The sequence below is a fragment of the Mus caroli genome, unplaced genomic scaffold (genome assembly GCF_978045245.1).
Source record: "Mus caroli unplaced genomic scaffold, Mus_caroli_1 scaffold_17, whole genome shotgun sequence".
Taxonomy (NCBI): Eukaryota; Metazoa; Chordata; class Mammalia; order Rodentia; family Muridae; genus Mus; species Mus caroli.
The window spans coordinates 68,386,413-68,530,591 of NW_028227272.1; positions in this window are offsets into that span (position 1 = coordinate 68,386,413).

Below are 144,179 nucleotides of genomic sequence, written 5' to 3' on the forward strand. Positions count from 1 at the left end.
TAGCACAGTCATAGTGAATATTGGCATCTGTTGAATTCCCTTTTTGAAGCCCTTTATTCCATTTGCCTCTAGGTATTACCTGAAGTCGCACAACCATGATAAAAAACCATGTTTCACTTTTTAAATGTATTTCTGAAAAATGCAGGAGATCTTTTGTTGTTGTTTCTTTTTTTTTTTTTTTTTTTTTTTGGCAGTACCATCATTTACTAGGAGCAGCCTATTTAACAGAAGGACAAGTGCCAATGACTACAACAGTGGTGGTGAGGATGGAGACGACATCCTGACTCACCAGAGCACTAATGATGCTGCATACACTGCTCTAAGTGCTCACACAGTGCCAGTGGCCCAAGCTGTTACAACCCTAAGGTGCTATTACTATTATAAACCCATTTTACCTGGAAGGAAGCAGAAACAGTGAAACAGTTACAGGTTTCTTCAATGTCATGTGCAAATGAATTGGCAGAACCAGAAAGAAGTCTAGCTTCAAACATGAGTCCTTGTAAGTACTCCATATACTGATTAAATTCAATTTATTATTTAGAACACACATAAAGGAAGAGGGAAAATAACATTTTTTGGTCTGCCTAGTAACTGACTGATCCTTATACATTCAACTCATTAGTTATAAAACCCTGTACATTGGAGCTGGCTTTAGTTCAAGTGTCTACTTCTTTTTTTTTTATTTTTAATATTTTTATTGCATATTTTCCTCAATTACATTTCCAATGCTATCCCTAAAGTCCCCCATAGCGCCCCCCACTTCCCTACCCACCCATTCCCATTCTTTTGGCCCTGGCATTCCCCTATATTGGGGCATATAAAGTTTGCAAGTCCAATGGGCCTCTCTTTCCAATGATGGCCGACTAGGCCATCTTTCCATACATATGCAGCTAGAGACAAGAGCTCCGGGGTTCTGGTTAGTACATCATGTTGTTCCAACAATAGGGTTGCAGATCCCTTTAGCTCCTTGGGTACTTTCTCTAGCTTCTCCATTGGGAGACCTGTGATACATCCAATAGCTGACTGTGAACATCCACTCCTGTGTTTGCTAGGCCCCGGCATCGTCTCACAAGAGACAGCTATATTTGGGTCCTTTCAGCAAAATCTTGCTAGTGTATTGAATGGTGTCAGCGTTTAGAAGCTGATTATGGGATGGATCCCTGGATACAGCAGTCTCTAAATGGTCCATCCTTTCATCACAGCTACGAACTTTGTCTCTGTAACTCCTTCCCTGGGTGTTTTGTTCCCAATTCTAAGAAGGTGCACAGTGTCCACACTTTGGTCTTCATTCTTCTTGAGTTTCATGCGTTTATCAAATTGTATCTTATATCTTGGGTATCCTAAGTTTTGGGCTAATATCCACTTATCAATGAATACATATTGTATGAGTTCTTTTGTGATTGTGTTACTTCACTCAAGATGATGCCCTCCAGGTCCATCCATTTGGCTAGGAATTTCATAAATTCATTCTTTTTAATAGCTGAGTAGTACTCCATTGTGTAAATGTACCATAATTTCTGTATCCATTCCTCTGTTGAGGGACATCTGGGTTCTTTCCAGCTTCTGGCTATAATAAATAAGGCTGCTATGGACATAGTGGAGCATGTGTCCTTTTTACCGGTTGGGACGTCTTCTGGATATATGCCCAGGAGAGGTATTGCTGGATCCTCCGGTAGTACTATGTCCAATTTTCTGAGGAACCGCCAGACTGATTTCCAGAGTGGTTGTACAAGCTTGCAATCCCACCAACAATGGAGGAGTGTTCCTCTTTCTCCACATCCTCGCCAGCATCTGCTGTCACCTGAATTTTTGATCTTAGCCATTCTGACTGGTGTGAGGTGGAATCTCAGGGTTGTTTTGATTTGCATTTCCCTGATGATTAAGGATGTTGAACATTTTTTCAGGTGTTTCTCTGCCATTCGGTATTCCTCAGGTGAGAATTCTTTGTTCAGTTCTGAGCCCCATTTTTTAATGGGGTTATTTGACTTTCTGGAGTCCACCTTCTTGAGTTCTTTATATATATTGGATATTAGTCCCTTATCTGATTTAGGATAGGTGAAGATCCTTTCCCAATCTGTTGGTGGTTTTTTTGTCTTATTGATGGTGTCTTTAGCCTTGCAGAAGCTTTGTAGTTTCATGAGGTCCCACTTGTCAATTCTCGATCTTACAGCACAAGCCATTACTGTTCTATTCAGGAATTTTTCCCCTGTGCCCATATCTTCAAGGCTTTTCCCCACTTTCTCCTCTATAAGTTTCAGTGTCTCTGGTTTTATGTGAAGTTCCTTGATCCACTTAGACTTGACCTTAGTACAAGGAGATAGGAATGGATCGATTCGCATTCTTCTACATGTTAACAACCAGTTGTGCCAGCACCATTTGTTGAAAATGCTGTCTTTCTTCCACTGGATGTTTTTAGCTCCCTTGTCGAAGATCAAGTGACCATAGGTGTGTGGGTTCATTTCTGGGTCTTCAATTCTATTCCATTGGTCTATTTGTCTGTCACTATACCAGTACCATGCAGTTTTTATCACAATTGCTCTGTAGTAGAGCTTTAGGTCCGGCATGGTGATTCCACCAGAGGTTCTTTTATCCTTGAGAAGAGTTTTTGCTATCCTAGGTTTTTTGTTATTCCAGATGAATTTGCAGATTGCACTTTCTAATTCGTTGAAGAATTGATTTGGAATTTGGATGGGGATTGCATTGAATCTGTAGATTGCTTTTGGCAAGATAGCCATTTTTACAATGTTGATCCTGCCAATCCATGAGCATGTGAGATCTTTCCATCTTCTGAGATCTTCTATAATTTCTTTCTTCAGGGACTTGAAGTTTTTATTATACAGATCTTTCACTTCCTTAGTTAGAGTCACGCCAAGATATTTTATATTATTTCTGACTATTGAGAAGGGTGTTGTTTCCCTAATTTCTTTCTCAGCCTGTTTATTCTTTGTGTAGAGAAAGGCCATTGATTTGTTTGAGTTAATTTTATATCCAGCTACTTCACCGAAGCTGTTTATCAGGCTTAGGAGTTCTCTGGTGGAATTTTTAGGGTCACTTATATATACTATCATATCATCTGCAAAAAGTGATATTTTGACTTCATCTTTTCCAATTTGTATCCCTTTGATCTCCTTTTGTTGTCGAATTGCTCTGGCTAGGACTTCAAGTACAATGTTGAATAGGTATGGAGAAAGTGGACAGCCTTGTCTAGTCCCTGATTTTAGAGGGATTGCTTCAAGCTTCTGACCATTTACTTTGATGTTGGCTACTGGTTTGCTGTAGATTGCTTTTATCATGTTTAGGTATGGGCCTTGAATTCCTGATCTTTCCAAGACTTTTATCATGAATGGGTGTTGGATCTTGTCAAATGCTTTTTCCGAATCTAACGAGATGACCATGTGGTTGTTGTTGTTTCTAAGTGACATTTTCTTATTCGGTATATTTGGGGGTTGGGTTTTGCTTTATTGCTTTTCTTTAGACTGGGGACATGTTTTAACACAGTTTGACCAAAAATATTACATATTACTTGAGGCATCCACAGAAATTTTGATCTTCTTGCCACAATCTTCCATGTTCTGTGATAACAGGTGAATGTTATCAAGCCATGCTACACACTTCTAGGTTTTTAAAACAATGTATTGTTACTTGCAACCTTGACCAAGGTCCTTGGGGATGGGAGGAAAGAAGGCTCAGAATCAATGACACAGATTCTAGGGGTCAATCAATTGGCAAAACCAGACTCTTTTATTGCATGAACTGGGCAAGCCTTTATACTACATACCAGCACCTCACTGCTCTCAAGTAGCCAGATGTGATGCTGTCTTTTTCTTAATGACTCAGTCCATCTCCAGGTTCAGTGTTAGTGGTCTCTCTCTGTGCTGGCAGATTCTACGTTGGCTCAGGGAGGAAGTATCAGTGGGGCAAAAAGCATTGCAGCTGGGTCTGCTTGGGTAAGTTCTTCCTACAATAGTTTAAGACCTATTTATACCTTTTAACTTATTCACTGGTCCTTATCACGACAATCTTTTGTAGATACTAATTTATTCTTAGAAGTCACAACTTTATAATATCAGGATTTTAGTCTTTAAAACAAAATAACATTATCAATAGGCCTTTTTTCTTCCCTTACTCCTGGAAATAGATGAACCATATCATCCATGCTCAAGATCTCCCTGTTTAACAGTGGTAATATCAAAGTGAAAAACTGTTTTCATTAAGGATTGTGAGGATGAATCAGTGAATAAAGGACTTGATTAATAATCAGAGACCTGGGTTCAGATTTCAAGCATCTACATAAAACAACAGGGTATACTGGTACATCCCGTAATCCAGGCACCTGACAGAGGGAACAGGGGGGTTCCTGGGGGCTTAACCAAGGTAGCCAGTCAGCAGAATAATTCTGTGAGTTTTTGATTTAATGAGGAACATTGTCTTAAAAAGTAAAATGAATCTCCAGGAGGGGAGCCCTTTAGTCCTGTGGAGGTTTGATGACTCCAGATAGGGGAATGCTAGGCCATTGAGGCAAGAGAGGGTGGGTGGGAGGGGGAGCACCCTTATGGAGGAAGGTGGGGGGAGGAGGGGATGGAGACTTGTGGAGGTGAAACTGGGAAGAGGGATAACATTTGAAATGTAAATAAATAATATAACTAATTAAAAAAAGATATTTACTGAACATATTTTAAATAAATAACTTGAATGATCAAAAACAAAAAAGAAAAGAAGAAAAGAAAAGCAAAGAAATGAAAAGAAAAGGAAAAGAATAGTAGAGGGAGACACACTGTATTAACAGAAACCTATATCAAATTCTGTCTTCCTAGGTATACCCGTGGTTTTAAGAATAACTTTTATTAGCCTGATGTAATTGTCATCTCAGAGGCTTACTGCTGAATGAGCTCGTATTTTCTCTCTCTGAACTTTGGCTGGCTATTTCAACTCAGCTATTATGACTCAAACTCCTCTCCAAGTCAACTGATTCAGTCTGGCTTCTCTCAGCTTCTCACTAACTTGCTCTGCTTGGACTCAAACTAACACTGGTCATCTGCTCTAATCTGGCTCTTGCTTTTTCTGGCTTCAACTGCCTTTGCTGACCTGCACAGAACAGCAAAGAACTCATGAATAAACTCAACTCTACTGTACTGTGTTCACTGTACTGACTGAACTAAATGGACTGCCTTTTCCTGAACTGCTCTTAAATTGCCTCCCTTTCCTATGTGTGAGAGCTGGGCATACCCTATTGTTGACTCATTCTGACAAATCTTTCTCTGGTTCATCACTTAATCTGCCCATCATTTGGAAGTCACATTCAAACATGGTTGCTTCCTTCTACAAAGTAACTCTACCTTCATTCTTTGGGATTAAAGCTGAGTTCTGAGACCCTGTATGTATTCCAGCCAGAAGAATTAGAGGTGTGTGGTGTATCAGCATTCCTGATGGATCACACAAACCTAGAAGGTCTTTGGATGCTTTGGATGTGATCCTTTGCCAGATCATCCCTGTTGTTGGTAAAAAATGCCTCTACTCACGATCCCATGTTCCTGCATACAAGTGTACACACATGCATGACCCCCCCCACATACACTCATACTCACACAGTGTACACACATGCACCCCACACACACTCATACTCACACAATAGTTTGACACGTTTACTCTCTTTTCTCCTTTCTTACTGATTGCAAATAATGAGAACCAGCAAGGTGAGAAGGCCTTTTTTATTGAATGTATGTGGTCTAAAATATGAATTTAAAATTGAATTTTGAAAACTAATTTATTAGTTGGGCTTATTTTTAAAAAACATGTTGATTTGTATGCTGGGTTTCTTATATACAGTTAAATGTAGAGGAAAACAAAACTGGGTTTGAGGGCGGCCATTTCAGGGAGGAGTAAGAAATGCATACTAATGAATTCTGAACTATAAGGGTGTGATGGAAATACAATAAGTATAAAATAGCTTTCATATTGCCTGACATATATGAAGCTTGTTATAAACTATGCTAAAAATGCAATGCCATTTTAGGAAAGGAAACCCACTGAACATCCCCACCCCGTTTCTCGTCCTCTTTTCTTTTTATGTATTCTCTCATATAATACACCCTGACTGTAAAATCACCTCCCTCCACCTTTCCCCATCCCACCCTCTCTCCCAGATTCACTCTTGTTCCCCCACTTTATTTAAGAGTAGTACTCTCAGAGATATCAACTGAACACAGCATAACAAGGTGGGATAACTTTAGGTACAAACCCTTATATCCAGCCTGGTTGAAACAACCTGGTAGGAATACAAGGATCTCAGGAGCAGGCAAAGAGTTAGAGACATCCTCCCCACCCATTGTTAGGAGTCTGACAAAAATGTCAAGTGAAACTATTACTGCATGTAGGCAGAGGACCTAAGATAGACCCATGAATATTCATGGCTGCCTCTTCAGCTTCTGAGGCCATATGAGCTCTGCTTAGTTGATTCTGTTGGCAGTGTTCACATGTTGTCCTCTAACCTCTGGAATTTTTCTTCCCTCCTCTTCTCTGGAGTTCCCCAAGCTCCCACCAATATGTGGGTGTGGGTCTCTGCATGTTTCTATCAGTTGCTGGATAAAGCCTCACAGTTGACAACTGGGCTAGGCATGCATCCTATGAGTATATGAAAATATCATTCAGAGTCATTTCATTTCATTGAACTTTCCTTCTTTTTTTTTTTCTTTTTGTAATTGTTTTTGCCAGTTGGGTTGTTGCTATTCTGGGTCTCTGGGCCACCTAGCTTCCAATTCCTGACCATCTAGGCAGAGCTGGCTTAATTACAGGTGTTCCCAGTACAAGAAGCTCAAACAGTACAAAACTATATTAGCCTTGCAAATAAATTCATGGATGATCTAGGTTTGCTCTTGAGGAGAAGATCCAGATGTCACTTGTGAAATACCACCATTAGCAAATCAAAGGTGGCAAGACTGATTGAGACAGTTCCTTAAACTTCCCTTAGAATATCTTGTTTCAGGAGTTATAGTAATATAGTTAAATAAAACTTTATTATATAGTTAGAGCTTATCCTACTAGAATTTCTTCTGCTTTATGCTGGATAAAGCCTCCCAAATGAAAACTGGGCTAGGCTAAAAGATAATTTATCCTTTCTAAAAATATATATTTTGCTTTGCACACAAACCTAGTTTAAAAAAATCATCTTACATTTGACTTTAAGAAGACAAATGATCACAAGACTGTAAAATAAAATAGAAACAATTATAAAAAACAAATTTAATGTAAGTAAGAAACATAATTAAAATAAAAAGTTAATATATAATACTGTGTAGATAGCAGAAGTACTTTCTAATATAAAACATCTGAAAAAACATTTAGGATAAAATCGAATTCTGTATAACCCTTTTAAAAATCAATGACCATATTTTATTTATTATTTTATAATTTCATTTGAAATTTTGTTACAACCAAGATCATGAAGAGACAAAAAATACACTTTTTTTCCTTAAAATAATTCTTTATTCTTCATTTTTTCAACAACACAGGAAACCCAGGAGACTAAATTATCTTAATTAGATACAATTAAAGGAGATTGCTTTATCTGTTAATTAACAAACTTGGGATTTAACAATACTGCTATAAGCATCATGTTGTCTCTTTCCGAGAAGTTGTTATATTTGTATGGTATTCATTTAAACCTCATTTACTGTGATTTCTGTTGAATGTTAACCTCTTCTCTGGTTGCAATCCATATTTCAGCAAAAACAATTATATATTGAATCCTCACTTATCTTTCCCTCCATGGAACTTGGCATTTTGCCAAAATATCAGCATGAGAAATATACTTTGAGAAAAAAAAATTAAGTTCAAGTATGGTTCGTATGGTTTTCCAAGGCTGTTTGAATATAAACAACATTTTAATGCCTCCTATTCCGATTAAGATAAGTAATCTCTCAGGAAGCAGGGATAACTTCTCTCAGTCTGAGACTTAAAGTTAACTCACCCTCTCTCATTATTCATTGTCTGTCGAAGCTACCATCACTGGGCAAAATACAGGCCACACAGGGTCGCAAGACTCTAAGCATAGCACTGTTCCATAGGGTGGAGAATTACCTCAGCTTATGTTAGCAGTTCTGTGTCTCCATTTGTGTTTCTTTACAGAACTATCTCTGATTTGTTTTATTCTATTGCCAGTGAAAAGAAGTTCAGTATTTTAAACTATATGATAAAATCTTTGCCTTGAAGCCATTTATTGACTCTGTAGTGAAATAATGCTTACATGCTCACAGCCTGTGGGGAACTGCAGCATCTCTGATCTCACTGCCACCTTCTCCCAAGGCCTGAATCCTCTTCACATTCTTGCCACAAAATCCATCTTCTTAAATACACCTTTCTACCTGTCATTTCTCTCTTCAAAAACCTTCAGTCATTCTCCAGTGCCTAGAGCACTTTCTCCCCCCAAGTGTCAAGAAAGATTGTAAATTCAATGGAGGCACCATGTACCGAAGGTAGACGAAATAAATATCTTGTACAAATACTACCACACCGTGCCAAATAAATACAATGGGTTAATTTAATATTATCTTTTTCAAGCTGACTAATTTTACATTTAAAACATTTCATATATTCTTCAGAAAAGAATATTAATATTTTAGTGCTTTTATTCATTTAATATCGTAACCATCAGCTTAACCCAGACTATCTTCTTTTTAAATAAAATATATGAACTCACACAGAAATATATTTCATAACATATACCCATGTGACACAGATACACACACATGAGGATACACACAATCATTACTGTTATTATTGCTTCTGAGAAAGTGATGTAAAGAAAATTAAAGAGTCACTTACTTTCTCATATTTGCAGAAAAAAACCACCAAGAACTCATAGATAATGCAAAAATTAAGAGGAGTACACAACTATTTGTATGGCATATGAAACCTATGCAGATAGCTTTACCCCAGGATATTTCATCATAAAATAACAATATGTTTCAACTGTGATACAAAACAGAAATTTAGATACTTAAAAAATTATCCATATTTTTCATACCTCTGCCGAATTAATTCAAAAATTTACTTAAAATCCTACATTAGATTACATGCATGAAAACACAAAGATAATTATATTCATTTAAAAATCAATACTATATCATAATCATAAATTTTGAATAGGAATCACTACACTATTTTGATCTTAAGTTAACTCTATAGTTAGTTTTAAAAGTGCTCTCTATGCTAATATGCCTGTTTGAGAAGAAATAATTACTCATAAATTAGAGGTGGGAATTATGAAGCTACAGACACCCTGATATCTAAAACAAAGAAAGATTTAAACAAGGTAGAGAATTCCAGGCCAGTCTCCCTTATAAACATTGATACAAAATTACTTAATAAAATACTTGCAAACCAAATCCAAGAACACATCAAAGATATCATTCATCATGGTCAAGAAGGCTTCATTCCAGAGATGCAGCGATGATTTAACATACAAAGATCTATTAATGTAATCTACCATATGAACACATTGAAAGAAAAAAAAACACATGATTTTCTCATCAGATGTTAAAAAACCCTTTTACAAAACCCAACACCAATTAATGATAAAAGTCTTGGACATAGCAAAATACAAGGCACATACCTAAATCCAATCAAGGCAATAAACAGAAAGCCCATAGTAAAGATGAAATTAAAAGGAGAGAAACTTAAAGCAGTCTCACTAAAAATTAGTGACAAAACAAGGCTGCCCATTCTCTCCATATTCATTCAAAATAGTAGTTGATGTTCTAGCTAGACTAATAAGATACCTAAGGAAGATCAACAGACTACAGATTGCAAAGGAAGTAGTCAAAATATCACTATATAGAGGTGATATGCCAGGATACATAAGTGACCCACAAAATTCTTCCAGCAAACTCCCAGAGCTGATCAACACCTTTGATTCTTAGCTTCTTTGGGTCTTTGTTTTATACCATGGTTATCCTGTACTTTATGACTAATATCCACTTATAATTGAGTTCATACCATGTTTGTTTTTTGTGTCTGGGCTATGACACTCCACATGATCCTTTGTATCTCCATTCATTTGCCTGAAAATTTCAGGATGTCATTGTTTTCAAGGACTGAGTACTACTCCATTGTGTAAAAGCACCACATTATCTTTATACATTCTTCATTTGAAGGTCATCTAGATTTTTTTCAAGTTTCTGTCTATTATAGATAAAACTGGTGTGGACATAGTTGAATATGTGCCCTTATGGTATTGCAGAGTTTCTTTTGAGTATAATACCAGGAGTGGTATAGTTGAGTCTTGAAGTAGACCCATTACTAATTTTTGAGAAATGGCCAAATTGATTTCCAGATTCTTTGTCTAAGTTTTCACTTCCACCAGAAATGAAAGAGGGTTCCTCTTGTTCCAATTGTTGCCAGCACGAGTTGTCCCTTGTGATACTGATATTAATCATTGTGATGGATGTGAGGTATAATCTCAGTGTCCTTATAAATTGCATTTTCTTGATGATCAAGGATGTCGAATATTTCTTTAAGTGTTTCTTGACCACTGGAGACACTATCAATGATATTTTGTTATAGTTGCATAAATGTCATCCTAGAGGCTTCAACAAGCACCTGCTGGAAACTGAGGCAGAGACCCACAGGTAGATTGGGAAATCCCGTGGAAGACGGGGAGAAGTGATTGAAGGAGTAAGAAGGGTCAAGCAAAACAAACAAACACCAAAAAACAAAACAAAATAAAAAACCAACAACAATAACAAACAAAAAAACCAAACCCTATAGAATCAACTAAGCTCAATAGGAGCTCAAAGAGACTGAAATTCCAACCAGAGATCATGAATGGGACAGGCTTAGGTCCTTTGCACATATGCAACAGTTGTGCAGCTGGGTCTTCTTGTGGGACTCCTAAAGTAGGAACAGCAAGTACTCTGTCTACATTGCCTGCTTTTGAATCCTTTTCTGCTGTCTAGCCTCAATAGAAGATGTGCCTACTCTTACTGCAACTTGATATGCCAAGATTGGTTGATACCTATGTATGGGAGGCCTCCCAGTTCCTGATGAGAAGAGGTGGAGTGGGTAGATGGAGATAGGATGAGATGGGAGGACAAGCAGAAGAGGAAGCTGAGGTTGGGGTATAAAGTAAGTAAGTAACTTAATCAATAAATAAAAGAAAAAAATAGAGGTGGGGTAAAATTGTAAATGACAGAAGAACTGGAAGTCTATTTCTAAATCTAGAAACAACAGGGAAGCCACACTCACTATGCTTAAACAGTATGGATGCATAGGCGAGAAGAGATCATGAAGGGGAAAATCTCACAGTATTCAGAATCTAAATGAAGAACTGCAAACAAAGAAGGAGTACATAGACCAGTGAAAAAATGGTTTCCCCTAATCGGTCATCTAATGCCAACTGACTAGTACAGAGATCATACAGATCTGGGATTCTCAACCCGTGATTTGTGACCCATTTGAGACCATTGGAAAATGCAGATGTTTATATGATGATTCAAAGCAGTAGCCCAAATACAGTTATTAAGTAAAATCAAAAATAGTTTTATGGCTGTGAATCACTAAATCATGAAGTACTATATTAAGTGGTCACAGCATTAAGCAAGTTGGGAACTACTGACATAGACTAAAGAGATTTGGCAACTTGTATTTATATATTTATGCAAATATATAGCTACAGATATAGAAGTAGACTAATATATAGACTCAGAAGACATATGTTAGATAAACAGATAGGCAATAGATGATAGAGGATAGATGATAGATTGATCGATTATCAGTATAATCTATTGATAGATAGATTGATTGATGTGTCATTAGATAAATGTAAAACAACAGCAATTAAAGAAAAAGAGGCCATGAATTTGAAAGAGAACAAGGTGGAGGAGGGGTTTGAGGGATGAAGAGAAAGGGGAAATGATGTAAATATGTTTTAATTTCAAAAAAAGATGAAAATATTCTGTTACAATTTGCCTTCTAAAAATTACACATAAAATCATCACAGAGGTAATAGATTCTTCCATGAAACAAAGGCTAGTTGATTCTTCTTTTGCCTTCCTTATACGAAGAGGCTGCCCTATGTAGCCCAGGCTAGCCTTGCCCTCCCAGGGCTCCAACTGCTTATGTCTCCCTATTATTGGAATTTTAGGCACACACTGTTACATTTGGCCTGACTTTTTCACATAATGTATTCCTGAAAAATTTTGAAAAGAAAATACATTCAACTTAAATATATTAGTGGTAACACCTTATCAAAATGCTTACTGATAAACTGGTAAACCATATATGGTTAATTTAATAAAACCAACATTTAATTTGTCTTTCAGTGTTGACTTGAAATCTCGGCCTTTCGGGGATGATGCCCAATATGTACAGTACATGACAGGCATCCTGAGGAATACAAATCATAAAGAAATAATGAAAACAGCTTCATATTGTTGTACAATTCACATTCAGATATATGTGTTTTCTTTCTTCTTTCAATGCAATTAATACAAACATAATTTTTGAATACATTGGATAAACCTATATTTTTCTCAAAAAAAGCATTTAAAGACCATTGAAGCCTTTCCTTTGTTGTTTCAATGTTGTGGGCAATAGCATTCTCATACTGAAAAGCCTTTTAATGCTTAAATATAAGGAGGCATGGGATTGGTCATTCTCCATTTTCAGATGAATAGAAGGCCTTTGCATGAGAAGGGAAATGCCACCCACACGCCATTGTCTTTTGTCTACAGACTAATCACTCACTTGTATTGTCTTTTCTGATTGATTTGTCACTCGGTGGCAGCTGAACTGCATGTTTGAAGCGCTTTTGTATAGATTTAATCAGGAGATGGAAATCGCACCTTTGATTGACACTAATAATTTATAATCATTTGCACTTGCTGAAACAGCTGCATCTCTTTAAGTTTATGAAAAGAAAAGCCCCTTACATTTCCTGAACCTATTCATTTCAAATCAATTTAGGCAGGTAGCCACAGAGGGAGAGCTGACAATTTGGAATTGTGCGTTACTGTATTTTAATTTTTCTTAATCGTGATGTAAAAAAAAAAAATTAATGCTTGTGCATAAACATGCCTTTAATAATTCCATTAAAATGTCAAAGTAAAATTTAGGACTACAGTATTATGGTGCAGGTTGTTTTAAAAAAAGGACAGTTTTAAGCTTCTGAAAGGGTGATATCTAATGCAATTTGCTGTCTGTAATAAGATGCAGACAAAAATGAAGATATTTCTGAAATGACCAAAATCTTACACATAATTACCATGGACTGTCATCATGTACCATGTGTCATTCTGCTCGTTATTTTTACAACTACAGGATTTTTCTTTGTTTAGTTATATTCTCAAGTTCAAATTGTCTTTAATTGTTCACTCACATGTTATACTTGATTTAAAATAAATATATTTTTGATTTAATACAATGTTGTATTAGGATAGTCAGTACATATGAATCTGTCTGGAATGTGGGTGTCTACATTCATATCATCTATTTTTCTTCTCCTTTTTGAGATGATAATATAGTTACCTATTTTTCCCTTTTACTTTCTCTCTCCAAACCCTATGATATAGCTCTCCTCTTTTCTTTCAATTCATAGCTTCTTCTTTTCATTAAATATATGCATATATGTATATGTGCATATGCATATGGGTATATATATATATATATATATATGTACACATTCCTAAATATATGAATTACACCTCATCAGTCTGTATAAAGGCATATGTGTGTATGTTTTCAGGTCTGACCATTTAGTTTCCGTTAGTCATATGGCATGCTCTTCCCTGAGGAAGATCATTTCTCCCACTCTCAGAATTACTTGGTTGCTCATAATCACCTGTTCAATGTTGTCATGTGCTTCCAAGTTTATCAGAGAAGCCTGCTGTTTGTATTTTTGTGTGAATGGTCATGATATATGTAGTTCCTCCTAAATTTATTAATTGTTTGGGAAAATTATTTCATATATATTTTTCCTATTTTTTCCTATTTTTCCAATTTTGTCCTATTCACACTAAATACTATTTTTAAAATGAACTGAACCTCCTCTTTCATTATCTAGTAGTCATTCCAGTACACATTACATTTCTTCTAGTGGTATTTTCGCATGTTTTGCAATCTGTTTCTGTGGATAGAGGGCTCTCTTAGTTCTGTTCCCAGGGATCAAGTCTGTTTGTTTTAGATTTGACTCTGTAACATAACACAACACATCTCACTGAATACCGCAGGTAGGAAAGAAATATTTTTAAATGAGATTCCCAGATTTCCAGATACAGTTGTGAAAATCACAATTGTCCAAGTCAAAAAATGCTATAATAAGTGAAAGGAATTTTGCACTGGATCTTCTGCTTTTCAGGCCTTATCAGTTGTCATTCCACATATAATTTAGAAGAGAGGGTATTTTGAAAGAATAATGGCTTAGATGTTTTTATGTAGATGTTAGAATATGTCATTACTTATGCAGGAGATATTCACAGTAATATGGGAGTTAGAATCAATCTCTCCTCTTCCTTTGTTTTCATCATTGAAAGATGAAAGATTACCTGCCAAACAGTGAAGAACCGTGATTAATTTGAGAATTCAAGGTGAATGCTCAAAATGATTTCTATATTTCAGGTAAAATATGTGTAATAAACAGTTACATGCTAAAGAAAGCTACACACTCTTCTCAAAAATCTTGTCATAAGTTACTTTTACTTAAATCATTACAGGATATATGAAACATTAATAATGTTAATACTTTGTGGGTGTTTTTCAGACTTCCATATCTGTATTTTCAGCTTCACCTATCTGTATCCTTGAAAATATCCTTTTATATTCGAGAGAAGATGACGGTTACATATTACCTTTAACTCACAGATTCACCTCAATCCAACAAATATTCAGACTTAACAAAAATAATTCTTTGGACCCCAGGACTAATTTCCCATAGGGATTTGGGATGAAATCTTTTAAGTGTTTCTTATTTATTTATTTAGTATAAAATCAATCACTTTTGCTGTTCAGGCATTGTTTTAAAAATCTTTACTCCAGAGATAGTGCATGCTTGACTTCTTTACATATAATATCAGGAAGATTTAAAGTGAAGGGACAGGTTGTAAGGAAAGAACCGATAAGATACAATATTGTAAATTGCATAAGCCTCCCACCATCTTTCAGAAAACACCCAGTTTGAAACACATGAAACCGAACTCAGTTGGGTGTCTTCTTCCTAATTTTCTCTAGTGAACTATCATGTATGCAGTGAGGACATTGTTCCGGGCAGGAAACAGATGTGAAGACACTTGAGTGTGAAGAATTCTGTTGGTGGTCTGTTCATCCTGCTGTGTGTTCACAGCTGCATGCACATCTCTGACCATATTGACCCTTCGCTAAAAATATTTTATTCATTCTTCGGGAATTTTATATATTGTACTTTAGTCCCTTTACACATATCCTCCCAAATCTGTCCATTGTTCTGTACCTACCCGCATGTGGGTGTTTATTTTTATTTGGGTTACATTAGTGCTTCTCCTATACTCTTAGGTGTGTGGATACTCCCTGGAGTGCATTAGTCCCACCAAAGGCTTCATCTTTAAAAAAAAAAAATGAAGTCTTTATTACTATCTCTGAGTCTGGTAAACATAAATCTCTTTCCATGTCTGAAAGTTTCATTTTGAAACTGTCACCTAAATAGACCATTAGAGAGAATAGTATTTTGAGATTGATTTTGCTATCCACGTCACCTTTCTCGAAACTTTGACCTCATGAATCGGTCGTTCAAATTGTTCTTGCAAGTCTGATTGTCCAATGTATCTCTTCTCTTTTTATTTCTTTTCTTTCATGAGAATTCATAGGACAGGTCTCATACATGTGAATTCTATTTTTTCCTTGTAATAATGCTATTTTCCCTCACTGATTTTCAAAGACAGTTTCTTTAAGTGGGAGGGACTTGGGAGAAAGAGAGGAGGGGGAAAGAAAAAAAGGGGGACAGGATCAGATGTGGGAGAAGACAGGAATGATATGCAGAGGGTCAGGAAATTGAACAGAGGTGTGTAACAGTGGGAGCTGGGGAACTGGGGGTAGGCACCAGAAAGTTCCAGATGCCATGAAAAGAAGAGGCTCCTAGTACCCAACTGTGCTGAGACAAGCTCAAATGTTCAACAAAGGGGAAGGAGAATCTGTAGAGACCACATACAGAGGTTAGGTTGTGGGATGAGGCCACCTACTTATCTCCAAATTTTTAAACAAGAATTGCTCCTATCTAAAGGAAATACAGGGACAATGTGTGGAACAGAGACTGAAGGAAAGGCCATCCAGAGACTGCTGCACATGGGGCTTCATCCCATGTACAGTCACCAAACCCAGACACTATTGCAGATGCCAAGAAGTGCGTGTTGACAGGAGCCTGATATGGCTGTATCCTGAGAGGCTCTGCCAGACCCCGACATGTACAGAGATGAATACTCACAGCCAACTATTGGACTGAGCAAGGGGTTCCCAATGGAGGAGTAAGAGGAAGGAGTGAAGGAGCTGAAGGGGTTTGCAAGCCTCAGGAAGAACAACAATATCAACCAATCAGAGACCCCAGAGCTCTCGGGGACTAAACCACCAACCATTGAGTGCACATGGAGGGACCTGTGGCTCCAGCTGCATATGTAGCAGAGGATGGTCTTGTCGGGCATCAATGGGAAGAGAGGCTTTTGGTCGTGTGAAGGGTCAATGTCCCAGTGTAGAAGAATGCCAGGGCAGGGAGGTGGGAGTAGGTGGGTGGGTGGGGAGCACCCTCATAGAAGCAGGGGGAGGGGGATGGTATATGGGGTTTCTGGAGAGGAAACATAGAAAGGGGATAACATTTGAAATGTACATAAATAAAATATCCAATAAGAATAAATAAAAAGTTTTTTGTCATTCTTTTTTAATTAATATGCTTCCAATTTTGTTAAATTTATAATTCAATTTGGTATCTTTTTGAATTAAAGAAAATTGTCATTGGTTTTAGAAATGATTTAAATGACTATTTTAGAGCATTTGCCAGATAACTCCATGTTCCAGTTGACATCATTGATTGTTTCATTTGACTGTCTGCTCTGAAGCTGTACTTTTCTTGAGTCTTGGATGATGTGTGATTTCCAACATGGTTCTTGACACATGTCTGTTGCATGAAGGTCATAGGACATCATTTGTCTTAATTTTGTCAAATTGTCACACAGGTTGTGTGTCACTTTCTTGTCTATTTAACAATATGATTTCCTGAACAAGAGAGTACTGTCTCAGTCCGTGTGTATAATGCTACAAGGATATGAAAGTGGGAATTTAACATTTTTCTATGTTATATTCCATTAATTTCTTTTTGATGTACTCTCAAATAATTCTGGGTCACATGATAGTTCTGCTTTTAGCTTTTGGGGAACTGCAGTTCTGTTTTCTCAATATCCTTACATATATGAATATATATATGCATGCTATTATACATACTAATCTATAATATATACTAATATATATTACAGAATTATATAATATATAATGTATTTTATAATAACATATAACATTCTATAATAGATAACTATATTATATACAATACTGTAGAATACATAATATATAATATACAATGTAATATAATGTGTAATATCCAGTATATAGTACAGAATATAAAATATATAGTATATACTAATATACTAATATTTATATACACTAGTAAATAATATATATTTCATAATAGTATGTTTGTGTGTATATATATATATATATATTTGTATAGATGCATATATACAAACTGACATAAATATAACAACATAACACCAAGAATAAACAAACTTTCCCTTTTCTGCTTTACACACTCTTAATGGAATTTCCTATTTTTATTTACTTGTGCATTTTTCTGAGTGAACATGTTTTCTTTATATCTGTTTTCTTTTGCATTCATATTTTATACACTTTATGTAGAGTATCTATTGTCCTGTTTAAATTTATGAATATCTATGTCTGACTGTTTCTTCATGTATGCTATGTTTTCTTGAATTTTCTTATATAATGTACAAATAAACTCACTGGCAGATATGTTGTTTATCTGTTCTGTCTACCCTTCAGGGGTCTTTGTCTTCAGAATGTTGGCTTCTTTTTTGTTGTTGTTTAGATGCCTCAAAGTCCACTTACTATTTATTCTTAGTAAAACTCTTATTCTTATTATTTTGGTATTGTTATAAAAAATCTTGTTTATTCCAATTTTGTGAAATGCTTCTCTCAATTTTAATAGTTCTGATTCTTGTATTTAAGTTCAAAGTTTTTATTTGTTCGTTGTAACAGGTGATAGATGTGAGTCTAACTGAAGCTATGTCCTGTTGCATGTTCCTGTTTAATTTTTCCCAGTCTATTCATGGTAGACTTAGCCTTTCTTCAAAGTGTCCTCTTTGCACCCTTTATGAGAAGTAACCATCTTTACATCATAGGTTTTATTTTGGTCATTGTATTTCCAGTAGTCTGTGTCTTTATTGTTTATATGAGTATCATGCTTTATTTGATTTTATTTGTGAGAAGTATGTACAAGTTTCAGGATCTTTTCCCTAGTGTGACACAAATTCTACTGATATTTTGATGGTTATTGATTATATACATCCCTATGTGCTATATGAACATCTATAACAATACTGATTTTACCAAGCTTGGGAACTTTTTGTCATTTTATGTAAATGTAACATTTATTCACCTGAAATAATTATCATCTCAGAGACTTGCTTCCTCAGTCAGCTAACCTAGTTATTGTCTTGGAAACTTCTATCTGCTGTACAATCTAATCTAGACCTAGAATGTTTTCAGCCTCTCAGACTTACTGCTGAATAAGCTCACTCTTTCTAGTTCTTTCTGAACTCTGGGTGGTCAGTTCAACTCAGCTATCCTGGCTCAAACTCCTCTCAAAGCTGACTGTTTCAACCTGGCTTCTTTCAGCTTCTGATTGAATTGCTCTGCTCCCTACTACTAACTCTCAAAATCTTTTCTGTTCTGGCTACTTCTCCTTCTCTGATTCCTTCTGTCTTCACTTGTGTCTGGTTTGTTTTCACTGCAACCTGTCTGTAAAACTCTCCTAGTAAAAACGACCTCTGAATTCCATGAAACTGAACTGCCAGAAACTCCACTCCAATGCCTCTCCTCTTTCTGACTCATTTCCAACTGCCTTGTCCTGCACTACCTTTTTTGTTTGTTTGTTTGTTTGCTTTTTTGTTTTGTTTTTCCAGACAGGGTTTCTCTGTATCACCCTGGATTTCCTGGAACTCACTTTGTAGACCAGGCTGGCCTTGAACTCAGAAATTTGTCTGCCCCTGCCTCCCGAGTGCTGGGATTAAAGGAGTGGGCCACCACACCCTGCCACTCCCTGCACTACCTTGAAGTGCCTCTTTGTTGTGCTGTTCTCCTGAGAGTTGGGTGTATCCTATTCTGCCACATCATTCTCCGATTCACTACTCTGTACTTCAATTAGACGTCTCTTTCAAACATGGCTCTGGACTAAAGGTGTGTATTAAGGGTTTGTCTGTATTCTAGCCGGATTACATAGACCTTGAAAGTCTTCGTATGTGTTCAGAGAAGCCATGTTACTAGATTAAATTCCCTTTACAATTTCAATTTATATCCTCAAAGTTTCATTTCATTTTGAAATTTTTGCTCAGCTTTATTGGCTTGTAATCTTTTTAAACCTAATATTACTTATTTTTTTTTTAGAGAGTTCATTCATCTACTCAGTGAAATTTATTCTGCCTTCATATCTTATTTGGTAAGGCTGGTATAAATGATAATTCTTTCTTGATTTCTATTTCACAAAATAAGCACTACAGTTGTAGCACCAGGAAGTATTCATGAACCCTGAAAGAGGAGTCAGGATCCAATTCATTGTAATCACACAGGGTCTTTATTAACAAGTTCAAGCTTGGACTTAGCGGATCACTGACCCACAGGAAGAGTTGCACTGTAGATAAGCTGGGAACATTCATAGGGACAATGTTTTATAGGAAATCATAAGCAAGGGGTGAGTGTTTCTAGCCTGGCAAGAATCTAATTGGGGGGCTACTGTGGTAGCCTTTAATATAATTGGCTCCTGCTGGGAGACAGAAAATAAACTTGGTTTCTGCCTTTTTCCTGATTGTTGGTTGTTAGGCAGGAGTGGGAGTGTAATCTGGGGGTGCCGATTTGTTGGGGGAATAACATGAAGACTGGTGCTAGATACAAATATGATTGCAGGATAGCCTGGAAACTGGTGCTAGGTACCAGTCTGTTACTTAGCTTGAATTTAACCTTAGGTCAGGTTCTCTAAGATGGAATCTGAACCCCAAAATGTTGGTCTCTCACCACTTGTTTACATACATTTATTTTTGAGTGTCAGGACTGTGCTGAATGCATTATTAGTTAACTGATTCTTGGTATAAGCATTTCTTGCAGTACTCACAGGTTTCCCAGCTCACTGTGTTGACATGGATAGAAGTCTCCTCTGACCAAGCCAGGCTGTAGATTGTACAAATCCAGGTGTTGGGAACAGGAAGCAACTTTCCCCCTGATAGGTTTGACATTGTGTAACCTAACCCAGAAGGAAGGGCAGCAGGGAGAAGGAGAAATAGAAGCCCCCATTGCATATAGTATAGAAAGGTACCTCTCCAATTTAAATGTAATAGCTATATTAATTATTACCTGTATTTCATTTTCTTCCCTCCTTTCTTTCTTTCTTTCTTTCTTTCTTTCTTTCTTTCTTTCTTTCTTTCTTTCTTTCCTTTCTTTCTTTCTTTCTCTCTTTCTCTCTTTCTTTCTTTTCTTCCTTCCTTCCTTCACTTCTTCCCTCCTTTCTTTCTTTCTTTCTTTCTTTCTTTCTTTCTTTCTTTCTTTCTTTCTTTCTTTCTTTCTTTCTTTCTCTTTCTTTCTTTCTTTCTTTCTTTCTTTCTTTCTTTCTCTTTCTTTCTTTCTTTCTTTCTTTCTTTCTTTCTTTCTTTTCTCTCTCTCTTTGTTTTACCTTTTTTTTTTTTTTAACTTTCTTTCCAAGGCAGGGCTTCTCTGTGTAACCTCGGCTGTCTTGGAAGTAGCTCTGTAGACCAGGCTGGCCTCTGACTCATAGAGATCTGTCTGTCTTTGCCCCATATTTCTTGATCTCTACATTTATTTAGACAGTTTGAATGGTTTAGAACCTCAGAATCATATGCAAAACCTGATTTAAGAACTTAGGTGTGAAGAGGAAGAGGATTTATTTTTCTTCTCAAGTTTTACCTTTTATTAGAAATTGAATTTGTTCTTGCTCTTAATTACTTTTCAATTGGTGTGATAAATCTTTCCAGACAAGGTAATTATAGAAGAAAGAATACATTTTGGTTTTATAATTCCAAAGAGAGTCCATTATGGATGGTGAGACATAGGTACCAGTCAGTAGTAGATGACTGAAGAAGCACTTGGAGGGCTCACAGGAGGAACCCCAAGCAGGAGTCACAGAGCTAACTTCAAGTGGCAGGAGTATTTGCAATTCAATTGTATCATTTTCTCTTTCTTCTTTCCAGCTCTTCCCAGGAACTGTGCTTTATCACCTCTCATGACTGTTTCTGCTTTGATTATTGCTTTACACACACACACACACACAGACACACACACAGACACACACACAAACACACACACACACACACACACACACAGAGAGAGAGAGAGAGAGAGAGAGAGAGAGAGAGAGAGAGAGAGAGAGAGAGATAGATTGATAAAACACATGGACATACCCTGGATCACTCTACATTGGACAGGCAATAAGAAAGCTCATTCCTGAGAAGTTACTTCTCCTTCTCCCACTCATTAGATGCTTAGAGTTCTTTTCATAGCGGTAGCACCCATGAAATTAACTCACTTCCATATTAATATTATCATTATTCTGGTCTTGGTTATAGGTCCATTACTAGGAGAGACAATTTTCATTGAAAGTATACTAGCATTCTGGCATCTAGAATTTTTGCCTCCTCTTCCACAATGTTCCCTGAGTGATAGATGCCAGAAATATGATGCATATATATCTATTTTTGCTGAGCTTCCCACAATCTGTTGATTTCAGCATTATATCCTGCTGTGGTTTTCTGTGGTGGCCTCCACTTTCCTAGAAAGAGGCTTCTTATTGAGTGTGGTAACTACATTTATCTGTAGGTATAAGGCTAAGATTTTAGAATGTAGTAAACAGTTATGCTTGGCTAGCAAAGTATAGGCAGTCAGTGATTTTCAAATGTGAATGGCTAGACATTATATTCAGCGAAAGAGTTCAGGCCCTGAAAGAATAACACTGCATGGGCTCTCTAATATTTGGTTCTTAGCTCTAAATGATCAGATGAGTCTATACAATATTGAGTAACCTAGAAACCAGGAAGGTATTGAGGACTTAGGACAGAGGGGTTTTGGAGGTTGAGCTTGAAAGGGGGAATGCAAGATACAGGTGATATGAAGTTGGAACTGGTCAGAGAGGGAGAGAGCTTTAACTGGGCAAAAAGGAGAGAGGTCGATGTAGACTGAGAAGAAGGAATGAGGGGCATTTAGCATCATATTATTTTATTCTTACATAAAATATTCACAAAACATATATGAAACTTATGAAATTTCAAAGCTGGACCCTAGTGGTAAATTTCCTCAGTAAAACCATACTTCCTCATCCACCCCAAAAATAAACCATTTAGAAACAACGTATTCCAAGCCCTAAGACTTATGTGTGGACATCTTATTCAGCTCATCAAATTCTTTGATAAATTGTAGTGGATTTTAGAATTTCCTTGGAGAAACTTGTCAGCTAGTCTTACATTTTTCTTTAAAAAAAAAAACCAAAGAAATGGAAGAGAACATTAATGTGAAAAGATTGATCAGTGAGCTGGAATTGGGTTGAATTAAGATTGACAAAGACTGTATTTAGCATCTGCTGAGAGTATATATATATATGTGTGTGTGTGTGTGTGTGTGTGTATTATAGCTTGGCGTTAGGAATAAAATACAAATATAAAGAATCACTATGGTTCACAGGCATCATGTGTACTTAGTTTGAGAGTAGTTTTATAAAATAATTTTATCCATCTCTTTTTATACAGTGATCTATCATATAAGAATAGATGTAATGTTTTTAACGACACATGATGTTGACACAGAAAAACTGTGATATTTTGGATAACTTCAGATTTTATATCCCTGTTCAGAGACATTGAACTCAATATCCATGTCTATGTGTGGCTGAAAATATTGGGGAAAAATTGGGTTCAGTAGCTGTGTCAATGCAGCTTTTATGATATTTGAGAAAGACCAGCCAGGGTTACATTATATGTACAACTGTGGAAAAGCAAGGGAGTAAAAAGAAGCAAACAAAAAACAGAAACAAACAAACAAACAAACAAAAACCCTTTATTCTGCCAAGGTGTCTAGTGTTTCAGACTTTCTGCACTCTGAATCTTTGATGCATTCCTACTCAATGGGACCAATTAAACAATGACAGGAAAAACATCATATCTTGTCCAATTAGGGGACAGTGATACTGTTTTCCATTCGTTGATTGTATACCTGCCAGCGTTGTTTTATTTCAGAAATAAAAAACAGTAATTCGTCAAAGTATGTTTCTATTTTTATATGCATTGCTTATTTTTCTCCACACTTAGTAATAACTCATGTACTATTCAACTCTTACTACTGTATATACAAAGTAGTGGGTAAGACTCTGGTATACAGAATCTCAATAACACAAACACACTCTATTTAGCTTACGTTATTTCTGTCCACAACAGGATTTTCTTTTCATGGATACAAGTCGAGAAATTCACGTTTTATCAACTATAGAATTGTGTATACCTATTATTATATCAGAATGATTTCAAATCTACTTTTAAAATTGCCACCATTTCTTATCTTTACCATACACATGGATTGTACCCAGCCCAATAGTTCTTGTTAATGGTCTATAACTCATTCTCAGAGACTAGAAAAATATTGAGACATCTGAAACATTCAGTAGACTGAATAATCTGATGAGTATTGCTTATTAAATAAATAAAACACACTTATCTGGCTCTTCAGATGATATGGAAAAACACTGTTCCATTGTCTTCGAGATAAATGCATACTTTACCCATATAACCTTACAGCTGTATGCTCTTGCTGGAGCACGTAGGCAAATAACAAAGATAACTTGCATACTTGATTAACTGAAGGATTTTGAAATTAGGAAGGATGTTTTGGAATGTTAGGAAAGACAAGCATCATTTTAAGAGAGTCAAGGTAATTATCAAAAGGAAATATATGACCAGGCAGTAGAATATGTAATTCTGCTATTTATAGATATTCACAAGGATCAAAGAAACATACAAGGACTCTAGATGTTCAGAAAAAGACAGGGAAACAGGCTGAAGTCTGAACATTTCCTAAAGGAATCAGCTCATCTGACATGTTGGCCAGTTATTTAGCTTTACTTCTGACTTTTACAAATGTAATCTGTAAAATGTGTTATTATAACTCACTAAATTGATGGCAGCGCTACATTAACATATCGACAATAAGGAACTAATACTAAGGAAGTGGATAGAACAGAGTATTGGCTAAATCTCTCCATGAGGCCACTCTATGTGACTATGGAAGACATACTGGGGTGTGTGTGTGTATGTGTGTATGTGTGTGTGTGTGTGTGTGTGTGTGTGTGTGTGTGTGTGTTTTGTTAGCTGTACACAATCTATGACTACCTGGCAAGAGGAAAGTAAATTGAAGAATTTCCTCCATCAGAGTGGCGTATAGTCATGTCTGTGTGTTTTATCTTGATTAATGACTTATATGGGACACACCTACACACAGTGGGTAGTGCCAGTCCAGGCAGAGGATGCTGAGTTGTATAAAAAGAATGCCCACAGTCTATGCTACCACTGGAAGCCATATGGGTGTGCATAGCCCATGAAGCTTCTAGAGGTCATGTTGATATCCATGTTCTGTGCTCCTGAAAGATGCTGGGAAGCTATCTGTTGTTCATGTTACCACGAAAGGCCAATTGCATGGCCATGATCTGTGCTGCCAACTGAACCCATGTGGTTGTCCATGTACCAGGCTGTTGCTGATGAACACATTGGTGCCCATAGCCTGTGTGGGTACAGAGTCCATATTGATATCAATGAACTGTGCTGCCACCATGAGCTATGATGGCACCCATGGCAATATGTATGTATGTATGTATGTATATGTGTATGTATGATCTGGCTGGAATACATACACACTTTTAGGACTTACCTTTAATCCCAAACAATATAGGAAAGATAAGTTTGTAGAAGGAAGCAGCCATATTTAAAGGTGACATCTAATTAAGAGGCAGACAAATCACTGAATCGGAAAAGATTTGACAGAAAGATGTCAGAAATGGGATACGCCCAACCCTCATGAGGACAGCACAGAGAGGCAACTTAAGAGAGCACTGCAAGGAGGGAGGGCAGGTCAGCTATTGTAATACTGTACTTCCTTTGAGTTCAGGCAGTGCAGTGGAGTTCAACTGAGCTCAGTTCAGTGCAGGACAGTGTGGTTCTGTTAGTTGTTTTCACTTTGTGCCATCAGTGCAGTTGATGGAGTTCAGTACATGGAAATCAGAGGCAGATTTTCTAAATAGAGCAATTTACTGAGAAGTCAGTAGAAACCAGGTCGAATTAGTCAGCTTTGAGAGGAGCTTTGATGCAGAATAGCTGAGTTGAATCAGCCATCCAGAGTTTAGAAAGAACTAGAAAGGGTGAGTTTACTTAGAAGTAAGCCTTTGAAATGACAATTACATCTGATGAATAAAAGTTTCTTTTATGAATCTGAAACATAGCAAGTGGAAGAACAGACCATTTGTTGTTTAGTGACCAAACCAAAAGAGTGGCTTTGACTATTAGAGTTAGAGGCAGTAATCTGGATAAGGGTGCATGTTGTGAATTTGTCTTTTTGTGGTTAAACTGCGGTAGCATAGCATTTAATTAGTTTGGAAATATTAAAAATATCATAGGCATAGACATCTAGAGTGGCACAAATAAATGAAAATGATATAAATGAAAACCTTTGTTGTTGAATGAAAGTTGAATTTAAATTTGCAATCAATGAAAATTTTAAGGTGGATCTTTGCATATGAAAAGCGATACTTAGTTAATTTTTACCTTTTAGAACGAACAGATTAGTTTTGTTTTAAGATCACTGAAGTGGAAAATTAACAAGTGGTTCTGAAAAGAATGGGAAAGGGCACTGCGAACTATAATAAAAAGTAATTCATTGGTACACTTTGCTTTTTAAAAAGCTAATGCACTTTAAAAGAAAATAAAAGAAGTAACACAGTGGAAAATAATCTAAAGAGCAAGGCCAGTCACTCATTCCCTTGATTCTTTGATTTGTGTGGTTTGAAGCAAAGGAGGACCTCAAGTGCTGCAGTGTGACATAAGGACGGTGTTTCCTTTATCTAAATTACACTCAACATTCTTAATTGGAAGTATTCTCAGAGTACTTATAACTTTATGCTCATGGTTAATATTGAATAGCTGCGAGCATTTTTTTTTGACAAGCCATAGATGTGCTTTTGGTTCTTGCACTGAACATGTAACTGTTAAATTAAATTTGATGTATCAACACAGTTAATCAAGCAAACATTTCTCTGGATGCTTCTGTTAATGTATGTTTGATTTAGATGAAAATTAATGAACTGTGAATAAAGACTATTAATATTTATTATGTAATTGGACCTCATCAGTTAAAGGTCTAAGAAACAAATGTTGGTCTTTGCTATCCAGTAGTCTATTACTCCTTATCTTCACCCTTGGTTTTATGAAGACTACTTTTGGGTAAAGGTTAGAACTGTTACTTCAGTCCCCAGGAGGTCAACCGCTCATATTGAAGGTTGGACACCTCAAACATCTATAATGACTTAAATACATTTCTTAAAATAACTATCTATCTAAATGCTATCTATTTATCCATTTATCTATCTATCCATCCATCTATCTCATCTATTTATCTATCCTTTGTCTACTATAGATCCACCTGTCATGTATCCTTCTCTCTATCCATTTATTCACCTATGTATTATATTTCCAGACACTTTAAATCATTTTCCCTGTACACAATGACTAATAATGTAAGAAAAAATTGTTTCCCTCTCTTGTCTGCCTCCAAATATTTGTTTAAAATTCTAAAATCTGAAAATATTCAGAAACATGAAGGAATTCTCTCTTCCCTTGAATTTTATTAGCATTCTAATGAGCCTTGCTAATCCTAGTCCTTTCTGTGTATGTTTTATAGTTGGCATCCCAATGTAGATCCCAATCTCACAGGGCTCTACCCTAGATAAAGAATTACAAGCAATTAACAATTGCTGAAGGAGGGAGAATTAGTTTTTTCCAAAAATTAGCCTTGATTGTCATCCAATATCAAGTGGTCATCCATTGAACCAATAAGATGAGATATATTCAGCAGGTTGCTTTTATATATTGATTCATTTATATGTGTGTGATGAAAATGGAAAACGAAGATGGGGCCAGGAATTTAGGAGGAAAATGAAGTGTCCGACATGGGACTAGAAGGAAATTGGAAAGGGAGAAGGGAATTGAGGCAACTGTATTTTAAGTGAAAAAATGTAGAATGAGCACTAACCAAGCAATTAATTATAGCAAAACATTTCAGTATTGGTTTTCTTGTTGCAATTACTTCATATCTTTCTGCTGAGACCAGTATTTGACATAAAAATAAAAATGCTAACTGAAGCTTTTAAGACTATGAGAACCAAGATTGATTAAATTTCATTGTTCAATGTTGAGATTCACCTTTGATAATCCCAATCACCCTCTACCATGAGGAAATGCCCAACTCAAGGACATTTATCTCAGACCAGAAGTAAGCAGTAAGCAATACCACATTTCTGGAATGTCCCAGTAATTAGGATTGCACCAGTGGATTTTTTAATAAGACTATTACAACAAACTTTGACAAATATAGTCCATGTAAATCAATGTAAATATATTCTACAGTTATTTGAAGGTCTGTCATTGGTCCCGATATGATGTATCCATTCTGGAGTTACTGATAGAGTTCATTTTTATATTAAGGTAATATTCATTTTTCTTGTCCCTTAAACATCTAAAGGTTATGCACCTCCCTGATTCAGAGAATCTTCTTCCATCTAAAAGCCAGTGTGCTCTAATTACTGTTGATTCTTTATTAAGCAATCTCCAGCTCTGACTGTAAATAGGATTACTCTTTGAAGGAGTCATTTCTTTAGGATACACCCAGACAGAGTCAATAATAATATCAAGTCATAATTTTCTTCACCGTAATCACTTATATTGTCTTTTCCTTATATAAAAGGCATACTCAAAGGTTTCAGTGATGAATACATGAGTATATATGGGAAACAGTTATTTTGCTTTCTGCATACAGCAAATGAAAATTATAAATCGATATAAACAATGATTGTGTATTAAATGGCATTACAGTGATGTTTAAATATGTATATGTAATATACTGATAGAATATATAAAAATGTACTGATTAACAATTGCAGACGCTATAATTAATAATTATATATGTGTGTTCATATAAATGCACATTATGTATAGTTATAGATGTGGAAATTATATAGCATAAAACTAAAATATTATGTTTCTTATAAAACTCATCTTGTAAATCTATTTTAACCTAGTTTTCATCACATGTGCATATAAATGAATCAACATGTAAATGAATCTGTTGTGTCCTGTCAATCTTAGTGTTTCTAAGGATCACCACTTGGTATTTGATGACAAATCATGGCTCATTTTTTGCGGAAACTATGTAAGTTTATAGGACAGAGATACTATTTTCATACATTTATTTTTTAAACTATATAATTTTCACATCTATACCTTTATATAATGTACATTTATATGGGTACTCATTGTAGGCATAATGTTTTGTACATTGTATAAAATTTACCTTTGGGTTATTCAAATGCTGATTTGTTTGTCCTCATATCTTGTTTCAAGATGGCTTCAGACAAGGCATTGTTACTCTTATTCCAGAAATCTCCTGTCTCAAGTTTGTGTAAACAGTTTTAACTTTTTCTCTGCTTTGTCAATAAATGCTAGCCATCCAATGGCTGGAGAGAAAAAGAGAATAGAGTGGCACATCTGCCTGCAGAGAAGAGAGAGAGAGAGAGAGAGGGATGCAGGAGAGACAAATCAGAGGCAGGATGGAGGAACTGGAGCCATGAAGAAGAAGCACGAAGAGCCAGATCAACAATAACATGCAAGTACAGGTAAGTAGCCAGATTAAGGTAAAGGTAGATCATTTAACTGCTTGGCTATTAAGGAAAAAATTTGAATAAATCTTATTTCTTTTATGTGTTTATTGAAGAATAGCATAAGGTGAAAAAGAAGAGCTGTCATATTAATTCACTCTTACATTTTTATAAAGAATAATTCATTTATAGCTCATATAATTATTTATTAATTATGGTACCTGACAAGGTTAGTCAGAATAGTAGTAAAAATAATATTCACTAAATGTTGAATGATGTAAATGTATTCAAATTATGTGTCATTGTTAATGCTTATCAAACCAATTTTAGTATATGATCATCACTACCTAGTCAAACAAATAGTTTATTTATGAATGTATAATGGATATTTTATATTTGAAATGTTTAGAATCTTAGTTGAAAAACCAAGAACAATAAGCAATGGAAGAAATAGCAAAACACTAAATAAATAGCTCAATATTGTAGTTATTATTGTTAGAGTTAGAATTAATATAATAAAATCATTCCATATAGGAGAAAGAATATTTTCACCTCTGAGACTGTGTGACCTTTCTTTCTTTCTTTCTTTCTTTCTTTCTTTCTTTCTTTCTTTCTTTCTTTCTCTTTTTTTTCCTTTTTTCCTTTTTTTTTTTTTTTTTTTTTTTTTGAGACAGGGTTTCTCTGTATACTTCTGGCTGTCCTGGAACATACTTTGTAGACCAGGCTGGCCTCGAACACAGAAACCCGCCTGCCTCTGCCTCCTGAGTGCTGGGATTAAAGGCATGCGCCACCACGCACAGCTATGTGTGACCTTTCTTAATATTAAACATTCTAAGTCCGTACATTTTCTACAAATTCCTGAAACAATTTTAACTTCACTTTTCTCATGATTTTTTTTCCCTCAGTCTTCACTCAAATTGGCTCATGGTCTTCACCATGGTTCACTTCTGTAGTTTAATATCCACAAAGTTTTAATATATAAGTGGAATGCCTTTCCTACTATTGGCTGCAGAAAATATCTTCCTATGTTTAAAGTTATTTGTATTTGTCTTGCTGTCCATTATTTATTCTAGGTTGTAGAATATTTTAACTGTAAGGAGTTTCACAATGGACACATTTATAGTCACTTGGACTGGTCCATACAGCCTACATTTCAAAGATCTGGATGAATTAGAACATAGGATAAATACATTAGAAAATGATTAAAATGGTAATGGGCATATATGTAAATGTGCATAAAGTGTGGGATTCTTATTGGTGAATAAAAATAAAAATTGCTGAAGTTATATCAACATATTCCCTCTCATAACAACAGATGTGAATAGCATAACTATGATTGGAATATAAGAAGAAGAACTAAGGTCTCCTCTTCTGTCACATATAATAATCCCTAGCTCAAACTGAACTTAATAACAATGATTCAGGATTCTGAGTAGGAACAGAAAACTTAAGAAAAAGAGGAATGCATTTGCGGTTTAATTTAGGTAACTATATATATATATATATATATATATATATATATATATATATAAAACATTTAGTAGGTTCTCAGTTCTAACATATAAACTCTTGTTGTTAATTTGCAAAGATATTTTAACAGAAAAAATAGAACTCGTTGAGGACATATAGCACCAAACATGATAATCACTTAAATTTTCCTTCATTATTATTCATTTCTGTTGAAGTATGTTGTCAGATAATAGAAAAATTCAAAATTACATTTAGATCTCCGTGAAGGATAATGGGCTTTTCAACTTGATGTAATGGTGAATAGATTACCTTAAGAGATTTATAGTACTTGGTATAAATAGCATTTTACATAAAAGTCATTTATTTGTTTTCCTCAGTAAAGTAGTCCCTTGAGAGCTGCATATCAAGTCATTTCATGACTTCTCACTTGTGTATTTTTTTGCACCATGATCAATTCCTTTGACTCTATTGTTCTTCACTCGCCTTGCAAATACCTATTTCTCCTTGACCTTTCAATAGGAGTCAACTGAGTTAGCCACAGAGGAGACATAAAAAGCAGTGCACACAGATGACTACAGCTTGACTCTGAGAGCTCTCTTTGTTAAGACTTAGCAAACCTTTTCTGCTGATTACTTCAATTATAGTTCAATGAGGTCTCTAGACTTGACCTTGATTTGTTCTAGTTTTATAAATCCTAAATCAAAATTGGTCTGCAGTATATAGGATAGGGACTTTAATATTTATACACACATAATGTTTTCTGTATGAGATGTTTGATTATACATTTAAATAAAGTTGATATGTTCTATTACTTAATATAGAACCAATGAGACAATCACAATTATGGTATATTGAAAAAAATGACATGATATAAATTCTTATATGTAAACTAGGATCATGTTTTAATTATATTTAACTTTTTATTGATTACTGTCAGTTTGACATCATGTACCCCAGTCTCACTCATCTCCCTGTCCCTTTGTATCTTCCCTCTACCCTTGCAACTTCCCCACGATATAAAACAAAAAAATAAAAGTTATAAACCAAACCAAACCAGAATAAACAGGAAATCATTTAACTGTGGAATCTGCAATGTGTCACACAGTATACCCTGTAAATGTCGGTTATATTTCCTCAGATGAAAGAGTGAGAGCCATCACCAGGCTGTATAAATACAAAGCTTGGGTTGAGTCCATACCACTTCTTTCTCTCTTCTAACTATCTGTAGGTCTAGGCCTGAAAGCCTCTGACCTCCATACAATCTAATCTTCCAAACTGACTCAGTTTCTGACTGAATTGCTCAGCTTGTCTTCATATTAACGCTTGTCTTTGTATTAACTTGGGGAATATGTTCTAATCTGTCTTCTTCACATTCTTTGGTTAGTTCTGTCTTCACTTGTGTCTCTGGTTTGTTCTCTCTGCAACTTGTCCCTGTAAAACTGTCCCTGTCAAACCACCAGTCACACCCACCACCCCTTATTTCTGCCCTCCAAGAGGTTCAACAAGCAGCTGACTGAGACGGAAGCAGATACCAATGAACTGAAGTCTCTCTCGTTCCTCTTAAGTAGCTTTTCTTTCCTGTGCTGTTGTCTTGTGAGTTTGGCATATCCTATCTCTGACTCTCTCTGCCAAATCTTTCTCTGATTTGTCACTTTATCTGGTCCTCATCTAGATGTCACCTCCAAACATGACTGCTCCCTTCATCAAACTAACCTTATCTTCATTGTTACAGATCAAAAATGTGTACTAAGGGAGTGTCTGTATTCTGGCCAGATAATATAGACGTACAGGTCTTTGGATATAATCCCTGGCCAGAGCAGCCATGTTAACATCCCTTTACACTCTCCTCTTTTCTGTTTAAGATAATAATTGTACAGAGTTTAACTACTACAACAGACACAATTATCAGTCACACAAACTTAATAGTCTGAATGTCCTTATGAAGATCCATTGATTTGGTCGTTTATAACTCTTAGATATCCTATTGTTTGCCTGTGTCATGGAGATTCTTTAGCTTTGTTTCTGCAGGATCAGCCCCTTCATACACCTCAGCAGTTCATAGATGGTGTAGATGTTGGGGTGAGTTAACTGAAAGCCCTGGATCAGGCCTGGGAGGAAGCTCAGGTTGTCAACCCACCAGCACTCCCCTTCCAGCTCTATCAGGGCCAGTTCTTCCCCTTTCCTTAGGGTGAACGATCCTGACAGAATGTAAAAGGTCACAGAAGCCCTGAAATTGGCAAAATAGCTTTCATTGTTAGTAGAACTAGCTTCACTTATTTAGAAAAATAGAGGTACACTATGTTCTGGGCGCTCCTCGTACCTGTGTGTCTGCCAATGTTCTGACCAGGTGTGTGCCCATAGCTGCACCCACTGTCAGGTGTTTGTGATATTGGCTGCTGAAAAAGATTCAGGAAATCTCCCCAGCAACCATAGTCAGGACCAATCTGGAGTTGCTGCACCTTCATTAGACTCCTTCCTTGTTTCCCTCCCATACCCATTTCTTGAGGAATCAATCATTTTAGAATAGACATTGTTTAGATCTGGAAATCTCCTACTCATCCCTTCTCCTTCCCCCCATGAGGGCCTATAAAAACTGGGACCTCTTTCCCCTCGAGGTCCACTCCTCTACCCCTGCATGGGATATGAGTTGTCCCCAGAGCTCTGGCTTTCCCGGAATAAAGCCTCAAGTGGTTTGCATCAAGCTTGGTCTCTCATGAGTTCTTGGGTGTCCGATATTGTCCCGAGGCCTGAGCAAGGGGCTCCTCTCGGAATCTCTCAAGGGCAGGTACAGGCCCAGCTCTCCTGAATTCTGCAGCAGGAAAGGGGTAGGACCTGCTCTGTATATCCCTAGACATAGTTCTAGGTGATAGTCCAGACCAAGGACATCTACATGGTCTTTGATGGTAACACAAGCTTCAAATATCAACATAGTCTACTACTCATGCAGGCCTAAGAACCCAGACACAGCTAGTGGTGGCAGCATAGGCCAGGATTTCATCATGGGCTCTTGTGTCCATGGAGACTAATATCATGAGGCTGTTCCTCATCATCTCCAGTTCTGCCTCTATTAGTGCACATTTGTTCCTTTCTATTTCATTTCCATCTCTCTATTACATATTTGAATACTGGAGTGGCTCTATCAGTGGGCAGGCCAGGTAGAGGTGTGCAAGCCTCTGGGTCTCTTCTGACATGTTTTGATTTTTATATCCTTTTTTTTTTCTTTAACACAGCTTTATTTGTGAGGCAGCAGAGCTGTGGAGCCAGGCAAGGCTCTAGGCACCTTCACCTCCGGCCTTGGCATTTCCAAACCTTCTCTATCATGGTAAGCTCTTCATCTCATCAGAATGAATACTAGATTAGGGAGCTTTGAGCAGTACTTACAACCCATGGCATGAAATAGACTGAAAGGAAGGTCACTTTATTTTTTTTTATTTTTAAATTTTAATTTTTTTACTGGATATTTTCTTTATTTACATTTCAAATGTTATCCCCTTTCCTGGTTTCCCTCCCTCCGGGAAACACCCTATTCCATCCTCCCTCCCACTGCTTCTATGAGGGTATTCCTCTACCAACCCACCCACTCCCATCTCCCCTGCCTTCAGTTCTCCTACACTGGGACATCTATCAGGTCTTCATAGGACCAAGGATCTCTCCTTCCACTGATGCATGACAAGGCCATCCTCTGCTACATATGCATGCAGCTGAAGCCACTTTTTTTTTTTTTTTTTTTGGAAAGCCTTCCTTGAGGCAGCTCCTCAGATAGCTGGAGACCCCTATGATCCTGATAAGTGGATTTGGGTTGCTCATTTCATCAGTCACCATAAAAGCCAGGAAGGAAAGTCTAATTCCCTCCGTATATTTTTGCCCCTTATAGCTGCCATCTGCAAAAGTGTGGGTTCCTCTAAGCGGAGGCCCACCACGAATGCCTCACCCCTCCCCCTTCAGACGACTCTAACAATGAGGAATGTTCTAAGGACCATCCTCTTACAGCTGCATAGCTTTAGAAAAGTCCATAGAGGATCTTCCCCCAAAAAACTGCTTCCTCATTCTCAACTGCACACTCTGGCCTTGCTCAGTCTTCTCTCTGCCCCCACCCTCTTCCCCTCCTTATGTTGCACCACAGGACAGTCCTCCTTCTGCCTCTCCTTCTACTGCCCAACAGCTTGTGCCCTCTGGAACTCTACCTAGGGTCCAGAAAATCAGGCATTTCTGATTTTCATGTCTGCTCCACTCAGGCTAAGCCTCTAAATTGTTTTCTTCCTCAGGCTGGAGACTTAAAAGAACTCACATAACCAATCACGGAGGCTGGTGTCCACTCACCTTGGAATAAATCTCACCTCCAATGTTAAATTCACACTATAAACACATCCCACGATTGGTGAAATATCTTCCTCTCTAGCCAGTCTGCTTTTCGTACAATGGATAGTTCTCTGCAAAGACAGATGGGTCCAACTGGTCAGGCAGAATCAGGGCTAAGATGATATCAAGTGGAACTATGATAACCTTTTTGATCAGGGACCTCACTGGCCATCCAGCCAGCAAGATATTACTATCAGCTGTGCCTCTGGGCACTTCAAGCCTGGGGCATTCATTATCACCTGGGTCCTATCCTCTGACTCACAAGGCCCTGCCTCCTCCCTGCTTTTCCTCTACCAAAATCCAGAATGGAATCTCTCTCGCTTTATTTCTTAGAATTAAAACAAGCTTAGAAAGGAAAATTCCTGACCCAGCAGGCAAAGACTTTCTTCTTAAAAACATCATTTGAGAGTGCATGGATTCTGAGTGAAGGTTCACCTGCCAAGGTCTTAAACATGAGCACTATTATAGATTGATTGTGGCCACTCCGGATATCAGAACAGCATCCCATTAGGCTGCTTCCATTGTGCAGGTTTCTCAGCATCGATCAAAACTAAAGGAGTTTGCATTAAAGGTGTCATAGGGACTAAGCCATCAACAAAGGAGTACACATGACTCCAGCTGCATATTCAGCATGGTCTTGTCATGCATCAATGGGAGGAGAGGTCCTTGGTCCTCTATGAAGGCTCCATAGATGCCCCAGTACAGGGGAATGGAGGGCAGGGACGTGGGAGTGGGTGGGTGGGTGGGTGGAGGAACACCCCCATAGAAGCAGGGGGAGGGAGGATGGGATAGGATGTTTCCGGGAGAGGGGACAGAGGGAAACCGGGAAAGGGGATAACATTTGAAATGTAAATAAAGAAAATACCCACTTAAAAAAAAAGGTGTCATAAAAGAATACTAGAAAGACTCTAAGGAGGCCTCTCTCATGAAAATTTCAACAGCCCTAAGACAGTCTTTCCCTATGTGGTAGGGACTTCCACTGGAGGATTCTCCCTTCTATAGTGAAAAAGATCACATGGCACTAGAAGCTGTAAACTTAAAATTGGAAAGTCTTCATCACTGATAGTAAGAGGAATATCTCTGTCAACAGAGGCTTTATGAATTTCCAGCACCTCAGAAGGCTCCCACCACACAAAGAAGACAAGGAAACTTGATGAAAAAAAAATCAATCATTGCCCAACTGATACTAAAGCAGATAAAACAATTTTAAGACAGGAAGTTCTAAAAGAATGAGCACTAATTTCAGGGTCTCAGCTTCTGGGTAAAGGAGGTTGCTCTCATGACCTTACCACCACCACCACCACAAAAAAAGAAGAAAAAAAATCCTACAAATAGGAGGACCCTGATAGATCTACTGCATTGCACGCCCCCTTATCACCAGTCTTCTAGGAGGAGATATCCTGGAGGCCCTGGATCTTACTCTCACTAGCCATCTAAAAGAAAATTATAGGAAGGCAAATGAGTATACCTGTAGTTATAATTATACTCCTAAAAACTTTAACCCCTCCCCAGGTTACCCCAATTCTAAAGGCTGCTGTTAAATATAACTATAACTCCTTGCTTCTATTTGCTTTTCAACGGGCCTATGTGGGTTGAACAATGGCCTCCATCAAAGGAGAAATGTAAAGATTTCACACAGTAAAAGAAGAATTCCAACTTCACCATATTTGCCTTTCACCAAGTCCCTGTATCATCCCTGAATTTGCTATACAAAAAGAGCTCAGGGTCTAGTGACTGTTACAAGATTTTAAGAATAATTAATAAATGTACTCGGGAGGCAGAGGCAGGCGAATTTCTGAGTTTGAGGCCAGCCTGTTCTACAAAGTGAGTTTCAGGACAGCCAGGGCTATACAGAGAAACCCTGTCTTGAAAAGCCAAAACAAACAAACAAACAAACAAATATTCATGCAGGTTTAGTGGTCCCCCCTAAAGGGGGGACCTTGCCTCTGCCTTTCCCACCAACATCCCTCTCTTAGCAACAGGCATAAAGACTACTTTTTTTTCCTACCCTCTCTACCTGTGGGATTGCCTAAACTTTTTGTTATTGATATCCCTAATTAACAACTCTGGACCAGACTTACCATATGTGTGGACAATACTCTTCTAAGGAATGGCAAACTGTTCCATCATCTATGACAGGAAGCCATTGTCACAGCATTAAGGGCTTACTTAGACAAAAATCTCTACATTTATTATTATATGGATGATATCTTGATGTGGGGAGACTCTTATACTTTCTCCTCAAAATTTTAAGTATCATTTAATACCTTTCATATACTCCCTAAAATTTAAACTAACGCCTAAAAAATTACAGTTTATTCTTCTGATCACTCACAACCAACCAGGATTCAGTCCAATAGCAAAGCTTTCCAAACTAGAAGCTGACAACTTGCCCTTTTTAAAATGAAAAGGGAGAAAGGGGAATAGTTTGGGCTGGGGAGCTGTGGCATCAGGGCGTAAGGGAGGTACCTTTCCAGAGTAAGAATGGGGTTGAGGCATGTCCAAACCCTGCACATGTCATTTTAAAATTGACAGAATTAGGAGTGCTACCCACACACAAGGTCCCTGTCCTAGGCTGTGTGTCCTGATGCAAGAAACACCATGTACCCACCTTTGCCCTCCAGTGGAGGTCACATAGCCCAGTAGTCAGGTGAAACTTCCTGTTCCCTAATGAAGTCATGACTGGCAGCACCTAGACCAACTCCTTATGCAAATGAGTCATCCTTAGTGCACTGCCCGTACCAATGAATGATGTATACTCATACAGAAAGCCTTTGTCACAACCCAAAGGTTTAAGCAGCCTTTGTTTCATTACATTTTGAGCTGTCTGAGCTGTCTCTGTCTCCAAGAGTTTGTTCTTGTTTAGCTCACAGCTTCCTGAGGTCTCTTTGATTCTCAGCTTGTTTCCCTTGTCATGCTGGTTGAGATTATAGGCTGATCACTCTGTGATGAGTAAAGAAGCAAAGCCTGAACAGCACTGAATTTGCGTACTTAATTCACACATTCCATTAAGGAAATTTCAACAAGAATTTGGAATGTTACAAAATAGAATTTGAAATTTAAAATGCAAATTGGGTTAAAAATAACCTTAGTGAGTTACACATGATGGGATGGAGACTAGCCGATTTTAATATATAACACTTTATTGTCTGTTGTGTTTTAGAAGCTTTATGATATCAACTTTAGTGCATGTTCACTATACCCAAAGGAACTCTGTATCTGTTTGTTGTCTTTCCCATGTCACTCGAGCCAACATTTGCAAATCCTATTCAACCCAATTTTTTCTAATTGCAAACTTAATATTTCTTATAAACAATACTCATGATCTTTCTGATTTTAGACATCTTTAGATTCTGAAAATTTTATATATAAATGAGGGTATTTTGGTAATTGGATTATTGTCCAACAAAATTATTTGTGAATATTCATTAATAGCTTATGAATGAAAACTGTAATGAATGTTATACATTATTATGATGCCTGTACTTTGAATGTGTTATGTGTCATTGATGATGGAATTTCCCACAAGAGCCTTGGAAACTTTAAATTTGTAGGTTATGGTTATTATTCAACCTCTGTATATTTCCACATTCTATAAATTTTATGTCAATATCTTCAATGAATATTCAGTTTGTATGATACCCTTGTTTTCCTGTTTTGGAAGAATTATCTTTTAAATAATGTTTCAGTGCATATGTTTGGGCATGTAGATGGACTTTTACATGTGGACACACATGGATATTTATGTGTACTTATGTGCAGAGGACTGTGTTCTAAGACAGGAGAATACTTAGTCACTTCTTTCAATGCCTTATTTTTCTTTCCATAAACTGGAGCTAATTGATTGGCTGGACTGGCTAGCAGGTAGGCCATTTGCATCCTCTCTTATGTGCATTGCCTCATATCCTCCCTATTCAATCTGAAGTTCTCATGCCTGAATGGTAGGTAGTTCCTTAGCAAACTGCATTATTTCTATAGTTATAATACTCCATTAGCTTAACACTTGCTGTATTAAACAAAATAAATATTTTATTGTAATCTATCTCAAATTTATTTTATAATCTCAGGGAGATTTATTCTTCCTACAATAGTCCTAGTTGCTTCATGGAATTTTTTACACATATTATATTTACATAAAAATATATTTCTATAATTAGTTAGAAATATATACTAATATATTGCCACATATGAATATATCCATATGTATATATCCATATGTATTTATAGATTCATATTTATGTATTTATATATTAATATATTCATATGCATACATTCATAGATATTCATATGTAGCAATATAAAGCTGAGAAAATGTTCTTATTACTATATTTTTACAATTCCAGGGAGTGTTCATGCATTTTTTTACACACACACACACACACACACACACACACACACATATATATATATATATATATATATATATATATATAGTTATATAAAAGGTAAACAATACTTCAGTCTAGTTAATATATATAGATGAATATATCACATATATCAATATCAAAACATACAATTGTAAATAGGACCATATATACAATTATTTGCATATATAGTCAATTTACCATTGTGTTATTACCTTGAGTAATGTGACTTAATTTCCTAGCAAAGATTATACATTTATCAATACATAAGCCAACATATTTATATTGTTTTAAATAATTGTTTTATAAGGAATTTACTCACTGAATAAGGAAGTATGTGAGCATATGTCCTTCCATACAACCTTACTATAAATATTTCCAGTCACTTCTTTTTTAAAATGTTTTTATTTTTTTTACTTTGTATTTTATGTATTTACATTTCAAATGTTATCCCCTTAACCATTTTCCCCTCCAGAAAACCCCTATACCACCCCCTGTTCCCCTGCTTCTATGAGGGTGCTTCCCCTCCCACCTACCACCCACTCCCACCTAACTGCCTTGGCTGGCATTCACCTACCCTGGGGCATTGAGCCTTCACAGGACCAAGGACTCTTCTCCTATGTCATACAATATCATCCTCTGCTACCCATTTCCTTGGAGCTTGGGTCACTCCATGTGTGCTCTATGTTTGGTGGTTTAGTCCCTGAAAGATCTAGGGAGGTCTGCTTGGTTGATACTGTTGTTCTTCCTATTGGGTTGCAAACCTCTTCAGCTCCTTCAGTCCTTTCTCTAACTCCTTCACTGGGGTCCCTGTGCTCAGTCAAATGGCTGGCTGTGAGCATCCAGCTCTGTATTTGTCAGTCTCTGCCAAAGGCTATATTAGGCACTTCTTTTCCAAGAGAAATAATTCATTGCCTGATATCACATACTTTCATTTTGTAACTTGTTTGGTTTCTTTTCAAAACTTTAAATATTCGTATCTCTGCTTTATTGTTTACTGTGTTTCTGATAAAATTTTCGGTTTTATTTTTGTATTTTGTTTTTGTTTGTTTGTTTGTTAGTTTATTTGAGACAGGGTTTCTCTGTATAGCCCTGGCTGTCCTGGAACTCACTTTGTAGACCTGGCTGACCTCGAACTCAGAAATCCACCTGCCTCTGCCTCCCGAGTTCTGGGATTAAAGGCGTGTGCCACCAAGCCCAGCAAAATTTCATATTTCAGTACTTCAATTTTATATTTGTTTTTATATTCACTTATACATTTAGTGTGTGTGTGTTGTCATGATATGCTTATAGACGTCAAAGAACAATTTGTGGGCATTTCATTCAGCTGTGCAGGGTCTAGGAATGGAATTTAGATTATAGGCTTGGCAGCAAGGATCTCTGCCTGCTTATCCGTTTTTCAGCCTTCACCTCTGTTTGATCTGAATCCAAAGTACTGTGTTTCTACCTTTTAAAAATGGCAAAGCTCTGTGGATATTTAGAATCATAGTGTATATTAAATTTGTTAACGTCAGAAGTACCTTTTCCTACTCTCTCTCTCTCTCTCTTTCTGTCTGTCTGTCCCTCCTCACTTTCTCTTCTCTTCTATCATTTAATTTCCTTTTAATTTAAGGAGATTGCATCATTGTAATTTACTTACTGCTAGACATGGTGGATATAGTTTTCCATATTTGACAAAATCTGAAGTGCCAGTAAATCACAAATGTAATGGATGAACTTCAGTATAGCATGTTACAGGAAAAAAAAGATCAACTACCAGGTAAATATTTGTCTGAACTCTTTTATTTTTACATTTTTATTATCATGAGTTAACACCTTTAATGTCTTATAATTCTACTGGGCTCTGCTAATCTGTAGTTTTGGTTTATTTTTTTTTCCTGTCTACTGTCCAATGTGTGTGTGTGTTTGTGTGTGTGTGTGTGTTTATCTGCCTTCATGAATGCAATTTTTTTCTTCAGGAAGTTCATGAACATGTTTAGACACACAGTGAATCTTTTAACATATTGTGCTAATCACTTGGACCTTAGAGCTAGTGAAATTATCTTCCAGCTATTATGTTTTTAATAATCCTTCCAGTTGTTCATTGTTATAATTTTTGACTATTATTATTCCAGAGTTCATGAAAATGCAACATCCTTTATATCTAAAGGAATAAAATCATTCTATTGTTTGATCACCTGTGGTTGAGAATAGATGATCTCTATCCTAAAATATTGCCAATTCATTGCCTATTTCTAGGCAACTTTGCTACTTTTTCCTGAGAAGTTGCATACCTTCTCATATTTGGTTGTAAAGGTAATTATTTACAGCATATACTGTACCAGCTTTACTGATTCTAGTCTACATTTTGCTGATTTTTTTCCATTTAATTATTTAACACCTTGTTTTACGAAGTTCAGGGAGATCAGTTTTCTGCAAAGTTTGAAGCTTCCAGTGTTACTGTTTAGAGGATAAAAACATAGACAGGAACAGGTTAACCCTGGATGACAGTGGTTTAGTGGGTCCCTCTGACACCTTCATCCCCTGATCTTCTCTAACTCTAGTCAGCCGATCTATTTGACTTATACCCCAAATTTTCTCTTTATTATAGTACTACTCAAAACAAAACAAAATCAATACTGTTATAGTTATTCTTTAGGTAAATCATTTCAGACACTCATAGAATGAAACTTAGCCTCTTGGTTGTGTGTCACAGAGTCCAGTCTACAAGCTTTCCCTGACATCATGGAGGACCCACTTAGCTGTCTGTTTGCATGGTGTGCTTCTTTAATTATACATTTTTAAAGGTCAAACTTGTAGCCGTCAAACATCTTGCAACTACTTACTACAAAAATTGCCATTGTTTTATAATATACCCTTTTGCTTGACTTTCTCATAAATGCATCAAACAACAACGGTCCCCTTTATAGAATGCAATCAGTGTGTTTTATCTCCCAAGAAGTTTTATGTATTTTTGGTCTAAAGATGGTTGCAGGACTAGAGGTCCTTCTCTCAGGGTGACATTCCTTGTTTAGGATTTGTCACTGTGTTGGGTCAATAGTCCTTATTCTTCTGATTTCAATCTCAATATAACCTCTGTCCCATGACTGAGAAGTGGCAAGAGTCCCTTGAAAAAAATGTTTTAATTTTTGAAAATTTACTATTTACTTACTATTTCCATCCTAAAAGGATGGAATACAGTCCTCTCAGTTACTACATAGGATATCATGCCTGTAGTACAATGTATAAAAAGAATTGATGAGATTAAAATCTACATAGTCTCTCATTTTAGGGAGTTCCAAGGTCTTAGGCTAAGACCAGGATGGAATGGATTCTAAGTTATTGACTGCAGATTGCTTAGGTGGTGTGTGCTCTGTACCGGGTGTTAGAAATAGCAGGTTAAAGCACAGAGATACCATGTGATTGCTCCTTGTATTAAGCTATATAAATCTGTCTTTTCTCTTTGTCATTTCTCCCTGATTGCTTTTCTCTTCTCGAGTTTAAGGTGTTTTCATATTCCAGGCAGATGACACAGACTGAAAGGATTTTAGGTGTGATCATTTTTTCTATTTAAGCTAAAAAATACATGCTATTTAACTCTTATGTAATAGGCTTCAATTTAAACATTGAAACAATCAAGCCCTATTACCTATGTTGTCAATATACAGTATCAGTTAAAGTTGATATCTATTTTCTGAAGTTGAAGGAATATTAAACTGAATTCTCCATTGTAGTATTGATGTATTCCCCATAGGCTTATGGCTATGACAGCCACATAAGGATTTAATCTTTCTATTTGATTTTCTGGTCCCACATATTTATTTGTCTTACATAAACTTGGAAATTCCCCCAGATCCTTACATTCCTTTAGAGCCAGTCACAACAAAGGTCAGTCAGAACTGCTTTGTATAGTGAGCTATAATAAGCTTGGACCCGAACCAGTGGCCACCATCCCATAGCAGCACGTTCTGCACCTGCCTATGAGGTTTTATGGTTTTTCTGAGCTTTTTGGATTTTTTCTTTATAAGCTGCCCCCAGAGTTCAACTGGGATTTCTCCCCAACTCTCAATCACCCCTCAGCCATCAATAATAGGTCACACTGCCATGCTGGCTAGCCCGACTTTTCAGAGGTAAAATTTTCTGTCCCTGCTTAGTGCTGTTTCTGTTTTGGTCTAGACCCCCAGTGGCTCAAGTGAGAGAAGCTGGATGCATCATTGTTCTCCAGGACAGAGTTGGTGGGGGATGCCTGACTCTCCCCTCGCAAAGAAGGACTGATTTTGATCTTTCCCTTGGGATCCGGTTGAGACTATCTTCTGAGAGGTCCAATTCTCAGGGCTGTCTCAGTCTTTGAAAGTCTACTCTGCTGGTCTCTGTGACTTCCTTTGACTTTGTCCTTTGGGGCCTTTCTCCTATTCCTGACTTTTAATCTGTTTGCTATGGGGCATTCATTCTTCACTCTGAACATGCCTCTTGAGGCAATTCTTTGACACCTTAAGGACTTTCACAAGGTTGCCACAATCCACAATCGAGAGGAGAACCAATTGTCAGGAAATTCTACACTTGGACACAGTCTGGCCCATAGAGTGCTTTTTTGACCCCACAGTTCTTCTTTCCACACAAACCCTTATCCTCAGATATCTTGGACACCCTGACCAGAATCCCTAGCCTCCTGATTTCTTCTCCCCACCCTCCCACCCCCCCCATCTCAAATGATTGAAAAATCACCTTCTACCTCTTTCTGAATGCATAGAGGAGGAAAAGGTTTTAGCCCTCAGGGTAGGTATCTGCTGGCAACCCAGACAGGATCTATCCCAGCTGGATGACAAGGACCAGCTAAGGACCAGCTGCCACCTCCATACTGGCCCCTTCATGTGGACCACCTGTAACCCTAATACTTCTAGGGGATCAGTTCGTGTGGCTCCTTCCTTCTCTCCCTTAACTAGCCCATCTGATACAATGTAGCACCTGCTTGAGTCGCTCAACTGAAGCCTTTCCCTTATGCATTGTTGCCTCACCTGCCTCTGAGGGAGGGAGGCCTTTCATAGTCTATTACCCTTTCTCTACAAGTGATATATACAACTAGAAGGCCCAGAATCTTTTTTTAGAGAAACCCCAGGCCTTAATCTCTGTTTTAGAAACCATCTTCCTTACCCACCAGCCTAATTGGGATGTCCCTCAACAACTCTAGACTCTCTTTATTAAAGTGGATTAGGACTGCATTGGACACGTTGGTTCCAGGTGACAATAACAAGTGCTATGAGGTCCTTGAGACAATTGATGGCTCTATTCCTCCTACCAACCTAGAATGGATCCTTCCATACCTGAAGGTAGGGAGTCACTCAAGGGCTATTGCCACATTCTAATGGAGAGGTGTTTCAGGGTTGACACTAGATGCTCTACAAATTTGCCAAAAGTAAGATAGTCCAGGGACCTACAGAATCCCTTGTTACTTTCCTAGAGAGAGGCTTAGATATCTACAGGACATATACACAAATTGACCCAGCAGCATGAGAGAATGAATGGACCATGAATGTGGTTTTTGTGGGTCAGTCTGCCTCTGACATTCACTTGTCCAATTGCATAGTCATTAGGGTCAATATCAGCAGTAGTTCTAATCCATTCATCCATGGTGCTCATCAAGGATTTAATTGTCTAAGATCTAAAGTTTCAATTAGTACCTGTTTTACATCACAGCTGATATTGCCTTGTTTATAGCAGACATTAATCTATGTAATAAATCAGTAAAAGCCTCTCTGAGGCTTTGCATAATCTTTGTGAATGACATAGATCCCTATCCTTGTTTCTTCACCTTATCTCAGACTCTTAAGACTATCAATGTACATTGTATAATAATAGAGTCGTCAAATTGCATCTGGTGTCATATAGCAACAATCTGACAACACGTACACCTTCAGATCTAGTATGATTTTCCATAATTGCAACTTCTTCTCAAGGCCATGCCAGTCATTTTAATTGAGGACTGGCTTCCAGTACATCTGCTTCCAAGTCTTCCCAACTTAGGGAATAATCCAGTTTTAGGTAGGCCAGGTATTTAGCTTTTCTCTCACATAAGGTAAGTCCATTTCATAAGTTACTATTGATTCTTTAAAATGTTCAAGATATTGTATTTTAGCAGGATTCCAGACTAGTGGTTCACTTTTTGAATTTTCAACCTTTTCTGCCATTTGCTCCTGGGTAACTGGGGTAGTCAATGAGGATGGGCACCTTTCGTCACTTTCATTAAAGGGTAGGTTCAATGGGCTGTCTATCTTAATCCTTAATTTCATTAGATATCATAACTTTTCAATCAAACATTTTCTGTTCTCTTATTCCTTTTTATTTTGCCTGTCAAATCATAATTAATTTTCATTATTGTACAGCTTTTTTTCCAATCATTTTTGAGGGGAAATATTTGAAGTTTACCCCGGTGTTACAGATGGAGAAAGTAATACAATGACGTTTCAAGTAACAATTTTATCCCCTCAATTCTTATCCTGGGTGTTAAGGGATCTGAAATGGAGTTTCACATCTCTTAATGTAGAAAAAGTCTATCTATAATTAAAATTGTCTTTTGGATAGCTTACTTTAATTTGCTATTTCAGAGACTCCTGTGTCATTCCTTGTTCTGGGCTTCAGGCTCCTCTTTCCTGTTTGGAGTCTTCTGGGTCTCTTTGGGCATAGAGCTGAAGTCAAAGAAGTGATGCTTTCTCTAGAGAAAAACACAACCAAGTTTCTTCTCTCATGATTTCTGTCAGATATCTCTTGTCCTCTGAGACATTTATGTTCCATGACTTCTGCTTTCTGAAATGTTAGTGGGGCTCTTTTCTTCAATGACATTGAGTGACAGATGTAAATGTAACTTATTTTCCTGATGTACTTGTTATCTTGGAGTCTGACTGCTTACTAAACTTACCCTTTCTACTTCTTTATGAACTGTGTTTTGCTGACTCAGCTTAGCCATTCTGGCTCAAACTCCACTCCAAGCTGACTGATTCAATCTGGATTCTCTCAGCTTTTCACTGTATTGCTCTGCTTGGCCTCAAACTACCTCTGGCGATTGTTTCTATTCCTTGGTGTCTTTATCATCCACTGTGTCTTAGTCAGGTTTTCTATTCCTGCACAAACATCATGACCAAGAACCAGTTGGGGATGAAAGGGTTTATTTGGCTTACACTTCCATACTGCTGTTCATCACCAAGGAAGTCAGGACTGGAACTCAAGCCGGTCAGAAAGCAGGAGCTGATGCAAAAGCCATGGAGGGATGTTCTTTACTGGTTTGCTTCCCCTGGCTTGCTCAGCCTGCCCTCTTATAGAACCCAAGAATACCAGCCCAGAGATGGTCCCACCCACAAGGGGCCTTTCCCCCTTGATCACTAATTGAGAAAATGCCTTACAGTTGTATCTCAAGGAGGCATTTCCTCAGCTGAAGCTCCTTTCTCTGTGATAACTCCAGCTGTGTCAAGTTGACCCAAAACTAGACAGTACACACTGTCTTCAACTGCCTTTCTAACCTGCTCTGAACTGCCTGATAATCTGTACTGAATGGCATGAACTCACGAAAAGAACTAAAATCAACTCACTGTAGTCACTGCACTGACTCCCAAATGTGAACTGTACCACATTGACTGATTTGAACAGAACTGGCTGACTGAGCTTAGAGATATTCACATGTTTGTCTCGTGAATGCTGGCATTAAAGTTGTGTCCATCCTCCCTGAACATAAGCTTTCATTTAAATGAAAGTTATTTTATACCAAGCTAGCCTTGAACTTGGAAATCGGTTGGCCTGTCTCTAGGGATTAAAGGCATGTCTGGTTTCCAGCCAGATCACACAGACAAAGAAGGTTGTTCAATGTGATCACTTGCCAGAGCAGCCTTGTTAAAATGCCTCTCCAACATGAAAAGAAATGAGCTTGATTATTACACTTAGAAAATTTTGTTTAAAATAAAGAATTATTTTTTTTTTAAAAAAGGCCTAAGGTCTTTTTATATATTTGATTGCTTTTAGTATTTACATTAATTTCTTATAACGAAATCCAAATAAAACAAACATGATCAAGGCATACCAAACCACCGGGGAATATTGTACTAATTCCTCAATTGTATAGAATATATGAACTTCAGGTAAACATAAGCATTGACATACTGGAATATTTTACACCCACTTGGCCATATAGTCCAACCCAGATGTACATGTAGAATAAATTTCATATGCCAATGTTATGAGGAAATGAGCACCTGTACAATGGCTTTGCAGGAAGATTCCGGGGCTGTAGGAAGAAGTTCTAAATCAGCACTCAGACCTTTGCACACATATATCAGTACATAAAATGCGATGTCAGATCATCTTTAAGTTAACTCTAGCATCAACTACCATGTTATAATGCAGAAAGAAGAATTACAGACAGATCCTTGTAGCGTACTAGAGAGAAAGTCAGAACATAACTAATGGTACTTGTCATAATTCCATCTCTTCCCATCTCTCTTTCATTGAAGGCTCTTCATTTCTCTTTCAGAATGAAGTCGGAAGAAGGAAAGATTAGGAAAGTAGTATGTTATTTTCAATAGTCAGAAAAGTGTTTGATTAGACGCTTAATCAAGTAAATGCTTACTTGGCATTGAAGAAAATAACAAGATGTTCAAAGAATTGTATTGCAATTGTATTTTTCATGGTATTTTAAGTGGTTGTCAGAATGTAATACCCACTATTACTAAAAATTATTTTCTTATTAATTCAAAATAAGACTTTAGCACCTTTCTGGATTTTTGATATAATTTTACCATATATTATTTAATATGTATATATTATATATACATATATATATACTTTTTATATGTACTATATGTATGTCTATATACATATGTATAACAATTATTAATAGTAACTTTGCTATGATGGAAGGGTTAATAAATGGCATAGAATATAGAATTATCCAATCCAAAAAGTATATTGTAACAGAATTGTTATTGTTTACTTTGGAATGCCAGGTCTATTATTTTCCTAAGGGATTTTAATTAACTTTTAAGTTTTAGAGAAAATAATATTAAAATTATATATTAATTTAATTGTCTAACATTTCCACAGTTAATTCAACCACATGATTATTACTGTATGCACTAAAACAGGCACTCTGTACTTTTACATCAATAATAAAACATCTACTAAGATCATTACCTTAAGGACTGCTCATTTAAATGCAAATCAATTCTTTTGAGATAAAGAACATTCAACAATTAAATTCTAGTCTCTGGCACAGACTTTATTCCACCATAACTCACTCAGCAGACATCGTGTTATTCTGTGGCTCCTGTAGCCTGTGGAAATAGCAATGCTTAACATGAATTAACTTTAAGTTTCTTACCCACTATGTCATTTCCACTTTGATTCTAAAAAGAAATAAATGATAATTTGTGATTTTACTGATAGAATTAAAGTTTTCTACCAATACAAAACAATATTCTATTCCCTAAACGAAGATTTTTATTATTAGTTTTTCACTTTTGTTTTGGGCGTTGTTTTAAATATATATATATGTGTGTGTGTGTGTATGTGTATATATATATATATATATGTGTGTGTGTGTGTGTGTGTATGTATATATATATATATATATATATATACACATATACATATATATATATTTGTTTGAGTGATAAAAAAATGAACTCCATACGGTTTTTCTGCTAAAGCCAACAAAATAATAAAGGTAACCATAATGAATATTCCACTATGACTAGGGTGATTAACAATATACAGTGAAATTTTTGGGAAATAAGTATAAGCCTATGTTCTCATAAGCATTGTTAGAATTATCCTCTACATTCCCCTGAACTGAATTTTCTCTGAATGATGCATAATATTACATTAAAAACCTTTTGTGACCTACTGTGGTCTGTCTCCAGGCAAGTTGTGAAATGAGTACCAGATTTCTCAGCTGTCGGCTCCTTTTTCATTCATTTCCAATGTGCTCTGCTAAAACTACCACATTGCTTTATATGTTCTAAGATTTCCTTGCTATGTGTTGTGCATTATTATTGCAGGTTGATGTTCATGTCATGACTCTCTCAGTCTCTTCATCGAATCAACCAATAAGCTACATAATCTGTGTCTAGTCAGAGGTGTCATAAGCAGTGTGCACTTATTTGCAGTAACTTAAAATAAAAGTTATACACATTCTACCTGGGAATCCTCTTTATAATTCTTTTTATCTGCTTATAGAAGATGTGTTTTATTTTTAAATATTCTTCTGTTAACTATATTGCTTTAATTATACATTTTATTTTTTTTAACAAATTAGGCTTCTAATGTTTATATGCTTTAGTTTTTATTTTTCCAATATAATAATTTTGTTGACCATTTGGTTATTTCCTATAATTCACTTGATTATAATCAATTCTCAATCCTTTCTGAAACAACTACCAGCCCTGTGATCTTCACCCTAGAAGAGGAGGAGGAGAAGCAGAAGACGACGAAGGAAGAAGAAGAAGAAGAAGAAGAAGAAGAAGAAGAAGAAGAAGAAGAAGAAGAAGAAGAAGAAGAAGAAGAAGAATCCAATATATGTTGCCTGCATAGTCACTGGAGTGTGGTTAAGACTCTATTTCACAGTTTTAAATACAGAAATTTAGAATTCTTCAAGTTGCAGAATAGCACTGAGCTAAATGAAACATGAAAAAAGAAAACAGAATCCCATTTTCCCTCATTTTTCTAGCTCATACTAAATTATGTCTAGATACATTAATTTTGGTATGACAAACATGTAAGTAGACCTGAATTGAATCATGTATAATACTATTAATATTGATAACTGTTGCCTTAGTGTATAGCTATTTTTTTTCATGTACCTGGAGGCAAGCAAAAAGAAAAAGCTTTGGCCAGCAAACAAAATTACCTATTGATGAACCACCAAATACACAGCCTTTTATTATGTTTCTTCTTTCCCTTTTGGGTGTTAGAATACCAGAAAATCATTTAAAAGGTCATAGTGACTAAATGGAGGCTATATTTGGAATATGATTCTTTTTTATACATGTGTAACATTAATAATCAAAGAAAAAGATGGTATTAACTTGAGAGTAGGGGACATGGGAAGAGTTGGAAGGCGAGTAGCTGGGAGAGGCTGTAAGGAAGAAGAGGAGGAGGGCGAGTGATGGAATTGTGTTTACATAGAAAACATCAAAAATAAATAAAATTTAAAAATAAATATGACTATTCATAGTTAAGATGGAAAATTTATTTAACCTGTTTTATTCTCTCTTTTATATATTGCCAGACTTTTTTTTTTAAATTTTATCTTTTTCTAAAATCCAGACTTTATTCCCTTCCCAGTCCACCCTCTGACTCTTCCACATATCCATACTTCCCCCACCCTGTCTTTACCAAGATGTCTCCACCCCTTTACCCTCACCCAACCAGATCTCCCCACTCCCTGGGGCTTTCAGGCTCTTGAGGGTTGGGTGCATCTTCCCTGACTAAGTTCAGACCCAGCAGTCCTCTGGTATGTATGTGTTTGGGGCCTTATATCAGCTGGTGTATGCTGACTGGTTGGTGATCCAGGGTCGGAGAGATTCCAGGGGTCCAGGTTAGTTGAGACTGCTGGTGCTCCTACAGGGCTTTCCTTCTTATCGGCTTCTTCCAGGGTTTCCCTAATTCAGCCACAGGGATCAGCATCTTCTGTCCATTGGTTGAGTGTAAATATCTGTATCTGACTCTTTCAGCTGCTTGTTGAGTCTTCTTCAGAGGACAGTCATGATAGCCCCCTTTTGTGAGCACACCATAGCATCAGTAATAGTGTCAGGCCTTGGGGTCTCCCATTGAGCTAGATCCCACTTTGGGCTTGTGTATGGACCTCCTTTTCCTCAGGCTCTTCTCCATTTCATCCCTTGTAGCTCTTTCAGACAGGAACAATACTGGGTTTGAAATTCTTACTGTGGGATGTCAACCCCATCCCTACACTTTACTGGAGGTGGGCTCTAAAAGTTCCCTCTCCCCACAGTAGAGCATTTCATCTAAGGTCCCTCCCTTTGACTCCCGAGAGTCTCTCACCTCCCAGGTCTCTACTACATTCTAGATGCTTCTCTCAACCTCATACCTCCCAAGGTTGACTGTTTCCATTTTTTTTGCTGGCCCTCAAGGCCTTAGTCCTGTTCCCCTACCCAATACCCGATCATGTATTCTCTTTTGTTGTTGCTATTATTTTTATTAGATATTTTCTTTATTTACATTTCAAATGCTATCCTGAAAGTTCCCTATATCTTCCCCCCCCCCTCCCCGCCGCCCTGCTCCCCTACCCACCCACTCCTACTTCTTGGCCCTGCCTTCCCCCTGTACTGGGGCATATAAAGTTTACAAGACCAAGGGGCCTCTCACACACCTATGGTCACTTGATTTTGACCAGGGAGCTAAAATCAATCGTGTATTCTCTTTGAAAATGCTTATCTTCATACACCAGGGCAAGGCACAGAGGAATATCAAAGTTTTCCTCTGGTTCCAAGTTGAATGCTGTTAGTCATAATATAAATTTGTAATTTTAAATAGCCTGTATAAGAGACACACAACCCAACTATTTTATTTACAAGCAATAAGCTTAGATTGGGCAGGTTTAAAGATATTCTAACATTCTCCCCCAGATATAAAGTCCCTTGTTACTTGCTGTTTCTCCTGGTCTCATGCTCATGGTCCATCTGTTGTCACAAAAGCCTCCTCCACCTCTGTCTTATTTCTCTTCCTTCTCCCTCTACCTGAACCCTCCTCACTCAATCCTCAAGTTTTACCTTTTTTCTCTCACTGTCCAATCACAGGGCTTTAGCCTTTTATTAACCAGTTAAATTGGGGATCAAGATTCACATAGCATCACTTGGTGAACATAGAGATCTAGCCATTGGGGACAAATTACATGTTGAGAAGCCAGTATTTAGTATTAGAATGCAAGCAAATTCAAACAAACCCACTGTAGGTAGTATATGCCCAAACTAGAAACTTCATATAAAATTATTTGTGAATTATTTGGATGCATACTTGAATGACAAGGGTAAGTATGATCTTTAGAGATAGTTTAGAAATGTTAAATCCTAGAAATATTTTCTTGTTCAAATCCACCTATTTTCATTAAGAAGTATCTAATATTAAAAAATGGATCCCCATACCTTGTATTGAAGGATGTTTACTATATAAAATGTTTGTGTGTGTGTGTGTATGTATATGTATACATACATATCCACCTTTGTGTGTGTCCAGGCGAAATTCACCTTTAAATATATTGATGACAATGTACATATTTGAATATAGAAACTAAATTACTACAAAGATTAAACGACAATATTTGCTTGACTTCTCTGGTTTTTTTTGTTTTGTTTTGTTTGTTTTTATAAAAGATTGCAAAAATCTTAACCTCTCTATATCTGAGAAATTCTGCAGTTTTTTTTATATCATAAATCATAGAACATTTTTTCTCTATCCAGTGCTTGACAGAATCAGTCAGCATAGTCTCAATTTATCCTCTAGTGGACAACTTCCCACTGTCGTATGAAATGGAGGGAAAATCAAACAATTTCTCAGTTATCAATGGTCCATCATATGATTGGGTTCTCATTGACCTGGGAAAGCATGTGTGCATGTGTGTATGTGTGTGTGTGTGTGTGTGTGTGTGTGTGTGCATGTGTGAATATGTTTGGAGACTGTTTGATGACCATAGGAAATGTATGAAAATAAGACATAAGAAATCATATATATTATCATGGAACATGGCATGTATGTGTGACTGCTTTGTAAATGGATGGTCACTTATTAAAGTCCTCTTTGCTCTGAAATCTATTAGAATGGTGCCAATGTTCCATTGTGCTTGACATTCATGCTCCCTTTAAGACATTTCTTTAATTTTTTCTTACAACAAATTGTCTAATACAATTGAAAGTGTCCTAGACAAACAATTGAGTCTCAGAAGCAATAAACATAAACATAAAGCCTCTAACAAAAAATTACATCACATAATTTACAGATTATTTAAAGACCCCAGAAGTCAAGGTGAGAGACTCAGAGAGAGGAGCTGTTTCCTCTGTGTCCCCTCAGTAAATCATGAGACACCTCCGTTAAAGAGCCTAAGCTTTGGCACCAGTTATCATGAGCTATGTGATTTATATACATTATCTAATTTTCCATTTATGCCTTAATCAGATTAAAAAGCTAAATCAGTTCCAGGAGACTATAACATGTTCAAGGTCATATATCTATCCAAGTAGCAAAGTCAAAATTAAAACAGAGTTCTGCCAGATTTCAAAGTCCCTGTTTTTCCAACAAGAGGTTACTTCCTTTCAGAAAATGACAAGGAAGTATTCAATTCAATTTTGAAGAAAATTACCTAAACTGTAAGAAAAACAGGGTAAGTGTTTTCACAGGAAAAAATTCAATTGTCAATTTGACTGATAATATTAAGAAAAAAATTCTAATTTAAAGTTTAATCTCTAACTCTCCTTAAACTGTATTAAACAAAACATGACTATTATTAGTCTTTTTATCAGTTTCATCCTATATCTAATAAGCAAATAAAAATATGTTGCTAGGTTTTGGGGACATAGTAAAGGTTTATCAAAACATTGTAAAATCACTTCTTAAAATCCTAATGAATTAAAAAAATAACTTTAATATAATTGTGCCATTAAATCACAAAAACTGGAAATTATATTAACAGCAGGAGGCTATATTTTACTGAGGGCAATCAGCAGGGTTGCTGCTAATGAGAACATCATCAACTTAGCAAAAGGTCAGCCTGAAGAGTTCTTACTCAACGTGGTCCTAAGAAATTTTATATTTCCCACCATGATGCCATGCTGCAGTGTTTCTCTATATTCATGCTTGGCAGTTCAGTCTCTGCTATGAGAGGAAATACTTCATTTCAAGATGCACATTGCATTAGGTGCTTAAAACCTCTTTTCCTATAAAGGGTATCAGTATCATTTTGAAGATGAATTCTAGTTGTTCTGTTGTTCAGATAGCATTACATTTTAATGTCTTCTCCATTCACTGCCTACCAAGATGTAATAATATTTCGATCAATGACTTAGAGCATGGGTTTAGGTTTAGAGGGTCTTAAGCACAGACAGGCCAGATTCTTATTCCTAGTTTATGTTCAGTTAGTTCTACTTAGAAAAAGATAAGATAGTGATCAGAATAACAACAATTTTGACTGACTATTCAGTTATATGCTACCTTAAGTATATAAGATTATCTTTAATTTTGATTTCACAAGGTTGCAATAATTATAATGATTAATTTTCGTTTGTTTTTTGCACCTATTTGAAAATTGTTTAGGAGCTCCTAAGAGTTCACTCATCAGTTGATTACAATTGTTTTACTAATGACACTCAAAAATTATAGTACAGCATTTGGAATGCAGACAATTGGAAACTGTTGATTACATACCAGAGAGTTTGTTTGGAAGAGCAAAGAATTATTCACATAAATAATAGTAATAATAGCTTAATACTAATTTGAAAAAAAATGAGTCTCAGGCATTTTGTTGTACAAACCAGACATATTTACTGAACAGGTGTTAAAATGAAGGATGCAAGAAACTTCCAGATATGCTAGGAGAGTGAACAATTGAGTCATACTTTACTTTCAGAGTACTGTGGTGGTTAATTTTGTTTTGAGTTTGTCTGGCCTATGACACTCTGATATTGGCTCAAAGGATACCATAAAGATGTCTTTGCCTATGATGAGTGAGCCAGGATCTATGAATTTAATAAGCATAGCACTCAGAGTGAATAGCACAGATGGAGATGTTTCATAACTTAAATTTACCTTACTATAGGATGTGATTTAAGGATACAAAATGCTATTCTGGAATTGAAAGTATATGTTTAAATCAGCAAGGTGTTACCTAGGGTGACAGAAGCTGTCACAGACCTCTTCCTGCTGTCATCCAAGTTGTTTTAATCTGATAGGACCTGTGGCAGAGGGGAATTAAGGAGACAGATGGGATAAAGGTGCTGAGCACCTGAATTTAGTAGACAGATTGCACTGGAATACCCAATCCGAGAAGTCTCTAAAAGAAGAGTGATTCAGTACCCATGTGAGACGACATGAAAGAAGTTTGACTAGTCATTGCTGTCTTTGAAGGCAGTAGAGGTCAAAAGCCAAGGAATGCAGTGAGCAGCTAGAACCTGGAAACATCAAAGCAATGAATTTTCTGCCCAGAGTGTCCCAAAGGGTAGCAGCTATGATTTGAGCTCAGCTAGACACCTGCCTCAGACTTCTGAGCTCCAAACCATAAGATACATTTCGATTATTTTAACATATCAAGTTTGTGGAAATGTGTATCAGGAACAACAGAAAACCAATGCAGTAATGTATACACTACTTCTGCATTTTCAACATTGTAATCCTAAATTGATATGATTGTTAAATAGATAAGCATTTGGCTCACATTTCTCACATTTGAAGTCTTGCCACTCTGTCAAGACTTCTGCTCTTATCAATGGATGATGCTGAATTTATTATTTGATTTTGACTACAGCTGTTGGTTTTCTGGGTATATTTTTAATTATCTCCCATGTTATATTCAGATTAATTTACTTATTAGTGGGAGAAACAGTTCTGACCTGTTGTGCCTAGCAATGGGTCTTTTCCATGTCTTTAAATAATAGAAAAATTGTTCTCATCCTTTGTGCTGTTGAGGTAAGAGTGGTCCAGATCAAGTGTAATAAAAATTTTAAATATATTGGCATTTTAAAAAGGGCATCTTTAGATGAGACAAATATTTGTAAATTCATAGATTTTTAACTAAAACAGATTGCCATCTGATGTCACCTAAAGGTCTTTTCTTGGTCTGTCCTTTAGCCAAGCAAAAATTACAGGATAAGAATTTTGCACTCACAACACTTATCCAAGATTTATTGAAGGTAAAAATAACACTCCAATGAACACAGAGAAACAGACTCCTGCCCAGAGGAGGTGGCAATGCTGGCATTCATCTAACCCCTTGATTTGTTTGGACTTTTAAGTCTATTAAGTAGTTTATGGAATAAGGTTGGGCCTCTCTTCTAAGACTGATGTGGCAGGCCAGGGTACATTTTACTTTATGGTCCTTTTAAGTGTAAGTAGCAACTTGATGCTGTAAGGGCAAGACATTTAAAATTCCCACATGAGAAAGCCTATTGATGGGTTGAGAGTCCCTATCAAACTCTGCTATTTGACAATAACTTAGAAATAACCTGTTTTGGAGGAATGTAAAAGTAATTAAAGTCTATTTGATATATTTCATTGACTATCTGTCTAGTTTACCATTATTGCCTATTGTTCTTCACCTTCTAATACCACACCATGAACATCCCTATTCTAAAAACAAATTAAGAACATTAGAGAAAAGGATGTATTTTACAGAATTAGACATTCTCCCCCCCCCCAAAAAAAAAACTGCTTTGAATTATACTGGCAATATCAACAATTGCTTAATTTTCTGTCTTTCCATTCTGATGGTTTGGCCTGCTTTTTCAACCCCACCTCAGTGCACTATCTCACTCCCTCTTCCCCCATCCATTTCTTCTTCTCTTCTCTTCTCTTCTCTTCTCTTCTCTTCTCTTCTCTTCTCTTCTCTTCTCTTCTCTTCTCTTCTCTTCTCTTCTCTTCTCTTCTCTTCTCTTCTTCTCTCTTCTCTTCTCTTCTCTTCTCTTCTCTTCTCTTCTCTTCTCTTCTCTTCTCTTCTCTTCTCTTCTCTTCTCTTCTCTTCTCTTCTCTTCTCTTCTCTTCCCCTCTCTTCTCTCTTCCCCTCTCTTCTCCCCTCTTCTTCTCTCTTCTCCTCTCTTCTCTTCCTCTCTCTCTCTCTCTCTCTCTCTCTCTCTCTCTCTCTCTCTCTCTCTCTCTCTCCCTCTCTCTTTTTCTATATCTCTCTCTTGTTCTCTATTTTCTCCACTCTCCTCCATCCCCTTCCCCCATACCCCACACACTTACAAAGATGCAATATCCTATGGCATAGTAGGACCTGTCATTAATTTTAGACAGGTTTTGAAAAGAGAATGCTTGTCAATTTTTAAACTCTAAATGCATCTCAGAGAATATAGATATTCTTAAACAAGGTGTAAAAGGTTTTTAATAACCATTGATTTTCTTTTCACAAATTCATCTCATTCACTTTACCCCTGATCATAGCCACCCTCCCTCCTCTCCTTCTAACCCTACCCCCCCCCCAAATCCCTCTCCTCCCTATTGCCTCAGAGAAGGGAAATCCTCCCTTAAGCATCACCCTGCCAGCATTGTTACATCCTGTAATAGAAGGACTAAGCACCTCCTTTCCCACTAAAGCTCAGCCATGCACTACAGCTCAGGGAAAGGGACCCAAATGCAGGCAGCAGAGTTAGAGACAGCCTCTGCTCTAGCTATTAGGGGACCCTCAGGAAGACCAAGTTGCACATCTGCCACACATATGCAGGAGCCTAAGTCCAATCCATGTATGCTATTTGGTTGGTGGTTCAGTTTCTGGGAACTCACAAGGGCCTACGTTAGTTGACTCTGTTGGTCTTATGGAGTTCCTATCCCCTCTTGGACACTCAATTATCCCTCCAGTTTTCCATAAGACTCCCAAGGTCCATCTAATATTTGGATATGGGTTTCTGCATTTGTTTCAGTTAGCTGCTTGGTGACATTTCTCAGAGGACATTTAGTCTAGACTCCTGTCTGCTACCATAGCAGAGTATCAGTGTCAGGGATTAGTTCTTGCCCATGGGCTTGATCTCAAAATGAGCCAATCATTGGTTGGCCATTCCATCATTATCGTCTTCATATTTTTCCCTAAATTTCTTGTAAGCAGGACAAGTTTTGTGGGTGGGTTGATTGTCCCTCATCCCTACAGTGGGAGTCCTGTCTGGCTATAGGAAGTTGTCATATCAGGCTCCATATCCCCCACTTCTGGGAGTCTCAGCTAAAGTCATCTTCATAGACTCCCTGGAGCTTTCTCCATCCTGGGTCTCTGGGACTTATTAGTTGCTTGCCTACAAAATATTTCCTTTCACTTTACCAGCCCTCTCTTTCCTGTTCTCCCAACACCTGATCCCCCCACTCCTTCCCCATTGTAATACTTTCTCCCACTCATGTCCTTCCCTCCATCCACCTCCGATGATTTATTTTATTTTTCCTTCTTATTAAAAGTCAAGTATCTCACTTGAGTCCTCCTTGTTATTTAGCTTCTTAGGGTCTGTGTGTAGGAGTGTGGGAATCATGATTTTTTTTTTTTTTGGCTGATATCCACTTAAAAGTGAGTACATACCATGCATATCCTTTTAGGTCTGGGTTATCTCACTCAGGGTCATTGTCTTAGAGTTTTACTGCTGTGAACAGACACCATGACCAAGGCAACTCTTACAAGGACAACATTTAATTGGAGCTGGCTTGCAGGTTGAGAGGTTCAGTCCATTATCATCAAGGCAGGAACATAGCAGCATCCAAGCAGGCATAGTGCAGGAGGAGTTGAGAATTGTACATCTTCATCTGATGGCTGCTAGAATATTGGATGAGGGTCTTAAAGCCCACAACCACAGTGATACACCAATTACAACAGGGCCACAAGCTCTAATAGTGCCACTCCCTGGGCCAAGCATATACAAACAATCACAATGATATATTTTAGTTCCATCCAATTGCCAGCAAATTTCACAATATCCTTACTTTTAATAGCTAAATAGAATCCCATTGTGTAAATGAACCACATTTTCTTTATTCACTCAGTGGAGGGACATTTGGCTTGTTTTGAGTTCATGCCCATTATGAATTAAGTTGCTCAACATAGTTGTGCAAGTGTCTTTGTGGTATGGTGGAGTAACTTTTTGGGTATATGTGCAGGAGTGGTATATCTGGGTCTTTAGGTAGAGCTATTCCAAAAACCCTGAAAAACTGCCAAATTGATTTCCAAAGGATTGTACTAGTTTAGTTTTCACTCCCACCAGCAATGGAGGAGCATTCCCTTGTTCCACATCCTCTCCAGTGTGTGCAGTCCCTTGAGTTTTTGAACTCAGTCATTCTGATTACTGTAAGGTGGAATGTCAGAAATGTTTTGATTTGCATTTTCCTGATGACTAAAGACATTCAATGTTTCTTGAAGCATTTCGAGGCCAATAGAGATTCGTCTCTTGAGAATTCTGTTTAGTTCTGTACTTCATCTTTTAGCTGGTTTTTTTTTTTTTCTGTCTAACTTCTTGAGTTGTTTGTATACTTTATATATTAGCCGTCTGTTGGATGTAGGGTTGGTGAAGATCTTTTCTTAATCTGTAGGATGCCATTTTGTCCTATTGAGATATCCATTGCCTTATAAAATCTATTCAGTTTTATGAAGTCCCATTCATTAACTGTTGATATTAGTGCCGGAACTATTCATGGTCTGTTCAGGAATATATCATCTGTACATATGTATTCAAGACTCTTCCCTACTTTCTCTTATATTAGATTTAGTGAATTTGGTTTTATGTTGAGGCCTTTGATCTGCATGGGCTTGAGTTTTGTACAGGGTGATAAATATGGATCTGTTTGCATTTTTCTGCATTCAGACCTCTAGTTACACTAGCACCATTTGTTGAAGATTCTTTTTCCCCCATTGTTTTGGCTTCTTTGTCAAAAAGTTAAGTTTCCACATGTTTACAGGTTTATTTCTGGTTTTGGGTCCTTTAATTCAATTCTATTGATCAGTCTGTCTGTTTCTATACCAATACCACAAAGTTTTTAATTACTATTATTCTGTAGTACAGCTTGAAATTAGTGATGGTAATAACTCCAGAAAGTTGTTTTTTAGTTTGTTTGTTTGCTTGTTTTTTTTGTTGTTTTGTTTTGTTTTTTGTTTGTTTTGGTTTTGTTTTTTTGGTTTTTTTTTTTTTTTTTTTTTTTTGTATAATGTTGATTTACCTATCCTGGATCTTTTGTTTTCCCATATAAAGTTAAAAATTGTTCTTTCAAGTTATGTAAATATTTGTGTTGGAATTTTTGTGGGAATTTTGCTGAATCCCATTTTCACTATGTTAACCTTAACAGATATATGAGCATGGGAAATCTTTCCATCTTCTGTTATCTTCTTCAATTTCTTTCTTCAGAGACTTTATGTTCTTGTCATACAGGTTTTTTTAAATTTGCTTAGAGTTACACCAAAGTATTTTAGATTATGTGTAGATATAATAAAGGGTATTGTTGCCCTGATTTCTTTTTCGGACTGTACATACTTTGTACAAAGGAAGGAAGTGATTTTTTATTGTAGTGGATAATTTTATATCTAGCTACTTGCTGAAGTTTTCTTTATCAACTGTAGGAGTTCTTTGGCAGTGTTTTGGGGGTCACTTAGGTATACAATCATATCACCTGTGAATATCAATACTTTGACTTCTTTTCCAAATCATATCCCTTTGATCCCCTTTTAAATTTCTTAGTGTTCTAGCTAGAACTTCAGTTCCTGTATTTAAAAGATATGGAGAGAATGGAGTCTTTTCTAGTCCCTGATTTTAGTTGAATTGCCTTAAGTTTCTCACCATTTAATTTGATGTTGGCTATTGGCTTGCTGCGTACTGCCTTTATTGTTTTTAGGTGTGAGCCTTGTATCCTTTATTCCCCCCAATAATTTTATCATGAAAGAGTGTTGAATTTTTTTCAAAGGCTTTTTAGCATCTAATGAAATTATAATGTGTTTTTTTTTTCCATTCAGTTCTTTTTATGGTAGAGTGCATTGATGGATTTTCATATATTGAACTACCCCTGCATTACTGGGATGAAGTTTACTTGATCATAGTGCAGGATGTTTTGATGTGTTTTGGATTCATGTGGGTAGTATTTTATTGAGTATTTTGCATCAATATTCATAAGGTAAATTGGTATGCAATTCTCTTTCTTAGTTGAGTCTTTGTGTAGTTTAGGTATCAGAGTGACTGTAGATTCACAGAATGAGTTAAGAAATGTTCCTCCTGTTTCTATGCGGAATAGTTTGAGGAGGGATTGTATTAGCTCTTCTATGAAAGTCTAGAAGAATTCTGTGTGAAAACCATATAGTTTAGTTTTCTTTAGTTGTGAGAATTTTAATGACTACTTCTATTTCCTTAGGGGCTATAGGACTATTCTGTTTGTTTTTCTGATCTTCATCTAATGTTGGTAAGTGGGATCTATCAAGCAAATCATCTACTTCATTTAGATTTCACGATTTTGTGGAGTATTGGGTTTTGAAGTAAGACCTAATGACTATTTGATTTTTTTCTTCTTATGACTCCTTTTTCATTTCTGTTTTTGTTAATTTGGATACTGTCTGCTGTAGATATAGTTCAAAGTTTGTTTTATTATATATTAGAATGGCTACTCCAGCTTATTTCTTGGGTCCATTTGCAAAAAGGCAAAAGATCTCAAAATGTTCATGCTCTAAAAGAGTACATCATGCCAGGCAGTGGTGGCACATGCCTTTAATCCCAGCATTTGGGAGGCAGAGGCAGGTGGATTTCTGAGTTCGAGGCCAGCCTGGTCTACAAAGTGAGTTCCAGGACAGCCAGGGCTACATCTTGTCTGATTCTGGTTGTTGAGGTGTGGAAGGTCAGTTTTCTTTGAGGATGTGAAACCTTGTAGGTGGCTTAGGCTCCAATGGATGATCCACCAAATGTGCAAAGGGGCAGAACTAATTTTATTCAAAGGGTTAAGAAAGACAGGACACAAATTTGGGAGGAAAATGTAGTAGTGATAGGTCTGGGAAGTATTAGAAGAAGAAAGTGGGGTCTTTATATGATCATAAAACTGCATATTCATGTATAAACTATCAAATAATAAATGAAATGTATTTAACAAGTGAAAATGTATGTCAGAGTAATTCATTTTAGAGTTGGTTCTCTCCCTCGGCATTTATGAGGGTTCTGAAGGTCTGAGTCATTTTGACAGACTGTGTCAAGCACCTTTTGTTGGCACTTAGTCTAGGCTCTACACCACAGTTACCTGGCAACAGCCAGGTGTCCTTGACTCACTAGAAAAGGGACTGCTCGCCCATTCCTCACTCTCTTTCTCCCCTCTCCTTACCCTCTCTCTCCCCATTCCTCCCTCTCTTTCCACATACTCATGGCTGCAGGCATCTACTCCTCTATTGCCCATGTCTTGAATAAACTTTATTCTATGCTATTCCATCCTGTAGCTAGTCTCTTAGTGGGGAGGGATGTCTCATCATAGATCCACAGAGGCATCTCACTCCCTCACACCTTACTGCACCTCCACCAAACATATTCCTTCTTTCCTTTTCTTTTTATTTTTTAATATTTTATTAGGTATTTTCCTCATTTACATTTCCAATGCTATCCCAAAAGTCCCCCATACCCTTCCCCCAACTCCTCTACCCACCCACTCCCACTTTTTGGCCCTGGTGTTCCCCTATACTGGGGCATATAAAGTTTGCAAGTCCAATGGGCCTCTCTTTCCAGTTTTATAAAGCGCAACCACTTTATTGACTGATTTATTTTGGCAGCATATATTTTACATTGTAGTGTAGACTTTTCACAGTTCCCTTCAGTTCTGTGATGGTTTAGAAATAATATATGCCAGGTGTCTTAGTCAGGGTTTCTATTCCTGCACAAACATCATGACCAAGAAGCAAGTTGTGGAGGAAAGGTTTTATTTGGCTTACACTTCCATACTGCTGTTCATCACCGAAGGAAGTCAGGACTGGAACTCAAGCAGGTCAGGAAGCAGGAGTTGATGCAGAGGCCATGGAGGGATGTTCCTTACTGACTTGCTTCCCCTGGCTTGCTCAGCCTGCATTCTTATAGAACCCAAGACTCCCAGCCCATAGATGGTCCCACCCACAAGGGCCCTTTCCCCCTTGATCACTAATTGAGAAAATGCCTTACAGCTGGATCTCATGGATGCATTTCCTCAACTGAAGCTCCTTTCTCTGTGATAACTCCAGCTGTGTCAAGTTGACACAAAACTAGCCAGTACACCAGGAAATAAAACAGGATCTAATAATGGCAGTCAGAATTTTAATTCATAAATAGCATGTTGAAATTTCTTACATTTTATGAACATACTTTGTAATATGGTAATTTAAAACATGTAGCTCTCTGCTTTTAGGGTTTGTCAGTGCTGATGAACAAACCATGTAACAAGATAACAGGTACAATGGCCTCTGTAAAAGCCAGTCAGATACAGAGTTTGCAAGTAAGCCTCATTCATTAAAGATTATTAATATGAAGATGCCTGTTGGTGGTGGTATGTACCTTTAATACAGGCAGGTGGGTCTCTGGATTTCAGGCCAGCCTGGTTTACCTGGCTTACAAATCAAGTTCCAGGACATCCAGGTGTACACAGAGAAACCTTGTCTTGAAAATGAAAAAGAAAAGAAAAACTAAAAACTGGTTAAGGCAGTGAAACATATACTGGGTAGTGGTAGCACATGCCTTTAATCCCAGCACTTGGGAGGCAGAGTCAGGTGGATTTCTGAGTTTAAGGCCAGCCTGGTCTACAGAGTAAGTTTCAAGACAGCCAAAGCTATACAGAGAAATTCTGTCTCGAAAAAACAAAAATTAAAAAAATAAAAACAGATAGTAAATATTACATCATAAGTTCAGAAATTACCAACCATGGATGCAAAGATGGCTCAGCAGGAAAAGGTATTTTTCAAAAAGCCTGATGAACAAAGGCCAATTTCAAGACTCATATGATAGAAGGAGAGAACAAATTCACTTCTACTGTTTGTCCTTTTAATTCTGTATGTAGGTTTTACACACACACACACACACACACACACACACACACACACACAGAGAGAGAGAGAGAGAGAGAGGAAATAATAAAGAAACAGAGATTTTTGTAATGCAGTTCCCTCCATCAAGAGATCACAAGCAATTTAAATATACTTTGAACAAGTGCTTTGATCTTTAGAAAAGATTGGAGGGAGTTTTTCAAAGAAAAATAATAACTCTTTATAATCGTAGTGTAAACATCATTATCTCTTTTGCTAGGAGAGAGACCTTTCCCCTCCATGGTACATGAAAACTAAACAAACATGCAGGTTTCCTACCTAAGGCAATAATTGCTACCTGTGAGGTGTCAAAACACTTGTGACTTGCTTCAGGAGCTAGATAATAAAGCAAACCCATTTTTCAATGCTGGGGAATACAGCAAAGATGTTCTTTCAAAATCAAAATAAAGTATCTGCTAAAACATAGTTAATAAACTAACGATTTGATTGTGACTTTATTCCTGTTATTTCCTGGTTAAAAAATTCTAACCATGATTTTGACTGCCACTTATCCAAAAGATTAATTTTGATATTAAATCAAGTTTGTTTTTGTAAGATAACATATACTTATTTCAATTATAAACCATTACCATTTCTGTTTGTTTTTTTACATCTTTAACAATTAATCCTAAATTTTGATCAACCAAAGAGAAATTTAAATCTACAAACAGCTATGAAGTGCCTGTTATCAGCTAGGCATTAGTTTAAAGCAATAATTAGAACAAAATGCTCAATAAGTTTCAAATATCTCATTCTACTATGAATGGTCTAGATCAGGAATCATAAATGTTTTAAGATTAATAAATTAATTTATTTACAGATGCTAATATAATTCATATTATATACCAGGAAATTTTAGAAATAAAGGTATAGCATAATAAGTTTTGATTTTTATAAAGAGAGACAATGTAGCACTCAAAGATATTTGGAAAAAAAGTAAGGGCCATGATAAATATGATGATGTAACTGTTAAGGGAGGTGAGGAACAACTACTTACAAGCCTCATACAGAATGACGTCTGGGACCTCTTTCTGAGAAACATGATGATGCCAAGAGCTTCTAGATGCAGATGAGTGGAATATTCAGGAAATTCGAAGCAGAACAGAGCAGTCTCGAAGTATACAAGATCACATGAGCCTGAAAGGTATTAAAGACATTGAAACAATATCCATCAATGATCTGCACAAAAATAATATTGAGATACGAATTTACTAACTAGAAAACATTAATATTTGCCAATATGTTGAGAAATTAGAACTCCTCCACAGTATCTTAAGGAAAGTATATATATATATATATTTTTTTTTTCAGAAGAACAAAATTGAATTGGATTTTTTTTCATAAACCAAGAAGGCTAGCACTGAGAATTTACAGAATCTTCAGAGCAGAAGTACACGCTTTTAATGTAGAGGTGTAAGTAATGCTCTGAATATGTTAATTATAACCCATAATTACTCAGGGTTTCTTGATGGCAGAGGAAGAAAAACTGATTAATGCAAGGCTTCTCATCTTCCCATTTTTAATGTGCATTTTATTTTCTAGCAGAGGTATAGCATAAGGTTTAAATATAACATCTCCAATTTGGTAGTTTGAGACTTGTAGATAATATAATCACAAATATTTATTGGCAAAACTATATATATATATATATATATATATATATATATATATATATGTAAAACTGTTAAATATTTCAACTTATAATTAATTCTTTACCAATATGTTGAAAAATTAGAAATCCCCCACAGTACCTTAAGGAAGCAGTAGAGATTTTCTCAGGTTAAATGAAAATCATTCTAATAGAAGTTTCAACTAAGTTGGCAATTTAGTAGTTAACAGAGTACACATAACAATAGAATTAATTTACTCAATATTAATTTTTTATGTGACTGGTCACTTGTATGAAGAATTTTTCTAGTGCAAGTGTATTAGAATAGACACTGTGATGAACATTTTAAGAGAATGTATTGCTGGCTTCAAAATAACTGAGTTCTAATTAACTAATATCTCAACATTCTGTGTTTGGACTGATGTTTACATAGGATTTAAATAAATGGTTGGTATTATGGATTTGCTGTCTGAAAAATGAAATCTTCAACAGTGAGTAGTGAAGATACCATTGAGATATATGGGTCTTATAGAATGGATATTTCCTCTGCACTTTCGAATTTGCTGATCTGAACAGATAATTTAGATACAGATTTACTATAAATAATTGTCAAAAAAGCATGGCTGGTCTATCTTTTACATATTTAATTTATATTATCATGAAGTATTATACGTGAATTAAAATACTTTTTCTTTTTAAGTTTTAATTTAACACTTAAAATTTAATTTAATTAATTTAATTTTTTTCTTTTTATATTACATAATTTCTTCATTTATATCTCAAATACTATCCCCAAAGCCCCCTATATCCTCCCCCTGCCCTGCTTCCCAACCCACCCACTCCTACTTCCTGGCCCTGTCATTACCCTGTACTGGGGAATATCATCTTCACAATACCAAGGTTCTCTCCTCCCATTGATGGCTGACTAGGCCATCCTCAGCTTCATATGCAACTAGAGACACAGCCCTGGGGAATACTGGTTACTTCATATTGTTGTTCCTCTGTTAGAGTCCAAACTGTGGGAAACAAGGTCTTGCAGTTACTCTCACCCTAAAGATCCTGCTGACCCTTTGAAGGGAATTATGTCACCCCCTCCTTCATTGCCTCCACCTGGCACCTGAGACTGCCAGCTTCACTCCCTCCTTCACTTGGCACCTAGAACTGCTTAGATTAAGGCAGCTTCAGCTCCTCCTCCATGTCTCCGTTTGGTGCCTGGGACTGTTTATAGCACTCCAAGATAAACTGCAGAATATTTGAAGGCCACCCGGGACTGTTTTAGGGCCCTCATTCCAAGATAAGCTGCAAGAAGACTGTAATCAGCATTCGTCCCAGATGTCCATCCCTTTCTCTGTATTTTATTATACCCCCTCGACCCCTTCCTATTTTCTCGCACTATGTGCTTATAACCTGGCTCTTTGCCTTCATTAAACAGACCTTGACAACTCTTTACTTGGTCTTGCTTCCCTTTCTCCGCTCATTTCTCTTTCAGGCCCTGGTCCATCTCGACCCATGGAATAACTAAGTCCTGCTGGACGGGACATTCCTCCGATAGGGTTGCAGACCCCTTTAGCTCTTTGGGTACTTTTTCTAGCTCCTTCATTAGGGGCCCTGTGTTCCATCCAATAGATGACTGTGAGCATCCACTTCTGTATATGCCAGGCATTGGCATAGCATGCCTTTAATCCCAGCACTTAAGAGGCAGAGACAGGTGAATTTCTCAGTTCGAGGCCAGCCTGGTCTACATAGTGTGTTCCTGGACAGCCAGGACTATTCAGAGAAACCCTGTCTCGAAAAACCAAAAAGAAAACAAAAATAAAAAACAAAAGCAAAACCAAAAAAACAAAGAAACAAAAAACCAAAAAAAAAAAAAACCAAAAAAACCAAAACAAAGCAAAACAAAACGAAACAAACAACAACAAAAAAAGAGTTATGTCAAGGTCCTGTAAGCAAAATCTTTCTGGCATATGCAATAGTGTCTGGATTTCGTGGTTGTATATAGGATGGATCCCCGGGTGGGGCAGCTTCTGGATGGTCTTTCCTTCCATCTTAGCTCCGAACTTTGACTCTGTAACTCCTTCCATGAGTATTTCATTCCCCATTCTAAGAAGGAATGAAGTATTCACACTTTGGTCTTCCTTCTTCTTGAGTTTCACGTGTTTTGCAAATTGTATCTTGGATATTCTAAGTTTCTGGGCTAATATTCACTTATCAGTGAGTGCATATCATGTGTATTCTTTTGTGATTGGCTTAGCTCACTCAGGATGATATCCTCCAGATGCATCCATTTGCCTAAGAATTTCATGAATTCATTGTTTTTAATTGCTGAGTAGTACTCCATTGTGTAAATGTACCACTTTTTCTGTATCCATTCCTCTGTTGAGGGGCATCTGGGTTCTTTTCAGCTTCTGGCTATTATAAATAAGGCTGCAATGAACATAGTGGAGCATGTGTCCTTATTACCTGTTGGAACATCTTCTGGGTATAAGCCCAGGAGCAGTAGTACTATATCCAATTTTCTGAGGAACCACCAGACTGATTTCCAGAGTGGTTGTACCAGCTTGCAATCCCACCAACAATGGACGAGTATACCTCCTTCTCCACATCCCCGCCAGCATCTGTTGTCACCTGAATTTTTGATCTTAGCCATTTAATTGTAACACTTAATGGTGTAAGGACACTACATATTATATGGATAGAACATTTAACAGCAGAAGCATGAAGGTTAATATTCAGATGGGTTTGCTTATTGAGAGAAAGAAGGCCATGTTTAAGAGCATAAATTTTATATCGAGGAGGCTATATGTGTTGAGTCATAAATTGGAAAGGGACTCCTTCCATATGCTATAAGAAACTTAGTTTCTCTTCCTCTAGATATTGGCTCTTCTTTGATCTAGTATATTTTTACAAGTTTTTGTTCCCAGGACTTGGGATTGTTTTTAATTATGTCCATTCCTTTCACTCTGTTGCCAGATTCATTTGTAATATATATAAGGTATCAAGCATCTTAGCCTTCATAATGTGATATATAAATTCCTATATTAAATCCAATGTGTAAATCTGAATGATTTATTATGGAAAATTACATATTAATATAATACACAAACCCACACATATAATCCTATATCAATACAGATTTTGGTACCATTAACTGACACATCACTGTAAGAAATATATAAATAACAGTGTAGAAGCAGTTTAGAAACAGAAATTAATAAAGAGTATGAGTTTTGAGACATACACTAGATAATCTCAGCATCCCTCTGAAACAACAATGATAAGGGTTTAGGCGAAAATAATACAACTAGAGAAAGTTTTAAACTTTTAGTAAATTGCTCAAGGAATCCTGAGTAGAGGAGTTTTGATGAGCTTTCTAAAATAAATGAATATTTGTTTGTCCTGCCATTCTGATTGTCCAATATATTGGCTGTCCTTGTCATACGTAATTTTCGCTGGTTTGGTTAGAGTTACACCACAATATTTTATATTATCTGTGGCTATTATAAAGGGTAAGTTTCACTAAATTTGTTCTCAGCCCACTTACCATTTGTACAAAGGAGGGCTACTGATTTCTTTGACTTAATTTACCCAGCCACTTTGCTGAAGATGTTTACCAGCTGTAGGAGTTCTTTGGTAGATTTTATGGGGGGCTTGCTTATGTATATTATCGTATCATCCATAAATAGCAATATTTTGACTTTTTTCCCCTCTATGTATCCCCTTGATATCCTTTGGTTTTCTTATTGCTGTGGCTAGAACTTCAAGTACTCTATTTAATAGATAGGGAGAGAACCTTGTCTTGTTCCTAATTTTAGTGGAATTGCTTTAAGTTGCTCTCCACTTAACTTGATGTAGGCTATTGCTTAAAAGAACAGAAAGAAGGAAAGAAGGAAGGAAGGAAGGAAGGAAGGAAGGAAGGAAGGAAGGAAGGACGGAAGGGGAAGAAGGAAGGAAGAAGTGCCAGAAGATTAGGAGAAATTGGTAGAGTTAGTTTAAGGCCAAGCAGAGCAATACAGTGAGATGCGGAGAGAAGCCATATTGAATCAGCCAGCTTGAAGAGAGTTTGAGTCAGAACATCTGAGTTGAACATGCCAGCAGGAGTTTAGAAAGAGCTAGAAATAGTGAACTTATTTAGCAGTAAACCTCCATTTTAGTGATCATAGTAAAGTATGGAAAATCCAAAATAACTAGTAAAAATAGATGGTGGATGAAAGCAAAGGTTTAGATCATTCTAAGCCTATTCATATACAAAAAGATATTATGCAAAAATGTTATGTATATGAAAGCTAGTATGCAAATGAATTTATTCATCTTTCTTAATTATTGGTGATCCGTTATCAAAGATTATCTTTAATTGGTATAGTTGTCACCAATAAGAAATGTAAGGACCTTCAATTTGGTATCAAAGAATGCTCATACTCCTGCCTAATCTCATTATGCCTTTTAATTCACAGTAGAAATGTGCTTTAATTCTGGACTATGAGTGTTTTTCAACTACCTGCCCTATTTATTATTATTAGTAGTAGTAGTATTATCATATAATATTGTTTATTGCACATTCACTATGTAAAGTAAAACTAGGAGGTTCAGGTAATGTCTACATCTATTTTCCAAGGGATGACAGAAAAAACAAACAAACAAACAATGGGTCTTATATATGTATCTGTATGTATATGATATGTGTATGTGTATATGATATAGATGTGTATGTATATGAGCATTGAGTAGCAGGAGATTAAGCTTTAATATAAAATAATGAGATTTGAACTTGTATTTTTCACATGGAAAAGACTTTAACCTGTGTTGAGTTGTTCTAAGCATATGAGTAGACCTATTTAAAATAGATTATATAAATATAATATTACATGAAAAGGGTACTTTAAAGGCAGTTTGTTCTTTATGAATACTGGTATCTTTACCGCAGATTCTTATAGAATTATTCTGTCCCCATAATGACATGAGAACAGTCAAATAATGGTCATTGATGACTTAGCCAGGCAATCTAGATTTTCCTTGATTTGGCGTTTTCACTTCACACTCTTTGGAAACATGAAAATTAAGTCTTTTGTTTCCAGACGACACAGTTTGTGATAACTACATGTGCTAGCGTGAGAGGATTAAACATATGCCATCACTGAAAACCTCCAGGGATGGATGGAATTATAATAGTGAAAAATGATTCAAACATTTTGGGTATCAGCAATGACTGAAGAACTTTGAGTCCCATAAGAACACTGGTGCCATAACAGGAATATTTTGTACAGTATTGGATAAAAGAAATTAAATGAAAATAAAAAATGAAAAAAGACAACAATAGACATGCCAATGTGAGCAGGAGAAAGAAAGACATGAGGCCTCAAACTTACACAAAGAACTACAGGCACCTGAGAAATGATGAGAGTGGGAGAAATAGTCTACTTTGTGGAAGAGCATCAGTTGATTAGTCAATAACATGTGATAATGGCTAAAATCATGCATACAAGAAACATACAGACACAGCAGGTTTTATCTATGTAGGTGTGTATTTACATCATATACACCTATATATAGCATACACATATATACACATAAAAACAATCAATGAAAAAGAGGCCCTGAGTGATGAAAGAGAAAAAAAAGGAGGATATGGGAGGGTTTGGAGGGATAAAAAGAAAAGAGAAAAGGATTTAATTATATTATAATTTCAAAAATTAAAGAAAAATATTATTTTTATTATTAATACAGACAAGCTTTATTGGTGTGTTCATGTTCACTTCAATTAATTTATAATATATGTATTCAAAATAGATATTTTAATTATTCACCTGAACAATACCTAATAAAATATTTGTTTTCATACAGTAAAATATCTTTTTGTTCCTAACTCACTTGAGAAGTATTATTTTTTGTGGACTAAAATTAGGATGCTGCATACCCTTCCAAAGTCAGTACTAAAGTGTGAGTTGAATTTCAGTTCCTTGAAGAGAGAACATATTTTGCCTTTTAAGATTCATCTTTCTGAACATCTTTTATTCAGTTCAACTGAAGGACAGAATGGAATAAAAGAGATAATGAGCTAGCTATGCATAAAACCAACCCTTCTGAATAATAAAGAGTGCCTTTGCTCCCTTAGGTTATGTTTTAGCAAAAAAGACATGTATCTGTATAGTCAAGGAAGACATAAGAGATCTCCAAACATCAAAACAAAAGATCCATAGTGTATTACTACTACAGGAGAAACAAAGTATCCGGCTAGAGCCTTGTTGCAAAATAACTAAATTATATTAACAGTAAAGCTGGGATCTGATATAGCAGATGTATGTACTTAGAAATAATCCAAACGAAAATTTTAACAATGAATTGATATGATATCTTGCAGCAGTAATGTAATTCCTGATATAAAATAGAACTTGGTCATATAATTAAGATTGAAATCCACAACAAATGGGCCACAGATGAAAGTCATAGATTCCATATAAAACATCACATCACCACCAGTCAACAGTATTGACTTAACCTTTAACCCATTCTTTCTTTTTCTGAGAAGACAGGGTTTCTCTGTATAGCCCTGGCTGTCGTTCTGGAACTCACTTTGTAGACCAGGCTGGCCTCAAACTCAAAAATCCGCTTGCCTTTGCCTCCTAAATGCTGGGATTAAAGGCATGCGCCACCACCGCCCAGCTCCTTTAACCCATTCTTAAAGTAGAAGAAAAATGATATAAAACGGCTTGTAGAAATTCAACATATCATAATAATATCTAAGTAAAAATCATTTAACTGAGGAAGATACAGATGATAAATTATTGTTTTTAAAATTATCATTATCTTTACTTAGACAAGGTTTTCTTATGTATCACAGGCTGGTATTGAACTCCGTCTGTCGTTTATGCTAGTTTTGAATTTGAGACACTTGTTACATCAGCTTCTTACATAGTGAGATTACATATATACATATGCTAGTTTACACAAGTGAAGATATGATATTTTAAAAGCAGCAGCCATTGTTAATAGAAATCGTACATATCCAGATTTTTACAATGTAGGTAGGTGATTAGACAGAGGTGCATAGCCTTCTGTAAATGCTCCTCAGTATGAATTCCTCTAAAGTTATACATTTCCAGATAAATAATATTTTTTGTAATATTATGAGGTCGTGACATTATGAACAGTGAATAATTAATTCTCTAGAAAAATATAACCGTGAATTTAAAAACACTTCTTCATGGTGAGCAAAGTCTCCAATTTATTTCGAGGAGAAATTTGTGTCCCAGAAAGGGCAAAGCGTCTCTAGTAAAATTAAAGGAATGGCAAGACTCCAGTGTCATTTTTCTTGCTAATGCTATTTCTTCTCCTGTTTCTTACGGTGACTCTGAATGTGAATAATTTATAAATTTATAGCTAGGTGAAATATTCATAAAGAACAATTGTGCCCCCAAAACTTAAATTAGGAAGTGGCTGAGTTGATTGTGTTACTCTCCTGAAACAATTAATGCAGTGTTCTATGGAATGGCTTTTCATTTGAGAATATCTAGAATGGAAGGAAAATTGAAATAGATATGAAATCTAAAGTAACTCAATTTTATGTAAATTTATGGATGAAACAAAAAAAAACAGCATAGCTAGGAAATCTTCTGGGCTTTAATTTGATTTGAGGTCTGATACATATTTTGACCATCTTTTCTTCGTGCAAAAAGGAAAACACTCCAGATAGAACAAGTCATTGACTGCCTAATGCACATCAATCAAACTTGCTAACTTATGATGCTTCCCAGGGGTATTTGCTCTTTGGTAGTCGTCAGACATATAAATGGAGAATGTGGTGTGGGTGTGTTGTGCAATGGAGCAAAGAAGCATGATATTCGGTATGCCATATCCCTTCACTTCAAACAACTAATTAATGGGCTGCTATACATCCTGTTTCTCAGGGGTCAGAGGTATTGTTAAGAATCTTCAATGTTGCCTGTTTAAATTAAAAGAGATGACAGACAGATTCATCTAGTGTGTTAAGCATAAAGGGAGAGAAAGTCCTTATCTGTCTGTCTAGAAAGCTCCTGCCTGTGACTCTGAGCAACAGAACCTAGAGGACTCATTTATTAAACTTTAACCTCTTAAAGAAGAAAAATTAAAGGTAATTTATTCTAAGAAAATAATTAATTTGATATATTATGTCTGAGAAGCCACTTCCCCGAATCAATTTCTTGATTAAACCACTTGTAGTTTAATCAACAGAATACGTTAAAAAGAAATCACATTTCTCAGAACACTGTCTCCTATTGCAATTTTTCTCTCTGGCATAGAAAAATTAATTATTATAGCATTTGAATACCAAATGTTTTGAGCTTAGAAGAGAAAAATGTGTGCATGTTATAAAAGTTTATATTCTTGTGTGAGAGAGAACATATAATATTAGCACAAATTAAAATTGTACTCTGAATTGAGAACTTCTTAGCTCAGAATCTATCTTTAATATTTTCATATAATTCTAATTTTGATTGGCTATATATTATTCACTTTATCATATGTATTAACTATGAAAACAGATAATTACCATTAGTCCCATTATAATCCTGGTCTTTTAACAGTTAGACAACTAGAAGAAAACTATAAAACAGAAATCAACTATTAAATCAATGCTGAAAATCTGGGTCCTATATGATAGAAATGTATCTAGCTAAGGAATTTACATAAACTTCATGGTCATATATAGTTACACATTGACATAACAAACAAAGGCAAAAATACATTAGGCAATTACTGATTGTAAGTCATGTGAATGGAAAACATGTCTGAATTAACAATAACTAAAATCACTTTCCTTAAATGGACAGTCTGTCTAGTATCAAGCATACTCTAGGAGGGAGAAAAACTTACCATGAAATCAAGCAAGGGCTGTGGAGAATGCATTATGGATGGAAGAAATAGGTAAGGTTACCATGTGTGGGAAATGGAGGTGGGGTGGGAAGGAATCTCATGAAAACAAGAAAACCAATGAATGATTATGTCAAGGCTTTGAAGTAAGTGTAGATCAGAGAAAGCATGTTTCTTTTTTCCCCCTCAGTAACAGAATGATAACTACCACAATATAGGAGAAAGATTACAAGCATACTGGAATTATATTAACATGTCCACAGAGGTTAGAGATTCAATTAAAATATTAGAGATTCAATGTACAGAGACGGAGAGAGAGAGAGAGAGAGAGAGAGAGAGAGAGAGAGAGAGAGAGAGAGGACTACTAAGGAGAAAGACCTGGAGGTGATGCTTATCCTATTACTGGTTCATCTTATTCATTCATCATGGTTCATATTTGGTCACACATCCTTCTTGATATTTTAGTTCCAGTTATTGGTTCCACTGAATATCACAACCTCAGAAGGTGATGGTAAATTATACAGTTTTTCATGTAATTACCAGGACAAATCAACAAAGAATGGCGTATACCCTTCATTTCAAGTAAGGGTTCAGAATGGTTAAATAACTCAGTATGCATTATAATGCAGGCCAGCAAATATAGACTTACTTAAGAGAGCAGATAGCCAAATAATAGCTTATGAATTTTTGTTCTCTGTTCTTTTCTATTCAAGATACTACATTAGAACACCTAAACATATACATATATAGTATATTCCTTTTAATGTATATTTACATTTTATATGTGTATTTAGACTTTATATATACATGTATTTATATATAGTGTATTTTCCTACAATTGTATTTTTAACTAACACATTCAGTATCTTGATCTTCAATGTATACATAGATAAAACTTAATAACAATTTTACTTTGTTTTTTTTTTTTTGAAAATTTCACTTATTTTTCCTTCTGCTTCCTTCCTTCTTTCCCTCAATGTCTGGTTGCCTCTATAGCTCCATCACTTCTTTCCTTAAACTTTTCCTTTGCTTAGTGACCTTTCATCAGACACCAAAATACACTATTATGTTTAACAGAAAATATAATAGTGAGGAGGTATTTTGTCCATGAAAAGCATAGACAAAAATGTCTAGATATTTTCAAAATTCGTTTTCTTCTATTACTACTGAAATTTTAATATGCATTTGATGGTGTATAGTGGAACTGGGTTTTCACCTGTGGTCTTTGGATATCATCACATCGAAATATGAGTGTAACAAGTAGCATCACACGACCGTTCCATCCCTCTCTCTGTTCCCTCTTTATATCACTTTTTACTAACCCCTTTCACACCCACACCACTCTTAATAATAGAAGATTTATTCTCTCAGTACAGTTTTTTATTTAATTATTTATTTTTGATTTTTTTTTATTAGATATTTTCAGCCATCACTGGAAAGAGAGGCCCATTGGACACACAAACTTTATATGCCCCAGTACAGGGGAATGCCAGGGCCAAAAAAATGGGAATGGGTGGGTAGGGAAGTGGGGGGAAGGGTATGGGGGACTTTTGGGATAGCATTGAGGAAAATACGTAATAAAAAATATTAAAAATTTTATAAAGATATTTTCTTTATATACAATTCAAATGCTATCATGAAAGTCCCCTAAACCCTCCCCCTGCCCTGCTTCCTTCCCCACCCACTCCCACTTCTTGGACCTGGCATTCCCCTGTACTGGGCCATATAAAGTTTGCAATACCAAGGGGTCTCTCTTCCCAGTATGGTTGACTAGGCCATCTTCTGCTACATACGCAGCTAGAGACATGAGCTCTGGGGGTACTGTTTAGTTCATAGTGTTGTTCCACCTATAGGGTTGCAGACCCCTTTAGCTCCTTTGGTACTTTCTCTAGCTCCTCCATTGGGGGCCCTGTGTTCCATCTCATAGATGACTGTGAGCATCCTCTTCTGTATTTGCCAGGCACTGGCATAGCCTCATACAAGACAGCTATAACAGGGTCCCTTCAGCAAAATCTTTCTGGCATATGCAATAGTGTCTGGGTTTGGTGGCTGTTTATGGGATGGATCCCCAGGTGGGGTAGTCTCTGTATAGTCCATCCTTTCGTCTTAGCTCCAAACTTTGTCTCTGTAACTCCTTTCATGGGTATTTTGTTCCCTTTTCTAAGGAGGAATGAAGTATCTACCCATTGGTCTTCACTCTTGATTTTCTTTTGCTTTGCAAATTGTATCTTGGGTGTTCTATGTTTCTGGGCTAATATCCACTTATCAGCAAGTGCATATCTAATGACTCCTTTTGTGATTGAGTTACCTCACTGAGGATGAGATCCTCCAGATACATCCATTTGCCCAATAATTTCATAAATCCATTGTTTTTAATAGCTGAGTAGTACTCCATTGTGTAAATGTAACACATTTTCTGTATCCATTCTTCTGTTGAGGGATATCTGGGTTCTTTCCAGCTTCTGGCTATTAAAAATAAGGCTGCTATGACCATAGTGGAGCATGTGTTCTTATTACCCGTTGTAACTTCTTCTGGGTATATGCCCAGGAGAGGTATTGGTGGATCTTCTGGTAGTATTATGTCTAATTTTCTGAGGAACCTCCAGACTGACTTCCAGAGTGGTTGTACAAGCTTGCAATCCCACCAGCAGTGGACAAGTGTTCCTCTTTCTCCACATCCTCGCCAGCATCTACTTTCACCTGAATTTTTGATCTTAGCCATTCTGACTGGTGTGAGGTGGAATCTCAAGGTTGTTTTGATTTGCATTTCCCTGATGATTAAGGATGTTGAACATTTTTTTTCAGGTGCTTCTTAGCCATTCGATATTCCTCAGTTGAGAATTCTTTGTTTAGCTCTGAACCCCAATTTTAATGAGGTTATTTGAAGTTCTGGAGTCCAGCTTCTTGAGCTCTTTGTATATATTGGATATTAGTCTCCTATCAGATTTAGGATTAGTAAAAATCCTTTCCCAATCTGTTGGTGGCCTTTTTTGTCTCAATGACAGTGTCTTTTGCCTTACAGAAGCTTTGCAATTTTATGAGGTCCCATTTGTCAATTCTTAATCTTATAATACAAGCCATTGCTGTTCTGTTTAGGAATTTTTCCCCTGTGCCCATATCTTCGAGGCTTTTCCCCACTTTCTCTTCTATTAATTTCAGTGTCTCTGGTCTTATGTGGAGGTCTTTGATCCACTTAGACTTGAGCATTGTACAAGGAGATAAGAATGGATCAATTCGCATTCTTTTACATGATAATCGCCAGTTGTATCAGCACCGTTTGTTAAAAATGCTGTATTTTTTTTCCACTGGATGGTTTCTCTCAGTACAGTTTTGAGGATATATAAAAATTCAGGCCGTCATGTCTGTCAGATCTCACAGTATGTATTCTTTCATTCAGCATAATCACTTGGAGATTCATATCAGTTCTGTAAGACAATGGAACTTTTATTGATGAGTTATTACTGCTTGTGCTATAAGCCCTGTTATTCCCTGAAACTCTGTGTGCCATATCAACAATATACAGTCAGTGAATATGACCCGAGTTATATGTGTCCGTGTTCTGTCTTTCACGTGACCATATATTTTTATGCTGTCTCATTAAATGAAACTAATGACTTTCTTGAAACAAGACATGGCTAACCATACTGCCTACCTTTTTCCCCTTCCAGACTCAGTGAGCAACTTTTCACTCGGCATCATTTCAGTGTGCGATTCATTTATCTTTCCTGTCATGACTAAGAACTCTTACTTCACTGGACCCCCAAAAGATTTTTTTTCTCCTAAATGCTACACAGTTCAAATTTTATATGGAATTTACAATTCATTTATAGTTAACATTGAATAAGATATTCTATTAGAATTTATGTTTCTAAATAACATTAATTGTTATTTGGGATAAAATAGGTTTATATTTTAAAATAAATAAGTGACTATATTTGCAAGACTCTCCATCTAGCTCTATGCACTGTCCTACAGGCAGATTTATTCTTTTGCTAATACCATGCTTTCCTGATATTGATAAGTCCAGGGCACAGGTATATATCTACTTTTCTGAACTACCTTAGTCTCTTCCATACTGTTTATATATATATTATTACTAAAGTCTTTATACAGATTTTGCTAATACACCTTTAATCATATGAAAGGAGTTTAACTAAATATACTTGACAGTATAATTTATTATTTTATTACGTGATCAGATATTTTAATGATAATATTGCATTGAATTGCAAAACAAAGTCATTCAGAATAACTCATTCTATTCCATGTTACATGATTATATATTTGTCTACTTGCAAATTTTTACTTTAAGTTGCTGTAAGCATGAGTTCATGTGAATGCTCCTTAAAAGCACTCAGTTTGATATACATTTCAACACATAGAATTTTCAAAATTAAATTTAGTTTTCTTAGTCTTTGCTACAGAATTATTTTTGGAATTGAAAAAATTAGCTTGGGCCACACTGAGCTTCAAATAAAAATCATGAATTAGACAATAAGATTCCATCAGTGCAATGATGACTATATCACAAAACATTTTTTACCTTTTCAGTTGATATGCTATTGTATACTTTTTGAGAATTCTAAAGGACTTACAAACAAAAGGGAAACAGCTGTAGACTTTACGCTAATACTCTATGGTATATTGTATACAGGCTGCTAATGCCTACATGTCTTTATGAAAATGGATAGCTCCAATTTCCATTTAACATGTCAAGATGTTCAAAATTACAATGAGTCCAGTATGTCCTGTTTAATGTTATTTCTCTCAGGTTGTATCTATTTTATGGTCTTGTCATGATTAAAATGACAAAGAGAGAACCATGTATGAGAGAAAAGACTCATGCCTCTACGTTTATTTTTTCATCCATTGAAATCTTGTTCATAATAGAGATAAAGAAAGTCACTTTAAATTTGCCTTGAACTCAACCCTCTCAATCTCTGACATTCTTCATTTTGCTGTGAAGATAAATGAAGGGGCAGAAATTGTAACATAATGTTGATCGCTTTATCACTGTCGACTGAAAACAAAATCATTTACTTAGTTTTCTTTAAAATGTAATTTATGATATTATTTTATCTTGCATATCATTTCCTAATTGCTAAAATGTGTTCTGATGTTAGGCTGTATATTAAATAAGGAAAACATACAATTTTCTGTTAAATAGAATGAAAATGTTTTTTTAAAGGTCCTCCTCATCTGATTCAACTTTAATTTATTTAATGTATAGTCTTAATAGTATGATCCATTAAACTGAACCTGTAATTATTACTTTTTAGTTTCTCCTCTCATGTAAAATGATATTAGTATAGAGTTGAGAAAGTATTAAAAAGGTAGTGTCTAGAAGGTATGAATTTTATACATAGAATGTGCTTGTAGGTAAACATTCACTTCCCTTTTCAACTTTTAAGTTCACTAGCATCCATTCATAAAAAGTTCACTATAAGGTTGAGTTGGAATATTAATGAAAAATAGTTCCATGAACTTACTTAAACTTTTAATGAAGTCCCTTTCTACAGTTAATAGTAGAAAACAAGCCGTTATACTGATACTTGGAATAGTTCTTCAGATTTTTATTCCAGAAAATGGAGCAGTTTAGCTAGCAGCATCATGTAGCTCTACTAGATGAAGGCTACCGTCCTGATCCATCCATTATAAAGTCCTGGACAGTCCATGGCAGTCTCAGCCTCAATCCATGAACACCAGAATTCGGGTTTTATCAGATGAGCATATTTGCAGAAAAGAGTAGAATAGAGACTTTCTGATCTCCAGTGCATGACTGGGTTGCATTGTACAGATCAAGTCCTCCTTTCTTCTCCTTTGAGATGGACAGGAAGTCTTTAACATGGGGTCAGAGGGTGCAGCTAGGGGTAGGAGAAGGAAAGAGTTTGGATGTGAAACCCTACTCAGTACTCTGTAACATCTTGCATCAATTTGATAAATTAGTGGATACTAAGAAAGAGTGAGTGGGAGATCCCTATCCTGGCTTTCAGAGACTTACCTGCTTCCTCTCCGTCACCAATCTGAATATCCTTTTAGAATAAATTTCTCTGATATTCATGATAAAGGGACTTCCATCAGTTTTCTGAACGTTCATTTCCAGTAAAGAGGAGAGAGAAATCTAGGAATACGTTTGGTGTGCCCTTTTATTATATACCTAATAACGAACACACTTTCAAACGCATTCTCACATACCATACACATACAAGGAGACACACATGCAAATGCACACACACACACACACACACACACACACCACACACACACTAAATAATTTCATTCAATGTACATACTATGTTGAAAGATTAAACCACTCTTGGAATCCACTTGATATTCTGAATAAATAGAAAATAGATAAAGATATATGTAGATGTATACATAGATGTATTAAGTCTTGTCAGGTGTGAACAGAACTATTTGTACATTTCCTCATCTAAGAACAATATCTGGTCGATGATAATGGATTTTGACAGATGTGTGCAACACAATTTCTGCACTTCCATGATTTCTTAAATTTGAGATTTTTAAAAAGTTTTTGCTTTTCTGTATCGAAATAAAGGTACAATTAAAAATACACAAAACATGAGTTGGTTTTTAGTACTATATATATAGTCTATAATGTAAAATATATTTCATTGTGATATGTTTAAAAAATTCTGGTATTTTAGTTGAGCATTTACCAAAGAAAACGTTGTATTTAACAAAAGAAGCTACCCATGGTACATTGAAGATGTTTCTACTCTGAAGGAAGCACAGTTTCTTAAAATACACGTGTTTATTTTATGATGCTTATAAAGTCAAAAATTCATATGTATTAGTTCAGTTCTGGGCATGACCTCAGTCTCTTCTACCTGAATGCGTATGGTTCAGAGTGACCGCTCCCTTTGTTTCCATTTTGTTTTCAGAATGCATACACCCTTGTTTCAAATCATGATGCCGTTTGTTTTTCCTGTTTCCTCATTTGGAGCTCAACAGCACACTCGATCCCTTATTTTCTTAACATTAACCACCTGTACTACATATATATATACATATACATATACATATACATATACATATACATATACATATACATATACATATACATATACATACACATACACATACACATACACATACACATACACATACACATACACATACACATACACATACACATACACATACACATATACATATACATATACAGTACATTTTAATATATATATATATATATATTAAAAGTGAGCTGTATTTGAAATTTCATAGGGTTATATCCTTTTACTACTTCAACCAGCTGTCACTTCTTCCATCCTTTCTCCTGTGTCCTCCCTTTCTTCTTCCATGGCTCCAATTCTTATTACTTTGTGCTAACAGCTTTGTCAATAAAATTGGTAGCGTTTAAGTATTTATGTCATTTCATAGAAAAATGTGTGGTGGGGAAGAATCTATATTCTATTTTGTAAAACACTGATTTTAATTGTGCAAGAAAGTAACAGGAATCCTGTGGTTATTTAGACAGTGGCAGAATAACCTCACTAGGGCAACATGTACTTTCAGTTCGATAATTTTACCAAATTTTTATACTCTGGCGTAATTTATTTACTTAAAATGTGGACTTTTCAAATTACTTGAAATTTTCTTTTCGCCTCATTGTAGCTGAGCCAGTGCTATGACCATCACTAGAACAGGCAACAACTTTCTATCATTGTTAGATATATTAGCTTGCCCAGAGTTAGGTCGATAAAATTAGAGCAGGCATTAATTACTATGTCTGGCTTCTTTCATTCCACATCTTGTTCTTGAGAATCACTCATGCTTGAAGCATCAACAGGTCATTAACTTTTATTGTTTATCAGTAGATGCAGATGACAGAGTGATTTTTTTCCATTCACCTAACTGCAAGGCATCTTCGTTGTTTACAAAATAAGCCAGCTATACACAAGGTTAATACTAACCTATATTTACAAATATTAATACCATTATGTTTCATTCCTTTTGAGAGACTACCTAATAGGGTAATCATTTGGTCATACTATAGATTCTTATTTAAATTTATGTAAAATATATGAACAACATTTCCAATATCAGTAAAGGCAATGCATGGACATTTCATGTTCTATAGTTCTTCCTATGTTAAGTATTGTCATCTTTGGTATAATCTTTTATGTATATTAGTACACCATTGCTCTCTTCAGACACACCAGAAGAGGGCATCAGACCCCATTACGGATGATTTTGAGCCACCATGTGGTTGCTGGGAATTGGAACTCAGGACTTCTGGAAGAGCAGTCAGTGCTCTTAACCGCTGAGCCATCTCTCCAGCCTAGGTATAATCTTTTAGTACATCTATTGCAACTGTAGAAAAGTGCGTATTATATTTATCAATATTGAAAAATGTGCATATTTCTAATATTCATTGTAAGGAAAACTTACATATGCTGATAAATATATGTATATAAATGTATGTTTTATATGTATTATATATATACATATAAAATTCATATAAAACACTTGTGTGTGTTTGTGTGTGTGTGTTTGTGTGTGTCTATGTTTGGGTGCCTATAGAAGCCACAGGAGGACTTTGAAACCACTTACAGCTGAGGTTACAAGCAGTTTTGAGCTGCCTGACTTGGATGAAGTAGACAGAATTATGACCTTCTGTAAAAGCTGCAACTACCCTTAACCGCTAAACCATTTATTCAGGCTTTGTGCTTGTATTTTATATAAAGTTTGTTGTTTTAGTTAGTTTGGTTACTCAGGCTATAGAGCGCTCACAAAAAGTCATGACTGCACTCTGGAAGACCCAACAAGAACCCAAAAGTGTCAGATGCATATATTTGCACCCAAACAATGGACAGAAACTGCAGACTGCTGTGGTCGGGAAAAGCTGGAAGAAGCTGATGAGGAGGATGACCCTGTAGGAAGACCAGCCATTTCAATAAACCTGGACCCCTGAAATTTCTCAAAAACTGGACTACTAACCAGGCAGCATACACCAGCTGATATGAGGTCCCCAACACATATACAGCTGAGGAATGCTAAATCTGTGTTCAATCAGAGATCATACACCTAACCCTCAAGAGACTGGAGGCACCAGGGAGTTTAGAGGTCAGGTGGGGTGGGGTTGGGGTGGGGTTTGTAGACATCCTTGTGGAGACAGGGGGTGGGGAAGAGGTATGGCATGTGGAACAGTCAGAGGGTGGACCGTGGGGGGCAATAAAATCTGGAGTGTCAACACAATAATAAAAAAATAAAAATAACCTTAACTGTATAAAGAAATCTGTTTTGCAGTTAGGATATAAGTATCTATACATTAAGAAATCTGAGACATCCATACATTACTGAGTATACAAATGAATGCCTGGATATATAGGCTGGATCTAGTCTTAGGAGTTAACACAGCATCAGTGATTATTGCAGACCTGTAACATGTCTTTGTAAGGAAATAAAAGGACCTTGCATCCCCTAGTAATGCTAGTAATCTTGTTTGGGCTATCCTAGAAATACATACTTATTTTCTGTGCTAAAATACATGCTTCCTATGCCAACTGGGTGGTATCACTGCCACATTTGTTCTTGGAATATAAGTAGCAAAGTCAATCACTTTAATCCAAGCAGAATACATGCAGATCATACTTTTGTGTCCACAGCTAAATGAGACTTGCTCACCAGTGGACTGGTGTTTACCATTGTAACTGATCTTTTGTGCCATTTCTATGAAAGTAAAATCTCATTCCATATAGTATTCATGTGAGGTGTTTATTATTTAGCAGCCAGGATGCCTGAACACTATCTAATAGCTTAACAACTTTGCCTGCTGTTGTGGGCTATCAGGTTCTTTTACTTCTTTCTGATCTCTATCGTGGACTGCTTCTAATGAAAGTAATAGGTGTCATTCATTTCAAAGCCTACACTGTTATTTCATTACATGCATTTTACAAACAGACGATGCAATTAAATGAAATAAAACATTTCTTTTTGTCTGTGGAAGAAACCTGTCATAGCATACTTATGGATATCAAAAAACATCTTTGAGGACTCTGCTTCCATTATGTTGGTCCTGGAAATAGAACTCATGTCACTAGTATTGGTGGCCTTTATTCACTGAGCCATATTATCATTCTTTGAACACCTAATTTAAACATTTTAAGACCACTCCAATATCATGGATCTATTCCAAACTGCATTTGGCTTCAGGTTTATTAGGTTATTATTATTATTATTATTTTACTGAAAACTGTGTATTTGTAGACTCACATTTCCCTCACTATAATACGTATAAATATATTATGCTTATTTTATTTAGACAGCATGAAATGAACAGATTGTTTTAGAACTTTCATTTTTCCATTATATCATTGAGAATATTATGTATATAAAATGTACTGATGTTCATTAAAATACACCAATATAGAAAGCATCAATAAGTAGGAAAATTGAGGCTAATAAATGTACATTTGACGAGAAGAAACTAGAGAGCAATGATTAATATTTATATTTCCTGAACAATGAATACGCTTTGGAAATTTGTTATTTAGTAACATAAAAGAGTCTTGATTGAATCAGACTTAAAATGTGATGATATAAATGAGGATAGACAGATTTCTAAGACACCTGGCATTTTTTAATCTTGGAAAAATAAAATTGAATTGCTCATCAAATTATTCTTGTCTTGAAGGAAATTACTATTATTTAATCTAAGAAGAGTGACTTATGTAAGTAAGTCACTTTAAAAGAGAATAAAATATGAGTGATGAGACAGGATGAAAGCAAAAATGTGCAGCCAGTTTGCAAAGAGATATAAAGGTCACTGGTATCTCCAAGAAAGGACAATCAAATCCCCTCTGTAATATGCTCCTATCCACAAACTATAATTTTAGTCATCGAGTTTAACGATTTATCAATCAGAATGAATTATTTTGAATTAATCTTTCATAAATTTATAAAGTTCCAACAAATGTAATTTCAAGAGGGCTGTTATTTAAAATTCACTCTTAGTAGAACATTCAATGTAATGAAGCATAACCATTCTATAATTAAACGTGGAAAATCAAATATTAGAAATGAGATTTAGAAGACAGGTAGATAGCAAATTTAACAGAGAAAGGCTCCTAATATACCTTTTGTGTACCCTCATTCAGGAACTACCACATAGGAAAATCAGTTAAGTGGAGATCAATTCAAGCCTCTCCATTAAAATCAGAAATAACACAAAATTGCTCCTTCCTCCATACTTATTCTACCTTAGCTAGAGCAATAATATGACCACAAGAAATCAAGCCAATATAAAAGGGAATGGAAGAAGTCAAAACATCTTTGTTTGAATATGATGCAATAGTATACATAATCACCCTATAATTTCCACTAGCAAACTCCTACAGCTGAAAATCATATTTAGCAAATTATCAGTATATATAATTAAACACTAAAGAAACAAATAAATAAGCACAAAACCCAATAGCCTTCCTATTATATTACAATGAAAGACAGACTGATATTAAAAAAAGGGAACCAGTTACATTCAATAGCCTAAAAATTGTATAATATTTTGGGATAAGAATAGCAAAGCACAAGAAAGATTTACATGATACAAAGGTTAAGATACTGAGGAAAGAAAGTGAAGAAGGTATCAGAAGATTGAAAGATCCCCGATGCTCATGGATTGGTATGATTAATATAGTAAAAATGGGCATTCAATTAAAAGCAGTCTACATAAAACCCACAAAAGTCAAAACACGCCTGATGGTAACAGAACTATTGGAGATGCACTTTTCCCAACCTCAGAAAGTACTACAGAGAGTAGATAATAAATATATTAATAAAAACAACATAATATTTGCACAAAAGTAGACATGCTAATAAATAAATCTACACGCCTATGGACACCCGATTTTTTTATAAAGAATCCAGAAACACTCTGGAAAGGGACACCACTTTCAAACGTGGTACTGGTCAAATTGGGCAAATGCATTTAGAAGAATTCAAATAGATCCACCATGAACCTGAGTCTGGTGGTTCCATAATAAGATGGAAACTGATCTTTCAAAGATCCAGATATACTGCTCTTAGGAATATACTCCAGGGATACCTCTTCCTCCTATAGAGACAACAACCATGTTAGACCTAAAATGGTGACCAGTCAGCAAGTTGTCTTGGTGCAACAATGTCACAAAGCTTATGTAAATAACCAACCAGTATCTAATTATTAATTAAAGTACACTCTATGGGATGGAGAACATATCTAACACTGTGTGGGAGGCCAAGAACCTGAGACTAGATAGTCCATGGACCTAGTGGGAAACAAGATACTTTAGCTATGCTAAAGAAATGTATTAAAGAAATTACTCCTAATGACATTCTGCTCTACTTATAGATCAGTGTTTGCTTGACTATCAGTACAGAAGATTCCTCTTCTAACATAAGGGAACTAACACAGATCTTTAGCCAGACAATAAGCAGAGTTGGGAGACCTTGGAACATGCATCCCTGAAAGGGATATAAATTATATCATTGCAGGTCTCAGAGAATTGTGTTAAAGTGGAAGTAGAAAGACTGTCAGAGCCAGAGGGGACGGAGAACACCAAGTAATCAAAGCCTTCTAGCCACAAGAGGAAGATGCACATAGGAATTCAAAGAGACCCCACCATGCATAGTGTCTGCGTGGGTCTAGACCTGAAAGAGTCCTAAAGTGGAAAGAAGAAGCAAAAGATGCCACTATCCCTAAGGCAGAAGATAACTACAAATGATAGCTACTTGCAAGTAAATTTGTTTTTCTTTAAAAGTGACTCCATAGGAAAACAAGCCACTCCCAGGCTGTCCTCACATACAGCAGGTGAGGACCATCACAAAATGAACACCATGCTATCTTTGGAGGTTCTTTGTCTCCTAAAGTTATGTCAGGTTTTTGTTGTAGTGGTTGTGGTTTTGTTTAGTTTGGTTTGTTTTGGTTGGTTTTCGTTTTTGGTTGGTCTTTGTTTTTCTCTTGTTTTATTTCCTCCCTCTCTTACAAGTAATTTGCTTCTATATTATGGCTTCTGGTTTTGTTTTTCTATGGAATTTCTTGCTATGAGAGAGTGTATCTCAGTCGTTAGGTATTTGTTGTGCTTTTTCTTTTGCCTCTTTTCTTGCTCAGTTGTTTTGTGCTATTCTAGTTTGTTTGTTTTATATTATTTTATTGATATTCCTGATTGTTTTCTTGTGGAAGACAGAAAGGATACAGATCCAGTTGGGACGGTGCCACAGGGAGAAACTGAGAGGGGTAGAGGCAGGGAAAACTTTAATAAAAATGTATTATATGAAATTAACTATTTTGAATAAAGGGTGAAAAATCCGTTACTTTTCATCCTTATATTTTATCTCAGCATTTTATTTATGTACAAGCAATGTTTGGTTTTAAATAAGCCTTGTATTTTCAGTTACTATTGTAAGGCACTCTCCAGCATGTCCTCAGTTACTGCTTGTATTTGCACATTCTTTATGCATGTTTTCTTACCTCTTAGTTGACCTTTATAAATCAAACAAGTGAAATAAAGTCCAATAATCTAATAGTACACTAAAAATTAAGCATCAGTTATATAGTACAATTCATAATTTATTCCAGTTATTACTTTGATATTAAAATTAGAAGGCAATGTAGTATAAGGAGCACCAGTGAGTCTTCACTGCCAGTAAGCTGTCTGTTTTGGACCCTACTCTAAGGAATCTATCTTCTCTTGTGTGTGCCTATGTTCCTACTTATTCACATGAAAGCAGTATTTACACTCATATATTTAAAAGGTCATGGAAGTTAATAAATGATTCATTGAATAATGATTCTAGAAGATTAGACTTGCTCATTCAATATGTAGTGTTAAATTAATAAATCATGCTTAAGTGCAATTAAGTAATACTCCCTTAATTTTTGACATTTCTAATTTATGTGGAATTTTTTTAAATAATCAAAACATTAAAAAAACTGCTCTGGGTGAAAAATTGAAGATATTTGTGTCCCGCACTTTGTTTTCTTTATTGAGGCTGTTTCTTGAGGATAAAGTTCTGAGCACACATTATAGTTATAAATTGTACCAACTTTAAGACAACTTTCATAAAGAGTTCTGTGGACATTTGGTTGTTATTCTGCATAGGATTTTAAAGTAGAAAAATCATAGTTTGTATGTAATTGGTAAGACAGGAAGTTGCTCAGTGAGAAGCGTTTCATTGAATGAATTCATGGCTTGACAAATTAGCTTTCTCACCCAATTACCACTGCTTTAATCCTAATCTTACATCAATGAAGGCTGAGGTCCCTATTCATATTTGGATAATCTGAGATAAATACTTTGGATTATATCCATCCATAAATACTTGCAAAATCTCTTATATTTCAAAGGCAAAATGTAGACTACTCAAGTTTCATATTGGCATTTTGTAGAAAACAGTTTTTTTTCAGATTACATTTGTGTGTGTGTGTGTGTAAGTGTGTGCATGCATGCACAAAGAGGGCTGAGTTAAATATCAACTATCATTGTACATAAAAACTCCACATATTTTTTATGTGGTCTGTCAATGGCTGAATGCACCCAAGAAGGCTATTCTGTCAGGCTAGGAAACTCCAGGGATCTGCCTGCCTCTGGCTCCCCAGTTGGAGGATTCAAGCTCATGCCACTATTCCTGCATTTCCTTTTGTAAATGAGATGAAAACTTATATTTGAGGATGAAAGTCAGTTCTTTAGATTATTTCAGCAACATTTTCACAACAGACTTTTCTTCCAGGCACTCTATCAAATCTCTTCATTATACATTTTTTTTAATTTCCATTTTATGTATCAAAAGATGGCCTAGTCAGCCATCACTGGAAAGAGAGGCCCATTGGACACGCAAACTTTATATGCCCCAGTACAGGGGAACGCCAGGGCCAAAAAGTGGGAATGTGTGGGTAGGTGGGTAGGGGAGTAGGGGGGAGGGTATGGGGGACTTTTGGGATAGCATTGGAAATGTAATTGAGGAAAATACATAATAAAAAAAATGCCAGTCTCATCACTCAACAAGTTTGAAGCTAGCCTGGGGTACACCCTGTTTCAAATAAAATGAAATAAAATAATGTTTTTTTTTTAATTAAAAAAATCACAGGTCAGTAACAAAAGTTTTGTGTAATTGGCTCCTGTGTATCATTAATCTTTCTCAGAAATGTTTATAAAGATATGATTATTCTAAATGCAGCATGCATTTAGTAAGCAAATTATACTATATAACAAAACCTGCTTGAAATTTTCACATCTGAAATAATAAGGAGCCTCATTCTTTTCAAAGCTGAATTCAGGATATACAATAAAAGATTTTAAGATGTGAAAATTTAAAGGAGTACTTTGTACATTATTGTATTACTTGTTTTTAATCTATGGTTTGTGTAAATGAAAAGGTTTGCAGAAGTAAGTGCAAGGGTATCCATATTGCCACACAATAAAACATTTCAACCTCTGTGCCTCTGTGGTGAGGGAAAACATTTATATTATCCAATAGTGTCATACCACACTAGTTTATTTGCCAAGCAGTATATTGACTTTATATATTATTTGAATGGTGGTATTCTACAATGCAGAAACTTTCAAAACTAGATATCAATTATCTGACTTTTCTCCTTTTCATTTATTATACCATGTCTTATTTCAAATTGAAATGGAAAAGTACCACTCTCTCCAAATAGCTGTAGCTTTTTACCTAATGATCCGATAAATTAGTGCTTGTTTGATGGCTGCTTGTACTGTTTCTCCAAACTCAATAGGAAGTTGTCAGTGCTTTTATGGAGAAGCAATATTTTCTCTTGTACTGAATTTCTCACAGGATCAGCAGCTAATATAGTATTTTCTGTAACAATTAAGTTAAAGTGCTAGAGATTTGTTTCTCCATATGTTCAATTTGTTTGATTAAGTAATGCCTTAAAGGGCTGTTTTAATAAGGTAAGTGCTTTACCTGCACGAGGCAGGCTTTCCTTGCTAAGTGGTGAGTGGCTTCCTGCCATTACATTTTCATCCAAAAAATGACAGCAATACATGCCTTATGTAAGAGGTGGGAAAAAAAACAAAACAAAACAAAACAAGAAAACACATTCTTCTATATAGGCTAATTCTCAAAACGGAACACTAGAAGATCGCTGTGTTATTATACAGAAAATAATACTTGAATTGTAGATAATGAGCTGAATAAGCTACAGAAAGTTCCAGGTTACTGTTCATGAGTACAGTTGCTGAGTCTAACATGTATCGTATGTATAAAATAAATGTCTACATAATATTCTATTCAGTGGCAAATTCACAGCATATTTTACTGAATTTAAGCAAATTCTATTAAGCCAAAGCAGCGTTAATAACTACTTTCATGCCTTCTAGGTTATCAATTTAAAAATCAAACCTATTATTCATAGATATAAAATGTTCTTCCTAAATATTTCTGATTTCTGATAAAATTTCACAATAGGAGAGAAGATTCCTTTTGAGAATTGTCATTTAAAATTCTTCTACTTATGTCTGGCACGGGGCTCTTGGTGACATACTACCATCCCTCTATAAGCAAGTAGACAACTTGAAAAAAAATAGCCTTTAAAAAATAAATCTATTGTTGATAGGAGCCTATAATCACTACAAAAGGGGATCCTTTATAAACAAGATAGAAACCCAACACTTCCTATGCTTTTGGACTGTGTATTGCCTGGATTTACTGTGCTTAGGGAGCCTCCTTGATTCAAGATATTATTAGATTATAGGGATACTTAATAATTTCTTGAGTATATAAGACCAGAGTGTCAGATGCAATTGTGTGGCAGAATTTTTCTGGGGAGACCAAAAACACACAAGTCTAACTCATGTTAGGAATGGAACCCACCACATTCTAACATAATGACTGTACAAAATACAGCTTGGTGAATAAGCGAGTTATTATTGGGATCACTAATAACTGAGTGAGAGATTTACATGTGGTGCTTCTCAACATTCCTAATGCTGAGATGCTTTGATATAGCTCATTCTGTGGTGAGGACCAACTGTAAAATTACATAACTGTTACTTCATAACTGTATTTTTGCTATTGTTATGAATTCTAATGTAAATATATGATAAGCAGGACATCTGATATGCGACCACCTATGGGTTGAGAACCACTGTTATGACTCAAAAGCAGTTCTGTCACAGAAAAGACCACCTTTAAAAAGTCAACCTTAAAAGTCCACCTTAAAATGGACAAAGACTCATAAAAGATTCAAACCTTGAGCTTTCTGCACAGCTTGTAGACTGCTAGCCTCTCTGCATTCTGGCTTCTCAGAGCATCTTCTCCCTTTAGTTACTCACTCTTATTTATGTCTCTGGAAAGGAGCCCTAAAAATGTTTCAAGCTTATATTCTCCCCAACATTTGAACTTTATTCATCCTCTTAGCCTAATGAACCTTCCTCTCCATATTCAAGAAAATATTCCAATTCCAAGGAAAGTGCCATAAAACAGGTAAGACAAAATGAAAATATCCAAAAGTTGAATGAGTATGCCTTTTGATCTTTCTTGCATTGATGAGTTGCAGAAATGAAACATAACCTCTTTCAAATTTGTTGTGACTTGGGAATGCAATTTAAACAATTTCCAGATATGCTACTGGGCTAAATAAAATCATTCTTCTATTCTGAACAGTAGGTTGAGGCACTCAGTGAGTACCTGGTTCACACATAGTAGGCAAACAAAATTACCTTTGGTAATGTCTTAATTGTCCCTAAAGTGAAGTAAACCTATATAATAATAACTTTTAAACATACAATAGGGACTAAGATTGCAAAGCAAAAGGCAAGCTGATTTCAAAGGCTCCCAATACAAGAAGTATTAACATTTGCCTGTGATAAGCAAAGGAGCTAACAGACACAAAAAATATTTATGTGGAGACAGGAAGCCCTGCAACTGAGGTAACCAGTCCAGAGCCAGAGTGAAGTGAAGGCAAGTCCAAACCCTGAAATCTTTCTCCAGCGACTGGTAGGAATAGGAATGCCTTCCTTGTTGCTTTTGGGCTTCCATGTCCCAGCACACATCAGCCCTACAACACTCACCTCTGCTACCCTTGAGGTAGTCATATAGTCTAGTGGTCAAATTACAGGTTAAACTTCCCCTCTCCTTATAAGGAAATATCCATATCCAGCAAGCACCTGGAAATCCTCTTTATGCAAATGAAGAGCTGCCCACATATTGTCACCAGCCAATGTTGTACAGTTACCCCCAAGACCATTACCCACTCTCCAAGGTTTATATAGCCCTTGTTGCCCCCAATAAAGAAGATCTATTTCCCTAAAAGCCATTTCTAGATAAGGCTATTTGTCCAGCACACACTCTGACTGAGTCTAACCCACCTAGCCTGACTAAGCTTCATTGCTTTCAGTCTGCCTAGTTCCTGGATACCTCAAGGGCAGAAGCAGACCTGGGTAGGCAAATATATAAGAAAGCAACTGAATTTTATAAGCATACTAAAATCTGAGTGTTTTTGTTGTTGTTGTTGTTGCTGTTTTTGTTTCTTTTTTATTGGATATTTTCTTCATTTACATTTCAAATGCTATACCAAAATCCCCTATACCCTCCTGCCTGCCCTGCTCCCCTACACACTCACTTCCACTTCTTGGTCCTAGCTTTCCCCTGCATTGGGACATATAAAGTTTGCTAGACCAAGGGTCCTCTCTTCCCAATGATGGCCAACTAGGCCATCTTCTGCTACATATGCAGCTAGAGACACGAGCTCTGGAAGGTACTGATTAGTTCATATTGTTGTTCCATCTATAAGGTTGCAGATCCCTTTAGCTCTTGGGTACTTTCTCTAGCTCCTCCATTGGGGGCCCTGTGTTCCATCCTATAGATGACTGTGAGCATCCAATTCTGTATTTTCCAGGAATTTTAAATCATATCATATCTAAGCATTATAGTATGAAAGTAGCAGAGGCTGAATAAAGGAAACATAATAAGAAGAGATCATTTGCCACCCTTGTTCTGCATCAGCACAAGTAGAGAGAGAGAGACGCCAAACCTTTTATGTTCAGATTCCAGTTTAAAAACCTAACCTAAGTTTGAAATCAGGTAAAGTAACAGGCTGGTGATATCTAGCATTAGATTCCAATTTACCCCCCAACAAATCCCAAGCCTAATTCCAGTCTCTAGTCTAACCCCCAACAAGAAGTTTATTTCCAGGTTACACACCCAACAAGAACAGTATCTCCAGGTTACTCCCCCAACAGATCTGCACCCTCAGGTTACAAGCCTGTCCCCTGCCTCACAACCACAAATGCAGAAAGAAGCTGCAATCAAGTTTATTATATGACTTCCACCAGCAGTAGATTATGTTAAAGGCCACAGCAGCTTTCCAATTAGATGCTTGCATATTTACCTTGCCCCTTTCTGTTATCTATAAAGCCTTACCCCATTGATTTTTGGGGACTCCCCGTAACCAAAACCATTCTGCATGACTGCAGTGTGCTGCTTCCCTACTCCCCAGCTAGCTTGAATAGAATAAAGACCCTACTGTGAGTTGCATCAGATCATCTCCTGTCTGCTTTTTCAGGGGATCACTAACATTTCTCTGGCACTACAAAACCAGCAGCATCCAGGTCCACATAGGCATCTCCCAGCAACCAGGCTTCTGAAAGCACCTGAATCACACTGATAGGAGCCCAGACTATCTGAAAAAAGAGAAATGCTTACAGGGAGACATAGCTAAGAAAAAAAATGTAGGCAGAACAGGTAGAAAACAGTATGGAGCAAGAATTCTAAGCAAAGACACTGGGCACTTTGGATTTCAAAATGAAAACAAAGTAATTTCTTCTACAAGCCAAAGGGATTTGAAAACAGTTAGATAAAGGGGTGGTAAATCCTAGAGATTGATTACTATCTACATTTATTTAACTCCACAGAGACACGAGAAAGAAAAGATGCATTTCTATCTGAAATGAAATACAGCTTTAACCATGTCTGCAATTTGTACATAATGTCTGCCACATCATCAAAAATTATGAGACACAAAGTTAAGCAAGATTAACTCTCCACTGTGAAAAGATAAAATGGCCAATTTCAGCAAGTCTAGGAATATTCATATTCTGATAGTACCTTCAGTAAATTAACTATTAATAAATAGTATAGAGGTATATTAGTCTCTCAATATGGCAACGTGGCTGCTCTGGCAAGGGATCACATCAAAAGGGGTCACTTCTAGTCTAAGTGATCTGGCTGGAATACCACTGTAATGACAGGGTAAAGAGGGAGCCAGATCTTTGAGTTCAAGGCCAGCCTAGTATAGAGCAAATTTCAATTAAAGAAATGCTTAGGACAAGGTTTTGTAGAACTCTCCTTTAATCTCAGGATTAAGGAGATAGATGTAGGCAGATCTCTAAGTTCTGGAGAAACAGCCGGTTGAAGTCAGTGAGTTAAGAGGTCAGTGGAGTGGAGTGGAGTTGGTGGTAATTCATTTTGCAGACTTAAGTGGCAGTTTTTACAGGGACAGTTTTATAGAGACAGACTGAAGAGAGAATAAGTTAGTCACAGGTGAAGACAGAAAAAGCCAGATAATAAGAAGGTGCCAGAAGATTAGAACATATTACCAAAGTTAATATGAGGCCAAGCAGAACAATTCAGTCACAGCCCAAGAGTGAAGTCAGATTGAATCAGTCAGCCTGGAGAAAAGTTTGAGCCAGAATAGCTGAGTTGACTCATCTAGACAGAATTCAGAAAGAGCTAGGAAAGGTGAGGTTATTCAGCAGTAATCCCCCAAGATACCAATTACATCAGGTGAATATAAGGTACTTTTACAAAATGTGATAAAGCATGTAATAAAAATAGTGATGATAGCATACTGAGTTCATAGCATTACCATGATGCTAAATATTCCAAGAGCAAGAATAAGTAAATTTGAGGATGAGTCAAGATAAATTACAGAACCTGAATCACATGGGTTAAATGCAGGATACAAATGAAGAACATTAGAACATGACCACTAATGTGAGCTAAGGAAGGATGACACCAACATGTGTGACATAGTAGACTGAAAAAAGCTAAAGAAGTCTCAGTTCTATGCAAAGAACCACAGATACTGAGGAATGCTGGGAACAGGAACAACAGGCTTCCCCAAGGAAAAGCACACCAATTAGATATTCCATCCCCAGTGTTTTCACCTCATTCAATGACCAAATGTTTCAGGTGAGCCCTGAAAACTTGCATGCAGCTAACATTATAAAGAAAACAAGGAGGGGTATGTGTAAGGGTTTGGAGGGAAGGGAAAAATCTAAGTGTATTATGATCCACAAACTAAAGAAAAAGAGATGGGAGACTTTTAAAAGACATTTCCAAGTTATAATAAAGATGCATTTTCAGTCTCAGAAATAAATATATAGACAGACAACCAAGAAGATATGTTTGATATGCTTGATATGAATGATAATTGGAAGATAGTGCAGAACTTCTACCTTAATGGAAAACAGTATATTCAAGAACCATGAAACTGAAATATTAAAGCAAAAAAAAATTACAGAGGAATAAATCAAGTATTATCATGATAAAATAATTAACATGAAAATGAATTATTTTCCAACAAATGATAACAATCATTACTTCTCATCAATGAAAATATTGAACTCTTATTCTTGACCAAGTTACAAAGGTATCTCAATTTTTTTCATACAATTTGAAACAAATACAAGAGTAAGATAAACTATCTGAAACACATACATTAAAGTACTAAGGTTTTTTATTTTTTTAAGTAGAAAATGATTATTGTCTTGAAAAGAGGAGAAAAATGATAGTGACATTACAATTGGCTCTAGTTAAGATCTAGTCAGGTTTTTTTCCCATGAAATATGCTAAGAATGTTTAATTCACAGTCATCTGATTATCATGGAAATACACAGGTAAAATTGCTAAATCCTAGACTTGTCACAGCTTAAAGGTTTTGGCACAGCTTAAACAGCTTTCAGTTCAAATAGCCCCTGCAAATCATACATCCATCACCAATGGATGGGTGAATGCTCAAATAGCCTTCATTTAACTCTGACACCTCCCACAAGGGAAAAATCTATCTCAGTTACTTTTCCACTCCAAAACCCAGCCCAACCTATAGAAAATGGATGCCCTAGCATTCAGTGAATCTGTAAAGCACTGAACATGAATATGATATGACAGGCATTGCCAGCCAGCACACAATTACAATGTACAAGTCTAGAACGCAACCACTTCTATGTTAAGCAAAAAGATGCATGAGTCAAAAGTGCCAGAGGAGATGTGATATGTTCTAATTGCTTCAGCCAAAGAAACACTAAAGAGGTAGTGCCAACAAATTGTTGATAATTGAGCTTGGCCTTGAAAGAACATGAATTTCATTGTGTGTAATGAGGGCTACAAGGTAGGTAGTCATAGCATTGCATTCAGAAGACTAATAAACCTATTTAGAATCATAATCATGGTATTTGAAAGAATTCACAGATGTTTCTTGAAAACAAAGCTATGAGGATAAAGGATATTTTTCTATTTGTGTCTAATTGGTTGCTGCATTGGTGGAATTTTGCTTAAGCAATAAACAGTAAAAACAGACATTTGTTTTTATTTTGTTAAAATTTTTAAATAATCTGCTAATAAGGTCCAGGAGAAATATAGTTGTGAATGGGATGACAGCAAAAACAAGGATGTCAAATAAATATCAGGAGGATACCACAATGTTGAAATAATAAGGTAGTATATGAGATTTAAGTAAGTTACATGAGAACCACAAGACAAGAAGACAAATAGGGAACTGGAGGCAAGCCCCCAAGCACATTTACATTGAATAAAATGTGTACTCTGTTCTCCACAAGAGGACTTCCCTTGATGCTTTCATGTTAAAATTGGCCTCATCTACTTAAAACTTTTAAGCTATAGTCAACACAAAATGTACTGTTTTAAAGTCTTGACTGAATATGGTTTGTGTTAGAGCATTTTTCAAAATTGTTATTTTTTTATATTAGTTTGAGTTTCCTAGGAAATAGTTAGGACAAGGTTTTGATACAGTTATGAGGGATGCAGAAAATTGAGGAAAAGAAAATAAGAATGTAACCTTGACTTTGTTCCTATAATAAACAAAGAAAATTATAGTTGACTTTTGCTACAATTCCTTGTAAATTGAGTTAGATTAATTAGGAAAAAGCAGTGCATCATGAACCATTAATTCAGAAGTTTTGAGACATCTATGTACTTGTTCATTAACTTTTCATAGGAAAGGGGTTAACAGGACATCAGAAATAAAGGAAATGAATTAAAATTGAAATCACAGTACATGAATCTATTAAATACATTTAAAAATAATAAAATAGTTTTATCTACTCCATTTGATAGGTCTTCAGTTCATTTAACCAGCTCAGGATTATATCAATGTAATTCAATTTTATTAGAACTGAAAATACATTAGAGTAATAGGAAAATTATTTTATTTGATTAAATTTAAGATAATATAACCTAAGTACCCATATAAATTAGGTATTGAAATGATACACTTTTTTTTAAACCAAAGCAATGAGCAAAATGTAATAATAGATTGATCCAGATAAGAATTCGACTACTGGTTCAGTAAAAAATTGCTTGCAAGATAGCTGAATTTGTACAGTGTGTCTGTGTTTCTTGATAAGTAAAACTAATTAGTATAAGCACTTTGTTTGAATTATTAGCTTAAGAAAGTTATTGAGAAGTTACAAAAGAGCAATTCATAATTTCAAGATGGAAAGGATATGAGTGTAAAGAGTTTATGAGTATTATTATTCTGAATGTTTAAAAAATTGTATAGTTTAAAGTTTAGTAATATATATGTATATATATATATATAATGTGAATATAATTCTAAGAAAACATATGAGTACCTTTTGATAAAGTATTCTATAAATCAGTTCTAAGAGTTAGCTCAGTCTTCAGAAATTCAAGCCAAGTGATATGCCCTATTTCAAAACACACACACACACACACACACACACACACACACACACACACAAGTGAACAGTGTTTGAGAAACAATGAAGGATTTTCTCTGGCTTCCGTGCATACTCTTTAATGGCAGAAATACAAACAAATTTTCAAAAGTACTTTTATTACCATAAAGATAAATGCAGTCCATACACTTTCTGCATCTTGAGAGTCTATTTCTCACTGTAAGAGAATAAAAATAATCTAGACCTTCGGTATATCTTTGGGGATTACAAGGGACCTCTCAACACAGCGTCTTGCTTTATCTGTGCCCTTCTGCTACAATTCCTTGTGTCCATCCATTTCTTAAACATTTCTTACATTGACTCTCTGTAACCCAAAGTCCATTTCCCCAGTTATTTACAACAGTGACTCTTTACTCCCAGGAAACTCTGTGTGTTTTACAAGATCTACTCTCCTTGCACCTCATGTGTTTGTAAAACTAGTGCAGTTTCAAAAACACTTTCTAGCCCCTTAGGGTCATTCTTTTGGGTCACTCCAAGCTCTAAAGAAGCAGAAAGGCATCCACTCCAAGTCTGTACTTCCTAACCACATTAGTATCTCAGTTCACCCAATAAACAGAAGAACTTCATGTTTTTCTCCAACACATACACAGGGATTGCCAGGCAATGGCCCTTCCCCAGGAGTAAGCCTGATGTTATTGGTGTGTGCTATTGAGTTGACTACGAGTTGGTTGAGTCATAGCCTCTGTCTGTACCATCAGATCTCTATTTAGATAAGAAACACTTAGATACGATTTTTTTCTTTTTCTGTAAAAAGCTAAAGGCCCCTGCTGATTGGAGGAAAAGGAGGTTGTTGTCTCTCTTCTCAATGAAGAATGCTTTAGGATGTAAATTAATTAGGCCAGGTAGAGGAGTGGATTATAAACCGACATGACCTGGTAAGTGGAACATGACCTCTGTGGTTGACCCCAATATACTCTGCTTACTAGAGTCTCCTGGGAGTTCATGGCTTATTCGTCTCCTTAGCCTCTGATCATTATTTTCCTCATAGTAACAACTGCCCCTTGTCTCCTAACACTTTTTTTTCAGGAAAATATTAATGAGCTGACCCTGTGATCAATTGGTCAGCCAGAGGCTCCTAACACAATTCCCTCAGGTCTGCTCTCATCACTGCACACTTGAGCCTCTGCTTGGGACCGACATTCAACATCTTCAATTTTCCAACTTTCATACGCTGCGTGGAGGAGCACCCTCACTCTTTATCACCAATAAAATAGTAGAATATTAGATCCCCAATGCAAGCACCACAATGACAATGCTGACAGCAATACTCTAGGGTCCTGGGTATTCCACCTGTTTTTTCATTTTGCCAGATGACTTGGTTTTTCTGGGAAAATGAAATCTAAAGCATTTCTAGGAAGGCTTTACCAGCTGGTTGAACACTGCTGACCACAGCAGTCAAAACCTGAGCACTTCCAATCACAATAGAAAGTATGTCTATGTCCTCCACCTGACAAAGTCCCCATGCTATCTACCTGGCTGCTGTAGCATATCTTCCCACTGTTATTTTTCCCTATATTACCCAGAAAGCTCTTGCAACTGAACTTGCTATCCTTAAAGGTTGCACAGAACATTATTCTTATTACTAACGTTATTATTAATTTATTCCCATGGAAGTGGTTGTATACAATGTTTTTTGCTGTGCCTACATTGTGACCTTACCCAAGAATTGCTAAAATAACAAACAAACAAACCTAACAGTAACAAACAAATTTATTGTGGATTTAAGTAGAGAAGCAGGGAACGTTTTAACTACATCATTAAAAAAAAAAAAAGTACTTTATAAGAGCAGCCCAAAATAACTTTGCATAGTAACCTAATCCTTGAATAGTTTCTAAATTGCATACTTCAGGAGCTCAAGACCAGACAATCATGAGTTCTTGGCCAGAGTGGGAATGCAACAATATTCTATCATAACAAAATATATAAAAATATACTTGTAAAAATTCTACCAAAAAACCAATTATTTAGTAACATTTTAAGCAACATTGGTTTACATGTAGATAATTTAACATCCTGATGAGCAAAATTATTTTTCTACTATATAAGCATATGAGCTAAATGGGAATAATTAAAATATTAGACTATCCAAAGTATCACAAAAGAGTGTGAAAAATAAACTGTAATGTGTAAAGTCTTCGGAATCCCAGCCACCAAATCCTTTTGATTCTCTCACCAGGACCTGATCCTTGGTAGCCTGAACATGATATAGACATAGAGGTGTGGCAAGACAATTTCCATCAAACCTCCTCTTTGTCATTAATCACAGAATTAGTATAGTGTGCACCATGAAGAACCAACCACGTTGGCCAGAGGGTAAGGCAATAAAGACACAGATAGAAGTGTTTGCCATCTTGACTAGATCAAGGAAATAATTCCATATCCAAATTATGAAAATCACTCAGAGATTACACTCAGAGATTACTAAAATGACACTAGGATGAAAAACTTGCACCCATTTATGTTTGCACAGTATTTAACAATATGCTAACTGTAGTTTTGAAGTATTAATATGCCACTTTTCTTTCTCAAATTTTTATTTGGTCATCACTTTAAAAACTGCTTAGTAATAGTAAATGTTAATGTGATGCCAGATTACAAATTGATATTTATATACATAGATATTTCCCTACAGTTTTATAAATTGTGACTAAAGATAACAAAAAATCATACATTCCTAAACTATTACTTTTAACTTTTGAACATTTAGTATTTTAAGAAGATCCAGATGTATTTTACCAACTATTGAGAAAAAAAACCCATATAATAAAATAATATAATTATCACTGAAACTTTAAGTTGCAAAAAAGATCCAATTTTCAAGATTTCAGTCAATCAGGTAAAATTTTAAACTATAACATTGAGAAAAGAATCATTAAGTCTGTTTGAAATAAGTAATATTATTCCATATATAACATTCTCTGAATTATTTTGTATATTTACAAATGGGTGGGTGTGTTTTGGTGGTGCATCTGCCTTTCAGCCCAATATGCTTCTAGAACCAATTCCCTCGGTCAGGTGCCTACAAGTAAAAGGTGTAAAGTAACTGATTCATTAAAAATTTATACAGTCAGCATTTTGGATGTTCTGTTTAGTTTCCAAACTAAAGTTCAACTTATGCTTGTATTTATGTGTAGTGTGTATGCCTGAATGAGTTGTATGTACACTAAGTGTGCAGGTAACATCAGGGGATGGAAGAATACATATGATCCCCTGAGAATAGTGTCATAGGCAATAGTGACCCACTTGATATGAGTGCTGAAAGTGAGCATGGGTTCTTTTTTTTTTTTCAATTTTTTCAATTAATTTATTTATTTATGGTTTTTTTTTTTTTTGAGACAGGATTTCTCTGTATAGCCCTGGCTGTCCTGGAACTCACTTTGTAGACCAGGCTGGCCTCAAACTCAGAAATCTGCCTGCTTCTGCCTCCCAAGTGCTGGGATTAAAGGTGTGCGCCATCATGCCCGGCACATGGGTTCTTTCAATAGCAGAAAGCACTCTTATGGGATGACACATCCTTCCAGAGTCTTATTTTTGTTTCCAAGAATCACATTATTTACTATTACAAACACACACACACAGACACACACACACACTTCCCACTAGAAAAATATTGAAACCATTCACAATCCTACCATAAGTGGAAGCAACACAAAAGCACACTAATTTAATACAAACCACAGACATTCTATGACATATTTATAACTATCAGTTTCTGATCAGTATTCAAATATAAGTAATGTTTTTTTTTTACTATGTACTATGTCAGCCTCATTTATTTTCTCATCTACACATGGAATTATCATGTCTATTTGTGACACTGATGTCTTTTCTGTACTCTGTATCCAGCAAATAAATTCACCAAGTCAAATATAAAACCAGAAGAAACTCAAATCCCATCTTTTACAAATCCAATCCTAAAACAGAGGACCTACTGTTTATTGTTCTGCTTCACTGTCATAGACAGACTCTCTCCTCCTATCTAGAACAAATTCAACCTAACACAATTTAGATGATAGGAAAATTCTACATTCACTCTTTTGCTGTGATCCCTTCACAAATGGATGTTCATATTCTTTAATTAGTCCTTATTAAAACTTGGAAACACCCTGTGAAATTCTGCCAAATTGTTGTATGTGGTAAAGTAGAAGATTCTCATGAACCAAATTGCATGAAATGGCTGCTATTTCTTAAATATTTAGGTAGCTTGGATATGTCATGAGCATGTTTCCCAGATTCAAGAAATCCTGTTCAAGAGACAAGCAATCTTCAATGAATTTCATTAATTTATAGCACAGCTGGGTTACCCGAGCAGGAAGCTTACTCTGATTTATACCTTGTAGTCCATGTGACTCAGTGAACAAAGCTTTGAATGAAGCATCTGCTTACAGGGTTTCTTTAACTCATAATTCTAGATTTACAGAGGGACAGAAAAACAAGGCCTAGAATGCTTTCCATCTAGGTACCCAACTCCATTATTATTATCACATTCAGCCGTCACTCTAGCAGACTATAAGAAAGGGAAATGTGTCATAAGAAACATCCCCAGTCCCAGTCCACCCTGGGCTAAGATTGCGCATTACCCATGTTCCATGACTTCTTTAGGTCTTATCAAATAGCTGCATCACTCTGTAGCAACACTAAGCTATATCCATGATTCATTTTACTATCACTGGGAGAATAAAATCATAAGAAGGATGGTGAAGTGGATGATTTGGTGTGTCAACTTGACACAAGCTGGAGTTGTCACAGAGAAAGGAGCTTCAGTTGAGGAGATGCCTCCATGAGATCCAGCTGTAAGGCCTTTTCTCAATTAGTGATCAAGGGGGAAAGGCCTCTTGTGGGTGGGACCATCTCTGGGCTGGTAGTCTTGGGTTCTATAAGAGAGTAGGCTGAGCAAGCCAGGAGAAGCAAACTAGTAGGTAACATCCCTCCAGGGTTTCTGCATCAGCTCCTGCTTCCTGACCTAATTGAGTTCCAGTCCTGACTTCCTTTGGTGCTGAACAGCAGTGTGGAAGTGTAAGCTGAATAAACCCTTTCCTCCCCAACTTATTTCTTGGCCATGATGTTTGTATAGGAATAGAAACCCTGACTAAGACAGATAGTCCTGTCTGAATTAATGACTTGATACAGCTTCTCAGCTATGTGTGTGAGAATTGACTTAATTTATACTCCATGGGTCTTTACTTTCTAAACAAAATTCTCTACATTCACACCTGATGTGTTTAGATGTAACAGATGAAATAGGCAATCACACACATTTTGTACTGTTCTAAAAGAAAGCGTAGAAGAACTGTTGCTATGGTGATATTGGCATTCACCAGTCAAATCACTCTGATGTACATTATATAACTGAGTTTCACCCACACACTGTAGGTCATGAAGAGAGACTATCTAAAGGCCCCTCCTTGTTTAGTTGCTGCCACAGAGAAACTTCTCTTCCCTGCAATATAATGTCCCCATAATTCACTAAACATCAATCAAGATTTGTTTTAACGTATCAATGCAGTCCACCACACAATCATTTAAGTTGAACGTGGCATATTCAGTTTCCTGCCATGTGACAGGTACCTGACCTTCACGTTACACTGAAGGTTCATTTACATTTAGGTATGCTTTGACATTGGGAACTTGCATATAAAATACTGATGGTAACTTCCACAATGTCCCTTTAACTGTCTAGTTTTCAAACTTACCATGTTTAGTTTGTTGGAAGGAGCCCATCACTTGATGTGAATGTAAGAGAACATATGAGAAGCTATTTCATTGTATGTATTGTGGCCAATTTGATGCAATATTCATGTTTCATTTCAGGAAAAATAGGTGAATGCACAGAGGCTAGGGAATGTATCAAGTCTAGGGAAATGGCTCAGTTGTTTCTGTGGTGGTGGGGTGGGGTTCAGGGTGTCCTGTGTGAGGGGTACTAGGACAACAAGAGCTGGTATTGAAATATAAAGTGAATAAATAAAAAAATGAAAGAATGCCATATCACCTATAAGCATGTCTGAAAACTTTGACCATTTTTTGGGCGTGTATGTGTGCTTTTGCATTTGTCTGGGAACATGTGCATACATGAGTATGTATGTTTATATACACATGAACGCAGATGCAAAAGGTTGATGTCAGGAATCTACCATTCTCTGTTGTTGTTCTTTCTACCTTATTCATCAAGGCATGAATTATAGTCAGGCAACCATGCCTAGCAAGTATTTATGTGTATTTCTGGGAATCTTACCTTGGCTATTCATGCCTGCTTGAAAGTTATACCAACAAATAAGCTATCTCTTTATCCCATGTTTCTGAATCATGAGCTCTAGGAAACAACAAAGATGTAAAACTTCCTATATCAGGCTTCTTGTCTGTATGCAAAGTTAGTTATTCGTTCATGTTCACATTCTTCTTGGAAAATGTCTGGGTTCAATTTTCAACCCCATACTCCCTTGTTCATGGAGTTAGTTGAGTCATTCATTAAAAAGAATCTTTTTGTATTGGTGAGACAGAGGTGTATTCTGTAGTGCAGGCTCACTTGATGCTTGGTGTGAAGCCAAGGAAGGCACTGAACTTTTGATGATAGTCTTGTCTTAGCTTCCAGAGGGCTGGGTTACCAAAAGTCTATAACCGTGGACAGACTATCTTTATAATTCTATTGCTCCCATGGAAGGAGTTATAGAGACAAAGTTTGGAGCTGAGATGAAAGGATGGACCAAATAGAGACTGCCATACCTGGGGATCCATCCCATAATCAGCCTCTAAATGCTGACACCATTGCATACACAAGCAAAATTTTGCTGAAAGGACCCAGATATAGCTGTCTCTTGTGAGACTATGCAGGAGCCTAGGAAACACAGAAGTGGATGCTCACAGTCAGCTATTGGATGGATCACAGGGCCCCCAATGGGGGAGCTAGAGAAAGTACCCAAGGAGCTAAAGGGATCTGCAACCCTATAGGCGTAACAACAATATGAACAACCAGTACCCCGGAGCTCTTGACTCTAGCTGCATATGTATCAAAAGATGGCCTAGTCGGCCATCAGTGGAAAGAGAAGCAAACTTTATATGCCTCAGTACAGGGGAACGCCAAGGCCAAGAAATGGGAGTGGGTCGGTGAGGGAGTGAGTGGGGGAGGGGTGTGGGGGACTTTTGGGATAGCATTGGAAATATAAATGAAATAAATACCTAAAAAATAATAATAATTCTATTGCTTCAGTTTGCTAAGGTGGGAAAAGGAAATTCAGGTCAACGTGTTATTTAAGCTGCTCCCATTTGGTAGCATTCAGTTTCTGTCAGTGTCAAGTAGCAATTGGGGACCATTAGAAAGTAGAATATTTGGTTCCATTTTATGCATCTGATATGGCATACTCTAGTGGAAGTTTTCTATTGCAGCAGACTTCATCAGCAGCCATGGGGTTTACAGCTTTAATTCAAAGAGGCTCGCAGTTTCTCAGCCGTGCTTATCTGTCTCACCATGCCTTATTTCTTATTTTCCCTTGGACACATCAGGGTCTATCAGATTATTTATTGGCACATATCTCTGGCTCTCAGTAAATGTCTGTGACTTACTGGGCCAAATCTATAAGTTAATATGTTCCTTCCAGGAGAGTGTGAAGAAAGCCTAGGCAGCCTCCAGAAGCTGTGTTTTCATATGAGATTTTACATTCCCTCTGAAGTAAAGTACACAAAACCCATTTTGTAGTTATTATTGAGAAGTACAAAGTCAAAACAGGGAGAAGATGCTTTGTTTAAAGCAAGTCAGAGAAGTGGTTTTGGAACTAATTAAACCTTTGAAAATATGTCTCCATATTTTCTCTTTTCTTAGTATGAAAATATCTTTGATAAAATTTCTATGTGTCCAGTATTTGACCAATTCTGCTATTCAGTTATTATACTGGGATATGTTTGATCCACTTTTTTTCCCCAGATGCAATTTTGTGGAGGTTACCTAGTATTGATCAACTTTCTTGGGGCTAAAACTGAGGGCTAATACTCACATTTATTTCACATACTTCAGTAGAATTATGCTTATCTTTCACGAAGCCTGATTTTTTAGTGGTATCATTTCTCCTATTTTTGTTTGTGTTTGTTTTGCTCTTTTCTATTTCTCTAGAAACCTTAGCTTCTCCTTTGCTGAGTTTCTGTAACTGAACTGTAACTGACAACGTGAATTGGTGAAGTCATCAGAGGCTCACTCTGAAGCCAACATTGTGATTCACTTTTTTCACTTTAGCCCAAGGAATGATAATTTACTTCTGGTCTGATTTTATAGTTCCATAAGTGATTTCTTCAGAATAATTTACACTTATGCATTTAATTTTAACTATTGACTTCTCTTCTCTTGATAGTTTAAATTTCATGAAATTAGGGACCCTGTCTTTCCAGAGAACTGATTTTAAGTGTTTACCACTATTCGTAGGATATGTTGTAACATCATACGACATAAGTTGAACAGTGAGTGGATCAATGTATAGCCTAGTGTCCTTTGTTCTGGGCACACACAAACCTTCACATTAGAATCTTTATGAATGCAATCGGAGTAATATCATAGGCAATATATCCAAGGGTATTATTTTATTACTTCTAGCTTTTTAAACATTAAACTTTTTCAAGATCTGTTATGTAATATTTTTAAGCTAAAATGTCACTCATTAAAACCCAGAACTTAGAAAAATGTTTCCCCTAAATAGCCTCATTCCGTTTTAGTCTCAACAGCTAATTCATACTCCTTCATATGCTCTTAAAGTAGGAGAAAATGAAAATTATCCTCTACTTTTTTGGTTCTCTATAAAATTTTTACTTAAGATGGTAAACGTAGAACATAAGATTAGGATTAGCAAAAGATGGTTGTGAGTATACCAGCTGCTCAACTCTTGTAACCTGAGATTAATATTTGAGACACACTTCAAAAGGTGTCCTCTAATATAGTCATACACACACTGTAGCATTGCACAATGCTCACACACTCTCTCAGCCTACATAGAATGTTAGGAAAAAGACAATCAAAATTTTAATTTTATCATGTATTTAAAACAGTACAATGACTTTGCATTTTACTATGGATAAATAAAATGAGTAGCATCAAACCTAGGTTTTGAATGATCTTTATTTCTTTTAATATTTTAGGTATTCTAGTCTATGCCACTGTTTCTTATAGTGTTCGAGGCACACAAATATGCTTTCAGTTTTAAAGTTTGCTCTAATATTCTCCTCTACAAACTGTCTTTGTACACAGTTTCTTTGTTTTTATGAGTTATAAATGATATCTTTGATCACCATTTAGTATCTTTTGCTTCAATAAGAATATCCTATATCCTGAGTGATCATTAAATATTTGTCAATTGAGCCAAAGTATATCAAACAAAATAAATAATTTATAGTCCAGATTTACAAGGATGGCTTCACTGTTCATCAAAAGAGGAGGAAATTGCAATGTTTGATACAAAAGGGAGAAACATAATACTTTCAAATATCCCATAGAAAACAATCAAGACAAAAAACAATAAAGAGCCTTAAGAAAGAGTGATCATTCTGAGCTCTGGTGAAACAACATCACTAGGGAACAGAATTGTGGGATGTGTGTGCTTTATTGCTGAATAGCCTGCAGGTAGCTTTCCTTTGAAATGCTGTGTAACACAACTCATAAGGAATTTTGATTTAGATTGAAAATTCATACATGATCTTTCTTTCTTTCTTTCTTTCTTTCTTTCTTTCTTTCTTTCTTTCTTTCTTTCTTTCTTTCTTTCTTTTTCTTCCTCTCTCTTTCCCTCTCTCTTAGTTTCTCTCCCTCCCTTTCTTTCTTTACTTATTTTTACACATTTGATGATTACATACTTTTTTTATTCCCCTCCTAGTTCCCCCCTCAAGGAGTTCTTCATCCCCTTCTTCCCCCATTAGCCTCTGAGAGGGTCTTCCATCTTGTTCCCCTTCCCTGGGGCATCCAGTCCCAAGAATTAGATACATCCTCTCCCACTGAGGCCAGACAAGGCAGTCCTTTGCTATTTAAGTGCTTGGGGTCTTGGGCCAGTCCTACTATACTACTATACTACTATACTACTTTTTCTTTGGTGGCTTAGTTTCTGGGAGCTCCCAGGGATCCAGGTTAGTTGACACTGTTGGTCTCTTTCCTATGGAGTTATTTTCCCCTTCAACTCCTTCAGTCTTTCCCCTAATTCGTCCATAGGTGTCCCAGACCTCATTCCAATGGTTGGCTGTAAGTATCTGTCTCAGTCAGCTGCTGGTAGAGGCTCTCAGAGGATAGTCCTGCTAGTCTTGTGTCTGCAAGCACAACATAGCATCAGTAATAGTGTTAGAGCATAGTGCCCATCCGTGGAATGTATCCCAAGTTGTGGTGGTCACTCTTTAGCCATTCCTTCAGTATCTGCTCCATTTTTGTTCCTGCATTTCTTTTAGACAGGAACAGTTCTGTGTCGAAATTTGAAGGTGGTTGGTGTTCCTGTGCTTCCTGGGGGCAGGGGGGAGCAGCTGTTTAACTATTGGAGGTGGTCTCTTCAGGTCCCATCTCCCTACTGTTTAGCATGTTGGCTAAGACCACCCCCAATGAGTCCTGAGAGCCTCTCTTATCCTAGGTCTCTGCTACTTTGTAGAGGTTCCCCTACCTCCAATCCTAGCAGGCACATAATTTCATTCATTCTCCTGCCTTCTGGGATTCTCTCCTTTCTCTTCCTATACCTTATTCTGCCCTCCTTTTCTCCTTCCCCTCCCCTCCCCACCCATGTCCCTTTACCCCTCTACCTCCCATGATTAATTTGTTTCACCTTCAAAGTGGGACTGAAACATCCTCACGTGGGCCTTCCTTCTAGTTTAACTTTTTAGGGTCTGTAGATTGTATCATGGGTATTTTGTACATTTTGGCTAATATTCTGTTATCAGTGAGTACAAAACATAACTGTCCTTTTGGGGCTGGGTCAACTCACTCAGGATATTTTCTAGTTCCGTCCACTTGCCTGCAAACTCATAAATGAGTAAATTACTCAATGATGTGGAGATCAAATAACAATTACTCTCATCTAAAATTGTCCCTCGGTAATCATTACCACTTTTGGCATCCTTATCCAAAATTCTTGCCCATTTCTCTTATTAGTTTCTTTTAAACAAATTAGATAAACTAGTGTTTCTCATATGTGTATGGGTTTCCCAATTAAAGTAATTACTCAAAGCCACCAAATGAACTCAAATTTCATTTATTTAAAAACCCATTAACATTGGTATTTCAATCATGAATATAAGACATGAGTGGTTTTATACGTGCATGTGCGCATGCACACACACACACAAACACACATCAATATTGTAGTAATTGTATATAGGATTCAACGAATGTTTAAAATTAACTTTGTTCAGAATCTTGAACTGCGCTTAGCAATCATTTTAGATGGTGCTGAGGAAGTTTCGACTCCAGAACAAGCTGCATTGCCATCCACGATTACAATATGACAACAGCTTCTGTCCATGGAGTTTATGAACCAGCTTCTTCCAGATCCTAGTTTCCTGATATGGTTGTCTCTAATTTCTGTACTTTCATTGATTTAAAAGTTAGGCATGTTCTAGATCAAAGATTTGGCCTTTAAGTATGTCATGGATTATTTATTTTCTTATAGAAAATACTTCAAACTTTCTATAATATTAACAATAAGATTGTCTGGCTTTCTTGCTGCTCATAGTTTTCCTAAACACTCAGTTTTAATGTTTTTTGTTTTCATTTTCTAACTTGACATTTGGATATTGTGTTTACCTCATTTGAATCCCTCATGTCTTCTCTTCATCTGGTTTCTTTTTCTACCCCATTTATACTAAAATTTATGACCTATTCTTTTGTTGTTCCACATATGTATGTGTGGAACACACATTTGCAAATGTGTGTGTGTGTGTGTGTGTGTGCACAGTAGATGTGTTGAGGACTGACCACTTGAGATGGTATAACCTACCAACGGACTTGTGTCTGGAGAACACTGCTTAGCTCTCTGAGTAGTGATTAACTGCCAGCAGTTCTTCTGGCATTGTCATTGTGGCGGTCTTATGTAGGAGATCATATGTGGAGATTTTATGGGTGTACCTCATAGTAATATGTAGAAAACACTATCTCAAGCCAGATGTTCTGGTCTTCTGACTCTTACATTCTCTCTGCACCTTCTTTCTTGCTCTTCCCTGATACAGAGATTGTGCTGTAGATGTATGAGTTCAGGGCGGGCACCTCATTGTTAGCTTTTCTCTGTATTTTTAACTAGCTGTATATTTCTGTTATGGTTATTACATACTGCAAAAACAAAGCAAAAATTCTGTGATGAGTGGTTCGAACTACACTTGTCAGATAAGGATAAACATTTAGAATATTGTTAGAAATCATACTGGATTGGAAAGTTGGTAGGAATAGAGTCTTTTCTAAGGTACATAAACTCACCATCCACCTGGGTTTGGTTATGTTTTCTAGTATCAGACATGAATTCCTCCTATTGAATTGGCTTAAAATCCAATTATACAATTTTTGGTTATCTCCAGAGTATAAGCATTGCTATAATTCCTCTCAATAATTCCCACTATGATGATTTCCACACATAGCTGCTTCTTTTCACCTTCCTCATCTTTCTACACAACTTCTTGAATTTTAATAATTTTTTAATTTTTAAAAAGTGGGATATGACCAACTCTTTTTTGATATTTAAAATTTCGAAATTATAGAGGTATTAGTTGGACTAATCTCAAAATTACTGAAAATACAGTAGGAGGAGTGTCTTAGTCAGGGTTTCTATTCCTGCACAAACATGATTACCAAGAAGCAAGTTGGGGAGGAAAGGGTTTATTCAGCTTACATTTCCACATTGCTGTTCATCACTGAAAGAAGTCAGGACTGGAACTCAAGCAGGTCAGGGAGCAGGAGCTGATTCAGAGGCCATGGAGGGATGTTCTTTACTGGCTTGCTTCCCCTGGCTTGCTCAGCCTGCTCTCTTATAGAACCCAAGACTACCAGCCCAGAGATGGTCCCACCCACAAGGGGCCTTTCCCCCTTGATCACTAATTGAGAAAATGCCTTACAGTTGGATCTCATGGAGGCATCTCCTCAACTGAAGCTCCTTTCTCTGTAATAACTCCAGTTGTGTCAAGTTGACACAAAATTAGCCAGTACAAGGAGCAATAGTGGGAAAACAAAGACCAGAATAGTGTCCATATTTTTAACTAAATTGTTTATCTTATATGACAAAATTGTGATTCTCAAAAAAATTATAATAGTACTATAAAGTAATTCCATTGATCACAGAGTAGATAGGGTAATAACTAAAAATTTTAAAATGCACCATGAAAAAAATTATAGAACATTATTCCTAAATCTTTTGAATCAGGACCAAAAGATCCTGTGGGAAGTTAAATCTCTATATTTTTAATTATTTTGATTGTATTCTGAAGTTCAGACAATGGAACTAAACACTATTAGCTGATATTTTAAGTGAGTGGGGAGCAGACAGTCAGTTATGTTTCTGCCAATATTAAGAGCTAAAATGAAGAAGACATTATATGTTTTAATAGAAATTAACCGTGGAGGAAATATGAGAAAAACAAAATAAATACAAGCAAAAGTGAATTTCTATAATTTCAACTTTCTACCTCATTGACTTAATCAAATGAACATACGTCATTATCTAGAGGCCTCAGTACTATACACATGATAATGTAAAAACTAAAATTATATTAATTACAAGTCTGGGTATTGGTAATTTCAAAATCAAAGTACTCACATATTATAAGCAAATCTGTTGTCAGGTACTAGTCCTGTTTAGCTAGTAGCTATTTTCTCATTGTATCCCTGGGTGATGGGGAGAAAGTAGAAAGGGCACTTCTCTAGAGTTTATTTTTATAAAGACACTGAATACTTTCTTTTAACACCTACCATCAGGATAAAATTACTTTCCACATTTCCCTTCTCCAAATATTAATATAGTAAGAATTGCATTTTAGCATGATGAACTATAATTTACTCATTACAAAACATTAATGCTTTTAATTTAGGTTACCAGAAGGGCAACTTTGGGGCATTGTCTGGAGTCAAAATGATCTTAAAATATAACACAATTGCCATGTAATTCTTCTTATTATAAATCTTCAGTGATTTGCATGTTTGACAAAAGTAAACACATAGATATTATCAAAGTCCCTAAAATATATGCTTCATTTTAAATATCTATTTTCTTTAGTCCAACTGCTACATATTTTTTTCTGTGACACTGTTTTCATAAGCCTGAGATATTAAAACTGTTCTTTCCCTCTGATAACATGACAAAATATATTAGTTCTACCCTTCCACTTTATTATGAGTCCAGGTACCACTCAACCTGATCTGAACATTCAAGTGACATTTCACTGGAGTCGGCTTTTGGAAAATGGAAGCAATTTTAAGAAACACATTTGAATAGGGACACAAATGAATACATTATCTCTTTAGCCTCATATATTAGAATATAAATCTAATATGTAAAGGTAGTGAATACGTGTGTTCATGGAATGATATTTGTATTTTCAACACAAAGTATGCTATCATACCAAAAGTTCAAATGACTCATTCCCTTATGGTAGTCAACAAATATCCCTAAATAACCATTCATAGTACATGTACACCACGTATTTTTCTCATGTGAACACTTATATTTTACAAACTATTAAATGTTACTCTCACATTAAAACAATGTGCTGCTTAGAACTTTACTTACATGAAAATGAAGTAAATTAAAAATTATCAATAAGGGATTTGATAAATTCAGATATATCTATACTATTTTGTCTGAAATTGAAATCTAGGTATCTCAAAATATCTTTTCCATATGTTTTTCTTTATTTGTAGCTGTTCTTCCAACTCATCTGTCTTATATAACAAACACAAATTGAACGTAAGCTTTGAATGATATTTCTCTAGTTACGATTTTCAACTTCAATAATTAAAATTTCATATATGCTGTTTGAATGCAAATGCTATTTATTACTGACACAAAACAATATCTGGTGTGATCAAGATGGTACGACTATAGCAGTATAAGTGATCTGAAGACGGAAACGGAGAAATGGAAGCATAGAAGTTCTAACTTAGGAAAGATAAATGAGATAATTAGATATAGGGAGGAAGGGTGAGGATAAAAGAACAGTAAGACTGTCTGTAAAACTCATAAGGAACCATACTGGTAACTATCTACCTTAAATACTCTTACTATATGTAAGTTGGTGAGGAAATATACATAAAACTGTCTTAGGATTTTATTGCTGTGAAGAGACATGATCACAGCAACTCTTATAATGGAACACATTTAATTGGAACTGGCTTGCAGTTCAGAGATTTAGTCCATTGTCATCATGGTGGGAAGAATGGCAGCACACAGAGAAACATTGTGCTGGAGATGTAGCTGAGAGTTCTACACCAGGAACTACAGGCAACAGGAATGAACAGTAAGCCATTGGGCCTGGCTTAAGCTTCTGAAACCTCAATCCACACCCTCCACTAACACACTCTCCTATTATGCGATCCATTTTCCTTCAAACCACAATAGTTTAAATGAAAGTTTCCAATCTGTAGTAATGATTTTCTGAATAGAAAAAGACCATCTAACAAAAACCTCATCAGGTATAAGAACCCCACCTTTGCTTTGTTTAGAAGCTATATCCAAATCATGTACCAAACCATTTTGTAGGTTATTGATATATTGCCTTTGATTCCTCACTGTCCTTCTAGAGGTAAAAAGCAAGTCCCTCTTGCTGAAGACACTATAAATTTCCAACAAAGTTTCCCAAAACAGTAGAGCTGGAGTGGACCTGAAAGCCACCTCCCAATGGTCCCAATAATGTCTTCCAAAACATGAAAACAAGCAACATTTCTGTCGTGCTATGATGGCTATGGGCAACATCAACAATGATCATGACACAATAGTCTTAAAAGTGCAGTAAAGATATGCATAGTTTCCTGGTAACCAATAAATCTCAGCTTGGACTTAACACAGTTTGGAAAATAAAGAAATTATGCATGATACTAGAAAAATAGCTATTACTCAGGGATTGTTGAGTCATGGTTCCTGAGGAAGACCCTATAAATGTCCCTTTATAAAATCAACATAATTTTCAAATGCATTCTGAAGGTTTCTCCTTGTAATCATAAACTATGTTAGTCCTTACCTCTTATGAAGGAAACTTCTCTTTGCAACCTACCAAGACCCTTAGAGATAATAGAAACAAAAACAAAAAAAAACAAAACAAACAAACAAAAAAGATGCAGACCCCTGAAGCCCCAGGCTGAACTGCTAAAACTTCAACATAATCCCCAAATTTCGGTTATCATTGCCAAGGTAGTGGGGATATTGTAAGAGATGGAGACAGGGGTTTCACTTTGATATTTTGTTTCTTAGAAATATCAGATGTTTCACATATGGCCTCCTCAAACTCTATGCCTAAACATGACCTGAAAAATATGCTTGCCAGTAGACAATCTAATATAGAACAGGAAAAGCACAGGCAGCCTCAATCTTAGACAAAGTACTACAATGACAAAGAATTGCTTAGATCTAAAGAAATAGTCTTCCTCAGGGAAAAATACCCAACTGGTTATCAAATACCAAATGTTCAACATAGAGGAAAAGTTAGCAAAAACAGAGTGTCTAGGTTATGTTGATGTATTTAGAAGTACACACATATACATACACATGCACACACAGACACATAGACACAAATGCACATACACACACTTTTAGTCATGTAACAACATTGACAGAAAAAGAGAATATGAATTTGAAAGGGAAAGTTGAGGGATTACATAGAGATGCTTAGAAGTAAGAAAAGGAAGAATGAAATGATGTCATTGTAAGAAAAAAGAAAGCTCACCCAAATGCAATACACATTTCTGCTGTCCTCAATTTCTGGAGATCTCTACTTTGTTCTGGAACTGGCTCCATAGAAAACCTTCTCAAGCTATGCCTCATTTGACCAAAACAAGTGTTTGGGAAAGAAGGATACATACAGCATGAGAAGAGAGGAATCTTGTCAATGAATATTTTTGAGGTCTACTAGCCTAAAGCAGCAGTTTCCAAAGATCTTGATTGGATAACTTTGTACACAATATCCTTTTGGACTAATGTAAGTTTTATTTCTAAGGATTGAATTGATTAAGTTTTGCAATATGGCAAATTAATACAAAATAGCTGCTTAATTATTTATTCTTTCAAAATAAAAATGAAGCAATTATACACAAGCATAAAATCTTGAAACTAATTACATTATAATTTTATACTTTAACGATGTTGTATGTATGCCTTAAGTGTTAACTGTAAATAATATATTATTTTTGAGTTGACAAGAACTGAATAGACTGTGAATCATATGCTTTTTTTCCAATAAAGTTCTAACTATCACTATTTTGCATTTGACCTAAATAAACACTGCTTCAACATGTCTGTGGCAGCCAATTACAAGATATATAATGCTGGAAAGCAGACTTTCCCAAAGGTGCTATTGCATTTAGAATGGGGGAATTATATTTCATCAACACTGAAGCTGAGGTACAATTTCATAGTAACTAACCTTTATTTTATAGCTAATTCATTGCCAGGTACTGCAATCTTCCAACATTGTAAAGGACTTACTTAGCATATCAGTGAAGAATCAATCAGTGGAAAAAAACTTGTCTGAATCTTGGTCGAAATTTGGAAATGGGTCATTATTTACTACATTCTCATACCTTAACATGCACAAATTTAGGCATATATGTTATGTATAAAACTATATATACTGATGCTAACATTATCTAATAATAAGTGGGGAAATAAGTTTAAATTTCTAATATGGGGTGATGTCATCAATATGAATTTGACCATAATTCTGTCTGAAGTAAAGGTAGTGAGTGTTAAGAGTTTTGAAAAATTACTCTAGCAACCTAATTATTTACTTATCTGCCAAACAGTTTTCTTAATAATACACAGGGATTTATAGTAAGATCTGAGTTGAAATAAAATGTGTTATTTGGACCAAGTAAAAGATACGTTATTTTTGCCTATGACTGTATAATCATTAATCAGTTTGTCATATTAATCAACGTTTAGATATTGCAATGTTTCAAGGTTGTATAAAAGATGACAGTTTAAAACTTCAGTCAAAAATTTTAAGTGTAAAGAGAATTTTCTTTCATGTTTTTTTTTCCATTTAAGTGTTTACTAGACCTGTATATTTTCTTTATTCAAAGAAGACTAATTTGGATATTAGAAGTTAAATCATTACATATTCAGTGGTTAAATGTATTACGTGGTTTAAGAAGATTTTGCTGCCAGAATTTTTCACTAATCTACAAAACAGTAGTAGCAAGTACAGAATGCCATTTTTATTTCATAAAAATATTATAAGCAAATTGTGGTAAGTGATGATTAGGTATAAAAGATTCCCCGATATCTATGGGAAATGTCTATCTATCCATTTTTGAAATGGCATAATAAACTTAATGAAGAAAGAATTTATTTTGCACCATAATTTGAAGGTAAACCCCATCTTGTCAGAGAAAGCAGAGCAGCAGGAGATTCTGGTGGCTAGTCTCATTCCATCCTGAATTCTAGAAAATAAAAAATCAGTGAATACTTGTCTCAGCTTCCTTTTTACTCAGTCTATGTGCCCAGTCCTCAGAATGCCAACCCAGAGTTGATATGGATCCTCTTACATCATTAACTTAATGTACATAATCATTTGTAAGCCTGCCTTCAGGAGGCTTACCCTCCTGTGGGACATAGATCCTGTCAAGTTAATATTAACTACCTCACTCACACAAATACCATTAACTTCAATTCCTTTTTCTGAAGATGTGATACCATTAATCTTCATAAGACAAAGAAAAAACTCATATTTAACTCATATTCATCTCATGAGAATTCCGAAACTATGATTAAATATTAAGTATAAAGTTATACTTCTAAAATAGAGACAATTTACCATCGATCTTCATTGCTGCTCTACTCATGATAGCCATGATATTGAAACAACCAGTATTATCATTAACTGAAGAATTTACACTGCTCATGTACATTTACACAATGAAGTGCTATTTCTATGATAATATATTATGAAATTATGAAGATTTCAGTTACAAAATGGAACTGGAAAAATCAGGGTGGGCATCCCAGACCAAGAAAGACAAACAATTTATTTTGACTCATTTGTGGTTATCTTTGAATCTTCAAATATGTTTGTTTCATGTTAAATTCTCATAGAGCCTAGGAAATGAGTGAGAGGTTGTGAGGGCACATGGATTCTTACAGGAAAGGAGCTAGAACCCAATAGTATAAAAGGTGAAGGGAGATAACAGGGAACAAAAGGGGGAGATAGTAGGGCAGGGTATAAAGCCAATGTTGGGAGGTAAAGGATCACAAAGACCTTTAGAAAAATGCCATATTCAAGTCTACTATCATAGGTGCTATGTAGCACACACACACACAAACAAACAATATTATAGCAGAGATATCCTATAATGTAGCAATAATTGATCTACCAATAAAATCACAGTGCCATAAATAGCTTACACCCTTTGGAATTGTTGTCCAATGATGTCATACAGGCTCTCAAATATCACAGATGATGATTGTTACTGCAATTTACAATCTTGAGTGTGAATGTAACACAATTTTAGTGAAGAAGCAATATACTTGAGCAGTAGAATAGAGAAAAGTGGAGCAAGTATTGATCTGGAAGCTTCATGCTCAGGAGATAGCTGTCATAGCGCTGGGAGCTGCTATGCATACTACTAGAGGAGGAAATTAAATGTGCTTTTTGCTCGTATATATACAGAGAGAGAGAGACAGAGAGACAGAAAGAGGGAGGGAGAGAGAGCAATAAGGTGGAAGGAATTAGCCTAGTGCTGTATCCATTTGCCAGTGTAATAGAAGAAGGTTCTCCAGAAGAGTTTACAATTCCTTTACTCCCTGGTTCTTTGCCCCAAGATTGTGCCATTTAAGTTAATGTCCTCACATAGCAAATTTAAGTTCAATTGGAAAGCATTTGGTTACTTGTGTTATGATCAGGGCACCACAGTATGAGTGGCCATGTTTGCTCATAGGGTAGAAAACTGAGCAAAAAGCACATTTAATTTCCTCCTCTAGTAGTATGTGCCCCATAATTATATAATAATATCATATATGTATATATGTATAATATCATATATCTCAACCTTAGTGAGAGAATCTTTTATTTACAGTGCACAGGGTTAAACAGAAAGACTCTTAACTGGTCAAGACACAGATACTAAGATACTATGGAATATTAATCTCTAAATGGGGCACATATTTTGAACTCTGCTTCTAACCCTCAGCGATTACTATAGAAGGGGTGTTAAAAAATGTAAAAGTTGAAGAGGTGGTAGCTGGTCACAAAGAAACAATGTCCTTTGCATGCATGAGAACTGTGTACATGCAAGCCAGGCACCATCCTGCATGGAGAGAAGAGATGAGCATGAATTACACTCTTCCTTGAAGAACGATTCACAGCTGATAATTTCTGGGAGAAGGAGACTAGGTTACTTTAAGAGCATAGAACCTGGTTAGTATAGCATTCTCCAGTAGAAGTCTAGACATGCAACAGTATAAGTCAGTATTGACAGCTCAAAGCAGATATGGTCAGTTTAGGACAGATAAACATGAAATTGTGTGGAAAGAGATGCGGGGTGGGGGGGTGTGTGTGAAGAATTGGAGGATGAATGGATGATCAAAACACATTGTAGAAAATCCTAAAAGAAGTACTAAACGATGGATGCTGGATTTAAGATATAACACAATTTGGCATGTTTAAAAATAATACTTCAAGTTAGGTGATGTAGCACCATGCTATGAACACAGTACTTTGGAGTCTGGTGGAGGAGAATAACCACGATTTCCATGTAATTCACAAAATTCCAGGTCAGCAAGAGATGTGGAAGGACACTCTGTCCCAAGGAACAAACAAAATTATTTGATATCTCTCAGAATTTGGTGGAAAACATTGCTTCCTTCTCATCCTCATAATTTTCATCCAAGACAATTTTGGGGAACAGCCTGAAGTTGGTGAGCTGCAGAAGCCATCGTAGAGTGTTTGTCCTGTTGCAGAAAAATATGAGGCACATGTGATGGTCTATAGCCAGCAAGATGCTAATGAATGGGTATGAATACAGAATACTCTGTCACAGCTGCAAGTTCATAATAATAAAGCATCAGTAACTTAAGAGACTAAGACCATTTTCAATAAAAAGTTGTAAATTCTACTGGAACTTTGAATTTGGTGAATTATATAATCTACTTCACAGTTGGGTTGGATGCTAGTCCTACTGATTTTTGAGAAACTTCCTGAATGATTTCCACTTTGGCAGTTCTAGTTTGCACTGAAAGGAAATAAAACTTGAGACCTGTGATTCATGTAATGTATGTCAAATAGCCCAAAGAGTTGTTTGTGAGCTTTGAAACCTGGGGCTGAGAACATAGCAGAACAGACCAGGACATGCCGGGACAGGCCCATCACCTCCCTATCTCCCACCCCTCTGACCTAAGTTAAATCTTAACAGGCTACTGATGTTTAAATGGACCAATCATGTGAAACTGTGCCAATTCCTCCCCCAGCCCCAGACCCTTTTCTTTAAAAACCCCTAGCTTCCAAGCCTCGTGGTTCAATCCACTGTCTCCTGTGTGAGATACGTTTCAACCCGGAGCTCCACCATTGGGAACAAAACACCCATGGAAGGAGTTACAGAGACAAAATTTGGAGCTGTGACGAAAGGATGGACCATCTAGTGACTGCCATATCCAGGGATCCATCCCATAATCAGCTTCCAAACGCTGACACCATTGCATACACTAGTAAGATTTTGCTGAAAGGACCCAGATATAGCTGTCTCTTGTGAGACTATGCCGGGGCCTAACAAACACAGAAGTGGAGCTCACAGTCAGCTATTGAACAGATCACAGGGTCCCCAATGGAGGAGCTAGAGAAAGCACCCAAGGAACTAAAGGGAACTGCAACCCTATAGGTGGAACAACAATATGAACTAACCAGTACCCCGGAGCTCTTGTCTCTAGCTGCATATGTATCAAAAGATGGCCTAGTCGGCCATCACTGGAAAGAGAGGCCCATTGGACTTGCAAACTTTATATGCCCCAGTAAAGGGGAATGCCAGGGCCAAAAAGGGGGAGTGGGTGGGTAGGGGAGTGGGGGGGTGGGTATGGGGGACTTTTGGGATAGCATTGGAAATGTAAATGAGGAAAATACCTAAAAAAAAAAACAAAACAAATAAGCAAACAAATAAATCTTGAATCACATAAAAATGGAAAAAAAAAAAAAAAACTCGTGTTGTTACCTCAAGGTGTTGTGTTCTGTTCCTGATTCTTGGGTGCACGCCGAATCAGGAGTTGAGTGGGGGTTTCCCAACTAGGTTCTTTTAGCACTTGCCCCAATAAAATATACATGGGTTACTAATTCCCTGTACACATGCCAGCATTTGTTGTACTTTGTGATTCTTGATTATGGTCAACCAAACTGGGATTAGATGGAGTCGTGAGGTAATTAGTCAGTATGCAAACACCAAACATGTAATTTCTTCATTTTACTTAAAAAGCACTTTGTGCCATGCCAAGCATGGTAGCATATATCTGCAACTTGGGAGAGAGAAAATGGGGATACCAGTAGATCAATGTATCTTCAGCTGCATAATGAGTTTGAAGACAACCTGGGCTACATTATTTCTTGGCTCTCGTAAAGGTAATTATATTCTGCAATGTTGGCAAATTATCAACCTGGAGAAAATTTTGTTGGAATAGAACTACATGTCTCCTTTTATAAATTATATTGTGATGTTCACTGTTATCATTAGTCTACATCTATTATTTATAACAACTAAAAATATATCAATTAATCTAAATTTTATTCTATGTAGAAAACAATATGTGAAGTTGAGGTATTTGGTTCCTTAAATATTATTGCATTAGCTCATATTCCCTAATACAAAATTGTGATAACTGATGTGTTTCATTAATATGCACTTTAAATATCTTGTCTTTTAACTAGCATACTATGTGAATACACTTTTGGTATTCATATAGTTCACATAGATATCATAAAAATCTGATGTTCTATTTAAAGACGTCTAAAAAAGTAAAAGGCATTTTTAGTGGAAGGTGAAGGCTGCTTTATATTGAGTGTGCTGTCCTTAGGGTTTTCTTCCTAATCAATATTGCCTCTTCCCAAGGCATCCTGTTTCCTGCAAACACAAAGATTTGCTCCTTTGTTTCCTTTTGGATTTCTGCAGCACTCTGCTCGTAACTGTAGAATAAAAATTAGCCCCCAAACATAACTTTACATTTGACCTAATTATGTTTTCAATTATGTAATTTTTTTACACACTGTTCTTTCCAGGCTTAAACATTTTTTTTATAAGTAATGTGACTAATTGTCATATTTACTGAAAGATGTCCTCTTAAAATGACAAAGACCTAATATTGAAAATATCTTTAACATCTCAGAGAACGTTTTTCAATATACTGCCCAAAAGTTTATTGACTTTAAATCATCATTATATGAATGTCACAAGCGAGCTTTTGTCTGCAGGACTAGTTGGGACTTATCATTCAAAATGGGCATAGCAGATGGAGTGGCAAGCTAAGAATTATTGAGCATTACTGAGTGCTCAGCACTCTGGCATGTGTTTACCATATATTATCCATTTTGCCCTTGAAACCACTACATGCGGGAGATATTTTATGCATGAGAAATCTTTAGTAAGTAACTAATGCAAGCCAATAACAGTTTGGAAACAGGGACAGCAATGACAATGGCCAGTTATTGAAGAAAAAATTTAAAAGCATTTAAAATTATGACAAATTTAACATATAAGGTGAAATTAAGATAAACAAGGGATTGCATGCATAGTAATGACACAGTAAGGCTAATTTTGCCAAAAATTCTGATTAAGTAGTTATAGCTGTTGAATAGGGCATATTCGTTATTCAGGGATTTGCAGGGGTACTGGTACATATGGTTCTACTTTGCATACCAGTATAGAGTAAGCACTATACATGGCTGGACAGATAGGCAAGCAATTAAAGGCTAGGCTCCCAACCCAAACATAAAGATTTATACATCATCTTTAATTATGTATAAACTATACTTTGGGTAAGCAACTCTGCAATTTTTTTCATATTTATTTTATATACTGTTTATTGTTATTCAACCATATAATCTTAAGCACCTATTACAAAGCAGGTTTTACTCCATGATGCCAACAGCTTCAATAGCCTCATGGTCACTGTCTCTCTACTATAACAAAAGTCACAATGAGTGACTATCCTTTAGTATGTAATGTGGAGTACACTGTGTGGAATATACAGGATAATGACATGCTCCACTGTTGCATTTATCAAAAGAAGAAATATTCCAGTTTACTACAGGACACATACTATTGCTATACATTACTTCATTCATTGATTGATTGATTCATTCATTCCTTTAGGACAAACTCGAAGAGGATATTTTTATTATCTTCTCATCTAAGGAAAGAAATCCAATCAGTAGCAACAAATATTCAAAGATACTATAGGAGACAAACAGTTAAAATCCTATCATTTTTCCCAAGGTTACAAAATTCCAACTTTGAGGTTATTGACACTAAAATTTAACTTGAGTTTCATTGGGGATTATCAGAAATGTGAAAGTCTATCTAAATTAATATGTAAGAAATCCTCAAGGTTGCCTGGTAGGTTGATCACTGATGGGAGATATGGGTACTAGAACAGGATAAGAAATGGGATTGAACAATGTGTGTCATATGAAAGAAGGAGTCACGATAATGGGACTGAAAAGGGATCAGATGCATGCAACAGAATGATGGAGGAAGTAGGGGGAAATGATTCTCAAAAAACAATGTTTTAAACAATGTTAATTTTTAAAAATCATAGTCATTATATTTTATGTGGAATCTGCTAGTGTAACAAAGCAAAAGTCTTAACTCCAAATTAAAATGTATTCACTAAAACAGCATGGAACTCACAAAATAGTCACACTAATTCAGAGATCATCTATGTCTCTGCTGACATAGGGATGATAAAAAGAAAAAGGAAAAGAAAAAAAAAAGACAGACAGACAGTCTCTTCAGAAGGCTTTGACAACTAGTGTTAAGAACAGCATCCACACAGCTTGATGAACAGATAGACAGCCCAAACTAGAAAATTCAGCCCAACAGATTTTTACTCTCTTTGCATTATATTTGTCTTGACATTTTATTATGAATCTTACAACCCTGATCAGCTTTTAAAATTTCAACTGAGCAGCTTACAATTTTTCAAGAATTGCAAAGTTCTTTGGCCCAGGAAATAGAGGTCCAACTGTATCTATATTTAAAATATGCACTGACTCTATGCCAGCTGTATTAAAAAAAGAACAAATCTCTAAAAAATCCTCCCAGGAGCTTAATAAACATGTTCTATGCAAAGCCAGTCAGCATTTGATCCCTTGATAAAATTGAGTCAGAAGCCACTGCACAAATTATATAGCATCAGAGTACCAAAATGTTTTGATTGTTCTCCAGTAGGTTTGTGCCTTCATACATATATTCCCAAGCCTATGAATCAAAATGTCAGGGAAGGGCAGTGAAGCCAGATAAACAAGTTGTAGATTCAGTTCATACATCATTGATCAATGAATGTTATCAATTTTCACACAGTCCACGATCCTGATAACTTTGCTGTTGAGTGGGTAGCATAAATTTTAAATGACCTAAGACTCACCATGAGGAGAATTGCTAAAAAGCAAGCTCAAAGCTCTAAAAATAACCACTACTTCCACCATTGGAAGAAACTTTTGCTGCTGTTCTCAAAAATCAGCTAAAATAAGAAGTATCTTGCTTCTTTATCTATGGGTATCCTAAAATGAATTCTGTGAGTTCATGTACATGCAAGTTTGTGTGAGTACACATTTCTATAATAACAAACTAGAAGGCAATGTTGGGTGTCTTGTCTAATCATTCTGTGTCATATTCTTTTGAGAAAAATCTCTCTTGCTGAACATAAGCCTACCAGTAGGTTTCAGATTTTTTCCTGTTTCTGTCCCCGGCAGTGCTAACAGGGCTACACATTCATAACTGGGATCTCATAGGTCACTGAGACATCTACCAAGCCCCATGTAATTAATACTCATGATGGTCAGGATTAAATGATTTTAATATTTTTGAAGAAAAAAATGCAAAAGCTTCTTTCAAAATTATATAATTGCAATTTTGTTTTTGTCATGTTTTGCTTAAGATACATGCTTTATTTTACTCAAGGTTATTACTTTTGCAACAATAACTTGTTTTATTTTAATGTATGCTTTGTAAGTTTGGTGTTTTGTGTCACTCTCAGGAGTTGTTCAATAAAAATTAATCGTATTTGTCTTAAATATCTCCTTTTAGGATTCATTTTATAAGCTTTTTAAGTGCTGCTGTTTCTAGAGATATGTGTGTCCTTTTTCTTGTATATGAGCCTATTGAAGTGAAATGGAAAGTTCAATATCACACAATAAAACAAAGGTGAAATAAACGTACTCTGCTTAATCCTGGCGTCCAACTCCCATCAGAACACTTGGAATAATAATGGGAACTATTCTCTCTTCCCTTCCAACAATAACTGAAATCATAACAGGGTGCAAAGCTCCTTAGGAAGATGCTGGTGCATCGGAACCGAGGGCCCTGAAATCCTGCCTTTCTTGGGATGTAGGATTTATATTCAAAACATTGCAGCTGCTGGGAGACACCACAATAACAATTCTGCAGCTCACTTTCAAAGGTCTAATAAATTAGATTCTTCCTTGGCTCCGTCAAAAACTCTGTGTTCAGCAGTTTCAACAATGGAAGTCTCATCTAATTAAATTAAGTGCTGTAGAGGCTGCTGCCAGCAGCACTACCTGGAGCTGATAGACTCAGCTTCACAGTATTAGGAATCTGGCGTGCAGCCACCTGGATGATCACAGACACCCGGCCAACAATTCGATCCTAAGGAACTGAAAGACAAGAAAGGGGCAGTTCTGTTAACGCAGCAGCGGCAGTAACATGAAAATTTATATCCCACCCTAACCATCGATCCAGAGAGGTTTGGAAGGCCCCCTTTTTACTAAATCAGACATTTAATTTTTTAAAAGCCGTGTGAGCTCATCACTGTTTTAACATGTTTGCTGATTTTCTTCCTAAGCCACTAGATTGAAAATGCCAAAATTTGCTTGAAAATGCAGTTTTTCTTCTACTGATCCTCCTCAGATAAACCACAAGATGGAAAACATTTTTTTTTCATGCTTTTGCTTTTTTAAGCTATTGGTTTCTTTCTGCTGGTGGTGGCCCCTACAAGTTCCTTCTCCTTAATGTAGGGCATTTAATCTAAGGTACCTCTCTTTGAATCCCGAGAGTCTCTCACCTCACAGGTCTCAGGTACATTCTGAAGGGTCCCCCCACTCTCCTACCTCCTTTAGTTGCATGTTTCCATTCTTTCTGGTGGCCCTCAGGGATTTTAGTCCTTTTCCTTCACCCACAAACAGATCATGTTCTGCCTCCCCTCTTTCCCCTTTCCCTTCCAGGCCCCCCACCCCACTTTGTGGTTCTTTTCTTCTCCCTTCCAAGTGAGACTGAGACATCCTCACTTGGGAATTTCAGCTTGTTGACCTTTTGGAGTTCTGTGGGCTGTATCTTGGGTATTCAGCACTTGTGTGTGTGTGTGTGTGTATGTGTGTGTGTCTAATATCAACTTAGTAGTAAGTACATATCGTGAATGTCCATTTGGGTCTAAGTTACCTCACTCAGGATGATATTTTCTAGTTCCATCCATTTGCCTGCAAAACTCAGGATTTCCTCATTCATTTGTGTGTGTGTGTGTGAACATGGTTTTATTATTTTATAGTACAATACTATAATGTTTAAGATTGACTGAATGGTGTGTACTACAGTAATTATCCATCAACTGTGGACTATATTAGGACATTTCTAAAAAAAAATTATTCATTATGCATTAAATTACCATGTAATTGAAAATTTAGCACCACTCCTTTCTTTCTTATTTAATTATGTATAATATAATTTATTATTTATTTATTTAGAGTAATACTGCTTCATTTTTATTTGCTTTTTACTTAAGTGTTTTTTTACTTTCTGTAATAATATCATATTACTTTTTCTTAAAAATTTTAATTAGATATTTTCTTCATTTACATTTCAAATGCTATCCTAAATGTCCCCTATAACCTCCCCGCACCCTGCTCCCCTACCCACCCACTCCCACTTCTTGGCCCTGGTGTTCCCCTGTACTGTGGCATATAAAGTTTGCTAGACCAAGGGGCCTCTCTTCCCAAATATGGCCAAATAGGCCATCTTCTACTACATATGCAGCTAGAGACATGAGCTCTGGGAATACTGATTAGTTCATATTGTTGTTCCACCTATAGGGTTGCAGAGCTCCTTAGGTACTTTCTCTAGATTCTCCATTGCGGGCCCTTTGTTTCATCTTATAGATGACTGTGAGCATCCACTTCTGTATTTGTCAGGCACTGGCATAGCCTCATATGAGACAGCTATAACAGCATCCCTTCAGCAAAATCTTTCTGGCATATGCAATAGTGTCTGGGTTTGGTGGCTGATTATGGGAAGGACCCTTGGGTGAGGCAGTAGCTGGATGGTCCATCCTTTTGTCTTAGCTCCAAACGTTGTCTCTGCAACTTATTCCATGGGTATTTTATTCCCTATTCTAGGGGAGGAATGAAGTATCCACACATTGGTCTTCCTTCTTGATTTTTCTTGTGTTTTGGAAATTATTTCTTGGGTATTCTAGGTTTCTGGGCTAATATCCACTTATCAGTGGTGAGTACATATCAAGTGACTTCTTTTATGATTGGGTTACCTCATTTAGGATGATATCCTCCAGATACATCCATTTGCCCAAGATTTTCATAAATTCATTGTTTTTAATAGCTAAGTAGTACTGCATTGTGTAAATGTACCACATATTCTGTATCCATTCCTTTGTTGAGGGACATCTGGGTTCTTTCAAGCTTCTGGCTATTATAAATAAAGCTGCTATGAACATAGTGGAGCATGTGTCCTTATTACCAGTTGGAACATCTTTTGGGTATATGCCCAGGAGAGATATTGCTGGATCTACCGGTAGTACTATGTCCAGTTTTCTGAGGAACTGCCAGATTGATTTCCAGAGTGGTTGTACAAGCTTGCAATCCCACCAACAATGGAAGAATGTTCCTCTTCTTCCACATCCTTGACAACATCTGCTGTCACTTGTATTTTTTATCCTAGCCATTCTGACTGGTGTGAGGTGGAATCTCAGAGTTGTTTTGATTTGCATTTCCCTAATGATTAAGGATGTTGAACATTTTTTTTTCAAGAGCTTCTCAGCACTTTGGTATTCCAGTTGAGAAATCTTTGTTTAGCTCTCTGAACCCCACTTTAATGGGGTTATTTGAATTTCTGGAGTCCAGCTTCTTGAGCTCTTTGTATATATTGGATATTAGTCCCCTAACAGATTTAGGATTGGTAAAAATTCTTTCCCAATCTGTTGGTGGCCTCTTTGTCTTTTTGACAATATCTTTTGCCCTACAGAAGCTTTGCAATTTTGTGAGGTCCCATTTGTCAATTCTTGATCGTACAAGATCCTGTTCTGTTTAGGAATTTTCCCCCTGTGCCCATATCTTTGAGGCTTTTCCTCACTATTTCCTTTATAAATTTTAGTGTCTCTGGTTTTATGTGGCATTCTTTGATCCATTTAGACTTGAGCTTTGTACAAGGAGATAAGAATGGATCAATTCGAATTCTTCTACATGATAACTGCAAGTTGTGCCAGCACCATTTGTTGAAAATGCTGTCTTTTTTCCACTGGATGGTTTTAGCTCTGTTGTCAAAGATCAAGTTACCATAGGTGTGTGGGTTCATTTCTGGGTCTTCAATTCTATTCCATTGATATACCTGTCTGTTGCTGTACCAGTCCCATGCAGTTTTTATCACAATTGCTCTGTAGTACAGCTTGAGGTCAATGGCTAAGATCAAAAGTTCAGGTGACAGAGGATCCTGGCGAGGATGTGGAGAAAGAGGAACACTTCTCCATTGCTGGTTGGAGCACTCACAAAAAGGGACAGATCATGACTGCCCTCTGAAAGACCTAACAAGCAGCTGAAAGATTCAGATGCAGATATTTGCACCCACCAATTAACAGAAGCTGGTAATGCCTGTGGTTGAATTAGGGAAAAGCTGAAAGAAGCTGAGGAGGAGGACGACCCTGTAGGAGGACCTGAAGTCTCAATTAACTATGACACCAGAGATCTCTCAGATACTGGACCACCAACCAGGCAGCATATGCCAGCTGATATGAGGTTCCCCAACACATATACAGCAGAGGACACCTGGGACTGGGTTTAGTCAGAGAAGATGCACCTAACCCTCAAGAGCCTGGAGGCCTCAGGGAGTTTAGAGGTCTGGAGGGGTGGGGCGTGAGAAATAGGGACATCCTTGTGGAGAAAAGTGGCTGGTGAGGAGGTATGAGATGTGGAACAGTCAGAGGGTGGATGGGAGGGGAAGTGAGAAAGAAAGAGAGAGAGAGAGAAAGAGAGAGAGAGAGAGAGAGAGAGAGAGAGAGAGAGAGAGAGAGAGAGAGAGAGAGAAGCAAAGAATGAAAAATCCAGAAATAAAAGCTATTGGTGGTTTTCAGTAATTTAAAAGTAGTTTCAAAATGAAATTCAATGTTTATATTTAAAATATAAGGCATACCATATTTTATAAGTCAAGAACACTGAACACACAGATTTTTAAATACTTGTGTATGTTTGTTATCAAAACTAATAAAACATTATTTTGTAACCATATGATCATTGATTTATTAGTAGTTAGATATTATATAGAGAATTGATTTTAGTAAACTAGTGTATCAGTTTATTTAATCATTTTAGACAGGCTTGAGTATGTAACTATAACCAAACTTCTGAAATGTGTACATAGAAATGAACAATAGGCTTAGCACAGAATCCTTTAGATAAGAAACATTGGTTAGGATTATTGATTTGTGAATATATTATACTTACAGCCATAACCACTTCAATCAATCAGCTACTGCTGGCTCCAAGGTAACTCCCACTACTCAGTAAAAGAAGAGTAAGACTCACCCAAGGCTCAGAAAAGCCTTACCATCTTTTAACACAAAATATTTGCTATTTGATCTACAAATTTTATGACACCCAGAAAGTAGTTCTCATTCCTCCTAAATGAATCTTATCTTCAAGAGATGGAAACCATCACAGAAAACCCAACCAAAGCTGTGGGTCTAAGTCCTAACTATGACAACTACAACGCAATTGCTGGAACTTAGTCTTAGGTGTTATTGTGGAAGTGGGGCAGAAAGATCATGAGAGTGAGAGCATTAGTGAGCTCCAGACCAGATAATGTCTCCTGGTAATGTCAGAAGCTACACAAGTGGAGTTTCACCACCATGTGTACCTAAACAAGGATAACACCAATACTCAAGCAAAAAAATGTTAAAAAGATATTTAAAACAATGTGTACATTATGTTTTTCAGACATAGTTCAATTTCTTTATAAATCGAGCTCAGTATAGCTTCATCTTGATTTGATATGCAATGTGAAACACACAACAAAATGCCTTTGTATTTATAGGAAAATTTGTTTGACATTCTCTACAACTGAACCTACATTAGTATTGAGCATTGCCAATAATCTTTCTGTCAGGAAAGCTTTCCTCATGCTGGTAACTAGAACAGAGGGGATTCCAGTGCTTTATGTATAAAACAGGAATGAGAAGACAAAGCAGTTCTCATAACGCCATCATATATATGACAAAATATAACGTGACCAATAAAGTGTCCCCTAAGTAACTGTTTTACATAACTGCTTTATTTCTGTATGCCCACATATTTCATATATAAAGATATATAAGTACATACTTTTTACTAATTCTTTGTGAGTTTCTAACACATTTTGATTAAATTCAATCCATCCCTCAAAAATCTCAGTAATTTCCACTTACCATCCCCTTCTTACCTATGTAACTCTGGGTCTTTTATTTTTCTGTGTTTAAGACCAATTCATGGTTTTTAAATATTTAAGAGTATTAATTAAGTTTTGGTATATTATATCCCTAACACCCCCAACACCATTCCTTTTCCTCCTGCTTCATTTCTCCTCATCAACTCCTCATCTGTTTCCATTTACTAAAGGACAGCCTTCCCAAGGATATCAAACACACATTGTGTAAATGTACCACATTTACTGTATCCATTCCTCTGTTGAGGTGTATCTGGGTTCTTTCCAGCTTCTGGCTATTATAAATAAGGCTGCTATGAACATAGTGGAGCATGTGTCCTTCTTACTGGTTGGGACATCTTCTGGATATATGCCCAGGAGAGGTATTGCGGGATCCTCCAGTAGTACTATGCCCAATTTTCTGAGGAACCTCCAGACAGATTTCCAGAGTGGTTGTACAAGCTTGCAATCCCACCAACAATGGAGGAGTGTTCTTCTTTCTCCACATCCTCACCAGGATCTGCTATCACCTGAATTTTCGATCTTAGCCATTCTGACTGGTGTGAGGTGGAATCTCAGGGTTGTTTTGATTTGCATTTCCCTGATGATTAAGGATGCTGAACACACTAGCAAGATTTTGCTGAAAGGACACTGATATAGCTGTCTCTTGTGAGGCTATGCCAGGGCCTAGCAAACACAGAAGTTGATGCTCACAGTTGATGCCTGGGTGGATCACAGGACCGCCAATGGAGGGCCTAGAGAAAGTATCCAAGGAGCTAAAGGGATCTGCAATCCTATAGGTGGAACAACAATATGAAGTAACCTGTACTCCCCCCGCCCCCCGGAGCTCGTGTCTCTAGCTGCATAGGTTTCAGAAGATGGTCTAGTCAGCCATCAGTGAAAAGAGAAGCCCATTGGTCTTGCAAACTTTATATGTCTCAGTACAGGGGAATGCCAGGGCCAAGAAGTGGGAGTGGGTGGGTAGGGGAGTAGGGGGTTAATCGGGGACTTTTGGGATAGCATTGGAAATGTAAATGAAGAAAATACCTAATTAAAAAAATAAATATAAGTTAAAAAACACATTGAATATCATGTTGCAATAAAATTGGCCACATCCTCTCATACTAGGGTAGGACTAGATATCCCTGTAGGAAGAAAGCATTCCTCAAAGCAGGCAAAGGGTTCAGAAATTGTGGTACATTTACACAATGGAGTACTACTCAGCTATTAAAAAGAATGAATTTATGAAATTCCTAGGCAAATGGTTGGACCTGGAGGGCATCATCCTGAGTGAGGTAACACAATCACAAAAGAACTCAAATGATATGTACTCACTGATGAGTGGATATTAGCCCAGAAACTTAGTATACCCGAGATATAAGATACAATTTGCAAAACACATGAAACTGAAGAAGAAGGAAGACCAAAGTGTGGACACTTTGCCCCTTCTTAGAATTGGAAACAATCAACAATGGAAGGAGTTACAGAGACAAAGTTTGGAGCTGAGAGGAGAGGATGGACCATCTAGAGACTGCCATATCCATGGTTCCATCCCATAATTAGCCTCCAAAGGATGACACCATTGCATACACTAACAAGTGTTTGCTGAAAGGACCCTGATATAGCCGTCTCTTGTGAGACTAGGCCAAGGCCTAGCAAACACATAAGTGGATGCTCACAGTCAGCTATTGAACGGATCACAAGGTCCCCAGTGGAGGAGCTAGAGAAAGTATTCAAGGAGCTAAAGAGATCTGCAACCCTGTAGGTGCAACAACCTTATGAACTAACCAGTACCCTGGAGTTCTTGACTCTAGCTGCATATGTATCAAAAGATGGCCTACTTGGCCATCACTGGAAAGAGAGGCCCATTGGACATGCAAACTTTATATGCCACAGTACAGGGGAATGCCAGGGCCAAAAAATGGGAATGGGTGGGTAGGGAATTGGGGGGGGTATGGAGGACTTTTGGGATAGCATTGGAAATGTAATTGAGGAAAACACGTAATAAAAAAATATTAAAAAAAAAAAGAAATTGTAATTTCCACCTGGTTTCCTCTATTAGAAGTCTCCCAAAATCACAAAACTACACAGCTGTAACATATATGCGGAGGGCCTAGGTTAGACCCATGGATGCTCCCTGATTGTCATTTCAGTCTCTCTGAGCCCCTATGAGTCCAGGTTAGTTAATTCAGTAGGTTTTCTTATCGTATGAGCCCTCTGACTCCTATGATCCCTCCTCCCCTTCATCATCAGGATTTCCCAAATTCTGCCTAATGTTTGGCAGTTTTTCTGCATCTGTTTCCATCAGTTACTGGACAAAAACTCTCAAGTGACAGTTGGCTTAGACTCCAATCTCTGAGAAAAGAAGAATGTCATTGGGCATCATTTCATTGACATTTTTTCCCAGTAATGTTTGGTTTTATCCTAGGTCTCTATGCTACCTGCCCTGTAGTTTTGTTTTTGGTTCTCCAGGCAGTGTTGGGGGTACTTTCATGGTGTGGTTCTCAAGTTGTACAAGTTGTTGTTTGGCCATTCTCAGAACTTCTGTGCCACCTTTGCCAAAGATGTCAGGACAAATTGTAGGTTGACAGTTTGTGGCTGGGTTGGTGACCCATGCCCTCTAACTGGAAATGTTGCTTAGCTATAGGACATGGCTTATTTAGGGCCTGTATTTCACCTTACTAGGACTCCTAGCTAAGGTCACCTTAATAGATTTCCTGGGAGTTTCCATTACAATAGATTTCTACTTCACCCTAAAATTGCCCCACAATTCCAGTTGTCTCTCCATCTGCTCCCCATATGAATTTTACAATTCTTGTCCTTGTCTGCCCTCAGTTTACCCTCAAGGTCTATTACATATCTTCTTTGCAAAGAGATCCATTCATCCCACCCACTTGATCTCTTGTTCCTTAGCCTCTCTGGGTCTGTGGATAGCAGGGTGGTTATCTTTACATTCCACTTGTGAGTACCTATCAGGTTTGTCTTTCTGGATCTGGGTTACCTTACTCAAGATTATTTTTTTCCCTAGTTCCATCCATTTGCCTATAAATTTCATGATTTTTTTTTTTGAGACAGGGTTTCTCTGTATAGTTCTGGATGTCCTGGAACTCACTTTGTAGACCAGGCTGGTCTCAAACTAGACATCTGCCTGCCTCTGCTTCCTGAGTGCTGGGATTAAAGGCTTGCACCACCACTGCCCGGCAATGTTATTCTTTTTAACAGCTGAGTAATACTCTATTGTGTAAATGTATCACTATTCTTTGGTTGAGGGGCATGTAGGTTGTTTCTAGTTTCTAGCTACTATGAATAAACTGCTATGAATATAGTTGAACAAGAATCTTTGTTGGAGGAAGTATGTCACTGTGAGTGTGGGCTTGGAGAGTTTCCTTCTAGTTGCCTGGGGATGTCAGTATTGTCCTGTTTGCCTTCAAAACAAGATGTTGAACTCTCAGCTCCTCCTGCACTATGCCTGCCTGGGCACTGCTATGCTCCTGCCTTGATAATAATGGACTGAATCTTTGAACCAACTAAATATTGTACTTGTAAGAGTTGGCTAGGTTCTTGTGTCTGTTCACAGCAGTAAAACCCTAACAAAAACAGTAAGATTCAGAGACAATAAATGGTCTCAAGGAAAGATTAGCTTCTACACTTAGCAGTATAGCTGCAAATATTGATTTTCAGTGGTTGAGACATCACAGACATGGCCTGAGAAGGCCTGAGCCAAATCCTAGCATGAAGAGTAGACCCATGGAATTATTGGCAATTAGTTATTAAAAGAGAAAAAGAGAATTTTCTCTCAGAGTATCTATTAAGTGTTGCACATATCTTTAAACAATTACTATAATTTCCTTAAGGATTTACATATATTCATTTCTGTCACTATAAAATTTATAATTACTTTTAATTATTCCATCTATTAATTTAGGTTTGAATTTCAAAGGTATATAGTGAGTAATGAGTGTAAAGCTTGTTCTAGTTCCTTCTAAGGCATTGAAGGTACATTAGCTAAATAATGATAAACTTACTATCTATAACATTGATAGGTAAAGAATTTTTACTTGATGTACCTGTAGAACCATCATTTTCCTAAGCCAATATATAAAATATTAAGAAACGCCAAAAGTACAGAATTACAACAATTTGAAATTCTATTGGACAGATGATAATAAATAAAATAAAATAAAATAAAAGCGAATATGAAATAAAAACATGGTAGTTTTATGAGAAGTGTAAAATTAATGCCTTCAAAAATTACAAATTTCATGTGAAAAAGAATGTTTACTTAAAATAACAGGATAAGGTATATTAGAAATATAAACATTGTGACTTTTTTGTGAAATTAGAAATAACCCTCACTTATGTTTTTAATGTATTGTATTGTACAGAACATGTTTCATTTAAAGCATTTGAACTGATTAGTTTCTGAGAAGTATGTTGTCTGAAAATACTTCAGAAAACTTAGTTTTCCTATGAAAGACTATACAAAAATTTATTTAAATTTTCCAAATCTTGTACTTTGATTAGAAAAATTTATCTGTATACTCATAGGATTCCCTGAGTTCTACTTTTGTAACTAGTACTATTGTTGACATATTTGCAACATTTAAGGAATGATAAAAAACTGTGTAGATATTTAATAACTTTTAAATTATTTTTCTTTATTTATTTATTAAGATTAATAGTTACTAACAATACATAAGTTTTAAAATATTAGTCAATTTTTGTATCCTATGGATTTATGCATTAAAAATAAGATCTAAGATAAATGGTGTCGATACTAGTAAAGAACACTAATGTTCACTAATACTGCTCTGTATGAAAATTTCTCATTTGCTTAGTCTAGTAAATCTCTAATTTAAAGTAGAAAACCTTGGCCACACACAATGTCACTTATCAAATTTATTCATTCTAACTCTTGTTCCATCCACTAAGGCAGGAGAATAGTGGCAAGTAGTTTTGGCCACCTTGGGGAACAGGATGCTCTTCTAAATGTCAAGCTATTTTTATCCCCAAAGTTCCTATGATCCTGCAATATGAGCCAATCAGAAAACCAATTAAATTTTCTTGTAAATATAACCCAAAGGTATAGGAGTCAATTGCACCGACCATCCTCATTTAAAAAGTGTTCAAAGTTAAGACTGAAATGTTTTCCATTTTTCCTTCACAGGTGACTATTTTAAAAAGTAAATTATAGCATAAATCCAAAGGATTCTTGCAAGCCAATGACATTGGAAACTGCAGCCAGATGAGGTGGCCTTCCATTGTACACGGGACTCCGTATCTCCTCCTCTCACTCATCCTTTTGAAACTTATTTGCTTTTAAGTCATAAAGTAGATAATCCCAGAAAAGTGTATGTTCTAGGCTTTTGTTAGTATATGAATATAAATATACATTTTATCACATTCATATTATAGTCCATATATATTTAATATAACATACATCTATGCTAGAATATTCATCTTCAATAATTCATGTCTTCTAAATATTTTCTCTCAAATATTTTCTTTTTTGTACAGAACAGATATTATTGTCTCATCAAAGACTCTTTCATTTTCTCATTAAGACTTAGGTATTCCTTGAGCTAGATATCTTTTGAGTTTACTGGCTGTGCAGTACTTTCTCAGGTGAGTAGTTTTCCTAAGATTGACCCTCTTCTAACTGCTCATAACATAAATCATCAAGAAATGTTGCAGATGCTACAAGAGTCTTCTTTTTCATTACCAAATTTAAACCCTGTAATTTTCAGTCCTATTTATATATAGTAGAGAGCAGGCCCTGAAATCAATAAGCCCCTCAATCAAGCTGTGACTTATGCTGCATCATCAGAGAGATGTAATGAAGTCACGAAGGGTCAGAGGAGGGCAGCAGGAGTGATGAAAAGATGAAGTGCTTTTCATATGGCTCGAGACTCAATCATTTGAGCATAATGCAATGTTCATTTATTTCCGCTTTTTTTTTTTTTCCAGAGTCAAGAAACTTGAACAGGGCAATACCTTCTCCAACTTTTATCCCACTGAAACTTCTATATGCTCATCCTATTCAAAGATCCATTTTTAAATAAAAGGAGGGCAAAGGCCATGGATTTGAGAGTGAAAAAAGCCATGGCTATATAGGAGGAACTGGAAGGAGGAAAGGGAAAGGGAAATTATGTAATTACATTTTCATGTAAATAATAAAAATGGTAAAATTCCAATTAGAAATGTGCCCACTAACTTTGTAAATTGCAAGTTATGGTTATTCTAAGGATCACAATTACAATTAAAAAGATGTTTGCAGGCTTAACTATAGGACAATCTTTTGGGAATATTTTCTCAATTGATGTTTCTCTTCCCAAATAACTCTACCATGTGTTGTATTGGCTTAAAAATCTAGACAACAAATTTTTTAAAGCAAGGTCAAACCACAGCTATTAATACAAATGTGTTATATTTAATTTAATTCTTCTTATGGTAGGGGTAAGCCCCAGGATTCAGACCTGTTCTAGCAGAGAAGATGAATAACAGGCTAGGTGAGTAATGGGTAGATGAATGAGTCAGAGACCATGGCTGAGAGAATATTGCATCCCTGACTGTCTAGCAACCAGTATGTTTCTTTAGTTATAACGATTCCAAGAAAGAGGCAAACTCATGATTTCAAAAGAAATACAGATGATATGATTCTGTCATAGGAAAAGTGTTACAAGTATAGAGAGAATAAGTGTTATCAATCTCAATCCATTTTAGACTATGTGAGCATTTATGATATTCTAGTCTTCAGGAAAGTGAAACATTAAGCAGATTAAAAAAGAAGAATATCTGACTCAGTGTGGACAAGTTGTAGCTGAAGGACAACTTGTGAGTTAGCCTAGCTTAACACTTTGCAAGCTATCCCAGGCTGACTACAGACTAATTTTTTTCTAGTTATTTGTTCTCTGTCTCTGTCTCTCTCTGTCTCTCTGTCTCTGTCTCTCCCTTAGTTAAAAGATTTCACTGTGACTTAATGTGAACATGTCTCCTTAGGATTTGCAAATTCTATATATCTCATATATTAATTTCATATCATCTCTATATATTATCAAGGATTGTTTTAAGAAAACTAACTGTGTTTCTAACTTTGGCTTGGTTTTTTTATATATATATTTTCTGGGGGAAATATCTTGCAAACTACATATAGCAGGAAGGCTGTAAACTAATCTCTTGCCAAATCTATAGTTTGTGAATTTGCCTAGGGGCAGATAAACAAGGAGAACTCTGAGGCTATCCAAATGTTTTGTGCTTTTCACAACCTCTATGTCAAGAAAGACTCCAGAGTAGGGCCAGATAAGATGACTTCTCTGAGAGCAGAAGTAATTTTCTAGGGGAAAAGACATAAATGAATCATAATGTAAAAAGCACCCCACCAAATGCAACATATAGAGATCAGAAATGCAACATGAAAAACATTACAACAGTAGGAACAGCATTGGCTCAGCTTTACTGCACTGTGTGACACAGCTGTGCTGCAGTCATGGCTCTCACCGTTTTTCACTAGTCGTGCCTGTGCCACTTTTATTTCCTGAATGTTGTATATCTGTGGAGAATATAAAAATTATACAAAAGTGGTTGCTTCAGTTTTAACTTTATGAATTATTATAACCTACAAAGAAAGTTTAATTAATATATAATAATTTGCCTGTTCAATATTGATAGCTTGGAGAATATAACTACTACTTGAGGAAAATAGGTAGCTCTATTTCTAATTAAATATGATACTTCTATCAACTAACTGTCTATATTTTCTTCATGTTTTTTAAGTCTATTTTAGAAAGAACAAAAAGATACATTTAACAAAATACTCTAGTGACATCAACAGTGATAATTGAAGTTCACAGTTTAAATAGTATAGAAATCAATTATAAATTTGCAAGTTTAATTAATACTAATGGTGTGTATACAAAATATATTGGCATATTTCCTTATCTACAAATATCCAATAACATTTTTGTCTACTTTGCTAGTTTCGTTAACAATTTTCTGTTCAATAATCAGGTATATCTTTCGTTCACAAGTTATTTTTTCTCTGAATAATATTTATAAAAAATTTAAATATGTATTTTTGACCTCAGGGCCATTGGAAATATTTAAAGAAAAATAAGTAAAAATAAATGAGAAAAAGTTTCATAATTATACTAACTTTGTCTAATCTATGTTTTTTTCTTTAGGCCAAGCAAGAATAAAGTGGGTATAGGTCATTTTCTTTGTTATTTATGAACAAATTTTATTAATTTGTTTATTGTTTATGTTGTTGACATTTGATATTAAAATAATTAGTTCTGACTTCTAAAGAAAAATATGAACTACTTAATGCAACCCAGGTTCATTTCCCCCACACATAAAGATTGATGTTGTTTTGAAGCCTAATGCAGTCAGCTAGTGACACCATCTGGAACATGTGGCCTTCAAGGACATCATGGAAGTGAAAGGGAAAGAGAGAAGAAGACACAAGCTCTTATATCCTTTAGCCAAGAAGTGACACAAGCTATTCTAGTCCTTGTCTGCTCTGCTCAGAGATTTCAAAATGCTCTGCAACAGAGCCAAGGAAGTTTACAGAGAACAGGGAATATTTAGTGAGTACAAACTGTCTCTGCTCCATGCTCACAACACTTAAAACGCTTCCTCTGGTGAGGATCAACATTCATCTACACCATTTGAACTGAGGTAAAGTGCATGATGCATATAGACAGTGAGGAAAGACAACCTACTTTTCAACAGTACATGTAATCATCCAGCATGAAGAATTACACAAACCCTGCCCACCCACTACAGGTTTTTTTCTAGGATACAAACACTCAGCGCTCTTCTGTTTGAAAGCCACATTACCCTAATATCAAATATAAATTACTTTCCATTTCTTTGATACTTAAGTAAACAGAATCACAGTTTGCAAGATTTTGTTGAGTTCGGAGAGATATGAGAGTGACTGGGGGAAGGGGAAAGAGGATGAAAGTAAGTGTAAATTATGTTCGAAATAAGAAAAACCTTATAATTTGAATATTAATTAACACTTTTAAGAAGTTCCAATATAAAGTATAAATAATTAAACTTTAGATATAATATAGGACCTTTTGAAAGGAAACAAACTTCTTGAGAACTGACATATATAGCACATGAGATCCTAAGATATTGTTTCTGTCTTAGAACTTTAGATATTATATTCAGATTACTTTTGCCTTGTGGCAAAAAAAAATGAGCACTGTAGTAATAGTTGAACACAAAGTTATACACTCCTCAGAGTACTATAAATCACACATTATAAAATTTAAAAAATAATATCTCAAGTTTGTAAATGGTGATTTAGGCATAGTTATTATATTAACTTTGCACAAATTCTAGAAACTAAGTTTCTGAGAGTTTTGAGAGTCTTCATGGCTTAGAGTCTAACTTATACTGTTCTGAAAAATAATTGTGTTCAAGTAAAACTCAAGGAATTAGGTTTATAAATGGAGTGTTCAAGCTTCAGAGCTGCCCTCTTTTCCATCCTTCCTTGTACCAGGCTCTCAAGTTGTGTATAGAGATACATGAAGGCAAAACACCCATATGCATAAAATAAGAGATAATGGAGACAGAGACAGACAGACAGAGACAGAGAGTCACACACACAGAAAGAGAAAGGGGGGGGTGGACTTTGGAACACTCAGCTCTCAATTGGATGTATTCATCAAATACTTCTCCTCGGTGCTCATGGGAAAACCAAGGAATAGGAGGAAGAGTGTCCTTTGAATTTATATATGGCTTCCAGTTTAGGGTTTTTATAGGATACACGGCTGTGCAAAAGAGTGGAACTCTTCTCTGTGTCTATATCTGGTTTTTATAATTTAGGGGCTTCTTTGTTCTTCTTTGTTTCTTTCCTATTATAATGTCTTAGATTTCAGTTATTTTATATTATTATTTCTTAGAAGCCCTTCCCCCTGCCCCTGCTTTTTTTGTAATGAGAGAAAGAGGAGGACATGGATGGGAGGAGAGGAGAGGAGATCCTGACATCGTAAAAGGAGGAGAAACCATAATTAGGATATATTATGTGAGGGGAAAATGTAGTGTTCTCAATAATGGAAACACTTCTAAAGAAATAAACAATAAAAAATAAAAACCAGAAATCACCCAGTCTTAGTCAGGGTTTGTATTCATGCACAAAACATTTTGAGTGAGAAGTAAGTTAGGGAGGAAAAGATTTGTTCAAGTTCCACATTGCTTTAATCATCAAAGGAAGTCAGGTCTGGAACTCAAGCAGTTGAGGAAGCAGAAGCTGATGCAGAGGCCATGGAGGGATGCTTCTTACTGGCTTGCTTCCTCTGGCTTGCTCAGCTTGCTTTCTTATAGCAATCAAGACTACCAGCCCAGGGATGGCACCACCCAATGGGCCCTCCCACTCTTGATCACTAATTGAGAAAATGCCTTACAACTGGATCTCATGGAGGCATTACCACAAGGGACGCTCCTTTCTCTGTGATAACTTCAGCTTGTTTCAAGGTGGCACACAAAATCAGCCAGTACGTTACATCAGCACCCTTTTCCCCAGCTCACAGCAGATCTGCTCCTACTGAGAACAAATAGCTCCATGTTCCAATCCACAACACTACCTGCAATCAAGAATCTGTACTCCACAGCCCAGCCCACTGTTCTACTTAACTGTTGGAATACCTGTTGCCATCCTGGACAACCTGGCTCAGATGTATGCTAATCCCAGAAGCACCAGGTCAGGCAACACCAGAGACAAACTGATAGGTAAGGCAAGCATGAGAACACAACCAACAAGAAATAGTACAATATGTCACCATCAGAACCCAGCTTTCCTACAAGCCCTAGATATCCTAACACACTGGAAGAGGAAGACAATGCCCTTAAACCTCATCTTATGAAGACAATATTGTCCTTTAAAGAGGAAATAATTTAATCCCTGAAGGACATACAGGAAAATATGACAAACAGGTGAAAGAAATGAATAAAACTGTTCAAGACCTAAAATCGGAAAGGAGCAATAGAGGCAACCCTGGAGATTGAAAATGTAGGAAAGAGAATAGGGACTGCAGACAAAAGCATAACTGACAGAATACATGAGATGCAAAAGAGAATGCCAGGCTTAGAAGATACAATAGAATAAATTGATACATCAGTCAAAAAATGCAAAAGAAAAAAAGATTTCAATACAAAACATCCAAGAAGTTTGGAACACTACGAAACAACCTAATCTAAAAACAATAGTGATAAAAGAAGGTGAAGATTCTTAGTTCAAAGGACCAGGAAATACCTCAAGAAAAAGAAAAAAGAAAAAGAAAAAAAGAAAACTTCCCTAACCTAAACAAAGGTATACCTATAAACATTCAAGAAGCTTGTCGAAAACCATATAGAATTGACCAGAAAAGAAAATCTCCTCCCAAATAATAACCAAAATATACAGAACCAAGGAAGAATATTAAAAGCTACAAGTAAAAAAGGCCAACTCACGTTATCTAGGCAGTCATATCAGAATTACACCAGACTTCTCCACAGAGACTCTAAGGTCTTGTACTGATGCCTTTCAGACATAAGAGACCAGGGATGTCAGCCAGCACTACTATACTGCAAAACTTTCAATCACCATAGATGGAGAAACCCAGATATTCCATGACAAAACCAAATTTAAACAATATTTTGTTTTTTACTAATCCAGCTCTATAGAGGATACTAAAAGGAAAACCCCAATACAGGAAGGGTAACTACACTCAAGAAAACACACACAAGAAATTAATCATCTCAGAGAAAAAACAGAAAAAAAACCTGAAGCACATGCGCGCACGCGCACACACACACACACACACACACACACACACACACACTACTACTACCACCAAACAACATCAAAATAGCAGGAACTATCAATCAGTTGTCATTAATCCCTCTCACTATCAATGGACTCAATTCAGAAATAAAAAGACCCAGGCTAGCACAGTAGATAAGCAAACAGGATGCATCATCTCATTGCATATAAAAAACACACCTCAACAACAGAGGTAAATACTACCTCAGAGAAAAGTTCTGGGAAAGAGTATTAGTATTTCAAGATAATAGAGCCCCACAAACAAGCTGCAAGAGCCATTCTAATATCCTTAATATTGACTTTCAAAAAAAGTAACCAAGGGGCCTAGCAAACACATAAGTGGATGCTCACAGTCAGCTATTAGATGGATCACAGGGCCCCCAATGGAGGAGCTAGAGAAAGTACCCAGGGAGCTAAAGGGATCTGCAACCCTGCAGGTTCAACAACATTATGAACTAACCAGTACCCTGGAGCTCTTGACTCTAGCTGCATATATAATCAAAAGATGGCCTAGTGAGTCATCACTGGAAAGAGAGGCCCATTGGACTTGCAAACTTTATGTGCCCCAGTACAGGGGAACGCCAGGGCCAAAAAGTGGGAGTGGGTGGGTAGGGGAGTGGCGGGGGGGGGGGGGGGAGGGTATGGGGGACTTTTGGGATAGCATTGGAAATGTAAATGAGGAAAATATCTAATAAAAAAAAGTAACCAAAAGAGTTGATGAAGTACACTTCATACTCACCAAGGAAAATATCCACCAAGATGGAGTCTTAATTCTGAACATCTATTCCTCTAATGCAAAGGCAACACATTTGTAAAAGAACCTTTACAAAGCTCAAATCATATATCGAACCTCACACAACAATCATGGTGACTTCAACACTCCTTTCTCACCAAGTCCAGGTCATCGAAATAGAAACTAATCAGAGAAATAATAAAACTATCAGATGTTATAAACCAAATGGATTTAACAGATATCTACAGAACCTTTCATCCAAAACCAAAAGAATATATTTTTTTCTCAGAACCTTACAGAACCTTCTCCAAAACTGCCCATACATATAATTATGCACCAAGCCTTAACAGATACAAAGAGATTGAAACAACTCCTTGTTGTTTAATACTATCACAATGATTTTTAATAATAGCAGATCACAATAGATCAAGGCTGGATTTCAATAGCAGAAACAATACAGAGCCCTAGCACACTTGAAAACTATAGAGCACAAAGAATCCAACACTTACAAGGAGAACTGATGGCAGAAATTGTCAAATTCAAGGCTGAAATTTTATATATATATATATATATATATATATATATATATATATATATATGCAATGGTTTTGTGAGAAAATCAACAAGAAAGATAAAACTTTAACCAAACTATCTAAAAAGCAGAGAAATGATATCCCAATTATCAAAATCAGAAATGAAAATCAAAACATAAGAAAAAATGAAGAAATTCATAAAATCATTAGGTCTTACTTCAAATGTCTGGCCTCAGCAAAATTTGAAAAAATTTAATAAAATGGATAATTTTCTAGACAGATATCACTTCCCAAAGTCAAATAAAGATCAGGTAAACTACCTAAACTGTCTTATTACCCTTAAAGAAATAGGAGCAGTCACTAAATTCTCCCAACCAAAAGAAAAAGAAGCTCAGGGCCAGATGGTTTCAGTACAGAATTCTCACAGATTTTCAAAGAAGTGATAATACCAATACTTAGTAACAGTCACCCTGACTCCTAAACCACTCAATGACTCAACAAAGAAAAAGAATTTCAGACCAATTTCTTTTATGAATATAGATGCAAAAAAAAAACTAATTAAA